The sequence below is a fragment of the Diadema antillarum genome, unplaced genomic scaffold (genome assembly GCF_040938485.1).
Source record: "Diadema antillarum isolate AM-2024a unplaced genomic scaffold, OU_Dant_1.0 seq00000682_RagTag, whole genome shotgun sequence".
NCBI lineage: Eukaryota > Metazoa > Echinodermata > Echinoidea > Diadematoida > Diadematidae > Diadema > Diadema antillarum.
In genome coordinates this window covers 1,318,983-1,463,161 of record NW_027271587.1, presented here as the reverse complement: position 1 = coordinate 1,463,161, position 144,179 = coordinate 1,318,983, and the positions used below count along the sequence as shown (strand labels likewise).

The 144,179-nt window shown below is 39.2% G+C and overlaps 4 protein-coding genes across 7 annotated transcripts; 2 read left to right on the top strand and 2 right to left on the bottom strand.

The window, feature by feature from the left end:
* The first annotated feature begins 31,007 nt into the window (after positions 1-31,007).
* Positions 31,008-88,845, top strand: LOC139737129 (transmembrane protein 135-like). Of its 3 annotated transcripts, none has more exons than XM_071647809.1 (15): positions 31,008-31,151; positions 34,599-34,726; positions 39,445-39,534; positions 40,717-40,750; positions 41,471-41,536; positions 45,725-45,771; positions 77,272-77,313; positions 77,862-78,020; positions 79,062-79,128; positions 82,095-82,262; positions 83,280-83,343; positions 84,036-84,112; positions 84,645-84,743; positions 87,099-87,166; positions 88,601-88,845. In XM_071647809.1, the coding sequence occupies exons 1-15, from the start codon at positions 31,008-31,010 to the stop codon at positions 88,725-88,727; spliced, it is 1,380 nt and encodes a 459-aa protein (XP_071503910.1). In that variant the 3' UTR covers positions 88,728-88,845. The 3 variants fall into 3 exon arrangements, with proteins under 3 accessions (XP_071503910.1, XP_071503909.1, XP_071503911.1); XM_071647808.1 differs by lacking the exon at positions 34,599-34,726 and adding an exon at positions 33,425-33,564; XM_071647810.1 differs by lacking the exon at positions 31,008-31,151 and adding an exon at positions 33,526-33,564.
* LOC139737128 (echinoidin-like) lies at positions 53,456-57,170 on the bottom strand. The gene is made up of 2 exons (XM_071647807.1): positions 56,688-57,170; positions 53,456-53,691 (listed from the first exon to the last, which is right to left on the bottom strand). Exons 1-2 carry the CDS (start codon positions 56,980-56,982, stop codon positions 53,456-53,458), a joined length of 531 nt encoding a protein of 176 aa, XP_071503908.1. The 5' UTR covers positions 56,983-57,170.
* An 8,091-nt stretch (positions 88,846-96,936) lies between the features above and the next one.
* Positions 96,937-122,497, bottom strand: LOC139737127 (rab-like protein 3). Of its 2 annotated transcripts, XM_071647805.1 has the most exons (9): positions 122,379-122,497; positions 112,328-112,419; positions 110,843-110,960; positions 110,026-110,143; positions 109,263-109,410; positions 108,330-108,401; positions 107,299-107,346; positions 105,260-105,298; positions 96,937-98,488 (listed from the first exon to the last, which is right to left on the bottom strand). In XM_071647805.1, exons 1-9 carry the CDS (start codon positions 122,428-122,430, stop codon positions 98,420-98,422), a joined length of 756 nt encoding a protein of 251 aa, XP_071503906.1. In that variant the 5' UTR covers positions 122,431-122,497; the 3' UTR covers positions 96,937-98,419. The 2 variants fall into 2 exon arrangements, with proteins under 2 accessions (XP_071503906.1, XP_071503907.1); XM_071647806.1 differs by lacking the exon at positions 107,299-107,346.
* Positions 122,498-133,990: 11,493 nt separating this feature from the next.
* Positions 133,991-143,918, top strand: LOC139737098 (heterogeneous nuclear ribonucleoprotein Q-like). The gene is made up of 10 exons (XM_071647775.1): positions 133,991-134,072; positions 135,534-135,750; positions 136,367-136,596; positions 136,847-136,960; positions 137,364-137,540; positions 138,956-139,091; positions 139,459-139,664; positions 140,751-140,900; positions 141,641-141,765; positions 142,447-143,918. Exons 2-10 carry the CDS (start codon positions 135,576-135,578, stop codon positions 143,024-143,026), a joined length of 1,893 nt encoding a protein of 630 aa, XP_071503876.1. The 5' UTR covers positions 133,991-134,072; positions 135,534-135,575; the 3' UTR covers positions 143,027-143,918.
* The last annotated feature ends 261 nt before the right edge of the window (positions 143,919-144,179 follow it).

The following is a 144,179-nucleotide window of genomic DNA, read 5'->3' as shown; positions in this document are numbered from 1 at the left end:
ACACTCTAGGTCTGCACCCCACCCCCTGGGTGTGGCACACTCTAGGTCTGCACCCCACCCCCTGGGTGTGGCACACTCTAGGTCTGCACCCCACCCCCTGGGTGTGGCACACTCTAGGTCTGCACCCCACCCCCTGGGTGTGGCACACTCTAGGTCTGCACCCCACCCCCTGGGTGTGGCACACTCTAGGTCTGCACCCCACCCCCTGGGTGTGGCACACTCTAGGTCTGCACCCCACCCCCTGGGTGTGGCACACTCTAGGTCTGCACCCCACCCCCTGGGTGTGGCACACTCTAGGTCTGCACCCCACCCCCTGGGTGTGGCACACTCTAGGTCTGCACCCCACCCCCTGGGTGTGGCACACTCTAGGTCTGCACCCCACCCCCTGGGTGTGGCACACTCTAGGTCTGCACCCCACCCCCTGGGTGTGGCACACTCTAGGTCTGCACCCCACCCCCTGGGTGTGGCACACTCTAGGTCTGCACCCCACCCCCTGGGTGTGGCACACTCTAGGTCTGCACCCCACCCCCTGGGTGTGGCACACTCTAGGTCTGCACCCCACCCCCTGGGTGTGGCACACTCTAGGTCTGCACCCCACCCCCTGGGTGTGGCACACTCTAGGTCTGCACCCCACCCCCTGGGTGTGGCACACTCTAGGTCTGCACCCCACCCCCTGGGTGTGGCACACTCTAGGTCTGCACCCCACCCCCTGGGTGTGGCACACTCTAGGTCTGCACCCCACCCCCTGGGTGTGGCACACTCTAGGTCTGCACCCCACCCCCTGGGTGTGGCACACTCTAGGTCTGCACCCCACCCCCTGGGTGTGGCACACTCTAGGTCTGCACCCCACCCCCTGGGTGTGGCACACTCTAGGTCTGCACCCCACCCCCTGGGTGTGGCACACTCTAGGTCTGCACCCCACCCCCTGGGTGTGGCACACTCTAGGTCTGCACCCCACCCCCTGGGTGTGGCACACTCTAGGTCTGCACCCCACCCCCTGGGTGTGGCACACTCTAGGTCTGCACCCCACCCCCTGGGTGTGGCACACTCTAGGTCTGCACCCCACCCCCTGGGTGTGGCACACTCTAGGTCTGCACCCCACCCCCTGGGTGTGGCACACTCTAGGTCTGCACCCCACCCCCTGGGTGTGGCACACTCTAGGTCTGCACCCCACCCCCTGGGTGTGGCACACTCTAGGTCTGCACCCCACCCCCTGGGTGTGGCACACTCTAGGTCTGCACCCCACCCCCTGGGTGTGGCACACTCTAGGTCTGCACCCCACCCCCTGGGTGTGGCACACTCTAGGTCTGCACCCCACCCCCTGGGTGTGGCACACTCTAGGTCTGCACCCCACCCCCTGGGTGTGGCACACTCTAGGTCTGCACCCCACCCCCTGGGTGTGGCACACTCTAGGTCTGCACCCCACCCCCTGGGTGTGGCACACTCTAGGTCTGCACCCCACCCCCTGGGTGTGGCACACTCTAGGTCTGCACCCCACCCCCTGGGTGTGGCACACTCTAGGTCTGCACCCCACCCCCTGGGTGTGGCACACTCTAGGTCTGCACCCCACCCCCTGGGTGTGGCACACTCTAGGTCTGCACCCCACCCCCTGGGTGTGGCACACTCTAGGTCTGCACCCCACCCCCTGGGTGTGGCACACTCTAGGTCTGCACCCCACCCCCTGGGTGTGGCACACTCTAGGTCTGCACCCCACCCCCTGGGTGTGGCACACTCTAGGTCTGCACCCCACCCCCTGGGTGTGGCACACTCTAGGTCTGCACCCCACCCCCTGGGTGTGGCACACTCTAGGTCTGCACCCCACCCCCTGGGTGTGGCACACTCTAGGTCTGCACCCCACCCCCTGGGTGTGGCACACTCTAGGTCTGCACCCCACCCCCTGGGTGTGGCACACTCTAGGTCTGCACCCCACCCCCTGGGTGTGGCACACTCTAGGTCTGCACCCCACCCCCTGGGTGTGGCACACTCTAGGTCTGCACCCCACCCCCTGGGTGTGGCACACTCTAGGTCTGCACCCCACCCCCTGGGTGTGGCACACTCTAGGTCTGCACCCCACCCCCTGGGTGTGGCACACTCTAGGTCTGCACCCCACCCCCTGGGTGTGGCACACTCTAGGTCTGCACCCCACCCCCTGGGTGTGGCACACTCTAGGTCTGCACCCCACCCCCTGGGTGTGGCACACTCTAGGTCTGCACCCCACCCCCTGGGTGTGGCACACTCTAGGTCTGCACCCCACCCCCTGGGTGTGGCACACTCTAGGTCTGCACCCCACCCCCTGGGTGTGGCACACTCTAGGTCTGCACCCCACCCCCTGGGTGTGGCACACTCTAGGTCTGCACCCCACCCCCTGGGTGTGGCACACTCTAGGTCTGCACCCCACCCCCTGGGTGTGGCACACTCTAGGTCTGCACCCCACCCCCTGGGTGTGGCACACTCTAGGTCTGCACCCCACCCCCTGGGTGTGGCACACTCTAGGTCTGCACCCCACCCCCTGGGTGTGGCACACTCTAGGTCTGCACCCCACCCCCTGGGTGTGGCACACTCTAGGTCTGCACCCCACCCCCTGGGTGTGGCACACTCTAGGTCTGCACCCCACCCCCTGGGTGTGGCACACTCTAGGTCTGCACCCCACCCCCTGGGTGTGGCACACTCTAGGTCTGCACCCCACCCCCTGGGTGTGGCACACTCTAGGTCTGCACCCCACCCCCTGGGTGTGGCACACTCTAGGTCTGCACCCCACCCCCTGGGTGTGGCACACTCTAGGTCTGCACCCCACCCCCTGGGTGTGGCACACTCTAGGTCTGCACCCCACCCCCTGGGTGTGGCACACTCTAGGTCTGCACCCCACCCCCTGGGTGTGGCACACTCTAGGTCTGCACCCCACCCCCTGGGTGTGGCACACTCTAGGTCTGCACCCCACCCCCTGGGTGTGGCACACTCTAGGTCTGCACCCCACCCCCTGGGTGTGGCACACTCTAGGTCTGCACCCCACCCCCTGGGTGTGGCACACTCTAGGTCTGCACCCCACCCCCTGGGTGTGGCACACTCTAGGTCTGCACCCCACCCCCTGGGTGTGGCACACTCTAGGTCTGCACCCCACCCCCTGGGTGTGGCACACTCTAGGTCTGCACCCCACCCCCTGGGTGTGGCACACTCTAGGTCTGCACCCCACCCCCTGGGTGTGGCACACTCTAGGTCTGCACCCCACCCCCTGGGTGTGGCACACTCTAGGTCTGCACCCCACCCCCTGGGTGTGGCACACTCTAGGTCTGCACCCCACCCCCTGGGTGTGGCACACTCTAGGTCTGCACCCCACCCCCTGGGTGTGGCACACTCTAGGTCTGCACCCCACCCCCTGGGTGTGGCACACTCTAGGTCTGCACCCCACCCCCTGGGTGTGGCACACTCTAGGTCTGCACCCCACCCCCTGGGTGTGGCACACTCTAGGTCTGCACCCCACCCCCTGGGTGTGGCACACTCTAGGTCTGCACCCCACCCCCTGGGTGTGGCACACTCTAGGTCTGCACCCCACCCCCTGGGTGTGGCACACTCTAGGTCTGCACCCCACCCCCTGGGTGTGGCACACTCTAGGTCTGCACCCCACCCCCTGGGTGTGGCACACTCTAGGTCTGCACCCCACCCCCTGGGTGTGGCACACTCTAGGTCTGCACCCCACCCCCTGGGTGTGGCACACTCTAGGTCTGCACCCCACCCCCTGGGTGTGGCACACTCTACTAAGTACTGCACTACAAAACGATATAGAAAAATATAAATTTCTAAAAAGACACAAACACTCGACCAGACAAGACCCAGTATCGAAGAATGTGCCACACCTAGTGGATGGGTTTAAACAAGAGTGTATCTTGTTTAAACTCCACCCCCTCGATGTGGCACATGATACTGAGTCTTGTCGGGTCGAGTGTTTTGTGTCTTTTAAGAAATTTATATTTTTCTATATCTTTTTGTATAGTCTTGTTTACTACGTGATATGGGACACGCCACGCAGACACACCAACACACACACACACACACACTTAATTTTGAAATCATTTTGTATACTGTGATGTATAAAGTGAAGTGGATGTCGTATTTCACGCTATGCACTTTCACAACACACCCGAAATTACAAGCCTGAACAAATGATTTTTATTTTCCATTTCATTTTGTATGCCGAGTATATGAGATAAATATATCAAAAGTGCAGAGGGTACAGACCCCAGGGGGTGTGCTGTCACAGTGCCGACTGGGTGGGCACCGTGATAGCATACCCACTGGGGTCTGCACATTCTGCACTTTGACATATTTTATCTCATACTCTGCATACAAAATGAGATTGGTAGTGTCACTTTTCAGTCTGGGCACTCTGAAAATAAAGACGAAAACAGGTTCTGAAAATAAACTTTTATTCTAATTTCGTAACATTCTTCTTTATTGCAATCAACTGTACAAGATATCTACAAGAAGTCCATCAATCTGTATTTATACCAAAGATTTGAAGCTTGATCAGGTCTTTTTGAGTTATTTTCAAGTTTTAAGATGAAGCTGTCGTTATTAGAGGGTAAAGTCATGTTATTCAGCTAAATGTCTCGAGACAACAGGGAATACTGTTGTACATACGACATACAAAGCATGTCGCCAGCTATTTTGTTGCTTTCTTCGGAAGAGAATTAAAAACCAAAAGAAAGGTATAAATTCATTATTGGAGAGCCTCCATGCAGTCTTGTGGTTTAAGATATTAGATTTATATTGTCTGTCAGGAAATACCCAAAATGGATTGTGGATCTAAATATTATCTAACCTTACTTGATGTACAAATATTTTTTTAACTGCAGTTCCATCCGAAAGTATATAATTAAAAAGTGAAACTTGTTCGCAGTCATTTGCCTTCAAAGATTATTCAAATTTTATCATAAAAGAATATTATCATAAAGAAATAAAGTTATCTTGGATGAAGCAAATAGGCCCTACTAGTAAGCAGCCAGTCCCCCAAAAGACAGCCAAGTCACTTAAAGATTAAGATTTTAGATGCATTACCCGGTCGTAAAAGTCGTCCCCACCGTGCTGACCAATGTGAAGTTCGGGAGTGGAGGCCCCGGCCGTCGAAGATGGCTCTATTTGGTCTACTCTATAGTAATGGGTTGTTTGAGCGTGGATTAGTCTCGTTGGTTGCATGCCCCATAAAGGCGATGGGATGCTCGGCATTCTGGGTCGTAGACTTGACAGGTAACCTGTAGAAGTCTTATTAACTAGAAACATAAAAACACAACATCGATACACTTTTCCGCAATCTACATCTCACTACACTGATCAGAATCGGTATTACTTTTCACTTGGTTTTACTTTTACTTTTTCAAATAAAAAAAGAAAACCAAACGGAAGTCGATGATATAGATGACATGGTGGCACATGGCATGTAGTAGCATGGCAAATTTCTACAATTTCTGTCCCAAATTGGAATTAAAAAACCAAAGGCAATGAGAGCTTACAACCCATACACTATCACCGCTTAAAACCATATTCTGCTAAAATGATGTCCACTTGAGCTAACTGCTAGATTCATAAATGGTTACGGAACCTGTACAAACAAGAGATAACAGAGATAAAGTGGCATATTGGACACTCCCTATACGGAGTACCTTAATACAAGTGACGCAATATCTTATTGCAAGCATAGATTTAAAAGACAAGACTACACTACCAATGGCCCATTCGTGGCGGGTACAGGTGGACTGGTGTCTGCTGCCGGGGATGGCCCCGTGGTCGGTCCAGCAGGTGTCCGGAGCTTGGATTGGTCTCACTGGCTGCACGTCCCCCATAAAGGCTGTTAGGAACACTCGGCATGGTGAGGTTGTCGACTAGCATTCACCTTTGATACGACAGTCATAGAAAATATAAGACCAGTTAATACAGTTTCCACACAAACAGTCTTACATAACATAACTTGTAAACATGAAAAAGCATTGGATGCACACATTGTGTGTAGTTTTTCCTCACTAAGACAATACATCTTTATACTCTACAGATATTTCATGAAGCAAATAAATAGATGAATAAATAAATGAATAAATAAATAGAGAGCTAAATGTGTTTTACTTATAATAGCTTTGAATGCCGGTACAAAGGAGCCAGTAGACAGCTGCCCGACTCCTGGGAGAGATGATGTCCACGAAACGGCCGTGTGGTCCTCACCGCTCCTCACCGGCATGATGTCGGATGTCTTGCTGCAGGGGAAAGTGACTCGTTCCTCAGCATGCACGACTCCTCCATGAAGCAAAGACTCTCCTTCAGAGGTGATACAGGCTGGTCTCTATCCACGCTGTCCCCTTTAATACTTTTCACCAGGGAGATGGTTCCACCTCCCTGTTTTCACTGAATCTACCCCCTATAGCCAATGACAGGAGTAAAAACTCTCTTCAACGCCCAAATAAGATAATCCCTCGTTTTCATTGGTTCTCACAAAATCAGCAGTTTCTCAATATATCCTGTCACGCCACCCAAAGTGGGTGCGGTTAACATTCCTAGTCAAGGGATTCCAATCATAGAAGTCTAATTTTATTGAAATGCATGCGAATTCCCGCCAACTGATGTTATGTGGGGCAGACTATACTAGGAACAATACAAAAGGGGCGAAATGTCCACTGACTGCTCTATTGACAAAATACCGTGTCTTTATTGGTGCTACGAACAAAATCAGCTGTTCCTTAGGCTGGGTTCACATAGGAGTACACTATTCGGGTATATGGTGCACGTTTTCGAGAGCACACGAATAGCTTGAATCGAACGATAGGATTTCCTAATGTTCGAAAATGCCGTACAGCTGCGTATAGCATGGTATAATGGGAATCGTGCTTGTTCGATTTTCATGCAGCGTATACAATCTCTCGTTTATGAAAACGATGAAAATTTTGGTCTGGATTTGCCCTTTAGCAAAAATAAACATGTAGACTGATATTCTGATGCAGTGTTGTGTATCATGATCAAATAATGTTATTAAACCAATTAAAAATAATCAGTTTTAGTTGATTTACCCAAAATGACCCCAGGTTGGAGTTGGATCAGTTTTTTATTCATATACTCAATTTATAGCTTTCTTGTCACAAAAATGGTACGTTCCAATGTAATCTCAGTTTAGAAACTCTTAATAAGATGGTTGTGTAGGAGGAAGAAATCCTCCCTGCATGGGATAGGAGTTTATGGTGCGGGTGATGGTGTACTGGATCGACTTGACGGCGCCATATTAGGACACGCGTGTCCAAAAAGCGTATAGCGAATAGCTAGCGAATACTTATGTGTGAACCCAGCCTAAGGCTGCGTTCACATAGAAGTACTCGGTATTCGGTATTCGCTATTCGTATTCGCTATTCGCTATTCGGTATTCGGGCACCGAGTACACCATCACCCGCACCGTCAACTCACCATCCCATGCAGTGAGGATTTCTTCCTCCTACATCCCAGCAAATCTTATTAACAATTTCTAAACTGCATCAGAATGTCAGTCTACATGCTTATTTTTGCCAAATGGCAAATCCAGATCAAAATTATCATTATTTCATAAACGAGAGACGGTATACGCTGCAAGAAAATCGAACAAGCTCGATTCCCACTTTGCTATACTATTCGCAGCTATTCGGTACTTTCGAATAGTGCCCTCTTATGTGAACCGGTGTGAGGAAATCCTATCGTTCGATTCAAGCTATTCGCGTGCCCTCGAAAACGAGCCCCGAATACCCGAATAGTATACTTCTATGTGAACGCAGCCTTAGAGTAGGCCTTACCTATCATGCCTATCACACGAACCAAACTGGGTGCGGTTAACATTCTTAGTCAAATGATTCTTTTCAAAAGCTAAAATATATTCGAATGCATGCGAATTCTCGCTAACTGATGCTGTGTGAGGCAAACTACTACGAACATTACAAAATAGGCAACCTGACCACTCGATCGATGCCTTATCGAGAAAATGCCGTGTTTTCATTGGTGCCAACAAAATCAGCAGTTTCTCAAAGTAGGCGTAGCCTGTCACACGACCCAAATTGGGTACGGTTAACATTCTTAGTCAGTTGATTCCTTTCAAAACCTGAATCGTATTCAAATGCATGCAAACTCCCACCACCTGGTGCTATGTGCGTCAAGCTACTACTAACATCACAAAAGGGGCAACGTGACCACTCCCTGCCCCATTAACAAAATACAGTGTCTTCATCGGTGCTATCGAAATCACGCAGTTCCTAAAAAACAAAAACAAAAACAAAACTGGCACAAGGATCAAAACTGGGGGATGTTAACATTAATGTGTTTGCTTTCAAAACCTGAATCGTATTCAAATGCATGGAAACTCCCGCCGCCTGATGCTATGTGAAGCAGGCTCCGCCCGACCTATCTACGGACGGTACAAATTAAAGTGGCAACCTGATCACTCGCTGCCCTAATGACAAAAAAATACCATGTCTTCATCAGTGCTATCGAAATCTGCAGTTTTTCAAAGTCGCCCAAGAATCCAAACTGCGTGCGGTTAACATTTCTAATCATGATCCCTTTCAAAACCTGAATCCTATTCAAATGCATGCAAACTCCCACCACCTGGTGCTATGTGAGGCAAGCTACCACGAACATTACAAAAGGGGCAACTTTATCACTCGCTGCCCTAATGACAAAATACCGTGTCTTCATTAGTGCTGTCGAAATCAGCACTTTCTCAAAGTCACCCAAAGATCCAAACTGGGCGAGGTTATCATTTCTAGTCAAGTGATTCCTTTCGAAATCTGAATCGTATTCAAATGCAGCAAACTCCCTCCACCTGATGCTATGTGAGGCAAGCCACTATCAACGCATAGCAAGCCACTATCAACAATACAGAAGGAACAAAATGTCCTCTGGGTGCCCTATATGGACAATTCCCGGTGTCTTCATTTACGCGCTTCACATCAGCCCGATGTTTCGAAATAGCGCGCTATTTTGCTGACTATTTTCTGCGAAAAATATCTCGAGCTTGGATTTTTATCGGGCTGATGTGAAAACGCCTATTGGTGCCATCGAAATCAGCCGTTCTTGAAAGATGCCTATCACGGCGTCCGTCTGAGAGGTGTTACAGAAAAAAAAAATAATATATATAAACAATCTCTCCTTTCTTTTCTTATACCCCAGATTGCTCCGTGTCGCTTAGAAGTTACACGCGCTATCGCAGGTATTATACATGTACAGACTTGCTTTGACCATGGACATTCATCACTCGTTAATTACATTAGGCGTTGTCACATCAGCCCGATGCTTCGAAATAGTACGCTATTTTCTGACGTGGGAAATTAACCCGATCACGAAATAGCGCGCTATTTGATAATGTGAACACAAATTAGCGCACTAAATAGGCGTTTTCACATCAGCCCGATAAAAATCCAAGCTCGAGATATTTTTCGCGATTGCGAATTAGCGCGCTATTTCATTTCTTATTCACATCAGCCCGAAGAGAATAAGCGTTTTCACATCAGCCCGATGTTTCGAAATAGCGCGCTATTTTGCTGACTATTATCTGCGAAAAATATCTCGACCTTGGATTTTTATCGGGCTGATGTGAAAACGCCTAATTAGCCCGATTTTTTTTTCTCGAGCTAATTCGACAGCTAAGTATGCGAAAACAGCATCAGTAATGTGTGTGCCCTCTCGAAAATTCCTCATGATTTGTGTGCAGTTTGCCTCGATCGATCGGGTCACACACGCTACGCATGATGGGATGCATCGCGCTAATTTCTCGAGTCGTTTTCACATTATCAAGTAGCGCGCTACTATCCCGCTATTTCAGAAATTTCCCGAGTTGGACTCGAGAAATTTTCTCGATCAGAGCGATACAATTAGCGCGCTAATTTGTCTTCACATTATGAAATAGCGCGCTATTTCGCTATCGGGATAATTTCCCAAGTCAGAAAATAGCGCGCTATTTTGGAACATCGGGCTGATGTGAAAACGCCTATGGTATCTCTCTGGTCGAGAAAATTTCTCGAGTCCAACTCGGGAAATTTCTGAAATAGCGGGATAATTGGCGAACTAGCGCGCTATTTGATAATGTGAAAACGCCTCAAGAAATTAGCGCGATGCATCCCATCATGCCTAGCGTGTGTGACCCGATAAATCGAGGCAAACTGCACACAAAGCATGAGAAATATTTGAAAGTGCACACATTACTAAAGCTGTCGAATGAGCTCGAAAAATTTTCGGGCTAATTCTCTTTGGGTGGATGTGAATAAGAAATGAAATAGCGCGCTAATTCACAATCGCGAAAAATATCTCGAGCTTGGATTTTTATCGGGCTGATGTGAAAATGTCTAAATTCTGTCAAAAGCGTTACAATAACATTTTAAACATGCTTTCCCACTTGGATCCCATCATAACCGCCGACAACCTGCCTGGATAAAGACAAGGAGGCGTTTAAAGAGCGGTTTGGAACATGGAACACCAAAGCCAGAAGAAATGCTACTTTTTCAATAGTCATGCTATAGGGGCTACGCACAAATTTGCCTGCGCCACCAAACTGAGTGCAGATAACATTTTCTAGTTAAGTGAATGGTTTCAAAAGCTAAATTTTATTCAAATGCACGCAAACTCTGACTGCCTGTTGCTATGTGAGGCAAGCAACGGCGAGCATTACAAAGGAGGAAAACAAACAAACAAGTCTCTTCCTTCAAGACAAATTCCTCGTCGTCTTCAGTGATAACAACCAGAGATTCAGCAGATTTCATACACTATATTACGCAATCAAAACAGCTTGTGCTTCATAGTATGCACCCTGCAAACTGTGAAAAATTGAATTCTATGATTACTCAAGCAATTATCGGCGCCTGTTACCTTTGAGACCAACTTCTGTAGACATAACCAAAGGAGCAAGCTGTGTAGACCTACTCCCTGCCCTCATGACAAAATCCTTTTCTTCACCAATGCAAATTGATCAGCAGTCCCCGCCCCCTCCCCGCTCCTATTATATTTCATGTAATTAGTCGTAATATTAGCCTTAGCAGCCATATTGGAATTCAAAATGGCGGGCAAACCGCTTGTCAGACAGATTATATTATTCCATTTCCTAACCAAGCGTGTTATGATATTTATGTGCAACCAATTTCAGCGACATTTGCAATTTAGAACTTAAGATAGGGATTTTCAACATTTTGGTCGAGGCGGCATACTGAAATTCAAAATGGCGGCCATTCGATATGTTTGTCAGACATTTCAAAGCCATCCGTCACATGAATTTGAATTTAGCATGTCCAAAAGCCCTTGTGTACGAAATATTAATGCCACAAGTCATTTAGAAGCCAAGACAAGAATTTTTAAGCCCTAATTGTTTCTTCATTGCGGCCATGATATTGGAATTCAGGATGGCGGCCGACCCAGTGGTCATGTCTTTTGGATCCTGCTATTGTTTTTTAAGGTGCATTCTAATGTCTTTTGTTAATCAAGTAGTTCCTGAATTTGGGAGCTTTGTGAATGTCAGGGTGGCTGAGAAAACAGAGGTAGGCCTACATATGTACTGTATACAACAGTTTCGAAATCAAAACGTCACTCTGTTATAGCGATCGTGTCTAAAATAACAGCTAATGCTCTCCACTACTATACCAAAAAAAAAGTGTTGGAGAAAAAGTGGAGTCTCTTCGCAATTTGTGCGAATAGCATATGGGTTCTATAGCAAGACAAACCCTAACGCTAACCCTTAGCATTTCACTGGCTCTGATGTTCCGTGCTCCACGCCGCTCTTCCATAGGGTTTGGATATGGAGACCAAAGAAGAGGCTCTTGATTTTAAGAATTTTGAACTGTATTTCAGAGGAAATTTTGAAATCTTGTATGCAACTTGGCGGTAATCGTGTATGGAATAATAAGTTTTTTTTTCTTCTTCAGATCTCCTTATTATTAATACCTTCAGACTGAATATTAATATCTCATAAAAAAGGTAATATTTAACAATCTTGCGTATATCAAGTGCATAATATTGTTTGCCGGGTTTAATACTCAATTATCAAATCTTTCGAATTTAGTACTTGGTAATTGCGTGTTTCTGCCTGTTTAGTCAGTTTTACAGTTAAAGAGGTACATTTTTTTTACTACATACCTTCGTGTGTCCTATATAAATTTATATTCTTTGCACATTGTGCCAAGGAGGTTTAAGAACCTCCTTGATTGTACGCACAATTGCTGCTGAAAATATTGGACGGGCAGCGCATTGCTGCTGGCTATAGGTATGTTGTATTTTAGGAATGATGCATTAAACAGAAGTGCTGTCATAGGTCAAAGCAATTTATCAACACCTGCGGTAGAGTGCATAACTTCTCGGCAGCATCCACCGGGCATGGGCAAAAGAAAAGATTCTCGTTTCTTCTCCTTCTCTGACACCCCCCCCCCCCCCCCCAATGCTACTGTCAAGGACGCGTAATCCCGGCACGTAAAGTAACGCGTAATTTGCCAAAGCGGGTAACGTTTCTTTATTCAAATCATGGAACTTCCATGTTCAAATGAAGCCTTTCGACCGTCGAATATCACGCAAAAAATGCATGTAAAGCTCGGGGCTGTTGCTATGCTGTACAGGGATCCGCAGTGACACGCCGGAGCTGACTTTTATTTTGAACATATCAAAAGAAAAAAAAAACACCTGCTCCAGCGTATCTCTGCGAAACTAGCTACTGGAAACAAAGACCGTCAAACTTGGTGATTGTTATGAATTATTCTTAAGCATTAGCAACGGATCCGAACGCATCTCCATTTTTGTTTAATTCGTTCGGGAATTCGTTGTCTCGATAGGCCTTTAGAGAAGGAGCGAAATCTCTTCGCACTTTGTGCAAATTTTTCGTAGATTCATTGCATGACAATTCTTGAATGCTTACAGACATTCCACTGTCTTTGGCAATGACAGTGCTCTAAGCCGCTCTTTTACAGAGTTTGAATATATCACAGAGACCTCCGTTCAGAAGAAATGTGGAAATCCTGTGTGGGCCTTGGGGGTAATAATTATGGCGGCGAACAAATCCCTTCAGTTTTTCTTCATAAAAAATCGATCAACTACCTTGCGCACAAAATGGCTTCGTTGGGGAAGTTTAGAACTTGAATGTGAAATATTTCTAATTATGAAATGTAATTGGCTAAAGCAGGGCCCTACTTTTGTGTATACTTAATTATCATGTTACAGTTAACGATCCGAAGTATGCCTACATTTTTTTAACTGATTTTTGTTCACGTGTCCTGTTCTCTATACACATTGCTGCCGAAAGTATTGAAAGGGGCATCGAACTGCTGCTCGTTCGGTTCACTGTGATTGAGGAACTACGCATACTTAAACAGGAACGCTGTGTTTCGTCAAAGCAACTCATCAACACCTGCGATAGATCTCATCAATTCTTCCTTGCACGGAGCAACATTCGTCATTTAGAACTTAAGATAGGGATTTTCAACTTTTCGTCGAGGCGGCACACTGATATGTTTGTCAGACATTTCAAATCCATCCGTCACATGAATTTGAATTTAGCATGTTCAAAAGTCCTTGTGTACGAAATATTAACGCCATTAGTCATTTAGAAGCCAAGACAAGAATTTTTAAGCCCTATAATTGTTTCTTCATGGCGGCCATTATATTGGAATTCAGGATAGGGGCCGACCCAGTGGTCATGTCTTTTGGATCCGGCAATTTTTTTTCTTTTTAGCGCCCCCAAAATACCTCTGAGAAAAAAAAATCATACTCTCCGCCGATGCATCATCTCGACCAATCTTTATAGCTACATTATCTGCGCCACTACCAGTCTTATTATATACATACCAACAGCATGCATGAATTCCTGAATCTATAATGCATAATACATCTAAGAAGCATGCTATGTTTGGCACTTTTCCAGACATAAGGAATCTGCAATAAACATTTGAATCGAGCACACCATTTCTAATTGTCCATTTTGCTACTCGTCCATTTATTTCCATTTGCTTTTCATCCATTTATACTACCGTGTATAAGGTTTGGAATAAATCGTTCCATAGTATAGAAGTGACTAATTACTGTACTTGCTTCATTCAAATAGCTAACAAATCAGAGATTCCGTTAGATTTTCCATTACTCAGCTCAAACTGCACGTATATAGTATAACCCCCTGTCAGATAAATCCTTGCAATGTCGAATGTCGAAAAAGATTCTATACTGAGAATAGATTCTTTGATATCATGCGAAATCAATGCTCACTCATTCTCGGTTGCTGTTTGTGTGCTAATTTCTAACCGGGGGCTTCAAGTATACTGATAAAAGATAATTCATGCACTGACATTGCAACGCCCTGACTCATCTCATAACCCATTGAAAGTGCTTTTGTTCTTCTTTGGAAGCCCCCAGTTATGGCTGGCTGCCATAAGCTATACAGTGCTCTGAAGTCAGATTTATCTATAGGGCGGCTTGCCCTCGGGAGTGCTGACATCGCTACACACTATCTGTAAAGGGGGTTGTGGAGCCGGGAAATGTGCAAACGCCGGGAATTGTGCAAACGTCTCGCCGGGAAATGTGCAAACGCCGGGAAATGTGCAAACATCTTGCCTGGAAATGTGCAAACGCCGGGAAATGTGCAAACGTCTCGCCCGGGAAATGTGCAAATTTCATCAACGGGAAATGTGCAAACATGACGCCGGGAAATGTGCAAAAGTTCAATTTTGCCGGGAAATGTGCAAAACGTCGCCGGGAAATGTGCAAATCATTTACTTTAGCGACATTGTGTATAAAGATAATAGATAAACTCCATATCAAAACTGCCCATGAACTTCCACCATTTAGATTTTCTTAATAAAATCCTTGACAGATTTTCAACAAAATTGGCAGGTAGTACGATTATGGCAATGGGATCTCAATTTGTTTATATAGTAGCCACCACCCCCCCCCCCCCCCGAAAAAGGGGAGGGGGGCTCAATTAAGTCCCCAAACTACGGTATTATCGAAATTCTTCTTGTATTATATAACCAAATAAGAATGAGCTAGGATGTTTTTTTGCTATGCTCACACCGCCCCCCCCCCCCCATGAGATCTCGGCCACTGGTGGTGCGATCGCGATGAAATTTCGCATGCGTGAGACCCACGTCATAATCTACAAAAGATTGTGTCATAAGATTTTTTGAAACAATCAATTTCTAATTCAAATCAATTAATTATGCAAATTAAGCTCAAGATGATATTTTAGCCTAATTAAAAGCATTGAGAGTCTAATTTTCGATCTGTAAATCTGTTTTTGCATATTCAACAATTGTACATCACAAAAACTTCCACAAAAACTTCCGTCCGGATCGCGGGGGAGGGGGTGAGGGGAGGAGAGGGATTTTCTACATTGTCAGTATCTTCTTGAAAAGTCTAGGACAGATTTTCACGAAACTTGTCAGATAGCCTCATTACGGTGATATGATCTTTATGAATTGAAATTAGCCCCCAATCCTCCCCCCCCCCCCCCCGGCCGAAAAGGGGGGGGGGTTAAGCCTCAGAGTCCCTAAACTCTGGATTTTTAAAAATCTTTTTCTGTCGAACAAAAAAAAAAGATAGAGCTAAGTTAGTGCCTTGTATGACTGAAATTTCATGTTTGATTATGGCAGATCCAGGGGTGCCCTGATTGGGGGTGGGGGGAGGGGAAGGAATGGAGAGAAGGGGGATTGTCCACATTTACTGCATCTTCTTGATAAATCCCAAGAAGGATTTTCACCAAACTTAGCAGATACCATCTTTACGGTGATATGGTCTTATATGGTAAAATGAGCTCCACCCCCTCCCATCGCCAAGGGGGGGGGGGGGGTGGGGAGGAGGGGTGGAAGTTTTAGGTCCCTAAACTCTGGAATCTGTTACCTTCTTCTGTTGAACCGAAGAATATGGAACTACGTTATATGAAGACACTACAGTTACTAAAGTTTCAGGTTTGATTATGACGGGTCCAGGAGTGCGCTGATAAGGGGTGTGAGGGGGATTTTCCACATTTTCTGCATAGTCTTGTAAAATATATGACGGATTTTATACCAAACTTGGCAGATTGATTATGGTGATTCGATCTTAATTTCTTAAATTGAATCCCCCTCTCCCCCCCCCCCCCCTCCCCGCCGACGAGGAGGGGGGGGGTGAAACCTCAGAGTCCCTATTCTTCTCTTGATTTTTTTCTTTTTACTTCTGTCGAACCAAAAAAGTTAGTGCTGTAAAGCCATTAATGACCGAAATCTCATGTTTGATTATGGCGGATCTATAGGCGTGCTCTGATCGGGGGTAGGTGAGGGTGAGGGGGAGGGGGTGCTGTTCGTTATTCCGAAGGTTCGCTGTTCCGAAGGTACGTTATTCCAAAGGGTCGTTAATCCGAAATACGCAAAGTCCCTATACCTAGAGGTTCGTTAATCCGAAAATGAAAAAGGGTTCGTTAATCCGAAAATTTGTGGCTTTATCTCGAAGTTTTGTTATTCCGAAGACTGGTTAATCCGTAAATAAAATTCGGAACAATGAACCTTCGGAAGACTGGTTAATCCGTAAATAAAATTCGGAACAATGAACCTTCGGAATAACGAATCTTAGGAATAAAAGAGCCCTCGGAATAACGTTCCTTCGGAATAACGAGCTGTAACCAGGGGGAGGAGGGGGATTTTCAAAATTTTCTCCATCTTCTTGAAAAATCTATGACGAATTTTCACCAAACTTGGCCATAGCATCTTTATGGTGATAGTACTGTAAATACAGTTAATGCATGATGTACAAGTAGGCTCAAGTTTACAATGACAGATGAAGGGATGCCCAACAAGGTGAGTGGGTAGGAAGGAGGCTTAATTTTCACATTTTTTGTCTTTTTCCTGAAAACTCAAGACGCATCCCTCGGATAATAAAATTATATATCAGCTTTAAAAAGAAGAAAAAAACCTTCTATACAAAAATGATGGAGCTAATAGAGTGCTGGTGCAATTAATTCATGAATATTAACGTTAAGTGCGGCGGAGGCGGATTTGTCACTTATTCAGCTTCTTCTTGAAACCCTTATAATAGATATTTGCCAAGCTTGAAACGTAGCGTAGCGTATTTATCTGGTGATATGACCTCAATTTGTCTAAATGAGCACTGCCCCAACCCCTAAAGTGGGAGGAGATGGAGCCCCCCCCCCCCCCCACCTCATCTCCGCCCCTTGAACTTGAAAGGAACCAACACGAGGGGGTGGGGTCGTTCGGGTGGAATTCAGAATTTTGTTGAAAACCCTATACATATGAAAAAAAAAAACCCGGAAAGAAATTTTCTATACAACCAAGAGTAATAAAACACAATCTTATCACATTTTTAGAAGGTAGATCTATACTTTGATGAAATTTCACTTCTGCTTACTAAATGATGTGGGGGCTACCCTGGTCTTATCCCTATAGCTTTGGGGAAGGGGAACAACTTGGACTTGTTGCCCCTTCGAACAAAGTGGGACTCTATTACCCTATGAGAGATGCTACCTCCCACGTTCGGTGGAAATCCGTCAAAGATTTCTCAAGAGGATGCAGAATGTGTGAAAATCCCCCTCCTCCCCCTCAACCCCCCCCCCCCCCCGATAAAGACACCCCTCGATCCGCCACAATCAAACTTGAAATAAAATTTCAGCCATTAATGTCTTCATAGCACTAACTAAGCTCTCTTTTCTGGTTTGACAGAAGAAGAAAAAAATTGAGTTTAGGGACGCCGAGGCTTCAACCCCCCCCCCCTTAAGCAGTGTGTGTGTGTGTGTGTGTGTGGGGGGGGGGGGGGCTTATTTTAACAAATTAAGTGCGTAAAGAGGCAATCTGCCAATTTTGGTGAAAATCTGTCGTAGATTTTTCAAGAAGATGCTGAAAATGTGGAAATTCCTCTCTTTGCCCTCACCCCCTCGATCTGGAGACCCCTTGATCCGCGCCATAACCAAACATGAAATTTCATTCATTAACGCTGTGTCTTCATAGCACTAACTTAGCTCTATCTTTATCGGTTTGACAGAAGAAGTCCTAGAGTTTAGGGACGTTGAAGCTTCAACCCCCCGCAGTCCCCCCCCCCCCCCCCCTTCGGCGAAGGGGGGGGGCGCATTTTGACAAATCAAGATTATATTACCATAAATATGACTGTCTCTATATTTCACAAGTTGGGTGAAAATCCGTCCTAGATTTTTCGAGAATGTGCTGAAAATGTGGAAAATCCCCCTCCTCCCCTCACCCCCGATAAGGGCACCCCTGGGTCCGCCATAATCAAACATGAAATTTTAGTCATTAATGTCTTCATAGCACTAACTTAGCTCTTTCTTTTTCGGTTCGACAGATGAAGAAAAAAATCAAGCGTTTACCATGGTATAGGGACTCTGAGGCTTCAACTCCTCCCCCTCCCCCTCCTCAGGATTGGTGTGTGTGTGTGGGGGGGGGGCTCATTTTGACAAATTACGATCATATCACCATTAAGATGTTATCTGCCAAATCTGGTGAAAAATCGTTGTAGGGTTTGCAAGGAAATGCTGAAAATGTAATAAAAAACTAGAAATGTCGCTATGGCGACTGATGCCTCCGCCATAATGCATGATTCTCCCAATAGGTGTATACTAGTAGTACAATGTCTTCACAATGTGTGATGACAGTTTCACATAACTGGCAAAATATTGAAATGACAGGTTTGTCAGAAATATCTTGAATGTTCACTTTCCTTGAACTGGGTTTGCTATAATTATTGTCTAGGAGTGCAGGTACACATATTTAGGAAATTGAGAATTTTTACTTGACTTCTGACGGACCCTTTTATAAGTTTATGCACTGAGTAATTTCCAAGGTATGAAAAAAGAATGTAATTACAGTACAAGATAGTTTTTTGTTGTTGTTGTTGTTGTTGTTGTTGTTTTTTTTTTTTTGGGGGGGGGGGCATTGAAACCTGGCCCTTGACACTTAACCTTTGACCTTTGATCTTCTGGCTGGAAATTTCCCGGAGAATCTCCATTAGGTAATGCACGTATATATTAAGTTTTAAAACTAATAATGCAAGCATTGCATATACTAGTATATGAGGGAAATAGTAAACTTTGAGGAGTTGACCTTGACCTTTGACCCCCTGACTATTGACCCACGACCCCTAAATTCCCTAGATAATCCCTGCCAGTCAGTACATGCGTGCACCAAGTTCCATGAAGATACATTGAACCATTTGCGAGAAAAGTGATATTGCAACATTTTCACCTAACCTTTGACCTATTGACCTTTGACCTTATGACATGAAACTCTCCTTGGAGAATCTTTACGCAGTAGTACATGTCTACACTAAGCTTCAAGAAAATACCTTTGGGCATTGCATAGATATGGAGAAATAGCAACATTTTCAGCATTTGACCTAGACCTTTTGACCTTTGACCTCTTGCCAATGTCACCTAAATCTACTCAACTAATTGATCCATCCTACATCATCCTTGGACCAAGTTTGGTGAAAGCTGCTTCATCCAGCTTTGAGTTATCACGTAAACAGATAAATTTTAGGATTTGACCTTGATATTTGACCTTTGACCTCTGTCCGATTTCACTAGAAAACTAATCAAGTAATTGCCCCATCATACATCATCCTCCGACAAAGTTTGGTGAAATTTGCTCGATCCAGTCTTGAGTTATCGCGTAAACGGATACAATTTCATGATTTGACCTTGACCTTTGACCTCTGACCTTCGGCCGATTTCACCCAAAATCTTATCAAATAATAACCCTATCATACTTTATACTTGGACCAAATTTGGTAAAATTCCAGTCAATATTACTTATCTTACTTATATTACTTAAAGTTATCGCGTAAACGAAAGCGGATGGACGTACGTACGGACGGACAACCCGAAAACATAATGCCTCCGGCACCACTTCGTGGCGGAGGCATAAAAAGACAGATGGTCGCTAAGACAGGTGGTAAAGATGGTAATATCGTGCGCAGCTTTGATTGAGAGTTTCTCTTCCATCCCTACATAATATAGGTGAAATGAATGGTTTGCACATTTCCCGGCAAAATTGAACATTTGCACATTTCCCGGCGTCACGTTTGCACATTTCCCGTTGATGAAATTTAGAGATTTGCACATTTCCCGGCAAGACGTTTGCACATTCCCGGCGTTTGCACATTTCCCGGCGAGACGTTTGCACATTTCCAGGCGTTTGCACATTTCCCGGCGTTTGCACATTTCCCGGCTCCACAGGGGTATCTCACTGAGCGGCGAACGTTGGCAAACGTAGCGAATTTGGGATTTTGCCAGGGTTCGTAAAGGGGGTATCTCACTGAGCGACGAACGTTTGCGAACGTAGCGAATTTGGGAATTCGCCAGGGTTCGTAAACGGTTGCAAAAGGTTCGTTAATATTCTCAAGCAAGTTCGCAAACGGTTTTTATTGTCGCAAACAGTTTTTCTTGTCGCAAAGAAATTTTGAACATGTTCAAAATTTCTTCGCGAACCTTTGCGAATTTGTGTTTTCGCTAACAGTTGCAAACATTCGCAAACATTCGCAAAACACTCGTAAGAATTCGCAAACGGTCGTAATACGGTGTCGCTAACGTTTTATTCGATTCGCCACTGCTAGCGAACAAGTCTTATGTGAAAGCTCCTGAAACAGGCAAGGTTTCTTGAAGCTCTTGACATCTCCATCATGTAATTGCTGCAAAAGCTTTTCATTGTAATTACCAAAGTCTGTCCTCTGCAACAACCACTCTTTGATCCAAACAGTCTTTCTTTTCTTCTTCCTTTCTTGTTTTTCTTCATCTTCTTTCTCTTCTTTCAATAGGGGAGAACAACTTTTTCTACTAACACGCATAAGAAAGAATATCGATATTTTTATGTATATCCAAAAAATGGGCCCTTTCGGGCATTTATCCCCTATTGGCCAGAGTCAAACCTTGGTTATCAACAGATATGAGTTATATTATTTGATTATACCAATATGAAACTGGCCAATAGGGGATGATAGCAGCAACATTTACAAGCGATATTCCTCTATTATGGAAAATACACAAATTTCCAAATACATCCCCAAATAGGCCGTTTTGGGCATTTATCCCCTATTGGCTATGGTCAAACATTGTTTATTAACATTTATGAGTTATTTGACGTCAGTTATAGTAATGTAAACCTTGCCAAAAGGGCAAAACAGCTTTTTCTACTAACACATATAACTCAAGTACAAAAAAATCGATATTTTCATGTTTATCACAAAAAGGGAACTTTCGGGCATTTATCCCCTATTGGCCAGAGTCAAACCTTGGTTATCAACAGATATGAGTTATATAATATAATTATACCAATATGAAACTGGCCAATAGGGGGATAGCAGCAACATTTACAAGCGATATTCCTCTATTATGGAAAATACACAAATTTCCAAATACATCCCCAAATAGGCCGTTTTGGGCATTTATCCCCCAAGATTGGCTATGGTCAAACCTTGTTTATTAACATTTATGAGTTATTTGACGTCAGTTATACTAATGTAAACCTTGCCAAAAGGGGAAACAGCTTTTTCTACTAACACATATAACTCACTTTGATTTACTTTGTTTTTGGATGTTTCAGTCATTCAAACCCGATTTTCATCAAATGAACTTTAAATTCCTCTTTAAATGATATGCTCTGTACTATATCATAAGTGTTTTCTTGGTATCTTGCAAAAAGTTAAAAGACCAATTCTCATCTCCACCAATACTGTACCACCCCTTTAAGGGAAAAGGAGTGGAGAAGAAGAGCATGGATGGAAAGCTTGAAGGGAGAATAATTGAAAGTTATGGAATAGGCTATACAATGGTACATGTATCAGAGAGTTGTGAAATAACATGATCGCTTAAATCTAATGACACCTGATTGGAATAAACATCATACATTGGAAAATGTTTGATTTTTTTCTAATTTTAAAATTAGTACATTGTATCAAAAGTGTTGTATTTGTCTTTCAGACCCCCCTCACTCTCTTATTTCTAAAACGTCTTTCTCTTCTCCCGTCTCTCCATACATCATAAGTATTTGTTCAAAATACAAGCTCTCTCTATCTCTCTTGACTTCCTCTCATATCACATGATTTCTGTTTCTAAGACCCCATCTCTATATACATTGTAATTATGTACATGTATTGATTTTATTTCTCAGACCCCAACCCCCTCTGTTATACTAGGTGTTTCAAAAAACATTTCCCACTTTTGATTCTTAATAATTCAAAAACTATTTATCAGATAACACTGTCATTGATATGAGTGATGGCTGAATAGTGTACAGTTTGGTTGGAGGTGGTTTAAATATGAAAGCATGAATCAGTTTCATGAAATTCATGATTAATTTCACAGTTTAGGTTCCAGATTTTGCTCTATTTTCAACCCTCTGTACAAAATTTCACTTTGCACAGGGGTCAATGGGTGTGTATGGGAGTGTGTGGTTAACACCCTGACAATGGTCCTGAACAATGGCCAGGCTTTCAATGCTTCATTATTTATTCATGAGAAATTCCACTATCACAACTAGTCTTTATTCAGCCTCTAGCAGTATCTGTGTAAAGTCAAACGCCTGCCAAGACTGTCGTTGAGTCGCGACAGTGCTCTCCTTACTTCTGAAAAACGAAATTACAATGAATACCTTCTGTTCTATCGTAAACATGGTGACACGAAGCAAAGAAATCAATTGGACTATACACTTGTGTATATGGAGCCTTAAATAAATCTACTGTGAAACAAATCGCCCCAATGATAAATGCTGCTGAACTCTTTACCAAAAATAATATCTTTTTATCAAAAAAAGCGAAAAATTTGTCAACTATCTAATTAGTAGACAATTGTATTAAAATGAGGAACTTTAGATCATTAAATGCTTATTTATATCCCAAATTTAGTGATATGTGAAGCAAAATTTGAAAATGATTGCCAGCTGGAATGAAATGTGGTGTTTGCAAGCACATGGAAACATGTGCTTACTTTTTCCATGTGCATACATTTTACCCTTTACCGTGCATGAATTCAGACTAGCAGTGCCCAGGGCAATCCACATGAATTATTGATTAAGCATTCATGTGCCAGGGAGCGCGAGACTGACGCCTAGTCAACAGGTGGTTCAGGCATGTCCATTGTTCATGGCCATTGTCAGCACACACTCACATACATATCATTGGTTCTTGTGCAAAGTTCAATTTTTGTACAGAGGGTTAAAATTTGACCAAAATCTGAAACCTTACTTCAAAATCAATCTTATATCTAATGAAACTGATTTATGCTTTCACATTCAAATTACCTTCAACAAAATTGTACACTATTCAGCTATTACTCATATTAATGACAGTTTTATCGGATGAATAGGTTTTGCACTATTAATGATCAAAAGTGGGAAATGTTTTTTGAAACACCTAGTATCTGTTGCTATTAAAGGCCCTAAATCTATCTTCATACTGATGGTATATTATTCTGTTTCTCAAACCTGCCCCTCTTTTCTTCATACTAGTTTCAAAGACTCACTCTGCATATTCATTTTTCCGACCTCTCTCGACCCCCTCCTTTTTTCAAATGCATGACTCGTGTATTTTTCCCTTCTTCGATCATTGCTTGATCATACAATTTATTTGTTTCTCATACGCGCTCTCTGTCTCTCCCCCTTCTCTCTTTCTGATTCTTAAACTTTACAATGTTTGTTTACAAGACCACTTATTACTCTCTACATTGAAACATGTACGGTCACATGTTATGAAGGAAAATTACACCACTGTTGCATGAAGTCATTATGCACTTTATTCACTTCTTTATGTTCAAGCACTTTTTCTTTTCATGAAGGTACAGATGTAATCTGATCCTCCAATATCCAAGAAGTATTGTAATACAAACTAGAACTATCACTCGATGTGATTAATATCCCTAAAACTAAACAATGAGGCAGTTAGCTCAACAGGCAATGATTACTTTGTAAGCTTTTCTTTGAAAAAAAAAATACCATGGCAATGTAATTTTCAACATTGAATAAAATTAACAGTAATGTGTTATTTTGCTCACTGATAGTCACATGTGCCATATCTCGTCAAGTGCTCAAAACTTGAGTTAGTAAAGTAAGTAAATCAGCAATTTCTATACGATTTTCATTAAAAAATACTGTTACCATGTCAACACAATGTTTTACATATATTAAAAAAAATGAAGTTTGCACAAGTATATGTCATAGCTGCCACATATGCCAAATTTCAAGTCAAATGCTCAAAATCTGAGGGAGTTAGGTGAATTCATATCATTGTATGATTTTCTTTCAAAATATGCTGTCACCATGTGTAGAGCCCACTAATGTCAACAATAATCGACCAGTATATAGAGTCATAACAACCACTAATGTGATTGTCGTATCGTCAAGCTATATGCTCACTTGACGACAATCTTCTGCATTTACACTCCCTTAATTCAGTCAGATCATTTGATTTTCTTTATTCCGAGTGGTTCCCAATCGACGCGTTCTCTTACTCTTTTCTTTAATCTGTTGATACACGTATATCTCAATTTTATATTCGGATGTACACACTGCATGTTTCATTCTCTTGTAAACAAAAAGAAATGACTGTATTTCATTTTTGTAATATCATAATCGATGCAGAAAATTCTTAATAAATTCATTTGAATTGGGATCGCATGTAATGTCATAACAACCACTAATATCATCATAACACGTCGACGACAAATGTCATAATGGCCATAACACGTCGACAACTGTCAAAATCGGATTAACCACAAATGTCATAACACGTCGACGACAAAATGTTGAAATCAAATTAATCACAAAATGTCATGCGTCGCAAATGTCATAACGCGTCGACCACGTATGTAAAATGTCAAATTTTTCAAATTTACTTCAAATGTCATAACGCGAACAAAATATAGAGACGGGGCACAACAGAGGGATGCTCCCCCTCTCGATCCGCGATTGCGTCAGCCACAAATGTCAAAATCGGATCAATCACAAATGTCATAACACCTCGACCAGAAATGTCAAAATTTCCTAATTTACTGCAAATGTCATAACGTTTCACAGGGGAAGATCCAGGAATTCCGTAAAGGGAAGGCGCCTTTTCAAAATCAAAAGCTTGCGCAACCAGCTTCCTTTTATTTCATTTTATTTCTTTTTGTTATAGCAAAAGTAGGAGAGGGGCGCCGCGCCGCCTCTCTCAGAACCGCGACTGCGTCAACCACAAGTTGATGGCAAAACCCAGTCCTTGCATTACAGGGAGGCGACTTTTCAAAACTACAAGCTGGCGCAACTCCTCCCCCCCCCCCGCCCCCATTTTTTCCTTTTTACTTCTGTTGTTTTTAACAAAAATAGAAAGGGGGCTCCAGAGGGGGATGTGCTCCCTCTCGATTCGCGATTGCGTCATCCACAAATGTCAAAACTCATTGCTTGCATTTCAGGGGCGGATCCAGGAATTCCGTAAAGGGGAGACACCTTTCAAAATGAAAGGCTGGCGCAACCTCATCCCCCTTATTTTTTTTTTTCGTTTTATTTCTTTTGTTTAAACGAAAAAAAAAAGAAAGAGAAAGAAAATGGAGGAGGGGTTACTTTTGTAAAGGCACCTCCCTTTACGGAATTCCTGGATCCTCCCCTGTGACGGGTTATGACATTTGCAGTAAATTCGGAAATTTTGACATTTCTGGTCGACGTGTTATGACATTCAATCTGTTAGTCCGTTTTTGACATAATTTTGTGGTTAACCAAATCGTTGATCAAGGGGGGGGGGGGGGGCGGCGCATCCCCCTCTGTTATCTCCTCTGTTATTATTATTTTTTTTGTTTAAACAACAGCGATAGAAAGAAAAAACGGGGGGGGGGGATGGCAGCCTTTTATAATTTTGTAAAGGCGCCTCCCTTCTATGGAATAATTCCTGGATCAATCCCTGTATAGTGCAAGCAATGGGTTTTGCCATTTTAAACTTGTGGTTGACGCAGTCGCAGATCTATAGAGTGGGGCGCGGCGCCCCTCCCCGTTTTATTAAAACAAAAGAAATAAAATGAAAAAAAAGGGAGGGAGTTGCGCCAGCCTTTGATTTTGTAAAGGCGCATCCCTTAACAGAATTCCTGGACCATCCTCTATGACGCGTTATGACATTTGCAGTAAATTTGGAAATTTTGACATTTCTGGTCGAGGTGTTATGACATTTGTGGTTAATCCGATTTTGACATTTGTGGCTGACGCAATCGCGGATCGAGAGGGGGAGCATCCCTCTCTTGTGCCCCCTCTCTATATTTTGTTAAAACAACAGAAATGGGGGGGGGGGCGCCAGCCTTTGATTTTGTAAAGGCGCCTCCCCTTTACGGAATTCCTGGATCCTCCCCTGTGACGCGTAATGACATTTTGCAGTAAATTTGGAAATTTTGACATTTCTGGTCGACGTGTTATGACATTTGTGCACATGGTCAATTCGATTTTGACATTAATTTGTTGTCGACGTGTTATGACATTTGCAGTAAAAAATGGGAATTTTGACATTTGTCGTCGACGTGTTATGATGTGGTTAATCCGATTTTGACATTTGTCGTCGACATGTTATGACATTAGTGGTCATTATGACATTTGTCGTCGACGTGTTATGGCATTAGAGGTTGTTATGATATTGCACGATCCAAATTCAAATGAATTTATGAAGGATTTTCTGCATCGATCATGATTATCCCATTACAAAAATGAAATACAGTCATTTCTTTTTGTTTACGAGACAATGGAACATGCAGTGTGTACGTCCGAATATAAAACTGAGATATACGTGTACAGATTAAAGAAAAGAGTAAGAGAACACGTCGATTGACCCACTCGGAATAAAGAAAATCAAATGATCTGACTGCATTATGGCACATGAATTGCGAGTGTAAATTCAGAAGACTGTCGTCAAATAAGCATATAGCTTGAAGATGCGACAGCCACATTAGTGGTTGTTATGACATTGGTGGTCGATTATTGTTGACATTAGTGGGCTCTTAATACACATGGTGACAGCATAGATTGAAAGAAAATCATAATATGATATTGTGAATTCACCTAACTCCCTCAGCTTTTGAGCATCTGACTTGAAATTTGGCACATGTGACAGCCATGATAATAGTTTTGCAAACTTCATTTTTCTTTATGGCAAACATTATGTTGCCATGGTAACAATATTCTAATGAAAATCATAGAAATTGCTGATTTATTTACTTTACTCACTCAGGTTTTGAGCACTTGACTTGAGATATGACACATTATGGTGAGTGAGCAAAATATAATGTACTGTATTCAATGTTGAACAATACATATATACATTGTCCTGGTATTTTTTCCAAATACAAAGTAATCATTGCTAGTTGAGCTAACTGCCTCAGTGTTTATTTGGGGTATCAATCACATTAGGTGATACTTCTAGTTTGTATTACAGTACTTCTTGGATATTGCAGGATCAGGTTACATCTGTATCTTCATGTAAAAAAAATGCTTGAATATAAAGAAGTGAATAAAGTGCATAATGACTTCATGCAATGAGTGGTGTAATTTTCCTTCATATATACATGTGACTGTACATGTTTCTAGACAAACTGTATGATCAATGTAGAGAGTAGAAAGTGGACTTGTAAACAAACATTATAAAGTTTAAGAATTGGAAAGAGAGAAGGGGAGAGACAGAGAGAGTATGAGAAACAAATAAATTGTATGATAATTCAAGCACATAATCGAGGAAGGGAAAAATACACGCGGAGTCATGCATTTGAAAAAAGGAGGGGGTCGAGAGAGGTCGGAAAAATGCAGTGAGTCTTTGAAACTAGTATGAAGAAAAGAGGGGCAGGTTTGAGAAACAAAATAATATACCATCAGTATGAAGATAGATTTATGGCCTTTAATATAGCAACAGATATACAGTATAACAGAGGGGGTTGCGGTCTGAGAAATACAAGTAATACATGTACATACAATGTATATAGAGAGGGGGGTCTTCTAGAAACAGAAATCATGTGATATGAGAGGAAGTCAAGAGAGATAGAGAGAGCTTGTATTTGGAACAAATACTTATGATGTATGGAGAGACGGGAGAAGAGAAAGACGTTTTAGAAATAAGAGAGTGAGGGGGGTCTGAAAGCAGGCGCGCCGGAAGCAGTTTTGGATTGGGGGGCAAACATTGGAGGGGGCTCAAGATTAGACCATGCATATGTTACACAATATACACATACACACACACACACACACACACACACACACACACACACACACACACACACACACACACACACACACACACGCACACACATCTATTATATATATATATATATATATATATATATATATATATTATGTAAAGTGGCGTACGGTGGGTCGAAATATGGGGGGAACCATAAAGTAATTTTGACCGTTCGTATGCTTGTGCGTGTGTGCGTGAGCAATAATGGGACTACAATACATTACGGAATGTGACATTCAACAACGCAGTCATTGAGGAACATTGTAAGTTTTCCTTACATGGATTATGAATGACGGTGTGAAACGATCGACAAATTATATACTGTCAGCAACATAAGGTGAATGGCATAACAATAAAATGCGAGCGAGCTTGAAAATTTTGATATTCTACAGTTCCAAAACTGGAGTTTTTTATTGTAGCTACATATTTCGCTTTGAAATAATAATAATGGGGGCGCATCGGGCGCAACTGCTGGCAATTATTGGCAGCAACATTAGGAGAATGGCAAAACGATTCAATGCGAGCAAGCAAAGCGAGCAAGCTTGAAAATTGTGACATTCTACAGTCCCAAAACTGGGGCTTGTAGCTTTATCTTTCACTTTGGAAATTAATGGGTCGGCGGCGCATCGGGCGCAACTGCTGGCAATTACTGGCAGCAACATTAGGAGAATGGCATAACGATTCAATGCCAGCGAGCAAAGCGAGCGAGCTTGAGAATTTTGACATTTTACAGTCCCAGAACTCCCGTTTGTAGCTATATCTTTCGCCTTGGAAATAAAGGGGGAGAGGGGCATCGGACGCAACTGCTGGCAATTACTGGCAGCAACATTAGGAGAGTGGCATAACGATTGAATGCGAGCGTAATTTTGACATTCTAGAGTCCAACAACTGCCGTCGTATAGCTTAGAAATTAAGGGGGAGGTGCACCGGGCTCAACTGCTGGATGCGAGCGAGCGAAGCGAGCGAGCTTGAAAATTTTGACATTTTACAGTCCAATTAAAAGCTGCCGTTTGTAACCATATTTTTCCCTTTTATTCATATATATACATATTTATTGTATTTTCTTTGTTTATTCATTTATTTTTATTATCATTATTATTATTTTTTTTTTGGGGGGGGGGGGCAAAAATGCGTTTTGCCCCCCCCCCCACTTCCGGCGCCTATGTCTGAAAGACAAATAGTATACTTTTGATACAATGTACTAATTTTAAAATGAGAAAAATGGCCAACATTTATTTCCAATGTATTTCATTCCATTCAGGTGTCATGTTATTTCACAACTCTCTGATATACATGTACATGCACAATGTACCAGCCTATTCCATAACTTTTAGATCTTTTGTTTTGTATTGTTTTGTTTTTCGCACTCTCACTCGTTTACATGGTTTGGATGCAGGTCTACCACGGCAAGCAAAATTTTCACAACGCGTACAAACACTCACTGGTGCACGTGTACGAATCGAATCGGCGCGAGCGGAGGCACTGCACTTGTAAGTACAAGCAGGTACAAGTAAACCAAAGAGATTCTCCGCAGTGACTGCTAGAGTGCGGAGTCTTCATACGCCCTGTACTATTGTTGTGTGAGCGCAAGGAGCACTGGATGGCAACGAAGCGGTAGGCTCACCCCTCGTGCTAACACGCTAGCAAACGAGCAACCGAGGAGCAGCCAAAATCAAGCGCGTACTCGCGTAAAAGTTCAGAAGTTCGCGTAAAAGTTCAGAAGTTCGCGTAATACGCGCTGTAGAAAAGTATACTTAGTACGCAAAGTCCGCCATTTTTAAAGTGAAAACTAAGTTTCGGTAAATGCTTGAGAACCCGTCTAGCACCATTTCATTTTTGCTTGCAATATATCGAAAGAGTCCACAAAGAAACTGACCTGGCTGACGCGGTTTGCCGGAATGATGAGTCGGTTTGGAGTATTTTGAGAAAAATAATAATAGTACGAAAACCGATTTTTATTCCAGGAGGCTCCAGACTAACTCGGTCTCGGGAAAAATTCGACCTTACTTCAGACAATTCACAAGCAGTTCGTGATCGCCACATTCTACTGGCCACTGTATAATACCAAATGAGGCCTAACTGAATGGACAGGAAAGTGCGTACTCACGTATTGTACAAACAAAACAAAAATGACAGCGCGCGGTCCTCAGTTCCTGAGCTGAAGAGACGCGCGGTCTTTGGAGTTTTTGTTGTTGTTTATCAAGCGCCTTTGATTGTTTTAGAGGTGCTTGATCGGCGCACACTAATTTTGCATGCGCGCAAAAGAGGTTTTTGATGCGCGCGTTGTAACAACTCGGACATTACTGCGAGTAGCCAGAAAACGAAGCGCTAGTTTATGACAGGCTGCTCCCATAGGACAACACTGTACAATCAGAGGGACAACCATTACAGCTCATCCCGCCGTCAAAGCGAAGCCGAGTTATCCCCGAGTCCGAGTTTAGCCTGACCCCGTTCGGGTAAGTGCTGAGACTGAACCTTTTTAGTTAATATTTCGCATTTTCGTCGTTACCCATCGAATATCTTGTCATAACATCGTTATCCTGCACATTTCCTAAGCATACGTTCACATTTGGGAGCGAAATTTGACAACTTTTGCAGGCGTACCAAAACTTTGTTTGGGCTTTAAGTGGAACAATGGCGGCCCCCATGAAATCACTGACTCCATTGTAGAGTCCGCCCTCTAGTGGTGAGGAGGAGAAAAATCTCTTTGAAGTAAACCCACAGAACTCTTCGCAACCCGAGCGGAGTAAGCATAGACGCATCACGAGCGGTTTCATTGAATTAAATTGCGAAAAACCACAGGCTTGCGTGTAAAGTGATTACTGTCCAAGATGGCGGCGCCCAGTAAGCTGTGGAACAGGTGCACCTGCTATGAACTCGGGCACTGCTGGTCTCCAACATGTCTCGGAGCCACGTTTTCCATAGCCAGAGCTGCTACCCAATATTCACTTAAGCTGTATGCTGTATTTTACTTGGTATGTACACATTTCATAGAGGTATACAAATTTGAACTTCGCCGCCCACACTAACGTTATTCTTGTCGGCAATGGCCCAATGCTTGCTGAGAAGCGCGCCGGGCGCGGCGGTGGATCTAGTAGAGTAAACTTTGTTTTAAGACTAAGAGTAACGAACGAATGTTGTTGACAATTTACTTCAAAACAGACAAAGAAATCAAGTGAAACGAAAGGCAGTCATGCAGTAGTACTAGAGCTAGTAGGCTAGATACTCTTTCATTGAACATATATAATAAGTCAAACAACAATGAAGCAGGATCACCTCCGAACACAATGACTGGTGACCCCTCCCACCCACGACCAGGGTATCGCAGGGATTGTGGGGTCAGGGTTTGTTTTGAGGGGGCGGATGGTGTGTATTATATGCGTAATAGATTGGTCTATATTACATTAGTAGGATGTTTGATATACTAGCATGACCACAAACTACTGTGTAGACCATGCATGAGTTACAAATGTCAGGTGAATGTTGCATGTTGCAACCCATTTCAACTGACTCACTGAAGAAAAATGATTGAAAAAGCAAATGGGTCTAGGACCCTAGATCTAACGTTAGACAAAATTCTAATACTAAAATAATACTTAAAAGTAAAGTTACTTAAAAGTAAAGTTAAACAAGGTTACCTGTCATGCAAGCAAAATTATTGAAGGCTGTTGTATAGGCCTAAAATCAACATAGAAATTGGAATGCATCAGAATTCAGATACCATTCTCTTTCATAGAATAAAAGATGAAGAATCAATAAATAATTATTCGAAGAAATTATTTTGGAGCATATGAATGCTTACAGTGAGAGAGCAGGGTTAATGATTGTACTGTAGTCTAAAATTAATCATATTTGTAATGATGCAATGAGGAGAATGGACATTAGTACTGGTAATTGAATATATTCAAATTTTATGCATGCCATCAGAAAGAGCTTGGCAGTCTTCAGAATTGAACAACAATTGTTTTGTTAGCACTTCATGACCTCTAGAACTTCTGTGCTCGTGGCTGTAATAGTGCAAATTTTGAATGTAATCAGAATGTTATCTTCTATGTAATTGTAGGTGTCAAAAGCCAAGTGCTTACATTCTGTTTTAATTTTTTTTTTTCTTAAAATAAACAGGCAAGTAATTGGGTGTGGTTAATACACAGACCCTGTGGCTGGAGGTGGTCACATATGGAAAACAGCAAGGTTATGATGAGTGCGACACTAAGAGTGCTTTTGTATCTAAAAATTTTTTGAGGCAGAATCATGATCCTAAATGCATTTGAGGCATTTTTTGGCAATAACGCAACCATGTTACCTTTTCAATGCTTTTGGAAACACCGAACTGAAATGCCATTCAAGGGGCAATTTAAAAAGCATTTGAGACCACGGTGCCTTTCTGCGAGTAGATGAATGCAAGGCCATTTTGAAACACATTCCTCGGAGCTGCCAAGGTCAACTTCCAGTATACTATACACACTGTCAGAAAAAAAAAAAAATGCATACCTCGGTGTTGACCTCTACTTTCTTTGTTAAACAGTGCAAAGCAGCTCCACAGTGACAACACTTGAATTGCCATTATATGATGTTAAGACAAATGTGGCTCCGCTAGAACTCCTTGCATTTCAAACCATTTTGTAAATGTGTTTTGAAATGTGATTCTGGCTTTTGAGTTATGTGAATGCAGCCTAAGTGGAAAAGATGCATTATAGATAAATCAAGTGAATCTTTAAACAAAGCAAATATCATCACAAAATTAAAGTGCATTGAAACCAAGATTCCAAGAACATAATTTTTCGTTCAGGTATGCCTGACATTATCAAGCATTGCTTAACATGTTTTAGATATATGTTATATTTTCCAGTTTAACAGAACTAAAGCTGTTGCAGTCTCTTAGCAAAACTCAGGAATGAATGAAGGGATAGCTGGCAATTAAGGATAAGGAAATTTCAGTGGTTTTCTAACAGATGATTTAACTTTCCATAATTGTTGGAGGGACTTCTAAATACATGCAAAAGAAAAGAAAAGTGTATGCAAGAGGTGTTCTCTTTTCTAAAAGTGCAACTGTAAACTAAATTAAATCGGTTGATTGATCAGTTCCATGATGTAAGTTTTTGCAAGGTCTGCTTGTAGATCAAACATAACAAAACGAAAAGACAGGAAAGCAATGTTGCATATTGTGGTGAAAACTAAAGTCATTGTCTCAATTCACTCTGTAACTTGGTTGTTTTTTGTGTTGGCAAACTACCTCTCACTTTCACAGATATCTCATCTCTATGGACTGCATCAAGGTCGTCCCTTCTCCATCACCCGTGTACTGGCTTACCTGAGAGATGTGATCCAGTCTACATCCTTTCTCAGTGTCAATGTTTCACTTGTTATAGCATCATTCTGTTTTTTTAGGTACAGGCTCCATTCAAATGCATGATATATTTTTGTCACAGCTTTGTAAAAAAACACATTTTCTGTGTTTTCAAGAAATTTTTTGTTTGTGGTGTCAGAATTTTGTCAAGGCCAGTTATGAGATCATGAAGGCAAGTGTACGCAAAGGTTTGACAAAATATCACTTGGTTTATTTCTTGTTCATGTCTCCTTTTCAATGTACATTTGGTACAAAAACAAATATGAATATTTTCTTCAACATAGGCTTTTGTAAGAATCAACTGCAGACATCTTGGTGTTCAATCGCTGTCTAAACTTTGGTTTCTTCAATACTTATTCGAGTTCATCATTCTTAACATTGGTTTATAAAGAAGATTTTCCAATGATCACGCCAAGCTCCGTCTGTGGAGAACTTTGACCTGAGGTCAGAGTTCACTCAGCAGCTTGCAGATATGAGATCATGTTTTCATGGACTGATACTGGCCTTCACAGTATGTGTTATTCATGATGATGTCAGTGGTAAATGTGCTCTCACATGATGTGTAACCATTGTACAGAACTAATGTGCCTTGTTGATAAGCATGCTCTTGTAAGCCTGATCAATGAGTGTGCTCTCCATTCAAGACTGTCACTATTAGTCAGTATGCTGCTGTAATATACCGTACTGAATTTTTAGCCACAGTACACCAGATAATTGGAATTCAGACAAAGCTGAATGGCAAGATATCTTATGCTTATACTACACATTACAGGTACAATAATGATAGAATATTTTCAGTAATTGCCATCACTCACAAACTCATTTGGTAGATATCACTCATAGCCTTGTACTTACACTAGTGTATGAGCTTGATATGAGCCTAAATTCTCATGAAGAATTGCCTGCACAAAATGCTTTGTAACAGACTAAAATGTTTCCAAGATGTGTTTGCACAATTTGCTACTATGGCATCATCATAGATAACTCACTATTCACTATAATCACTGTGTAAGCTTGATTTCTTTAAAAATATCTTCCTTTTTATGTTGTGTGTGTATATGTATATCCCACACAGATTTCTGCTTTAGTTCGTAAGAGAGGTTGGCAGTATTTTCAAAAAGAGCTTCTTCCGGAAATCCTTCAGTCATCAGTATTTTTGGCTACCAATGCAGCCCTCTTCATGTATGACATATGTGTCTATAGGTACTGAGACCAAGCATCACTTTTCCTTTTAAGTTTATGATTTAGAAATGTAGCATTTCACTTCTTTATTTTTTCTTTTACATTACCTTCTGAGAATTGCCAATAACCCACTTTACATTATGAGGTCAGCACTTTTCAACTTGAGCCTTACATTATGACAAAATAAATATGTTTAAGTGATATTGTAAACAAGTTCCTTTGAGATGTTGGCAGAAAATTGATTCAGTTTTTGCTGTGTTTCCCCCTCATTGCGGTAAAGGGGTTAATCATTTTCTATCTCAGCAAGACAATGTCAGAAATGTAACTGTCGTTTGAGTTGTCAAAGCAGCAGATAAAAGGATTGGAAAGGAATGTGAATACACTCAGCTGAAGGCTTCAAAAGTCCTGTTTATTCCAATGGTTTTCCATATTTCAACATGACCTATTAATGAAGACATTTGATTTACATATGCTTAGACAAACATAGATATCACCCACACACTGATATGAATGGATGGTATTCTTTTTCAGGGAAGTGAGTGAAAAAATTAAACTTGAAAATTCATCAGTTCAGCTTCAAGGTCAAGGGTATGTCTTAGAAGACACTTTAGTTAAGTTTGCAATCAGTGAAAGTAGAATTGTTCATGCTAATTTCCCTTTGATTTTAACCATTGTTTTCAATAAGACATTTGTGCTTCCTAAAGAGCATGTGAGATTCAGAGTTCAGAAGTGCTGATCTTACTTTGGTCATGGATTTTTATTCATTACTATTATCAATGCACACATGTGAGAACTATCTTTCATAGAATTAACTTAATTAGTTGGGTCATTATATGTGATCATCACCATTTGACCATATCAAGATACTCAATTCACATTACCTCCATGATAACTGGCTACAGTAGGTTCCCTGTCCCATTCATGACATTACCCAATATATGATATCCTTGAGTCCATGGAAAATGCATCATATTTACAAGCATCAAATTGCTGTCTAGGGTTATCAGCAGCCACCCTTATGCTAACAAGTGCCTTAGAGACATAAACTTTATTTGGCCAGTATTTGAGGCATCTAAGCTTTCCTTTGGCTTCTTATTCTCTCTCTCTCTCTCGCTCTCTGTTGCTTTTGGTATTTTTACATATACACATACTGTTGATACCAATTTTAAGTTGGGAAGAAATCCTCGTGTGATGTACACCTAACTTCAAATTTTTCTCTGTAAGGATGGTGAAATTCTTACAGAAACTTAGAACAGGTTCAGCACATAAAATCTCTTCAGATGCTCAAATCTCATAGCTGTATCATCAATTTCCAAATGCTTTTCCAAATGCGCTTCCATATCCCATTTCATGGCATGCTGCATCATTCATTTGTAGCATTAACCTTTTCCTCAGCTGTAGTCCCATGCTTACACCAGATGAGGAGATCACAAATAGGGATATATAAACACCAGTACTCTAATAGGTTTGTGACTTGACACTGCTGTATTACCAGTGAATCGTGACAGAAACTGTCAAATTTACAGCTCATAGAAGCAAGGTGGGCTTCCAGGAGTTTGTTTATCTTGGTTATATGTTTTTTTTGTGTTTTCGTCAGAGAAGTAGTCATTTCTGAAAGGCCACTTGTGAAAATTGAAAGATCAGAAAAGTATTACAGGAACACATGAGGTTTTCTCCTGTGCCCTCCAATAATTTTGTTAGTTTCAGCTGTTATGTTTTGGATCTAGAATTTTTGTTATTTTATGTCAATTGCATGAGTTGTAACACAACTGCTGAACTGTTTTTGGTAAGTTTGGGTTTGAAAGGAAGTGTACTTCAGATATCAATACATCTTGTATGGTGTTCCCTTGATTGATGTTGATTATTGTCCAATGAATACATTTCCTATTTGAAATTACTTTGCATGGCAAAAGAAGATGAAATTTAAAAGTTGATGGAAGTGTGTATCTAAAAGTGTCAATGGAGGACCAGGATAAATTGGCACTACAAAGTTTAAACTAAACACAAATATTAGGCCTATAACAGACTTAAGATTTGATGAGCTTTGAGATGTTGATCTCATTTCTTTTTTATTGTCATTGACATGTCAATCAAACAGAATTTAAATCAATCTGGAAAAAAAAAATCTAAGCTCTTTATTCATATCGTGATATTTATTGCAACACAAAGGTCCCTAAGCATTCTGTAAATGACAGTTTGCTTCATACACAATTAGCATCATAATGTCTATAATGGTCATTTTTGTCATTGGTATATCCATAGTGACTGGTTGAGGACAATTTGAATCCCAAACCTTTTAAACAGAGGATTAGCATGTGATTCCATTATCAAGCTTATTGTAGGAAGGAAAGTATGTGTGGGACAATTCTGATCTTTATATTAACAAGTTTATTCAATAATCCAAATTCTTATATACAACATGTACTTTTATCACATACAGTAGATTAGCAGATATTGACATCCATTTCTATGTACATATAAGCATCACTTTCAAGCATTTTTTTCCCTGATGGTCTCACCAACTGAAAATGGTCAGCATTTCTTCAAACTTCCAGTGAAAGTCGGGTGAAAAATGAAAGTGAAAACATAGTTCTCATATGCCTGTGGAACTGTCAATTTTTGCTCTAAAATGTACAGATGTGCATAAGAAATGTGTGATATAACAAAATTTCAGTTGGGTAACAATGAAAATGCAAAATATTAGCCAAAAGGATTTGCTTGAAGAATTACAATTTCAGAGCTTGCCGATTGTGTTTGCTACATAATTTTTTTTTAAATCAATTATTGATAAGCAAATCGGGCCACAGCAGTATCCACTGATCTGCTGCACTGCAGTGAATCACATGCAGCTCATTGAAAGATACAATTGCAAGGGCATTATCCATCATCATGCAACATTCTTCCTACCTACTACTGAAAAGGGGGGGGGGGGGGAGCTTCTGGAACGAAAGTTGTGTACCATGATCGAAATTATTTTACACCTTTGATCTCTAAAATACTCCAAAACAACTCAATATCCTGGCAGATTGCAGCCTTCTGAGAACTGTGTTTTGGCTTTAATATCAGTAGGTCCGTATATGAGACAATACACACCACTAGCAGACATTGAAGTTTAACAAACATAACTATGTCACTTGTCCCTATGCCGACATCAAAACTTTAAAGGACAATAACCATTGACCTTTGTAAAGACCCTTCTAGATTCCACATGATGATGGGATGTGTGCTTGTTCATTAACTATGCTGTAAAAGCAGTGTCATCACTTTGTTATTAATGACCCCAACACACTTACATAATATGAGCAGTTCATTCAAGAATCATCCAGATGATGTTCCAGCAGTACTTTTTAATCACACTTATACTCTTTTTTCAGCACAAATGATCAGGCAAAACAGGAGTAAAAAAAGATAGAGTAGACTCACCTAAGACCAATTTTACAAAATGTTGCCAAACAGACCTTAGTTGACAGACCAGTGTGGTGGTTCCAAAAACAGAAATATCTCCCTCCCCCCCCCCCCCCAAAAAAAAAAGACAATGATATAGGGGCCTATCAGTGAAATTGTTGTCAGACTTTCTATATGAAGTTGTTATCCTTCCCTTCCTTCAAGTGGGAAGTGGCATTCAGATGTGATAATGAAAGAAAAGCAAAGTTTTGCAATGATTTGGTAGGAGTTTCCAAAACCTCTGCGGGTGCCTTAGACTATGAAATCTGGAAATTGGTTTGAAACCTTTAAGTTGGGACAAGTCACATTTGCCTGTGAAATACTTCATAGTTGGGTTGGAGTTAAATGCATTCTGAGCAGGGGCATTCTGAGCAGGGACCTACTGAGACTGCCCTTAGTTTGTCAGTGTGAATTGGGTCACACTGTCTCTCTATACCTGTGTGAATGTATCATGTGTATCCATCTCTCTTGTGTGTGTGTGCCTTAACCACCATTCTACTAGCTAGACCTACCTCACTTTACATGCTCCAAGTATATAATTGCATCAAGGTCCATGAAAAGGTTAAAATTTCTTGCAAGAAATCTGGGCAGGGACATGAACAAAGATTGCCCCACTGCAGTGACTTGAAGGTGTATTTATCATGATCACAATATATTTTTAGTGGATCTGAATGTAAGGCATACCATTTCTTATCAAAAAAAAAAAAAAAAAAAAAATCCATTGTCAGTGCTGCTGGAAACTTCTATGCTTACAATGTTAGCATCATTTTGAAATGTTGGTCTTTAAAGAGTTAACCAGATTAAAATTTGTAGGACAGTTTTAGAAAATTAAATCAGAACATGACATTGTATCAGTCCGGTAACGGGCATCAGAATTTGGGACTTTGCAAGAATTCAGCAATTTTACATAAGGTTGCCTTTATTGTGGGAAAAATTAGTTCTGCCATTTGGAATACATTTCAACAAATGAAATGCAGTAAAAAAAAAGATGAGGAAATGTAAGAAACCCATAGTGTATTGTGCAGTGGCAAGGGATATGTCTTGCAAAAAGTTTACTGAATAGTATCACATCTTTTATATATGTATATAATATATATGTATATATATATATATATATATATATTAGAAATTATGGAGTATTTTTAGTTTGTACTGAGGTCAAGGGTCATTGATATACACAAATGTCAAAAGAGATAGCTTAAATGTTTTACAATGCAAGCTATGTGTCAACTGAAGGAGTTCTGACATTCCAGTGATTAAAATATCTACACTGTTGTTTTGTCCCTGGACTACAGGCATCTTTTAGGAGGTTTCTACCCAGGCTTTGGCTTCATAGCTTGCTTCCCAGCATGCGTCATAGCCATTCTACTGGAAAGGAAAGGAAGGTAGGAGGATGTTACTCAGTAGTTTTTGGCTGTCACCAACTCGGGTCATTGTGGAATGTTTCCAAACAAACTTGGCTCACATTTACTTCAAGTGCTGTTCCATGCCACATTCACATTTACATTAATGGATTAAATTCAGTTGAACAGAATTCTAGAGGTGTCTTTAAGATAGTACCCAAAATGCAAAAATGTTGTTCAATCTGAAAGTTTATCATGTCAAACATTTGTCACTAATTGATAGAATAAGTTGCAACTAAATATTCATGTTGGTAGATATCACCTCACAAGTCTCCCATTGAACTGTTCTCAAATCTTCACCAAATTTACTGTTCTGTGACATTAGATTAATAAGAATAAGATGTATCTTTTGCGTCATATTGTTGGGTCTTGTAATAACCTAGCAACAATAACGTTTAGTGGTATGTGAGGTTGCGGTTGAGAAATCATATCAAAAACATGATTTTAATGGTATTCTTATGCAAAGAGCAGTGAGAGAGTTTTAGGATGATAACACCATTGACTCTTATAATTCCAGGTGTGGCTACGACTGAAATTACTGTTTGATGACAAGATGTAAAACTGAAATGTACAACTGAATTCCATAGCTGTCTTATTTTATGTCCAGTTTTGATGGAAACACTCTCCACCAATCACCTGATCTGACACTGTTTATTGGGGTCAGCTGGAATGTGGTGTAGATTCACACTTTCTGCCTGAATAACTGTGTTGTGTTCATACAGACAGGGGAACCTCACTGTAGCAAGAACCTAAAAACTATGACACTCGCCTTGTTATGTCCAATTTGTCACTAAATAGAGGTACAAAAATGAAGAGATAATAAAGAATTGGGACCTGCGAAATCACCTTTATATTTGTTATAAGATGGTTTTGTTTTATCTGACCTCTTTATAATGGGATTCCACTGTTTTTCTCTGGTAAAGTGCCAATTCTGTCTATTCCACTTTGCATCATTTTGTTGACATTTAAAATTCTAGACATCTATGTCCTGACTTTCGATGTATTGTGAGAATTTGTCATTGAAAATTTCTATTGGTATACATGTTATTAAACTGGGGCTATCCTTTGGTGAATATGGGGTAAATGCATTGTACACTTTTACTGACTACTTATGATTAATTTCATTTCAGTTACATTTCAATTTTGTGTTTTATTTCTTTACAGGAGAGGAATGTTGGCCTTGTACACAATGAACCTTGTAAGTGTTGTCAGAACTTGTGTGATGTATACACAGTATATTCTCAGCATCTTAACCTTCACAAATGTTGTTAGATGACTCATATTCATGAAGATTTACAATGCACAATGATATTGCCTCCTGTGCCACAAAGGCATGGTACTGCACATCTTCTTAAAGGTGGGAAATTACTTTTGTCTCTTGGAAAGGGTAAAATCTCTTTCTCCATCAGTCAATGTTGCTCTTGATCACAAACTGGACCACTTCCAAAATTGGCATTTGCAAAATACAGTGTATATGGTTCTTACTGGCCAATAGCATTTTAGAAGACTGGCTGCAAGCTGTGGGCAATGTTCTCTGCAGCCTGTTTTCTGGCACCTTTAAAATGTCATTTCCTCTTGAATGAAGATTCTTTCCTGCTAGCAAAAACTAATGATTGCTACTGGATAGAGTCACTGGGTTGTTTATGCTACAGCAGGTAGTCTTGCTCTAGCCTTATGGGAAGTAAGGTTTGAGTAACAGCAGCCTATATGAAGAATAGTTGTAGCCTTGGCTGTTTGCACTGTTCTTCCAGATAGACTAAAGTTAATATTGATGTGATCAACATCAGTTCCTCACAAATTGGCTGAAATCAAATCTACATTACATATTGGGAATTGTATCTTAACCAGAAAACTACACCCATTCCATTAGAACATTCCATTTGAAGATGATGAATCTTTTGTTGTTGTTTTTTGACAGGCCATGGAAGTAGTCTTCAATATGTTAGTCCAGCGAGGTCATGTGACTCCAGTCAGATATGGAGAGGTGAGAGCCTGAGGGCTTGTTTGTTTGTTTGTTTGTTTGTTTGTTTTGTTTTCAAAATGTATTTTGTTGAAAAGTGTGCCAAACAGAGATATTGGTGGTCAACCCTTGGCAAAACTATCGTTGATATGCATGGTGAATAGTGTGTTCTTTCCTATGATCTTGAACAAAACTGAAATGTTGAATAACAATTAATTGTTCTTTCATGTTACTGTGAAGCAGTTACTTATAAGAGAAGAAAGGTTAGATGTTTTTAGCCCAATGTATTGAATACTGTTTGATTTCAGAGACTTTGTAAGTGTAGTATTAAGATTTTTTGACATACAGGAGAATACAAATCTTACTACAGAGATACAGCTTTTAGTGCTGCCTATCTATAAAGCAACACATTGTGTTGTCACAACTATTTAGTAGTCCTATGGGAACTATGTGAATTTTCTTATCCTGTTCTTTATATGAATTTCCATTTGGACAAATGATGAGGTATCCAGGGGTGTTTCCCAAAGAACTAAAGTCAATCTAAACAGTGAAGATCAACTTAGAATTATGGTATGCCTTTTTTCATATTCTGTTCAATTTAATGTTTCAGAATCTACTTGAAACTTTACAGAAAAATTTCTTTGTCAATCATTTTATTTTGTATATCATGCCCTGCATGAAAAAGTCTCCACAATTTTCATTGTTTGGAAGTTAGAATATCATTGAAGGCACCCAATACGTATTGTAATTTTAAGTTGATCTTAAGATTTAAGATTGACTGAAATCCTTTATGAAAAACCCCCTGATGGTTGTGCATGGTGCATGCAGAGCACACACAAATGAAGTAGGCTCCAGAGTATGGTTAGACCACTGAAGCTAGTAGAAATGTATTAGCTGATAGAAGAGATCCAGGGAGATTAACATGTGAACTATGCTGCTGGACTTTGACTGTGTGGTGAAAAGAGAAAGAAACTTGAAAGAAAAAGAGAAAAAAAAATAGAAAAGAAGAAAAGAGAGAAGGAGAAAGAGATGGACACGGGGTACAACACAAGTTTGGTGTGCGCTATTTGCTTAATCTTGTAATCATTTATACTATGGTTTAAATGGATAGGATCAATTCAACAAGATGTGGGACTGTTTGCTGATTAGATGGTTCTGATATGAATCGTTGCCCTCTCTCAGTTCACACAGAAGAAGTAGATTAAGTCCAGCATCCAAACACAAACCTCTGAATCACTCAGCATGCAACAATGAAGTCTATTTTCCCTATTTCAAAAAGTGGAGGGAGCTGATTGTTCATATGTGTCTATCTTATATTAAATAGTTAAAGTCTTATTTACACCCTAATTTGTTATTGTAATGAATATAATTGGTACTGACACTCATGCAGTTGTGCTTCCCATATTTTAATACACAATTTGCCACTGATACCTCTGCACGTTCCTCATACTGCTTTAGAATATTATTCCATTTATCCATTTCACATTAAGGTGTGCATTATGTAATTGTGGTAGATGGGCAAGACAGAATCTGTCCATACCTTGGTTATAAACTATTCATTTCTGGTCTGTATCTTTTCCTTTCTTGTACCCGCTGAGGACGAACAGATTTTGCTGTAACACACATTTCCCGAAGACACCTACCCGAGTATACTCGGGACTCGTCTTCAATGGTTTAAGGATCTTTTGTTGTCCTGCTTTGCAATTAGTTCCTGTCATTTTCTTTCAGACCACCTTTGAGCATACTGTATACGCTGTTATTTTAGCTTACAGATATTTTTGCGAATGAAGAGGTCACCGCCATTTTCGCGAGATGTTGTTTTTGCAAATTGATGCCGAGGCTGATGTAAGCGCACCATCACCCAAGCGCTTCGAGACATTTTCACGTGTTGTTAAATTCGCAATCCAACTGTGATTCGCAAAATTCGTGAAAATTAAACCCTCACGAAAATAACAGCTTATACAATACCTTTTTTCTGAAGCATTTGTTGTTTGCACGCACACACACACACACACACGCACACACACACACGCACACACACACACATGCACACACACACACACACACACACACACACACGCACACACACACACACACACACACACACACACACACACACGCACAAGTAATGTTTCAACAGTGCACTTCACACAACTAATAAGTTATGAAAACAAGAATAAGTGCTATGCCTCAAAGATATTGACTATTCGAGATGCAGATCCAAACAACATTTTCCTTCAGTCAACCCTGAGGGCAGTGTTTATGTTTGCCTGTAATCCTGGCTGGAGAATACCTTCAGAGCATGAGTCTCAGCAGGCAGAGCTGATGTGTGAGTTAGATACTGGAATGAGACACATTGCTTCTGACACTGGGACCAAAGTGTCATTAGGTGCATGGAAATTACAACATTGACAAAATCTCTTGCCAACAATAGCTGTTATCGTTTTAGCAAATACATGATCAGTGATTGCACACATTACATGTTATGGTTTGCATTGAGATGTAGAAATTCTGCAATTATAGTCAGAATTTGTTTGCACTCTTTTAACAAATGAAATTCAGGAAACATTTTCAGTTTTTATGCCCTGCAAGGAGTCAGATTATTGTAATCATACTTTGATACTTTTTATCATCTGATAATCATTTTTCTAGATCTAGCACAGGATATGATATGATGTATTTATTGGTGAAGGTAAAGTATAAGGAAATACAAGTGACCTACTCAGTCAATATTCATCAAGGTCAGCCAACTTGTAAGTTGTGAGATGAATGACTTTAGAATCTTATAGATATTTGAAAATGATTGTTGTTAGTCACTTACGGTGATGCCATAAAGTGGCAAAATGAAAACTGTAATGAATTCTCCAACAAATTCTTGCTCAATGTGGAAGCATTATTTCCATCAGCCAGTAGAAATGAAAAGCTAAATAAAACCAGACATAAATGCCTAAAGATGCATTATGAACAAAAGCTCCCTGTGAATTTTGCAAGAAACTCTTGTCTTTTGAGTGTTGAGATTTCAGTGACCAAGTAGCACATAACCTCATTGTAAATTATGGGAGCAAGGGAAATTGTAAACCCTTTCTCCCCCTTTAACATCTTCAAGATGTCTTTTCTGACAGTGTCATGGCAACCACGGAGTTCCAAATTTGGCAGCAGAAAGTGTGTGTCTGTGTTTGGGCCATTGGGCGGAGACAGTGCCATCTTCTCTTATCAGGACAATTATTTCATAGCCCAGGGAGATGTAGAGGAGTAGACAGGGTCAGTTATCTCTGCTGGTATTAAATGTTCAAGTAATGATTGACAGATGTTGATACTGGAGATCAGCCTTGTAGTAGCATGTGGTGACTTCTAGGACACACACCTCTTTCAAAGGCGCAAAGTATGTCTTATCTTAATATCTACTTATTCATGTCTTGGGCTAGAGATAAAAACCCTCACTTTCACTGCCTGATCTTTCTATGTACTATGAAGCTTCACCTGTAGATGCCAAGTGTGACTTGAGTGCAGCTGCCTTGATTTTTGAGAGCAATAGCTTTCTAATCATGCCTACAGGGCTATTGCTCTGTATGTCATAAAATAACTTGAGTCTTTATTTATAGAAATGCACTATTGAGTGTTGTGATCAGATTGAATGTAGCTTGAATTGATGACTCAAGGGGTAAACATGTCACTACATTTCACCCATGGCCACAGGGAAACACAGCACTTCAAAGATATTATCTTACTGTAGGATCAAACCGAAGATGCGGGAAACATTATTTATGGAAGCCATGTTTCCCTCAATCCTAAACTGGTGGTTGCTGTACAAAATTAAGTACACATTTTCTTTGTAAGGAATCTCTATGGGGTCACTGTGGGCAAGTGATTGTTCTTGACAGTTGATGATGATGATGATGATGTTGATGATGAAACAGCATTTATATAGCGCCATTTATCTGTAGAAACATTCAAAGGCTCCCACAATGTGTCACACATCATTCACAAAGTTGCTGGAAAAGATAAGTCTTCAGTTCAGACTCAAAGGTATTGACGCTGTTACAATTCGAAGTTTGTCTCTAGAGCAGGTTGACTGTGTGTGTGAGATGTGTGTTTATAAAGAGAGAAAAATGAGGGAGAAACTTATCATTTGATATATGAAGTCATGCCAAGTTAGCTCTCTAAAATTGCTGTAAATTTTTTGTTTGCTTGTTTTTATGTTTGCATGACTAGGTCTTGCTGTATGCCATTTCATCAGCTGTCCTGTTCCTGATGTTTAGGTAAGAGATTTCTTGTCTTGGTGTCATAAATCAGTTTCAAACCAAATGAGACAGGTGAAATATATGGCTGTAATCTTTTCATGGGACACATTTGTGTTTGTTGCAATGCTGGTATCATGTTTGAATGGATGCTTACATTCAGCTGTACCACATACATTATAGATAACCATTATACATGATTACCCTAGTGTAATCTAAATCTTGTGTTAAATTCTTGCATCCTACGGGTATTTCATTTTCAATTTTTAATGGGGTTGGAGAGGAGGCAGCATTTATCACACAGAGTGTATGTGTGTAACTTTATACTGAGAGAATAAGAGGAAGACCTTGAGCTGTCATCTCAGGGAGACAAATTTCTTCTTACATCTGTAGAATTGTAGAATCTCAATTTGATGCTTCCTGACAGCAATGGGCCATCAGGCACAATATGTCATTATCAGTGGAGTGATTCATAATATCTCCTGAGGCAGTGGAAGGGTTAACCACCGTGTGGCTAGTGTCTATGCCAACCTGTCACACTTCATTACATTGCCTTTCTCATCTCCCTCCTGGCAGGATGGGAGGTTGTGTGTCTCTATCATCTGTCAGTCAGTCATTTTGTGTTCGCACTGACACGCTATGTGAATGTTTTAATCTGTGGTGTAATGCTCCCGTGTAAGTGATCATGTAACAATCTTCTGCACACTGCACTGAAGAATCTTTGTTCTTCTTCTTCTTGTTTTAAGTAGTCTTATAACCACCCAGAGCATATTGTATAGAAATGGTTAAAACATTTAAAACAAAAAGATCAGAATAGTTATAGATCACTGAAATATTACTTTGAAAACAAAACAAAAATAACCTCGGCTTTTATACAATATAATGCATACTTACAGTGTATGTTCATGTTTTGCAAGTTTATCAGCACATGGTACTGGCAAGAGTTTATTGCTTATTTCCAAAGCCACAGTACAGTAGCATAAAGCAGATTTCATATCAGGCTGCATAGCATGTAGTGAGGTTCAACAGGAAGAGCTGTGTGAGTTTTGGCACAGTTCGACAGCAGGCAAACATACAGGCAGAGTCATAAGAGATGGTGGGTGCGTGATGGAGGCACCTTGTACTCCTGGCCTAAAAAAAAACAAAACAAAACAAAAAAGAGCTAAAAAGAGACACAAATGAAGCCACTGACATTCAAGGTCTGTCATGTGTTAGAATGGGGCTCTCTTATCAAGGCAAGATGGTTGATACCAGAAATATACTTTCATGAGGCAAACGATGGCTTTGTCAGTCAAACATGTCCATGTTATTTTCATGCCATGACATGAAATGTGTCACACAAAACTCCACCTTGAATTTTTACACTCCACAGCAGCTTTACCTCAGTGCACGAATGCATCTGATTTTTTTTTTTTTTTTTTTTAGTTGCTTATAGCATTTGGTTGACACATGCATGGAAGCTCAATAGAAAATTACTCTTTTCTGTTTTTTTGCATGCATTTTTGCTTTACTTGTTTGAAGCTTCGTGGACAAGTGAGCAAAAGAAGTGATTACTAGCCTGTTAATGTACCTTGATGTGATGGAAAGATTTGATTGTCTGCCCCCCAAAGTGTCTACTTGATGTGGGTAGGCAGTAGTGTGGGTGTGTTGATCCCAGCTCCTGATATATGTGCCCTTATAAATTCATTCTATATCATGCTGCAGTATGCCCTTCCTCTCTCTCTCTCTCTCTCCCTCTCTCTCTCTCTGTCTCTCTGTCTCTCTGTCTCTCTTAGGCTCTGGCTCTGTGCCATATCAAGTTTTTTTGAGTGTCAATCTTTAATGAAAAATAATCAAATTTTTCCTTTCTACAAACTACAAACTACAAACATGTTTTCCAACTTTCTTTCCATTCATGGTCATGACCGAGACCCACCATCTTGTTATGAAACACCAGTCTTCTCTCCCCCCTTCTCTTTCTCTCTTCCCTTCCTTCTTCCTCTTTCTGTCTCCCACTCTGCCTATCTCAGTCTCTTACTGTCAATATGTGTGAATCTGAAGTTTTGTGTGTTCACATATTATCTTGACATTGTTTATGTTTTCTTTAATTAACGCATGATTTACCATTTGCAGATGAAACAAAAACCCAGCATTAGTGCTTTAAAATAGTTCTAAAATGTGAGTTAGGGATAGAAACAACCACTGTAAAAATTTGAATCAGGTAAATTGATGTTAAATATTGTTAAATATACAAAATGTGAACAATAGTTATAATAAAAATGTTTCCAGACTAAACCATCTACAGTTATGATTTATTGAGAAAAATACAGAAATTATCTCCTCATATTTTAGGCTTTATCACAAAAATTTCATATGATAGGAAGTTTTGTGGTACAACAGAACTACATATATGCATTAAATGTCATATCTTGAAAAAATTTTGAAATCACTGTTCCCAAAGGTAAACGAGACCTTTAATGTATGTACCATCTGTGCTACATTTCAATATTTTGTTCGGCTTTTTCAGCATAATTGAACGAAATGTGAAGTCTGAACCAGAAAATTGGTGTGATGAACTGATTTAATGCTGTATGTTTGCATTTTGGTAATGGTGGTCGACGTAGGCAAGCAGATGTGTTTGTAATGGCATATCATGATAAAATTGCACAGTTCTCATGGTGCTTTGAAAGAAAATAACAAAGTTTTATGTTATGTAACTTTTATCAGAACCTTTGTGCTTTTTGCAAAATGCCCTTCTGTATGTACAAAGATGTTTTGGAATACTGTGTGCAGAAGTTACGGTACTAACTTAGAGAGATATACAGATTATATTTGTTTCATCATTTCTTCTCTGGCCACTTGTAGACAACACTGAAGGTTAGAAAAATGGTTATTGATTAGCAGTCCTTGTAGCTTCCTAAAGCATGTAGTTATTTATCTGATTATTTTTCTGTCATTACATGAAGTTATATTCATCTGCATTCCCCATACATGAATCATTTCTGGATATCAAAGTTACAAAAAGCATGTAGGGACCCGGATGTTCAGCATTTTTTGCTATATTTCTTCCTTTTGCTACCTGACATAATTACCCTTACAATGGTTAAGTACAGGTAGGAAAGATTCAAGAATGACAGAATGTTCATAACTATCATAGATATTCATACATTTTCTTTACTGCATTGTATTGTAATTGCTTTATGGTTGCCCAAAATGTTCTGTTTGCAGTTGCCCTTAACTAGATTTGCAACTGTTGTATTCATAGCAATCAAAATTCCACAAAAAAAAAGAGAAATGAACAAAGTTGAAGTAACCTGCAACTCTTTGGAAATCCGAACTCTATTTTATATAGATTTATGATTTTATTCATTAACTTATTTGTTACCTTATTAATTGATTCATCAATTAATAAATTTATTTATTTATTTATTTATTTATTTATTTATTTATTTATTTATTTATTTATTTATTTTTGGTCTTTTTGCTTTGTTATGTTTGTCATATTTTGTCAGTAGCAACATCAAACACTTTTGATATTTTGCTTTCATATGTGACTCGCTACAACAAAATGATCCTAAAGTCGGGCGAGGTAGATTATTTGAAAATTGCATGACACAATTCCCTAATCTTTCTGCTTTAAATTGATATATAACACATCTTATAAAAATAATCCGCTGCGGAGATATCGATGTTTAAAAGAGAGCATGTCGAGACGTCTGGGAAATCACTGTTTCGAGAAAAGCGCCCTAAAAGTTCTCCTTGCGATGCAATCACGATCAAGGGACATGCAAGTCAGTATTCACCTCCGGACAAAAGAAGGTAAGCCCTAGCAACCCCCGAAATGTTCATTCAAACACAGCGTCGGCGGTCTCCTCACCGACCAATCAGTGACCAGGATGCCAGGAGAAGCAACTGGGCATAGCGCACCCCGCCACCACGAACCAGTCGACTGGGGAGTGTGCGAGCTTCACGCTTCGGTTAGCGGCAAGCAGCAAACTGACCAATGAGATCACTCTGGTGGTTGTTAGGGGTGGAGCCTATCTGTGGCGCTCAATCCAAATGTTCGAACCAGTTTCTGCTTCGTTGAAACGCCAAAAAACATGGCCCAGAAAAACGCTATTTTTTGGTCTTTCCTTTCATCATTTTGCTTCAAAATTTCGACAGATGATCGAAGACATGTCAGACTCTAATAACATGTCAAATTCAGAAAATCGTAAGTTTTGACCAATTTTGATGCTCTGACTTCAAACTTGATTTTCACAGCTTCGACTGTGCACGACTTTAGGACCATTTTGTTGTAGCGGGTCACATATTATCTTGATTTTGGGTTAGTTTGCCCCAAAGGAGCCCCAAAGGAAAAAAAAAAGGATGTAAAACATTATTTCACAAAGCAAATCCATCATTTTATTGGTCACCTCATCTGCTTTTCATATTGACATCTGTAGAACTTGATAAACAGAAAAATAAATGAACTCATGACTGTCAGACTTTCCAGTTTCATCTGTAGAGGATCCAAGAAGCCTTTGATAGCAGTGTAGATGTGTCTGCTCCTTGCCCTCCTGGTGTTGTGATTGGGATTGGCACTCCATCAGATTATCTGTCACTATTCAACACTCTTTCGCCATTCCCAGTGGAGGCACTTGTTAAGTCCCTTTGATAGCACAGTCAGAGTGAATTCAGCTTGATTCAATATGTGGCTGCTGAGGGGACCAGGGAAAGACCTAAAAAACTAAGACTGACTTTGGGCCTGTACTGTAATCGTTGGTCAGTTTGGTCTAATAATCATACTGACTTAAAATCAAAATGCATTCCTTATTTCAAGAAAAAAAGAAAAATGAACTGGCACAATATTACAAGTGTTTCGTGTCTCAATTCCATTGCTCAAATTGTAAAACATGCCAGCAGAACATAGTCATGTATATTATTATTAGATTATATTGTTCAAGACATGTATTAAACTCAAAATAGTATGGCAAATGAGATGATGTGAATTTGATACTGATAAATTCAGGCAGTATGAGAAATTTAATGTGTTGCATAACCCCCACTCGACTATAAGGACTAAAAATCTGTGTGTAGTCTTGTGGAAAGCAAGCAAATACATTGCAAAGTTTTCATACTGTCATACTTATGGTTTAAAAGCAGGCTTCAACAAACAAGGATGTAAGTTTTCATTCAGACATTTTTAACTCTAATCAATGTTGCATCAAAGCCTGCAGTTTATTAATTTCACTTTTATCATTGTAACAAATTATTGACTAAACTTAAGACAGTTTTTCATGAAAATATAATGGTCATCATGACAACCATTCAGAAACTTGCAGATATGGTCATACATACAATATTTACACACACATGCACACACACATGCACACACACACACACACACACACATGCCAACACATGTACTTTCATGCGCAGTTGTTGAACACAACAGTTTATAACACGTAATTTGTACTTTATATACATGTAACAATGTCAGCACTTTTGTCAAAGCACTTTCTTCATCATAATGTTGTGTTTGAGGTGCTGACATCTCTACATTGAAATATGAATACCCTTGTATGTGAATTATCATAATTCAAGTACAAGCGTACATGTACATCACTCTTTCACCAAGTATGCAAACACAGTCATATACATTGATGAAGTTTGTTCAGATTTGTATTTTCCAAATTCAAAATGCATTTCAGAGATTTTTTTTCCAAATAGGTGCTTGTAGAAGATTGAAATAGACCCAACCATGAAATCATGTTCGAAATCATTACAACTCTAGTTGTGAGATGCCAATGGATTTATGTGCATGTGTGGCATATAAAGAAGAGCAAATACTGCATAGATTCATGCTTGCCAACTGTAGCAGGACCAAATGCATGGCAAATTTTTAATTTCAACAGCCAACTGACTTAAGGATCAGCATTTGCATGTAAAGTTGTAGCTTATTTCTTCAGTCTTGAAGAATTTGACTGACACAAGGTTGCCCTAACAAACATAATTACACAAGCAAGCAATTTCACAGAAGATATGTACAATATAGCTAAAAATGGCAATCACCTGTAGCTTTCTCTACCTGCTTCTTGTAGTTAGTAAATACAATGATTACAATAATGCAGTGATAAATATAGAGTATTTATACAAGAGTACAGAGAAAAGTCTATAGCCTATGTTGAGTCTCAAAGTCTCATCAAAGTTGTTAAGCAGGGGAAGTAATGTTGGTAAAACTATCTCACATAACATTTTTGCCAAGTGACGATAGATGGTGCTACGATTAACATAGGCAAAATGAAGTCATATTTGCCCAAACTTGTGACTGCATTTCTAAAATGTTTTTATGTCAAGATCAAAAATTGTACCCCAAGAGCATTCCATGTAACATTTGGTGCCATCATAGTGTCATTTGGTATGAATTTAACAGACATGTGTAGAGCTGATGGAAATCTTATAGCAGACTTCAAAGATGTGAAACACTGAACTCTACAAGGTGGATATATGATATTCAAGCAATCTCAAGGTCACAGTGGAGAGTATCTGTTTAACAAGCAAGTTTTCTTTAACTAAGATGCTTTTATGAAAATATTTCATCATTCAATTCACTATTTATCATGATACATACAGTATAGATTTTTTTTTTTGCTGTAATCTGCTCAAGAATTTGTGATTTACATAAAAATGCAGTTGTGCCAGAAACAAGAGGTTACATCTCCTTTAATATTGCACTTGAAGTTGGAACCACATGATAAACATCATGAGTTTTCTGCTGTTTGTGTTCACACTGTAAATTACAGCAATCTTCTGGCAGTTGAAGAAAAATCCCACTGTAGTGTGCCATTGTTTTTGACAGTGTTTCTGGTTGCTTCAGGCAACTTTCACCAATTTTTTTCTCTGTCAGTGTGAATGCTCCTCATTTCAAAGCAGACATCAAAGAACATTTATACACAGGCAAGTTATGGGGGGGGGGGAATAACGACCTTGAGAATATAATGTGAAGATGGCATTAACGACACGATACAAACCATACCAGAGAAAATTACAATGCTTGGTCTATTTCTCACAATTTGTGAATTAATAGTTATCAACATACACAAGGTCTTTTGCAGCTTACTTATATTCAATACTGCTTAGATAAAATCATCAAGGCAAAATGCAATGTTACATGATCAAATGTTCATCACCTAGCACATAATGAAGTCTTGCAAAAAACAAACAAGCAAACAAACAAACAAACAAACATTGGGGTTGCATTCTGAGCATAATTTGGTCCATAGTGTAGTTTGAGAAGAATGGCTCCCCTTTAGTGAGCCTTACCCAATGTGCACTGTTTCTCCTGATTTGTAGGATTTGAATTCATTTTGCAGGATTTGAATTCATAACTTTTGAAGTAAGGGAAGAGCATCTGCAAAAGCAATAAAATTTATACTGTATGAGCTGAAATTTTCGCGTACAGATATTTTCGGGGATTGCTACTTGGAGGACATTTTCGCGTGTTGTTAATTTCGCGGTTGCGAGGGTCTAACTGAACTTAGTTATTTGCGCGTTGTTATTTTCGCATGTTGTTATTTTTGCGGTTCAAAGGCGATTCGCGAAATTCGCGAAAATAAAACCACTGCGAAAATTACAGCTCGTACAGTATATTGAAGCCTGAACACAAGGCTAACCCCAAATATGTGTACCAAGGAACTCATTATTCTACCTGGTGTGTAGTCTTCTTTCACACACCCTTCAAATCTCACTGTGCAGGCATCTTGCACATGAAAGACTGTTTCTCCGAGCATGAGACATCCACCCAGACAGCAACCCCCATCATGGGGACAATCTGCCTGCCACAGTTCTCCACATGTACTGTGTCGCTTGGCTCGTTGTTAGCACGGTACCAGTTGGTGTAGGTGGAGGTGGACCTGTCTGCCCACTTCCATGTTCCCTCATTGCGGCGGTCTGAGAACCCAATCCACATCCCTGGGTCTCCTAGCAACCAAGAGGAGAGAGATGACATCAAATGTCAGTTGTGATGTTGACACTTTTATAAGGGATGGTATAGTTTTGGTTGAGACTTGGCTTCAGGCTTGTAACTTTTTGTGGTGAGATAATGAGAAACCTCTTCTGAAATATGAAAGAGTAGGTAATTCCAAGAGGAATTCAATGTTTATTTTCTGAAAATTGGTTTGAAATGGTTGAGATATCCAAAACAAAGTGATCCTAATAACAGGTGGGACCCACCTTTTATTAGGATTGCTTTGTTTTACTTTGTTTTGCTTTTCTTTTGTTTTGTTTTATTTTGTTTTGTTTTTGATATCTCAGCCATTTCAAGACAAATTTTCATCAAATATAATTTGAATTCCTCTTAGAATGGTATGCTCTGTAACATTTCATAAGTGGTTTCTCAGTATCTCTCAAAAAGTTGAAAGCTCAATCCTCATCACCACCAATATTATACCATCCCTTTCATGTTTGTAACAATCAGCACCATGGTACATACTGTGGACACTACGCTGTAGACACGACTACCAGTGTGTGTGCACCATATTCACAAACGTGACGAGTGGCTATGAATATAGAGTGAACTTTTCGTGTTTATTCTATGTGACTGGAGCTCTCATAAAAGAGTGAAATGTATCGATTCAAATCATTAAAATCCTTTCTTTTTTTAAATTGTTGTATGATGTTATTTTCTCTCAACAAGTTTGTCAAAGAAAAGAAGAGTCTTACTTGCAAGTGAATGGCAAAGATTCCTTTAAGCATGGTCATGTTTGAACAATACATGTATACCACTAGAGTTTTCTACTGTGGTTAAGCTCTGTAGTAGGATCATTAGTGTTTGGGTGTATCCAAATCCCTAGATTATGTGTGCATAGTTCACTGGAGGCCTGTGCACCCACTGATCTGAATACCTTGCATTTGATGACTAATAATTCAAACAAAATTTGTAGGTGATTCATCAAATACTACCCCCCCCCCCCCCCTCCCGAACATGAAGCAGATAATGTGAGTGGATGCAAGGATGGATTTGTACTGGTACAAGGCCATGGTTACATAATAGGTTTAAGTAAGTGACATTTGTCAGGGGCTAACATTAGTCAATTCCTTATCTCTGAAGGTTTTGTTAAGTTCAGTTTTGTTTACTCCAACCCTCGCCTGTAACGCATAGAGACGAGACTAAACATGCCCATGGTGGATATGATACTATTGCAGACAATATCGATTTACAAAACTAGTCGAAATCCCAGAAAGAGAAATGCGCGCACACACACACACACACACACACACACACATACAAGGTAATATAAAAATGATTAAAAGCAATACATTGACCCCTAAAAGGCTGGCTGACAGTTATGTGTTTGCAGAGTGATAAATGGCAAAGGGAAGTATGTGTCTATTGATCAGGTCAGGTGGTATTTTCTTTGAGTGAGCACAAATTCCCCCATACATTGTTTTCCCCATTTAAATGAATGATCAGTTATAGGACCAAGACTGCCTTTCAATGTACCACCCTGAATTTTGTATTGTCTCTATATCTAGAAAGAAAGTTTGAAAAAAAGTGTTTTTTTTTTAATATAGATGCAGTAGATGGTGTCTTTTCCATCCTTATAATTGTAGTAAATATGGGCATAAGTAGCCCATTTGCAAATATGTTCAATACTTGAGCATTTGTCTTCCACAAGCGTCATTTTGCCTTAGGTGTACCTGACATGACTACAAATACAGAGATTTATATAAAATATTTTCTTCACACAGATGAAAAATCAAAACTGATTATTTTTTCCATGTGTACTTGTAACGACAGTGCATAACTCAGTGTTTGAGGATTTAAGCAAAAAAAAAATTGTCATGGTGTATCACTACAAGATTTATGAAAAGGGGACATCTGTATATTGTGTGAGCGTGATAGAGCAGGGGTGGGTCCAGGAATTCTGTAAAGGGGGGGGGGGCGCAACTAATATTTCTGGTGCCACTTCCGAGTTTCATTTCATTTTTTTCTTTTTATTTCTTTTGTTTTTAATGAAAAATAAAGGGGGGCGCGCCGGTTGCGCAAACTTAGAGAAAACGGTTGCGAAAACTTAGAGACTGCCAGGGACGCTTTGACTGTTGGTGTTACTTCCATCACGTCATGACATAAAACCCTTTTTTTCATGCAATGTATGTATGTATGGCAGTGTGATTGCATTGCTTATTGTGACATCACACCCAATTTATCGTAAACTGTACCATGGAAATGCTAGGTAGGAGAATGTGCAAACTGAATGTTTAATCAGTGATTGTGGTATTATGTAGGCACTCAGATAACAGCTGCTGCAGTTGCTGGGACTAATCTCATCGTACCAACCAAGGTAATCTCTGTTTTGATTGCGTTGCGAAAGTGGTTCATTCATGACACACCTAAAGAGGATACTAACATTTAAATTTAAAGGTCACATAATGAGATAAAGTCTTACATTTTGCTTGAGAACCAAAGTGTATCAAATGCTGAGTGTCCAAATGCTCTGCATCTATAGGGTTAATATAGTATGCCTTCCATGTCATCAGTAATCTACTCAGCCGATGAGATCATTACATAAGCAACTCATGAGATGGAAATCTGTCAGGATTTTTGTAGTGTCTCAGGAATTATTTCAGAAAAGCATCATGAACTCTACTGAAAAATCGACAAGATTGCAGAGCAAGTTCTGTCAAACTGCAACACACCTAATCCAGTGTTTGTCTGATAGTGTATTTTTTTTATGTGATTTTTTATTTTTGTACAGATGAAATGTGACTATATATACCAACAAGGAAGGGAAAGAAGTAGCCTTTTTCAAGCTCTGAGAGAATTACATGCCTTCAATCTATGCCAGGGTGGGTAGCACAGTTTTGCCTCTGTTACCAAACTTGTGGAACAGATTCACTAAGATGTGTTTAAAAATGAGAGCCTCATTTCTGTATTACAACATTTACTGTATTGGAGAAAGTCTTGAGCAACTTACCCCCACCAAATATACCAGTGACGCTCTGCCTGTAGTCAATGACAAACATTTCCTCTTCCGGTCCAGTGAGGGACACTAGGTGAGCCAGCTCCTCCCCTTCACAGGATGAATATCCAGCACATGTTATCTCCGCCTCTGCCCACGTCACCTTTTTACCAAAGAACCGGTAGCAGAAGATGGTTTCATCTTCCAGCCGGAAGTGTGTCCAGTAAGGAGGGCAGTAGGTGACCGCCAGACAACACTCTATGCTGATTAGGAGGATGAGGAGAGATCTCATTGTCATGGTAACAGACATATTGGGATGGCTCCTTATTGTCCTTGGTGCTTAGTGGAAGGATGTTATCTTTAAAGTGGAGAATTTGAAGCTTTTTCTGTATTTGGTTGTCTTGGATGCTACTGTTTGTGTTGATTTATCACTGGATTCCTCACTACAGGTGAAGCACTGAACAACAACTGTTTCATCTAGGATCTCTTGAGGCAATGGTTCATACAGTGATGTAATCAGGATCACAGCAATGCTTTAGTTGCCAGTTCGCTAGCTCTTTGACAGAGTGAATCCTAAAAATGACGTCAGTGATGCAGGTTCAGTTGGTTCAATAGGTCATGCACGTTATGTGTACATCCAAGCAGTAGATCAGACCCCTTTGTGCTGGCTTAAAGGTCTTATACCTGAGGTGTGCTAGGACACCTCTTTCGATGAGCCACAAATTTTCAAGTCCAAGTTGCACCAAAGCAAAGACTTCCCAAGAACTTTCCTTGCTTAGTCCTGCAATAAACACATTTGTTGTATATCCTGGTGGCGAAATCAATGTTGTTTACAATCATGTCCAGTTATCAGTGGCATTTAACTGCCCTAGGCCATACCACCAGTATGTTTTTAAGTGATGTGGATGTTGCGTGAGATGGTTATGAGTCCAAATGTCAAAGCCAGTCTTTGCGCCAGATTTCTCAATTAGGACACGAGAGTGACATCCAAACATTGGTTGTTGTCCGTTGTGGGAGGCCCCTGATATGCTGGCATGTGTTGCTCCAGAAACTGGGTTATATTTTTAAATCCAAGTTGTGCCAAAGCCCAAAGTCAGTAATTTATTGTTCCTGTCATACTGTTGCCACTTTTTAGTTCTGACTGGTACCTGGGTCAGAAGAAGGAGAAAAAGGGGGAAACAGTGTTACCATCAATTACTGCCGATTTCCGTTCTCCACAAGATGCGTGCTAGCGGGAAATAGCTTTCTATCAAGGTGTCGGTTTTGGAAATAATGGGAAGTTCACAATGTGGTCTGTACCTTTGGCAAGCTGTCAAACAATTCATGTCATACATAACTTGATGCTGAATGTCATATGTGTTCACTGAGCCTGGTAGGCACCTGTAATCAATTCTATTTCTGAAAGTGTCAGGTCTAGTTATCCAAAGAAAGGAAATGTAGCTAGTCACACAATGAATGCTAGTATCTTTTGTCCTGTGACATAGCTCCAACAGATTTCAAACACATTTAAATGTAACTACTAGTTTGAGAACTTGTGATAAGAAATTTATGCACTATATTTTAGCTGGTAATTTCAATAGCCTAAAATAATGAAAGGAACAAAGAAGTAAAAATTAAATTTTCAATTTTGTGAAAGCAGTAGCTGAATACAATGAAAAAGAAAAACCATCGGAATTCTTCCAATTGAGGCAGAAGATATGAATGAGTTCGCTGTAATAGTTTATCATATCTCTTCATAGAGAGTTGTGACTGTGTTTACAGTTACGTATGTCATATATTCTAAAACTATCAACAAACATACTGTCTTGCCTTCATCTTTGCCAGTCTAGGAAAAAAATAGAGCAGATATGTGACAAATTGCCATGATAATCACATTAACATCTTGTCTAACAAATATACAATATATCCTGTTGGTCAATTTGTTAGTGACAGTCAAAGTGAAATGGTCAGAGAAAATGCATGGTGTCACATGTGGCCCACACCCAGTGTAGGTTGACCTCTGCCTCCAAGTTGACGTAGATTCTAGATTGACCACACCAATGTCCACTGTGTATTCACACTGTGTTGACAGTCTGCAACTGTGAAAGAAAACCCTCAACCCCGAAAGGGATGATACAGTATTGGTGGAGATGACAATTGGGCTTTTAACTTTTTGCGAGATACCAAGAAAACATTTCTGAAATAGTACGGAGCATACCATTTTAAAAGGAATTCAAAGTTTATTTGATGAAAATCGGGTTTGGAATGACTGAAACATCCAAAAACAAAAGTAAAACAAAGCGATCATGATAAAATATGGGTCCCACACTTTATTAGAATCACTCTTTTTTTGGATATCTCAGCCATTTCAAAACCAATTTTCATCAATTATTGAATTCCTCATTAGATTACATACTCTTTCATATGTCATAAGAGGTTTCTCATTATCTCACAAAAAAAAAAATGTTTGAAACCTGAAATTAGGTCTCAACCAAAACTATACGATCCCTTTAAATGTCAGGAGTGGAGCCATCCCAGAATTTCCAGTAGCAGGTGATTACTAGTACACTACCGTATATACCCCAGTTAACCACCAATGTTCATGATATCGCTGTTGTTCTAGGCCTCATATCTCATCAAGACAGTAGCATGTGTTGTGGCACAAAGAAGTTCAATTCCTGAAGCAACAATTTAATAACTTAGATTGATACATCCTTGTCTAGCTAATGTTACAGCAGCTTTACAACTTAACAGTTGTAAGTTGCAGGGTTTGTTTGTTTGTTTGTTTGTTTGTTTGTTTGTTTGTTTGTTTGTTTTGGGTTTTTTTTCAACTGGTATAAAACGAAATTGAAGCATGATTTTGGCTAGAATCGGTTGGTCAAAGGTACTGGTAATATACTTGAAGAATGAAGTATGTGGATATATTTGAAACACTCTACTCAGGCAACAAAGACAGAAAAATGCTGAAAATTTGATCAATTTTTTTTTCCTTCTAATACCCTGCATTACGGAGAGTTATAGAGAAGATCCAAATAGATTCCAGTTGCATATTAGTTATACACAGAATGGGTTGTAACAGTAAACCAGTAATTAGCATTAACATTAGCATTAGCATTAGCATCAGTCAAAGTAGATACCCCTACAGCTCATCTCTTGTAAATCTAAAGGCCCGGTCACACTGCCCAAAAGTCGCGTAAACGCATGAATCACGCAAGAAATTTGGTTGTGCATGCTTGTCTGTCGAGAATTTTTGCTGATTTACGTGATGAAAATCACTGATGAATTGCACAAGAACTACGGAAAGATCACTCAAAAATCACTAACGAACCACACACTTTCAGCGCATAGGCACGCAAAGGCCCCAAATAGGGCGAATTCGTGGTTGTGCGCGACGACTGAGGTCCTCGGAAAACCACGCATAATCTGCACATTATCACTAATGAACTGCGTATGAATCGCGCATGATTCGCACATGAAAGTGATAGCAGCAACATTTTCGCGAACGATCACTGATATTCCACGCATATTTCGCGCATTGTTCGCGTAAGAACGACGCAAACTATGTATAACTATATTATATATATTTTGAGCTGCTCAAAACTTGGAATCGCGTAAAGCGCCGATCCGGCGCACATCGGCGGACAACTACGAAGATTCCACGTCAGACAAACTCATGAAATGTGCAAATGGTGAATGTATCGCGTAAGGATCAGATTTCTTACGTGATTCATGCGTTTACGCGGTGTTTGGGCAGTGTGACCGCGCCTTTACTTGAGTGAATTGGATACTCCACGTACTGGTATTCTTGTTCTCAGAAACTCCCAAATGCTCCAAATTCCTGACCTGGTGGAGGAAAGAGAGAGAATGAAGGAAAGTGGAACAAAGTCATGAATTTTATCGACTGTCTGCCAGCCAATGTATGAGATTTATGTCCTGGTATTATACTGAACAAGCTGTCATCAATGGTCCCATCCATAGGATTCCATGGTGGCAGTGATTAAGTCATTGATTATTTTATCTGGAGCAAAGTGGGACACAAGGGCTGGCTGTGTTGGTGTGTTAAGGGACAGGAAACAGACGTGACTGAGTGTTTCCACTTGCCTCCCACACACATGTGTCGCCCTGAAGGGTCAGTGCTCAAATTTGACAGAAGATGGGGGCTGGACAAGGGACCATTCAGATTCAGAGATGAGATAAAACTCCAGACAAATCTTAGACTCTTCCTGAAGTAGTAAAACCTGTTATCACAGTCTATTCTGTAGAGTCAAATCTACTTCAACATCTCAGGAAAGAACACCCATAGATGACTTTACATAGACTAGTAAACAAAATAATCATGGAAATGCTACTTCATCTATCAGATGTCATGAGAAATTTATATGCTGCTCATTCCTATTAAATGCTGTTTGTTTTGGGATTTGTTGACAACTTTGCTTCTTGAAAAGGGTTGATACAGTTTATTTCCTATTCCATTACTCTGGTTCTCAATCAAAACTATAACCACTTGCAAAATTGTGGTACAAGTCCCAATTTGCAAAATGTGATGTGGTCAAAATTTACAGGAGAAGTTGCTAGAATATTTTCTAGGAAATGAAAGATTTTTTTGGGGGTGGGGGTGGGGAGGGGGATTCAGGAATATTCAAGTTATATGCAATAAACCCAATAGGAGTTTGATATTGGCACAAATTTTCTCTGGTCACTGAGATACTTAATTTTGTTTTCCACAAAACTTTGTCCATGATAAGGTTAATAAGGTTTTTATGGGTTTTGTTTTGAATTTTGTTTTAGATTTATCACAACTTTATTATTCAGTCAAACAATGAAGATATTCCTGCTTTAGGGCCTCTTAAATGCTTGCATTTTACTACAGTGACCACCTCAACCTTTTTCTTCCCCCCACAGTGTTATGAATCTAATGCAGATGATACTGTCCAAGGATTAAAGTTGGGGCAGAGTGGGAAGGAGGCTTTGTTCTGATGGAATATCATATAGAAATCATTCTGACACACAGGATTATATAGACCTCCTGTAGCATTCAACAGGTGCTATATACAGCAAGTGTTCTTCGGCTCGTGTTTGCCTTCCAAAGTGGAATGCACACCCTGATGAAAGTATGTAGCTTGATGTGCTACACTAATAACTTATTTAGACAGTGCTTGTATGACACTGATGCCCCTTTCAAACTGTGTTTGGTTTGCTACATAACTATCCTCCTTTGACAGTGTTTGAAGTGATACACAGTTTCCCCTCTCAGACAGCGCTAGGTATACTCCACTAATACCCATTTCATACAAGGCAACACAAGGTAACATTCAGCAGATCATCCAGCATTTGATTAACCCCTGTTTAAATGGAGATGAAGTACATGAGATTTGAACCAAACTTAGCCTCCTCACCCTGAGGGTGAAGGTCCTATCTCACAGGAGGGATTGTCGCAACAATTGCCCTGACTGATCATTTGGGGAGAGTTGTGTGACTCAGAAGATGGACTTTCATCAAGAAGGTGACTCCAGGGCAAGATTTGAGATGTCTCCAATCAAGGTGACAGCTTTTTTCACCCAGGAAGTCACCAGGACATCCACCATGACATCTCCTGCAGTCATGGGGACTTCTCTGTGACTTCTTCCCAGTTACAGAGATGTCTTTGTGATGTCGCCACATTGTCACAAGATTGTGGAGACGTCTCAGAGACATCGCAGACAAAATTAGTTTCTGCGGCACGGCCGTTTCTGATGGAGATATTGTGGAGATGTTACTAAGACATTTCAGAGACCAGCTGGAGACTGGAAATAGTCTCAGAAAAAAAAAAATGAACATGTTTGATTCTCGTGTGACTGCCCGGAGACCCAGCTATTCTTCAGGAGACATCTCCACAACCAGCACAACTTGAGTTGCACCAGGTCACTACCTAGTCTTCAGACCAATAACATACTCACTTATTACCATGCAATTGTTAAACAGTGCTTCCGTAGAAGACTCTAGTCTGAAAGGCTCTCTCTGTGAATCACCATGGAAACAATGAATTTACACAGGTCTGCTGCCTACTAAGCAGCAAGGCATATCCTTCTGCACTACCTGTACTGTATGTAAGAGCTCAAAGCTAGCTGATGATAGGGGTTTTAGTGTTTTCCTCCTTCTTTGGGATTCACTGCTGTTCAGTCTGAGAGATAGGGAAAATTTGTCAGTGATAACGTTCAGAATGTTCCCCATAGAATCACAGGAATTCCAGTGGGTAAACAAAATGGCAAAGTCAGGATGAATGGTGTTACAATCTATATTACTTCTAGGTAGTTGAAATATCCATTTGACAGAGTGCAATTATACACTTTATGGGCATCGCTGTCCTGCAACAGGCCAGTTTACCAACATATTCATATTTATGGATATTTTTCCTCTGAAGACCAAGTGATAAGTTGTCCCATTCACCTGTACATACTGCATTTCGATGCCTGGAGTCCAGTTTACACGCCAAGTTGATATTCCAATTATAATTTGGTATTCCAGTTCATTCAGGAAAAATAGCAAAAAGGAAATGCTGACATAAAATATTGCAATTTACACAATGTCCTTGGACAAAATAATCATGTTTCAACATTTGTTTATCATTTCATTTCAAACCTTTTACTACTATTTTGGAGGACAACTACAATACCATACCAACCTAGAGGTGAGCTAGTAGTGGACTATTTCACACATGATACCATACAGTGTGTTTCTTTGTCACAGGATATCACTGATGAAATTAATCACTCCCACAAGACTGATTCACCAGGTTACTACATTTAACTCCCTCGAGGGTTTTTACTGATTGTGTTATCTGGTGCAGTCACAGAAAGATAGGGACCAAATGATTCTCTGGAATGACATTTACAATGTCCACTGGGGATGTGATGTCACTGAACATGCCAAGCATTGTTCTCATTTCATGTGCTGGAATGGTATTGTCATTGAAACAATGGTTGCCCAGGGTAACCTCTCAGGCTCTTTACAGAGACCTAGCAACAATAGTTGTAACCTGCACACACAACACACACACACACACACACACACACACACACACACACACACTGAAGTTCTGTTGGCATAGAAGGTGACTCGGTTCACCCAGGGAGGTCCCACCTCCCTGGTTCACCTTCATGAGCTGTGTGTAGACTGTGTGTCACTTGATTCACCTCCCTTACAAACCCTCTCAATATTGTTTTGTATGACTTTCAAATAATTTTGCCCACAAAATCACTTTTGACATTTGAAATTATGATCCCTCCCATTTTGAGCAGAGACACATATCATGCAGTTCCATATATTCCAAGGAAGAAAGTACACTAACTTCAATTTGCCGTATATATTGTCTGTACAGTGAGAGGCTTGTAAAAGGACCTCATTTTAACCCTCAAATTCTCACCATCGCTCTTTAATAAGTGCTTGTAGATGCCTGCTATTGATATTTTGTGTTTTGTTCGATTCTTTCAGCATCAGATTAAAAGCTCTGATTCCTTTCTGTAGACATAATCAAACACACACACACACACACACACACACACACACACACACACACACACAAATTAAGAAAGGGAATTTAGGGAAAACATATGAGCCACATCCCCACAACAAGGGAATCATATGATTATTTTATGGGTCTTCTTTTTTTTTCAAATTATTCTATTTCAAATATTTCTTTTCTTGATTATTAGTCGCATTACATAGTATTTTAAGCATTTTATCATACCTCTAATGTTTTCACTTAATCTTTGCTTTTTATTGTATTATTTCACTGTTTTATGGGTAGTGCTGCTCGGTGACCACACGTCTCAAGTGGTAGTTTTATTGATTTAATTTGTTTTTATTCTTCTATATTTTTGTCGTGCCACCAAAGAAAGAAAAAAGTTTATGATTTTTGATGGCCTGAATGGGCCATGTCCCCCCAAAAAGTTAGTGTTAAGTCTTGTACAATGGCGTAATAGAAATTATGTTTTCTTTTGATGTCTTCTCTTTCCCATACTTCATGTGTCTTTGGTGTTTACAATTTTGCAATAATCTTTGATATTATTCAACCTTTTCTGTGCCAGTAACTTTGGACATTGCATAAAATGGAAAGGGATTTTTTGTACTAACGCCACTCAAAATACGTGAAAGTTAACCTTTATATTTCATTTGAATAACTGAAGTTTAGGAAAGGTGTGCATACAAGAGAATTGGGGCCTATGAGACAGTTACATAATTACTTCATGTGTAGGGCCTAATTACCAATAGACCTGGTTTGTTTTGTTTATTGGGCTTTTTTTTTTTTTAGGTCAGGTCACATCACAGCATGATTCCACATTATAACTGGTTGGGTTTTTTTTTTTACATTTGATTTTATTGAAACTTCTACCATTTCATTTCTCAAAGTCAAAGCATTTCACCTATGAGAGGACTTCTTGTTACAGTCCTCCTCCCTACCTATCCCATGAAAGCAAGACATCACAGTAACTACAGTATCTTGTATCTTGTCAGTGGTACTAATACAGATAGAAAAGAGTGTCTGGAGAACCCTGGTCATCAAATAAATATGACACACTTTGCTGGTTATAGGAAGAGACAACATCACATCAAATGTTATCATTGCAATGTGATAAAACTTTTACAGCGGTGAGCAGCAGGCGACTTTTATGGGTCGGGTAGTCTATCCTTCTCAGCCTAATATTTACATGGCATTTAAAATGACACAAATTTTGATTACCTGGACTCAATCTAGTGGCTGTGAGTCCTTCATTAGATTGTACAAGTATCTACATGTTAGCAATCATCTTGTAGAAGACTGACAGTCAGAAAGAATTTTTAAGGTTTAAACCACATGACAAAAACACTAGCACACACATGCACACACACGCAGCAATTATGGTTGTTCATCATAGAGAATTTCTGTAGAGAATTTCTACATGATGATTTGTTGCTCATGCATGTGTATAATTTGATAGGTTGTCATCTGATATTTTAAGGAAGTAATCTTTAAGTTAAAAGGGAGTCGAGCTACGTGTTAATGCCTGTATATTGTATGCTATCAAATTGTTACACAAGTATGACAAACAGATTTCAGAGTGATGTGCAAAGTATGCTCTCTCAGAAAGGATCTAGTTTGTTAATTTCTTTGATAAGTTATCTATCGAAGATACAAGAACTGATACAATAAAATACTTTATTCATAAGGATGAATCAAGTGATAAATGGCTGTATTGCTGAAAGTTGTGATCAAACTGTGCACAAAATGTTCACATGTACCGCTATGACGTCTGTTTCAAATATGAGTTTGAATCCCAGCATGTACAGTAGGTTGTGTTTCTCTGCGTGATTGTTGCCATATCTTTGATATCAGCAGAATTCATGTCATCAGATATCATCCGTCATAGAGTCGACAGTTTCCTGAAGGCATTTAGCAGCTCATCTCATCTATAGCTGGGCTTCAGTCAGAGATTCAATGATGACTCGACAGAAGGCATCATCACTCTCATTACCATTCTGTCCATCTTGAAATTCTCTCACTGGTAATCACTCCATCACCAACCCCCAAGAATCAGTAGATGTCATCCTGTCGTATGCTATGGCTTTTTTGCCCATTGCAAAAATTTATGCAGACAAAAACTCTGCTATTTCAGTGAGAACTGCTCTGTTGGAAGAGTTTGTTTTGGAGATTTTGATTGAAGGACAGTGGTTGGAAGGAAGGGCTGATTTGTGGCTTGAAGGGCAAAATGCTATAATGTGTTGAGTGACTCATACAGAGTTTAACTTCTGGCTCCTCCCAATAACAGGTAGTGATTCTTACTAATGTTCATAGAACAAGACTTCTAAGTCTCACATGCACTCAGGTTGTTATACACACTGTACATACCACTTGCTGTGTGAACATCTCTGGGTAAAAAATGGATTGTTTCATCATTATGATTACCCTGCAGTGTTCTGCTGCAACTCAACATTCAACTTGACTTAAATAAATACAATAAAGTCAGTGACAGAATGGCAGCACTCCAACTAAGATTAGACGCGATGTAAAGATAATTATTGAATATTAATGTTCTCACAAGTTTTCAAGAAACACAACCATATATCATTGTAACTTATATAATACCCTGTGGAGAACCTCTGAAGGACATGCCAGATGTATATGAGTCATAGAACTGAGGCAATCCAGCATATCAAACATAGTTTTTTTTTTTTAATTATGATAATACATCAAAAATTCGCCATTTTCATTTTCATGCTGGCATCACATAGTGCAAATTATGCAAAAATGTCCACACCACAAAATATTCAACACTTTTGGTATTGAATTGTAGCAATGAAACCTGCCTCAAGACATTAGGGAATTACAAATATGTGGCAAATACTTTATCATGAAGATACTATCTGCAGAAGTTCATAACTTTCAGATTTTGAATATTTATGTCAGTTACAATGACAATTTTACCTGAAATACTGTATTGTGGTTTGATAAATGCATAATGCATGGATATCATTCTGATTGTCTATCAGCCACACAAAAACTTGAGAAAATACTATGATCATTGCTGTGCTTCTTGACACCTAAAGGAGAGAACTGATTTGAAGGGATTTTCATAACAGAAATCATTTTCTTTTTTCCATTCCACAATCATTGCTGTGTATTATACATGCTCTTTTGCCTTCACATTTCCACCTACCCAGAAGCCAAGTGTGAGGTGGTAACAGTTGGTCAGGTGTGAAATTGACCCTTTGCTCAGGAAGGTTTGCCACATGTCAAACACATGTCTTAGCTGGGGTTATGTCATTAAAGACTTTCCGGAATTTTGTGGTGAAGTGGTAGTATATCAAAAAACACATCTTATGCTGGCTGATAAAATGAAATTTCCAAAAAAAAAAATGCCAATAGAAGAGTAACACTTAACACAACACATGATGGATTCAATGTAGTGAGTAAGCATTACATGGAGCAACTGCCAACATTTTGGAACAACTTCCACTGCAATCAGACATATGCCTTTTGTCAATGATGATTTGTTTCAAGTTTCTTTATTTCACCAAGCAAAGAAGCTTGAAACTTAAAACTTGAAACTTGAATGATGATTTGTGTATTGGGTTGAAACTTTTAAATTGTCAGAGTGTGACAGCAAATGTTTGCAATCTTGTGAATGTCTTTGAAGTATTCTTGTATGTATACTGGTCCATAGCTTCATATCAACATTTGGGAAAAACTGCTTTTTTGAAAATCATTTTCTCAGTGACAAACTGGGAGATGCTACATAATACTGCATAATGAATTTTTACGCATTTAAAACATGTGCAAACATTCAGAGCTTATACTGGAGGTGCAGAAAACCAAGATTCAAACAGAACCTCCTGCTGAACTAATATGTCCCTCCAGATGACATGCTGAGAGACCTAAAATAAATGTAGCTGCTGTGTGGTATATTTCTGAATGAAAAAGTGCGATGGAAGGCAAGATGTGGTTAACTCAATCAGACTCTTTCTGCAGTGGTCTGAACCAGATAACCGCTCCATTGGCTCTACTCACCAAACAAGTTGGGCCAGTGGGTTGTAATCTATGGGCTTTAGATTTCCTCTCTTGATGACAGAAATAATCAAGTAAAGGATTTCATTTTTTTTTTTTTTTTTTGCTTGCCAGTGGAATGAAAATATGAAACTTTTGGCAGATGCCAGAGGCAGGGGACTTTTGAGGAATTAATGCCAAAATACAGAGATTTTGTTATTTGTTTGTTTGTTTGTTTGTTTGTTTGTTTGTTTGTGGGTTTTTTTTTTCATTTCAGAGTTCTTTTGCACATTCTGTTTAATCTCAATATCTGCAGGATAAATCTATATTTTTAGGGATGAATGAATGATTCATTGGCTTGCAGAGTGAGAAAAAAGTCTGTGCTAGAGAATGGCCTTTTATCATCACCGTCGGTCCCTCTCATGAAAAAAAAAAAGGGCCTCATAGACATTCATTGTCTTTACCTTGCCAATAGGCAAACCAGGGAAGTGTACACTCACACCTCCCTGAGGAAACAGCTAAAGCTATACATACCAAGAAATTTCCCTATTTTTATTAAGTTGAATTATTGTTATGTGGTCATGCTACAAAAGATGAAATATTTCTGTGCAAACCCATGTATAGTGGTATCAAACTAATTTCTCTCCCCTGGATGGTCAACTATGGTCTTTCAAATCCATAGAGCTTACTCTTGACTTTGCAGGTTATATTTTCCCAGCTGAGACAACATAAATAGTTTGAGTACGGAGAAAGTTCTTCTCAGACTTTGTCCAAGTAGGTCTCTTCTGTCTGTTTTTATTGTACATGTCATTCAGATAAATGTGAGGTTTACAAATCTAGACCAGTAATCGCAGTTTGCCTGAACTGCCACATATAATAATCATCAGTGTTAGTCTATAACCTGTGAAAGCTTCAGACTCCCCATACGGTAGCTTAAATCTTGAAATCCTGCCAAGATTTCCTGCTCCCCCACGTGGGCCTGAATGGACATGAAATCCCATCAATGTTTGCTGTAAGTAAGGAGGCATCCTACACCTCCTTACTATTCAAGTAAACAGCAAATCCTAATTAATCTCATTTGTAACCTTCCTATTCAAAAGCACATAGTAAAGCTTGATATGGTTTTCAAAGCACATTTGCTTGCTTTTCAAGGCAATATGCTGAGTACCGGTAGACCTCCTCAGCACATCCTTTGTTTTGCCACCCAAGTTTTATTGTTTGTCATCCACAAAATGTTGTGGAGATCAAGATGGTGGACAGAATTAGGGGCAAAACATTCATGGGAGCTTAGAAGTCATTACCTAGCATCCTGACAAAGTATTTGACACATCACACAACTACCAGTACCACAAAATGTCTTTAACAAATTTCTGGACCAAGTTTGAATTAATGGTCACAGACTAATGAACACTGCAACAAGCTTGCCAGAATACATTAGATTTCAAGCAAATTTAAGGAAAGACTGCATATTTGTATGAAAAGATCTTCCCTGTCTTCAACCTTGATTTGTGCAACAGGAAAACAGACTTACAGTAAACGCTAGCATCAATTTCTTGTCCATCAATATAACTGTTTTTAGGAAGTTAGGCTGACTTATTGATGAGTAACCAGTGAAAATCAGTATAGTTTCTGACTAACCTCATAATTTTTTTTTCTATCATTGTACCTCACTCCAGTTGTTCACAATATATTATTTCTGTGGTTCGTTATGCTGAAGGTTCATCGGGAATAATAAACCTTTTTCATTAATTGGAAAATGAAAAAAGTTTCCTTGTTCCAGAAGTTCATTAATCTAATTACGAAAATAACTTCCATAATTCAAATGGTTCAGTAGTATGCATCTTCTTCTTTTTTTCATTTTCCGATCAATGAACCTTATTTCATTTTCAAATGAACATCTAGGTAGACAGAATATATGTGTTTCATAATAACAAACCTTATTTCATAATAACAAACCTTATTTCATTTTCAGATTAATGCACCTTCGGAATAATGAACATCACCCACTCCAACCCTCCCCAACAATATCCCAAATCAATTGATATGCATTAATTAGCTGTTTTGGTAAGTGTTTTGCACGTCCCCCATGTTTTTGCTAGCTGTTTTTGATGTAAATAGTTCATATTTTCTGTGGTGAAGAAAGCATGGTGTAGTCATCAAATGCTTGAAAATGATAAGCTCATCAAAACAAATAATCATATGTACCATCACCTACTGAAGTATGCCAGATGACACTGTCTTTGTGCTCTCAGGGTTGTGCTTAAGTAAGATTCTGTGCAGATTTAAACTTGACTTTTCTTCTCAATTCCTTGAGGCCTGATATAAAGAGGAACATGTTATACTGTATAGATTTCGCAGGATTCTTATTTTCAAGAATTTTGTGAGTCGGGTGCCATCCAGGTATTTAAAAACATGGAAAAGTGTTAACTCTGATCCCAACATGAATGTGACATGCACGCATACATTTCTCCATTCAGGACTGTACTCAACAATCATGAATTCAACTACGTGACTGTAAAAGTGGAAATTTTCGCGGTGTTGAAATTTTCGTGCATTTCGCGCAACCAGAAACTAGCACGAAAATAAAAGCACGTGAATATTTTTGCTTGCTATATATTCCTGTGCATGATGTCTTGATTCCGCGGAATTAAAAACACGCGAAATTCTTCTGACCCGACCAAACGCGAAAAATTAGTCGCGCGAAAATATCCACTTTTACAGTACTTGCGAAATTCTCGAGAAGTCCCAATTCGCGAAAAAGTAGACTCATTACATATATGTCATATACAGTAACAGGTACCAAGGGGTGGCTATTGGGAAAATGCTATAATGTAAAGAATTTGAAGTCCCCAAACCTATGTTTTTCTCTGTATTGTTTTCTGTTTGACATCATTTTCATACTTTATCATCTTGACTGGCTGATGTGCATGTTAAAATTTGAAGTATTTTCTGATCAAAGATGTTTACAGATCATCAATATCTAATTAGACAAAATTATGCATCTTGATATTGTTTGTATGCAAAAAGCCAGTGGCTTTCTGAAACCCCCAAAGAGACAATCAATTATCATCAATCATCTGTAGCAAAGGTTGGTTGCAGTAATCAGAGAGTTAAATTTCCCATCAGAGTCACCTGTCATGCCAGTCTGTCATCTCGTCTGGAACAATGTCCCATCCCCTTTCCCCTTGTGGGAGTCCAGTCATAGCATAGGAAATGTCGCTTGTTCCAGTAATGAGCAGGAAAGGTTGATTGCAGAATGAACTCAATATTATGACAACTGTAGGGAGTTCACTGTACGAACCATCCCCTTCTTAACCCGTTGAGGACAAGTCCAGAGTATACTCGAGCAGGTGTCTATGGGAATTGCGTGTTGTAGCAAAATCAGACCGTCCTCAACGGGTTAAGAGTACAGTTCAACATTGCATCACCAATTGAGTGTCATGAAGTACAGAAAACTCACCACGTGAAGTGCACTTTGTTTGTTTGTTTTTAATTCTTTATTTTCTCATTTCTTTCTTTTATTTTGCCCCTCTTCTTTGTTTTTTTTTTTTCCTGGTTATTCGTGTTCTCTTTCCCCTTTTACTTCATTCACTTTGTTTGCCATCTTCTCTTCCTTGTTTTTCTTACGTAACACTGTCTGCCATTTACTTTGCTCTCTTAATCCTCTTCTTCCTCCATTCATTCTGTCTTTAAATCTTTACATCTAAATGACATTCTTAATTCATTTACCCCCATTTCACTTATCACATGCCTTCATAATTTCCATTTATCTCCCTCTGTCTCCTAAGATAATAGTCAAATGAAAGATGTCTTCGGTAAAGAACACCATGGAAATGACAAATCCATCCAACAGGAAGATGCTGTCAAATCTGAGGCAGTTCTAGATAGTGGAAGTGTGGATAGATAAATAACAGAGTACATGATAAAGACAGGCCTAATTTCTTGGGTAACATCTGAAGTTAGGCGATCAGGATTAGAAAAGGTATTCGATTTGACATCAAGTACTCCAAGGACCTGGGAACAACCCATTTAAGCTTATTACCCCCCCCCCCCCCCCACTCTGTATTATATCAATAAGGCTTTATCCGTTCATTATTACTGCACCTATATCATGCTAGTATTTGTTTTCTATTCATTTACAATAGACTTATATACAAACATAATTTGACTTCATATTTTGTATCATCAAGATATTTTGTATGAATGACAATGAATAGTTGATATATTTTGTTGCTGTGCTTCATTGAGGATTATAACCTTCAGTTCTGCTCTTCATTGTTAAAAGTGGTAATTCTATGATTAGTGTACAAGGACAATGACCTGTGTGTCATAAAAAGTATATTTTACCTTTAGATAGTGACAGTGACACAATTGCAGTTTCATTCTGGATACATCTTTGGTTTCTGTGTTATGATCAAATATGATTTTTTTTTTTATCCTTCCATGAAAATTTGGAAAAGTGTTGTGTTTATGTGAAACTGTGATGACAATTATAAGACAAATGTACAATTCAGAAGATGCCTGGAACATTATGGACTTTATCGAAGACATTTACAAAAAGAATGTGACATTTTCCTTTATTTTAATACCACAACTCTTGCTTACCTTTCATAGCAGAGAAAATAACATTTGTGATTCACACCTCTCAGACAATAATAGTGTCAGGTTCACCATTCTGAAGCCTATTTGATATGTTTAGATACTTTTTTATGTGTGAGTTTATTCCCAAGGGATATTAAGGAGTTCCAAAAGTTTGTGTTTTGGCTCTGAGGAAATCACCAAAGGGATGAGAGTTAGGGTTACCAAACTCACAACAACATGTCATCCTGTATGAGGATAACCCTACTCCCTATACAGGGAGATGCCACTCTTAATGCCTTCTCTACATGGCTGATGGTAATGAACTAATCTAAGGGATTTCCTCACATGTGAAGGCATTTGACCATGGTTCATCCATCCTCAGTTTATATGGCCATAGTACCCCAGCTTCTTAATGAAGCTCTGTACCCTTATGAATGGAGCTATTGGACTTGATAGGGATATAATGACATGGATGTGAGTCCTGTGTCATGTTACCATGGCAACCATCATCTCATGCTCAAGGCTGGCCCAATCTAGCCATGACTTTCCTCTGTGTTGTATACCACAAGTTCTGAAATGCATGAACACTTTTGAGAAGCCTCCTCAGTTAAGTATTGATCCATTTTCTCAGATTTCACAAAGAAAGAGTCATTTTAAACTGACATTAGTGAAAATTTGATCAAAATCCAATAAAAACAGTCATTAGGAAATTGTAAGGTGATAACATTCAAGATCACTCATTTGCATATATTCATATCAACCTTTTAAGAACTGTTTTACGAAAATTAATGAATCTTTAAAATTTCCCAACTGCCTTACTCTTTATCCGATTATGATCAAATTTTTGCTATTGTGCTTGTAACATTTTCCTCTTTCTTAAACAACTTTTAATTTGTCTGGAACTTCCCTTTAAGTACAATTCCACTTCATATCCACATTGACTTTATCAGACAGAGTACGATTAGACTCACAGACTGTCAGAAATATCATAAGAATTAGATATAGAATAAACTCATTAGAATCTGAAGTTTCTCAAGTTTTCACATAACAGTGATACTTGTCACATTCACAGTCACAGATTGCAAGGGGAATGATGCCAGCACGTTGAAGTGTTACCATTGACCTTTGCACCAATCGTCACTAGATTTCCAGTTTGAATTTAAAAAAAAAAATGATAAGTAGTATCCCTTATGTTGCATTAGTATAATAGTGTTTGATCATGTAGCAATGATAATTTTTTTTTAGTGGAGTTGTTGTTGTGAAATCATTTACCACAAACAAAATTGTGTATTTTTTAATGTGAATACCAATTGGAAGTATGTGGATTGATGATACTGTTACCTCTTCTGATTTACATGACTGTGTGGTTACAAATATATCTTTTTAGATGAAAATATAGCAAACTTTAATTCCCAGAACTTTCTGATGTTAGCTGTAATAGTAATGAAATATCTGTTTAGGTTTGAATTTACTGTGTGTATTGAAACCAACTCGAACATAGAGTGGAATCACCTTTCAGTGTTCATTGAAAGGAAGTAATATTACCTTTAGAATGTCAAATTAATTTTACAGACAATACCTTGTCCCACATACCTATAGCCATGTTGGAAACTGTGAGGATACATTTCCAGTGTTTCTCTTAAATATAGTATACAAGTGTACTAATGGCTAGTCTTCAAGTATTGATGCATCATGATTACCACTTACAGTGTGAGCAGGCATAAAAAAAACTGAATTCAATACAATATTTCCTGAAATCAACTTTCACTACCAAAACTGCTCCTGACCTAGAATACAAAGAGTTAATTAGTGTGTAACAAGCAAGCTTAAAACCAGCAATGTGAACCACACAGTGAAATTTTTGCCAAACTAATATGACATGGGCATGAAAGAAAGAGACAGTGAAAAGAAAGAGTGACTTACCCCTGTCACTACTAGTCATGTTGTCAGCTGAGCCAAACTTCGAGCCAAATGATCTGCCAGCCTGGCCCTGGCCAGTTCCAACCTCCTTCCTTACCAATACTGTGAATGGCCTGGATGCCTAGTGTGAGGGGAAACCAATCAGTATGAATGAACCCACACTGCTGAGCGGAGTAAGAGAGCCGACTTACAGATGTAATACAGCTGTGACTTGGGGGGGGGGGGGGGGTGAAAGAGAGAAAACAATATCTCACAGTTTGTCAAAAGTACATGTGACTTGTGTGTTTTGTCTGGATTGTGAAAGAAGAAAAAATGTAGATTAGTGTGCCAGAAACTATGTAGAGAGAGACTTTGGAGGAATACAAAGTAGGTTGGGTCATGCTGAAGAAGATGTAATTTTGCATTGAGATACTCATGTGTATATATGAATGGACTGATTGTTTGATGAATAGGTGATGGCCAGACAGATAGGTGATATGATGAATATATAAATATACAGTTTAAAGATGAAGAGATAGATAGATGAAGAATAGATATATATCAATAGATATATAAGTAATGATGTGATTCATGTATAGATTAGAAGACAAAGTGATGAATGAAGATCATTGATAGTTCAACTTAGCAAAATGTTAACTTTCAGGAATAGAAGGAAGACATTTGAAATGAAATTCATAAAGGATGATTATGAAATATGTACCTATCAATCAAGTGTCACATATTTTGCTATAAATGTGATTCTTGATTTTTGCTTAGTTGTGTATCAGTGAGAGAGACATGTTATTTTGTAGCCAAGTGACCCATTCTCATACAGCTGAAAAGGAAATGCAAATAAAAACCAAAAATTTATTTTTTCTTTACAACTCTGTCCATCAATTTCCACTTTTGATGACTCAGAGATAGTGAAAGAAACTACACAGTACAATATACATTGTGTAGCAATTTTACACTAATCTATACATCTAAAACAGCATTGTCTGAAAGATGTACCATTTTTGTCTCAAGGTGACTGGCAGAAGGCTAAAGACACTTTGTTTCAGTACCATTAGTGTCTTGTTACCACTGAGATGAGGGCAGCAAACAAAACATCTGAAGAGGAAAATGGATCAGCTATGTCACATCATAGAAGCATGTGTGAACAGTTGCTGTAACATTTGTTGATGTTGTTCACTTTTACCTTAGTTTGTACAATGTTCACCTGTGCAGAAATATCAAAAGTTGCTATGAAGAACTTCCTTTGATATGATTCCTGTATCATATCTCAGATGGACTTTATCCTTCAGACCTTTGTGTCAGATATAAATTTAGCTTGAGTTTCCAGCAAATGTCACAACTCATTAAGTGTTTCTTCCATCAAACTCTGGATGGCATGCTGCTCAAAATCAGTGTCATCAAATCTGCATGGGGTGTGTTTGTAACATATTTCAGAAGGCATGTATATATCAATGTGTTTGTATGCACAAGGTATTGATATGCACATGCCTTCTGAAATATGTTACGAACACACCCCTTGTAGATTTGATTTGAGCAGCATGCCATCCAAAGTTTGATGGGAGAAACACTAAATGAGTCATGACATTTGCTGGAAACTCAAGTTAAATCTATCCTTGAGCATATAAACATACTTGAAAACAAGAAACATTCTCAGGATTAAAGTTCCTCAAATTGTCGACCATGAAAAATAGCTACTATACTATACAGTACTATACGTTGTACAGTATAGTACTGGCATTCAGTGCATTGAGTAGACAAAATCTTCTGCTTGCTTTTTGCTAATGAATCTTGGCTCCTCGTGAAATTTACTAAGGTTTCATGCATGTGAACATTTCTGATTTTGCAGTAAGCTGAAACAGAATCCTTTAAAAGTCTGAGTTATGGGCCTTTTACACCAATCCTACTCACAGGCAGAATCCACAGCTCTGTTTCAAGTGCCACTTCATTTCTCATTTCCACTAAGGTAGAGCAATGCCTCATGAATGAATGTTTGATATTTGTGAGAGAAACTCTTCACAAAGAAATAATCCCAAGGGTGCAGGTTTGCCAGTGGACATAATGCATATCACACTCACATTGCCACTCTGTTATCTTAATCACAGATAGATGCTGCTGTAAATAGTCATACCCTGTCTAGCATTGTAGCTTTAAGGTTTCCATGGCAACTAGAGGATCAAGGAGCAAGAGCTTGCTAACTTGATATTCAGGCCACCCAAAGGGTGTGAAAGTGTTAAGAGTTTAGTTCCTCTGTCAAATGTAGTTATAGTTATTAATGTGTGTATATTATGAGGCATGGTATCACTTTGATCGATGTGTTTGACTTACTGTCTTTTCCTCTGCACTGATCTCACCCCTCCCCCATGTGAGCACCTTTTCTGTGCTCTGGTTCACTTATCCAATGCATGAGTTCATTTACTTGATTTGATATCTGCAAGGCCATCATGCATCCTCACGTTCACTCTATCTCTTTCCTTCTCTCCTCTACCCAATACTCTCAGTTATCAACATTCTTGTGTCTTTAATTTTATTCCTTTTTTTAATGCTATGATATCATCAAAATATAAGTGATGCAAAGTTTGTTATGATTGTTAAAGTGTGACTGTAATGTTCTTTGCCTCTCTGCAGGATGGGTAACTGTCTGTCAAAGGATGCTCAGTCAGCATTAAGGTGAGTCTAGAAAAAAAGCCTTTGTTTGTTTTGATGTAAAGAAAGTTGATACATGATTTCAATTTTATTATTTATTCAGCCAAATGAAAATAACAGTTACATACCATACATTCACATTGAAATGATACAGTTGACATATAACACAAATAGTATGAACAGGGAAATGACACATGGGCTAGGGCTCACAAGAGTAATTATTGTACTGTTGCCCTCAGGCATGTGAGCCCTTGGTATGAAAATGTGTTTTATTGAGTGATGCTCACAAAAGCATATTATAAGTAATGCATCATAGTTGTCATACAAGTGAATGAAGTATTCCTGTAGAAAGAGTATGCTGATGACCATGATTTTTTGGTTTGAGCATTACTGACTGTGCAAGGTGTGTTCAGATAACTGGACCCCATTGAGCTGGACATTTTCATTAGAAAAAGAGTATTGCATTGACTTTCTCAATAGTGTTCGTATGCATGGATTACTGCAAGCTAATATAGGTAGTTTTTCTCCCCCCCCCCCCCCTTCTCTCACACGAACCTCCCACCCCTTTGTAGATTGCTGGTGGGTAGTTGTGAGCTACCAGCTTCCCAGCAGGAGTCAAGCCGAGACAGGGAACAGCCCTCTTCACAATCAACATCCTCCCAGGATGCTCCAAACTTCACCCAGTTTCTTCCCAAGCAGCTTCAACTCCTCATCACAAACTTCATCAAGAGGTAAGTACTGACCCTACTTACCAAGACTACTCACTCAGAATTGGTATATATATCACTGATGAAGATGCTGTTACTATGGTTACTGCAGTAGTGAATGAGATGACCGCAAGGTTGAAACTGACAGAGGTCATGATGAAGGTGGGAAGAAGATAGAAACCAGGATGATCAGATAATTTTGACTGCAGTGATGATGGTGGTGGTTGTGACGATAATGTTGAAGTAAGAAAGATGTCACAGAGGATGAGGGACAAGGGTAGTGAAGAGAGAGATAATTATGGTGGTGGTGCAGATGATGATGATAACCCGGTAGTGGTGGTCATAGTAATTGATGGTGATGAAAATGTTAAAGGAGATGATGTTAAGCATTAGAAAAGATGATGAAGATGAAAAGTGATGACTGTGGTTCTAAATGTGAGGATCAATGACCAAAATTTGATCAGCAGTGCTGAATAGTTTCTCAGTGATGCTAAAGGTACTTACTACTCCACTGTTTGCCATAAAATATGCTTTATTTAATCAGTACAAAAGTGTTTATGGTTTCACAGCCATGCCATTCCTTATATAACCTTCCCACATGTGGTACTGAAGGATATTCACCTTTTTTATTCAGACAGAAGTGCACCAACATAGAATGCAAAGGTCTCCCCTTCCAGTCCTAACTCCAATCTTGACCAGACTTGGCAGGGGGCTGTAACATTAGTTGACATTAATTTGTGCCAAGCATTCCTAATAGACGTGTGGTTTCCCCAACACATGCCACAAGATGAGTTGGAACACATTACTTTCTGTGCAGTGTTTAAAGTCTTGTTAATCTATACCATCAGGTGTTTCCCTAAGTGATTTAATACATGTTCGCATTGTGGATTTATTTTGCCAAGTAGAGCAGATTTCTGTGACTAGGCATACATTAAATCACACCAGACTTTTCTTTGTTGAAAATGGAAAAACAGTGAAAGTCAGAAGTACACACTGATGAAAGCTCTAACTTAGAGTCTAACTGAATGCTTTAACAGTGCAGTCTTTTATATTCTGTGTGTCCAGGTTACAGGATAGAAGTAAACATTCCTTGTGTCTTCATCAGTTCAGCTGTGCCTACTACTCCACTGAGGTAAGTGACCCATTCACCACTGACTACAAGGTCCTGACTCCAGTACTTTTTTTTTTCAGACTTTCACCAATTTCCACAGGCACATGATCTTTACCCTTCTGTAGTAGAATATTCCAGCAACTTGTTTTCTTTCACCATCATTAAGTTGATGCTGTGAAGATGGGGATGATTTGAAAAGACCAGAAGAATATTTTTGGATGTAAAGATGCCATGATGAAAAGAGTATCAAGCTTGTTTATAATGTGTCATAGCTCTAAAGTGCTAATGAGTTTGCTGCCTCAAACAAAGAGAGAGAGAAAAAAAAACAGTCATTAGATGATTCCTACTTTTGTTTTTGTTTTTTTAATGTGACAGAGCACACATGTGATAACATCGGAATGATGACTGAAAAAAAAAAAAAACTTTGCTGGTTGACCTGTTCAAAAAACAAGCTGTGTCTGTGAAAATGAAAACAATCGTATCTTGACATGCCTCTAAATTTCATGGATTGATGTGAGTAAAGGCATGCACAAAAGGATAATTGCAGAATAAAGAATATCCTATGGCCCAATTAAGAATCTTTCCATGTGCAGTAGACTAAAAGTCAAACAAACTGTCTTGCTACTGTCATCATGGATGTGTCATCACTGTCTCTGTGTGTGATTACGTAACAGATATGTCGCCAAGCAGGTTGATTCACATCTAACAGGTAGTTGATATATTAACTGCGGATAGTGTGATGACTACAGTGTTCCAGACAATAGCAGTGATACTGACAGCCAGCAATTGGCTAATCCATATACACTTAGTCTCCTCTCAAAGCTCTTCCTCATGTTGCATATCTTTTCAAATAAAGAGATATATTTTTTTTTTTTTTTTTTTTTTTTGGGGGGGGGGGGGGTAATGGCTTTTTTTTATAATGATACAGAAGTAACCAGGTTATGTTCAGTAATATCATAATACTTCATTTGAAATTTATAAAATATTTAAGCCAGTACATCGTGATTTAAAGGCCTAAAACACTGGCTCAATTGCAGTCCTTTTTGGGACTTTCAGACATTTCCATGATCACGTAAAAAAAAAATAAATAAATAAATAAAAGATAAATAAATGCCCAAAGAACACAATCTGTATGAGAAGTTCTTTTTTAAGTGGAAAATGATATTGAACAGTTCAGTTTGGACTCTTTTTGCTTCCAAGTTTCAGATGCTTAACATAAAATATCAGAATAGAACACTATGCAGCAAAAGTAATCCACTGTTCATGCATGGCAACAGTGCTGGCTTTATCAAAAGCATTGGTGCAAGACTACAAAAGTGTGCATGGGTTGCAGAGGAAGGTGCATCCCCCAGTTCATTGAGAATCAGGGCATTGCAGTGCTGTTGGAAGACTGCCACATCTCCTTCTCTTGGAGTTGCCCAGTCGTCAGGGTTTAGAGGATGCTTTTCACGATGCCATGACCCAATGTGATTAGCCAGTGTTATGACGTTTACATGAAACCATATCAAAGAATTTCTAGCAAACCCACTGCAACCACCCTAGGGCCCGAATTCACGAAGGTGATACAATTGAAACCATGGTTTAAACCATGGACAAAGACCGTAGTTTTGTGTGAGACGCTAAGTGTTGCATTGCCTATTTCATTACTGTAGGAAATGTTAACATTACGTCAACGAAATGATCATTTCGTAATAAAATAGGCCATGCAACACTTGGCGCCTCGTACAAAACTATGGTCTTTGTCCATGGTTTAAACCATGGTTTCATTGTACCACCTTCGTGAATTCGGGCTAGGAGTCTTTGAACACATGTGCAATGCATGTTGCATGCAGTAATATACACACAGGGACGATGACAGCGCTTCCACTTTAGAGTTGTCTTGTATTTTATTACATTTCCTTTGAATTGTGTGCATCAAAAGTACAAAGCAGGCTTTGCTTTTCGTATTCATGAGAAGCTTACTGATAACTTGGCTACTGTTCAAATGTGTGTCACCTGCTTGATTCATTCAACAGTGAAATACAGTAACAGAATGTTTAAAAAAGAAAATCATATCAGGCCACAACTTGAATAGAAATTCCAGTGATAGTGTTACTTGGTGGAATAGATAGAAATAAAGTGGGAAGTGATTCCTTCACACACAGAGGGTTTAAAGGGATAGTACAGTTTTGGTTGAGATGAGAAATAGGCTTTCAAATTTTTGCAAGATACTAAGAAAACACTTATGATATAGCACAGAGCATACCATTTTAAGAGGAATTCAAAGTTTATTTGATGAAAATCGGGTTTGGAATAACTGAAACATCCAAAAACAAAGTAAAACAAAGCGATCGTTACAAAGTGTGGGTCCCACACTTTATTAGAATCGTTCTTTTTTGGATATCTCAGCCATTTCAAAACCAATTTTTATCAAATAAACGTTGAATTCCTCAAAAAATTGCATGCTCTTTCATATTTCATATGAGATTTCTCATTATCTCACCTAAAAATGTTAGAAACCTGAAATTAGGTCTCAACCAGAACTGTACGATCCCTTTAAAGTCAATCCTAGTGTTCAGTGGTTTAGATTGATTAACTTCATCGCAATGTGAATGAAAGGCCTTGCACTTATGGCAAAATCTACTGATTACATGAGAAAGCAAGCATGGACTGCCCAGTAGACTGTGTTCTGCAGTAAGATTGCTCCAGTTTTACATATGAATACAGATACTGTTATGTGTGCATTTATATGGGAAAGGAGTATACAATGAAGTTACTAGTCTGGGTGTCATACATGACATGGCATAAATGTGAACAAAGATTTATTTCCCTTGGTATGACACTTCTACAGACATGCATGAATCTCTAGCCACCTACATGCCTCAAATGCACAAATACTGGTTTAAAAGGCGGGAACCACAGTCTTGGGCAGTGACTGTTACTTTATTATCACTCGATGCCATCCCAAGAGGTTGCTGAGATTTCATCCATTTGTCTTTGCTGTGCAGGCATTTGCCAGGAGATTCTTCCTGGGCTACACCATCCAAGGTTTCATCAACGTCCTGAAAGCTCTGCCATCCCTCGTCCGCAAACCCTCCACCCTCATCAAGGCTCTCTACCACAAGGACAACTTCTCACTCGGTCTCTTTCTTGGCTTGTACTCAGGGCTATTCAGGGTCAGTCACACACACATCACTTTGAACTCTGACCCTCCATATCTGTCCATGTTAATCTCACAGTGATATTGCAATGTAGTGTTAGCAAACCACATGATTAAAAAAAAAAAAAGAAGAAGAAGCAAAGGGTTACATATGGAAAAGGTCATATGAAAAGAAGATGTCATATGATGAATACATGTTAAGTTCAAAGAATGAGGAAATGTCTGAGACCAAAATTGTTCATTAAAAACAAGTCAAAGATCTATATTATTCCTTGTCTTTCTTTATTTTGCTCATACCCTTTAAGGTTGATATTCTTCTGCCATGTATTTTTTTTTATTTTGTTGTAATTTCTATAATCAAAGAGATTGAAGATTAACCACGTGAACAAAATGAAGTGAATTGTTCTCAAAGATGTATTCATCACCAAATTTACCCTTCACATGAACTACACTGTAAACGTGCTCAGTATCTGCTCTTTTTGGCGAAACCTACCTGTATTAATGCTCTTTTTGATAGCATGGGTCTGGTGGGAGACAAAATTTGAAATAAAATGGACAGTGACACAGAAGTGATATCATGAAGAGGTAAACATTGCATAGAATGTGCTATCAGTAACTGGTCTTCCAAGCTGGACTAACTCCATGTTTGGTTCTCAAGCAAACCTATGTAATCATTTTCATCAAACTTGACTAAGACAATGATGATCAGTGTTAATAGCAAATTACCAAAGATATTATTGTATTTCCATTCATCTTATTTATTGTGACAATGTTCATGGTAAAGATAATGTGGATCATCAAACTTCATCATCATCATCGTAAATTAGATCAGTTGTAATGTATGTTCCCAACATGTCAGTACAACCAACCAACATGAAAAACTAATTTACAACATATCAACATTTATTACTAATTGTCACAGAAGCTTGTTTTCACACATGAAAAGTACATCACACTGCTTGTATTGTGTTTGGTTTTAATGTTTGTATTTGAATACTTTGATACCTGCTGTTTTTGTTGTTGTTGCCTGCAGAGCTTGAATTGTTTACTAAGATGGCTGCGGAATAAGGACAACCCCCTCCATGGATTCCTAGCAGGTAGAGGATGCCATCTTTCTGTGCTTATTTGTGGGAAAGGAGAGAGGTTCAAGAGGAATGATCAAAATATTCTGAAACTTTGGCTTTCCTTTCTATCTTGCAGCATTTTGAATAAACAGTGAAGATATTCTGTGGACAGAAAATGAGAAATTGAGCTGTGAATTTGTCAACTGGATTCAGTGAAGAGGCTTGGTGGCTCAGTGGAAATCACCGTGCTACACATTCAAGGTCTCTGGGTCAAATCCCAGAGTGGTCCATCAGTCTTTAAAAAAAAATGAAAAAAATGAAATGGTATCAGGGAACATGTCTTGCAATCAAGACAATACAGAGCATGTCATAATACATATTATAGATGCCAAGTAAAACAAATGCAACTTCCAGCTTCACTTTTAGATTATGACAATACCATAGTAAAACCTGATGAAGTGGCACACGATGCTCGTAAATCTTACTCAGTAATGTCTGTGACAGCTCTATGGTTTTATGGATAAGCCTGGAGACATATATGTATGTTGCAGTGTGCAAAGAGAAAACAAGCTTATTATAAAAAGAAATATTGAGCAATGCTTTCTGAATTCTTGATTCTTTATCTTAATTCTCAAGATCTTCTGAATAAAAGGGGCACAAAAAAATAAACAAGTACTGTTCTATAAAACATTTTATTCTTTCAAAAACATACCATATCTTCACAGGATTTGTTGCTGGACTGTCAGCCATCTTCTACAGAAGTAAAACCATTTCGTTGTATGTCTTATCGAAAGTTGCTGAGGTAAGTATTTGCTCCGTTTATCACTTCTGGTAGCACAGAATATATTTTGGGCAATGCAGCCAAAATAGATGTCCCATTGTAGATCAGATGCTTGTACCGAAAAATGTCTACATCTCAGGATTTGGCAATGTTTTGAGTCACGTAGGGCTTACAAACATTTTGTAATAGGCACTACACGAATGCTTCTTGTTATTATCATTGTTGTTATTTTGTGTGTCAACCCAAAACATTACATGCTCAGTGTAGTTTCCTGTGTTTTGGGGTTTTTGTTTGTCTGCCAAATATCCACAGATATTTGTAGCTGTTCATGGATACTAGATATCTTTATCATAAGCCTCTTTAAGGTCTCTGGTAAGGAGCTATCACATTTAAACAAATACATGTAATCTCACTTTGTCATACTACATGTTCACAGCAATGCTCAACCCCTTTATGCATATAGATTCTGGTGCTGATGATGACAGAGTGATAAACATGAATTCATGCAATGTGTGCTGTATCTGTAGAGATGTGATTTTTGCTTATCTTCCAGAATGTGTTTTTCAAGATGCAAGACCTGAAGTACCTTCCATACATCCCACATGGTGATATCCTTCTGTATGCAATCAGTACATCTATCGTGCTACAAGCAGTAAGTTACTCTCATTGAGTCGATCTCAGTTACTATTAAGAATGCAGCATTTATTATTGATCTCTTCAATATATTTGCCATCCTCAGCAAACCATCTCACAAAGTGTGTGTTAAAGTAGCAGTGGTTATCAGATTACTATGTAGCTAGGGGTCCAAGAATGAGTTGAAACTAAAGTACTTTGGTGATGAAGCAGTTTTTGAAGAGGTTTTTCTCTGCCAAATTTGTTTTAAATGACTAAGTGTGTGAATTTCTATGAACTCTACTATACAGTAATGTTTAAATCACCAGCAATCAAACATTATGACAAAACCTTGTTGCAGACTGTGTAGTATAGTAAAAGGCAGTCAAGGGCCCGGTCACACTGCCCAAAAGTCGCGTAAACACATGAATCACACAAGAAATTTGGTTGTGCGTGCTTGTCTGTCGAGAATTTTTGCTGATTTACGTGATGAAAATCACTGATGAATTGCGCAAGAACTACGGAAAGATCACGCAAAAATCACGTACAAACCACGCACTTTCAGCGCATAGGCACGCAAAGGCCCCAAACGGCGAATACGTGGTTGTGCGCAATGACTGAGGTCCACGGAAAACCATGCATAATCTGCGCATTATCACTAATGAAGTGAGTATGAATCGCGCATGATTCGCGCATGAACACGATAGCGGCAACATTTTTGCGAACGATCACTGATATTCCACGCATATTTCACGCATTGTTTGCGTAAGAACTATGCAAACTACACAAAAATTTTGTGAAACAGCGCAATACTGCGTAAACTTTTACGCGAAGCTGAGTTTTGAGCTGCTCAAAACCTGGAATTGCGTAAAGCGCCGATCCAGTGCACATCGGCAGACAACTGCGAAGGTTCCACGTCAGACAAACTCATGTATCGCGTAAGGCTCGAATTTCTTACGTGATTCATGCGTTTACGCAACTTTTGGGCAGTGTGACAGGGCCTTCAAGTAATTACTTTCTTGTACGCCTTCCTCTGTATATCTACTGCATTGTGTCAGGTTGTCATCTCATGTCTGTTGAAGACACATATCTGGTCATGAAACAAGATCAATGTATGTTCTGTATTCTTAGGATTTCATATAGACATTAACCTTTATAAGTATCAGGCACTGTCCATGTTTTATTGTCCCCGCCGAACGAGTTCGAGCAGGGGACTATGAAACGGGCTCCGTACGTGTGTGTGTCCGTGTGTCCGTCCGTGTGTCCGTCCGTCCGTCCGTCCGTCCGTCCGTCCGTCCGTCCGTGTGTCCGTGTGTGCGTCCGTGTGTGATCAAAATCTTCAATTTGCTACTTCTCTGTCATTTATGAGCCAATTTTGATTCTGTTTGCTTTATATGATAGCACTACATGGGAGCTTTGAAACTTCTACACAGAATTTCAGTCGTGACCTTTGACCTTGACCTTTGACCTATATTGTACATTTTGCTACAAAATGCTACTCCTTCGCCATTTCTAACCCGATTTCGATTCCGTTTGCTTTATGTGATGGCACTAGGTGAGGGCTTCAAAACTTCTACACAGAATTTTGACCTTTGACTTCTTTGACCTTTGACCTTGATTTTTTGACCTATATTGTACATTTTGCTACAAAATGCTACTCCTTCGCCATTTCTAACCCGATTTCGATTCCGTTTGCTTTATGTGATGGCACTATGTGAGGGCTTCAAAACTTCTACACAGAATTTTGACCTTTGACTTCTTTGACCTTTGACCTTGATTTTTGACCCATATTGTACATTTTGCTACGAAATGCTACTCCTTCGCCATTTTTAACCCGATTTCGATTCCGTTTGCTTTATATGATGGCACTAGTTGAGGGCTTTAAAACTTCTACACAGAATTTTGACCTTTGACCTCTTTGACCTTTGACCTTGATTTTCGACCTATATTGTGCATTTTGCTACAGAATGCTACTCCTTCGCCATTTCTAACCCGATTTCGATTCCGTTTGCTTTATGTGATAGCACTAGGTGAGGGCTTCAAAACTTCTGCACAGAATTTTGACCTTTGTCTTCTTTGACCTTTGACCTTGATTTTTGACCTATATTGTACATTGGCTACAAAATGCTACTCCTTCGCCATTTCTAACCCAATTTCGATTCCATTTGCTTTATGTGATGGCACTAGGTGAGGGCTTCAAAACTTCTACACAGAATTTTGACCTTTGACTTCTTTGACCTTTGACCTTGATTTTTTACCTATATTGCACATTTTGTTACAAAATGCTACTTCCGGCGGGGACATATGTTACGCACCGCGTAATTTCTACTTTTCCTTGTGTGTATACTGTATCTCATGTATCACCTCATGCCTCTGCTGCCCTCTTACATCCTAGGCCGTGTTTGAGCCCCACAATATCCGGCCAGCGTACTGGAGGTTCCTGCTGGGTCTCACAGGAAACAAGTGAGTTTTCCATCTGTGGTCATCATTCATTAACCTGTTGAGGATGGACTGATTTTGCTATAATACGCATTTCCCATAGACACCTGCCTGAGTATTCTCGGGACTCATCTTCAACAGGTTAAGATCCCATTGTCCATCTTTACGGTCCAGGCATGAGCAGCCCCAGTCACTCATCAACAACAGCCTATTGCACCACCAGCTAGATAGCTTGAGAGCATCTCACAGCATCCAAGGGTGGCATCAGATCTAACCATCCTCTTCCACATTGACTCTTGATGTCATTTAATGCAGTAAAAAAAAAAGAAAAAAAAGTTTTTGAATGAAACATCTTATGTCAACCCTTCAATTTAGTATTTTTACATTATTCATTTATCCATTTTTTTATGCAGAATATGTTTGTCAGCGCTTACTTTCATGTCTTTTTTGCTTTGTTTGATTTTGTTTTGTTTTGTTTTGTTTTTGAGGGGGATGGTGGCTTGGTTGGTTGGCTGGCTGGCTGGCTGGCTGGTTGGCTAGCTGGCTTTACATCACTGCTTGATATGCAGAGGCTTAGTTGGCGATCCTGTTGTAGTCACACAGTCACTCTCATAGGCAGTCCTTCATTTTGCAGGACACAATGAAGGCACCTGCTACCTTGTGTAATAGACTTAAAGGGACGCAGTCCTCACGAAATGTAAAAAAATATGTTGTTGTTGGTACCTCCAATGAACTACTTTCATCAAAAACAAACTTTCAAATCACCAAATAAGCTTGTACATTTCGGTTAAAAAAGTGTGACTCTGCAAATGAGCAAGTCTTGGCGGAGAGTCATACGTCATCGATGCACAACTCTTTCCAGCGGTGTTCTGCTCGTCATCCCTAGTTATTTATAAATACATGTTTACTATTCATTTTTATATTAATTGTATATATGAATAAGCTTGAAATATTTTGTTTGAAATAATAAAACCACATATTGTCACATTTTATGAAAAAATCAGATATGATCATTTTGAACACTTAAATTGGTTTTCTGAGGCACGGCTGTCAACTTGAGAGTAGGGCATCAATGACGTTGCACCTTTTGGCAGGCTCTTACACGATCGCTTGCTGGAATTATTTTTTAAAAATCGCGTACGGAGACAATTTTTGATGTCCACGCGTATAAATTGGTGAAAGGTTATATTTTTTACTCTTCTCAATTATCAGTACAGTGAAAATCTCAGGACTGCTTCCCTTTAAGGGATAAAGCTAGAAAAAGACCTTGTCCATACTCTTCACCTTGTGAGCATCTCATAATTTTCAGTTTTGTTCCTCGACGTTGTCAAATTATCAAACACTTGGTCACCTTGAAAGATTCACTTAATAAAGAGAGAAGAAAGCCAAGAGTCAGTGATGATGTCACAGCTTACTCTGTCTACCCTTCTGTCCTCTTGGATTTTATCCTCATTTCAGATTTGCCTTGATGAACCGAAAGCTGCTGGACGTCCATGGCACACAGGCCTCTAAGCTGTACCCTGACTACTGGCCACATTACGACACACGCTTCACTCCAAACCTTATCGCTGCTGGGCTTGTTTAGACACACCCAGTTAGTAGACTGTACAGTATACAGTCTACTGAGGACCCCATATTACTGAAGACATTACTTGTACTGTCATACATTATACATTCTTCACAGATTCACATGTACCATCATTCACAAGGACTCACAGATGTATTTTGAATGTGTGTTTCTTTTTTGTAACAGAGTACACTTTCTTGTGGGTTTTTTTTTTTCTGTAAATGATTCAAAAGAAAGCTCAAAGTTGTATTCAGTTAATGTTAAGTATTGTGCCTCCCGCCATCACAATACTACATCACTTTAATTGGTATACAAGCTACTGAAATCGTAATGAAAAAATTGAGTTGCAGTAAAGTCAAAACGTAATTTCAAAGGAAAGCTTGCCATGTGAGTCAATTATACACTTTGTACTTTGTACAAGCTGTGTGATCACTTTCCACGTACCACACAAGGTATTGTAAGTTTGTTTTATATGAGGGACCACAGTACAATTACGCATAATCAAATTAATGCGGAAGCAGACATCCGTGAGTCTGAAGTCTATTACTGTATGATTGAGTGTCAAATAAGTAACTAAACACATGTCACAATGAAGACAGGCTATGTCTGTATCTTGAAGTATACAATTAGTGTTCCACTTGATTTTGAGCACAGGAAGTAATATTTTTGGATCCATTATACTACTGTAAATTTTCTTCTTTTTTCTTCTGCCCCCACTTTACACATTATTAGGTTGAGTTTGGTCTTCTATCATGAGCCTGAGATGTCTGGTTTTAACGTAATGAGAAAGGCCACAGGAAGAATGTCAGCCTGAACATGAATAACCCATTGAGTTTCACATACTAATCAGACATGGGTCAGAGCATGGACAGTCATTTTAAACCCCAAATCCCTGATGGATTAATGTGTGTTCTGATTGTGCAAACTGAATTTCATGTCCTTTGAACAAAAATGATCACAAATCGCACATTCCACAGAATTATTGTGAAAGTGAGTTAACATGCTAGTTTTTGGAGAAATTAAATTATGTACAAAATACTTTTAATCCACACAATATAAAGCAAGGTATCAAATCCACTGAAATTTGTCATGTGCAAAACACTAATTACAGGCAAATTTTCACTCTGAATGAAGAGTGTTGCGTGGACTATTCTGAGTGATTTCCAATTCTCGTGCAGTCCCAGTCCTATTTTATCACCCAGACGCATTTATTGCACAAGATGTTCATGCAGCGAAATCTATCAGTGTACGTTTAAGAAAATAACCTACATTGTATGTCAAGATGCCATGTACAAAAGACGATATCCAATCAGATGACTTCAGCATTTTAAAGTGATTTCTGATGTAAAAACCAACATGAAAACACTTTGTTACAGTGGACATACAATGTAGGTTTTTTTTTCCTCAGGTTAACAAATTAGCATGTAATGTGATGATACAAGTGTTAAACATATGGTGCTCCACTATGAAAACTGTATAAGTGGATTATTTTAGCGTGAGTAAGTTTTCGTTTTAAATCTCCGGAATCAAGATATTACATAGTGGTACACATAGCAAGCGAAAATATTCACACGCTTTTATTTTTGTCCTAGTTTTTGGTTGTGCAAAATGCGCAAAAATGTCCACATCACAAAAATTTCTACCGGGTATTTTTATAGTAGATTCCCAAAAGTCTGAATAATTTCATACCATTGCCGGTATAAAGCTCCCATTCTGCTCACTGATTCCTCTCACATTACAAGTACCTGAATTTTAGGAAAACTTTGGTAGCCATGAATACATGTAGTTGAAAGTGTGGTCCTTGTTGGGACAGTGTTCTTTGTGGGTATGTGTGACTATCAGACTGTAGGTATAGGTGAAATTTTCTTATTCCCTGTGAAAGGAAACAATGCTCAGCACTATACTGTAATATAAAGACCGCAATGCTGGACAGACAAACTTGGAGTGCCATTGTGGATCGAGAACACCACTCGAATTAAGCAAGTAAGCAAGTAAGCATACTACAGTGGACTTCATTATAACGAATTTCTCGGAACCGGCAATTTTCTTTCGTTATATCAAAACTTCCTTATGACCAAACAAATAATCAATAAAAAACATAGAACAGATATGTTACAGCCTGAATTTTTACTTTATTGTAACCGAAATTTCGTTATAACCGTTTTCGTTATAACAGGAGTGCACTGTATATGATCACATTTTTTGACTGCATTACAGACCTTTTGAAGCAAACCCAATGAAGTTTTTACTACCATAAGTGTGGTATGTACTTACTGACAACAGGTAAGGGGGTGGAGGAGTGTGTGGAGGTAGTAAATAATGGCCATAAGAGTGCTTATAAAATCTCATTAAGTTGACATGAACATAACAGTTTTCAACGTGTGTTACTGTATATCTGTAAATTTTATAAATGTACCTTGTTTGCAATACCAACTGAAATCAGTATGAAATGAGATATGATGATGATGAATTATATGTAACTATAATGAGAAGTATGGAGCAGTGACAGGTTGACCAGAGCACAACTCTTTACAGGGAGAATGTATGTAGTGGCAGATTGTCTTTGTCTCATGTGCCGTTATGTTGATTTTATTGGGTCATGCCAAAAGCTCAAATTTACCTCATTTTTTGTGTCGGTCATAGATGGTGTTTAGCATGATCCATCTATTTCTGTCGGGTTTGACTTTATGTTTATGTATTAAACACTGAGGCTAAAAAAAGACAGCTTGTTCACAAATGTATGTTGGCAATATCTCTGCTGCACACATTATTGCCAAGTACATAGTATATGTGATACATATTTGGCATAGCATATAGGGAGTGATATGGACTTTACATTGTAGTTATTCTACTGCCAGTACTTCACTGTATTATTATGACAGTTTGCCCTATTTTGCATTTCCTCTTTCACTCCCTCATATTTCACATGGAGATAGCATACAATTTAAGAGGTATATTTGTGATAACTCCTCTACAGTGCTCATAATTAGGCATTCAACAAGGGATATCTGTAGGATCACTCATGTCACTTAAAGAAATTAAGGCATTCTGACAGCATAAGCATATGCAGTAACCTATAGTGAACGCAATAAGGTTGTGGTTACCGACAGACTAGACATCCCCTTTCTATACCAGAATCCCTACAATGTTTTGCAAACAAGGAATACTGCCTGAGGCTTCAGAACAGAGATAGAGGACATGGTGTGTGTTCTGCTGCATGTGACAGAACTGGATAAAGTTTGCAAACATTCCATTACACAGAAAATGAAAGAGATGTATACGGCATACAGTTGTTTTCATGGAGTCTCTCTTACTGGCTCTGTAATCCTCAAAGCAATTTAGGACACTTTTGTAGTCTGCCATTTTCGAGATAAAGGCCTGTAGACTGCAAAAACACAGTACCAAATACACATGTATAATACATGTAGGTTTAATGCACAGTAGTACATGTATGTCATTTCAGTGACTGTTCTGTTTATTTTTATGTCTTTCTATTTGGTCATTACTATTTGAAGCTGTGGCAATCTGAAAAGAAGAGGTAATAGTGGAATGAGCAAAGTCCACATCTCATTTGTAATGTATAAGTGAAATACATTTGGTAAGAACTTTAATATCAGAAACTCTAACCTCTAGCATCTCTTTAACTGGCAACTCAGCCGCCTAAACCTCCCTTGCAAACTGGAGACCCTGATCAAGGAGACACTAGGCCTTGCCTCCTTGCTCTGACCGTGCAAGTGTGCACACAGTATCACATTGTATGTGCATGTAGTGCACATAATGAGTGCAAAGTGCTACATCCCATGTACCGTGTCAGGAGTCCAAAATTAGTGGATTATATTGCGCTGCATGCTAGTGCTATCTTAGCCTTATTTTTTAATGTACTGGAGAAAGCAAAATTGTAGTAAAATGGGAGAAAATGCATCTTCAACGGGAGTCACACAGCTAGAGTGGTAGGAATTCAAACTCAAGCTGGAGAGCAGGAGTTTTTGCAAAAATTGTCTCAAAGCTGGAGATCTCTCCCCAAAAGCATGAGAGTTGGGGTCTTGGTAACATAATAAATCTACATTGTACAGTAGTTGAAAACTAAAAGCAAACAATAAGTTTTGTACCCAGTTAATCTTTATAGTGGCTCTCACTTTTCATTGTCATAAAATGCTATCAAAGTATAGTGAGAATTTGGGTTTTTTTTTTTTTTTTTTTTTTTTTGGGGGGGGGGGGGGGAGGGGGTTTAACCCTATTTTAACTGGGCTACTTGAGACCAAGTTTTTACTGGGGGGGGGGGGGTCAATTTGACCCCCCCCCCCTTCAGATCTCGGCCGCCGATCGCGTGATCATCGCAAAATTTTGCCTAAAGATAGAGCCGGATGTCAACTACAAGATTACATGGTCATATAATAGAAAAATATTGGCTCTCTATTTTTAATAAATTAATTATGCAAATTCATGCATGAAATCATATTTTCACGTATAACTCCCATCAAAAAGACTGAAGGATTGCTAAATTTTTGTGTCAGAATTCCTTAAGACACATCAAACAATTTTCTTGTAAAAAATAGGACATTCAAAATCAATTTCTTTTGTTTTTTATTGTTTTGTTAATTTCTTGTGTATTTTATTGTTTTTTCGACCTTTTGTTTTCTATTATTTTTTGCCAAAATTTGTTGCAGGCTTTTTTTTCAAGCTTATCTACACTAAAATTGATTAATTTCAATGGATAAAAGTTGAAATAATCTAATTTATATCAATTTAACCAAAAAACAAAATTTGCATTGGATTTGCACACGATATCATGAATTTGAGCTGTTTTCGGGTTGACATGCATATGCAAAACATTAGGTTACTTCAGAACGGTGTACCCGGATGTCACAAATTTGGTCTCAAAATATGCGGGAGACTTCAATGAAAAAAGTCATGAAACGACGCGGCAAAATGTTTGCGCGCTGCGGAATCATGGCGCGAAATGTTGAGGGGGGGGGATCAGTTTGACCCCCCCCCCCCCCCCCAGTTAAAATAGGGTTAATGGGGAAAGGAGATTTGATTGACATGCTCATTATGCTTTGAAATCTTCTAGAGGGTAGCAGAGACTACCAGTAATATATGCACTAAATATTTTGTATGAAACTTGTATATGTTCCTTGACTGCAAATAATGATGTGTGAGATATACGGTACAGTGCATCTGTTGTGTGCATCAAGTATGTAAGATGCAATAAAGAATATTTCATTAATTATGCATCTGCGTAAATGTATTTTCTCTCCTCAACTTTGATCTACAAATTACTTCATTGATCATTTTTCCCATTAGCTAATCACATGTATTTCAGTAAATTCAATCCCCTGCATGTGATGACCTTGGGGGTTTTCCCAGCCATCCTACAAAGCTGAATTTTTTAGTGTAACCATTCAATATTTCAAATTGATTACAGCAGTTTGCACAGGTAGATCAAGCCTCCAAAGTTATTTCTTTTCTTCTTCTTTTTTTTTTTTTTGGGGGGGGGGGGGGGGGGCATGAAACAAGGGGAGGGGATTGAAAGAATAATAACCTCAGCCTTTGAAGACACAAAATTCAGTACATAGTTCAATTTGACAGAATGATTCCAGAAATAAAATACATGTATATCATCCCTAAAACTTACACTCGGAAAGTTGTACATGGGACTTCTGCTAAAAATGCACGTGTGGAAAATTCCTCATGTATACTCATTATAAACATATTTTATTTTCCTCATTTGACAAAAATACAACAAATGTGTGTTGACAACACTTTAGGTCAATAAAACACATGGAGACTGACATTACACACATTACACAACACAAAATTATATGAAGAGTCTCTGTAATTGAAAAATTACATTGTGAAGACGAATGCATCACATACCAGTTTGTGTGAATGCAATGAAGCAAAAGCAGCTGATCAATAAAGATTTGAGTCATATGAAAGAAATGGTATTGCACCATGTAATGTTTGTAATACCCTTTGCTTGAACTGGGCACCACAATGTAGTATTGTAGTCTTACTACCAGGACACTAATATGATTTGCTTCATACTCGTTAGTCTTCTGCATATGATTTCACATTTCTCAAAAGATGTATTCATATGAGCCCATTACCATTAAGGCTACCCAGTTACTATGCATCCACACGACAGAGAAACTTGGACATTCAGTAATTTTGAACATTTACGAACAAGTGAGGATCTCAACATAGGTAATGTCACCATCACACGACAGGCCTACTATTTCAAGGTCACACAGGATGTTATTAAATGGGCTTTAGAATCTCTGCAATCTGATTGGTCAATTGTCATGCATTGATTTTTGCTGATCCACTCTGAGCCATGCATGCGGTAAAATCCAACCGCATGGCTGAAGTCTTGTATAGTGTAGCAGGTGTACTGGACACATGATGGGGAAAATGGTTGTACAGTGTACATGTATTATGAATTTACTGGCCCATTTTATAACACAAATGATGCATAGGCCTATTTCGTGGATCAGTGAGAACTGGATTAACAGTCTAAAACCCATTCACTGCGCTCCTGGGCTTAAATACAGTTCCAAAGTTAAACTTGCGCATCCAATTCTCACCGATCCACTCTGTCCTGTGCATCATTTGTATATTATGTTTGGAAACATATTCATACAAGACTATTACAATTAAAGCTACCAAGTTACTATACACCCACATGACAGAGAAAGCTATCTCTTCTTGGACATTCAGTAATTTTGTACATTAAAAGACAATTGGGGATGTCAACAGAGGTACTGCCATCATCACACAACAAACCTTTCTTGAAATTGACTGACTTTTACACTCATAAAGATCTGCTGACTCATTTCACCAATGTCATTCAGAGCAACTTTGGCTTTTTTGTAGATTGCCCACCTACTTATTCTTCATTCATTGATATTTATATATACATGTACATACATTTCCCACTTTTGATTCTTAATAATTAAAAAAACTATATATCAGATAACACTGTCATTGATATGAGTGATAGCTGAATAGTGTACAATTTGGTGGAAGGTAGTTTAAATATGAAAGCATAAATAAGTTTCATGAAATCCATGATTAATTTCAAAGTTAGGTTCCAGACTTTGCTCTATTTTCAACCCTCTGTACAAAATTTCACTTTGCACAGGGGGCAATGGGTGTGTATGGGAGTGTGTGGTTAACACCCTGACAATGGTCCTGAACAATGGCCAGGGTTTGAATTCTTCATTATTCATTCATGAGAAATTCCACTATCACAGCTAGTATTTATTCAGCCTGTGGCAGTATCTGTGTAAAGTCAAACGCCTGTCGATACTGTCGTTGAGTCGCGTCAGTGCTCTCCCTACTTCTGAAAAACAAAATTACAATGAATACCTTCTGTTCTATCGTAAACGTGGTGACAGGAAGTAAAGAAAATCTATAAGAGTATATATACACTTGTGTATATGGAGCCTTAAATAAATCTACTCTGAAACAAATCGCCCCAATGATAAATGCTGCTGAACTCTTTACCAAAAATGATCTCTTTTTCTCGAAAAAGCGAAAACTTTGTCAGACTATTTGATTAGTATAGACATTTGTATTAAAATGAGGAACTTTAGATCATTTATGCTTATTTATATCCCAAATTTAGTGATATGTGAAGCAAAATTTGAAAATGATATGTAATGTGGTGTTTGCAAGCACTTTACCGTGCATGAATTCAGACTAGCAGTGCCCAGGGCAATCCACATGAATTATTGATTAAGCATTCATGTGCCAGGGAGCGCCAGACTGACGCCTAGTCAACAGGTGGTTCAGGCATGTCCATTGTTCAGGGCCATTGTCAGCACACACTCACATACACATCATTGGTTCCTGTGCCCAGTTCAATTTTTGTACAGAGGGTTAAAATTTGACCAAAATCTGAAACCTTACTTCAAAATCAATCTTAAATTTAATGAAACTGATTTATGCTTTCACGTGCAAATTACCTTCAACCAAATTGTACACTATCCAGCTATTACTCATATCAATGACAGTTTTATCGAATGAATAGTGTTTGAAGTATTTATGATCAAAAGTGGGAAATGTTTTTTGAAACACCTAGTACATGTACATACATGTGTGTATATATATATATATATATATATATGTATATATTTTTTTTTTTTTTTTTGGGGGGAGGCTCTTTCAGTAGCAGGTTTATATGTGACAATCTTATCATACCCACAAATATTACACCCCTCCAAAAAAAGACTTCTAATAAATAAACAGATACATTGTAATGGTACTTCACCAAGTAGTATAAATTAAAGTTGGTGTCACACAGAGCCGGTGATGCCTGTGTAAAGTTGTGTCATACTACCGTTGGTACACACTTCAACAATGGCTGTCGCCTGATTGCACTTTCACAACACCCACTTTTGGTATCATCACCAGTGTTTCTATACAACAAACATAATACAGACGACTCCTGATATAACAGAGTGCTCTAGACTGGCAGTTCACCAATTACAATTTACAAATTCGAACTTTCATTAAGAAACATTTTTGATATGTATTTCGTTGGCGAAAAACATTTTCTTACGCATAAAGGTGAGTAATTCCCTAACACACATTGCAAGGTTATCAATATTAATTGAAACGTGATATGTAGTCCCACATCTACAAATTAATGTCTTTATGCTATGCTTTTGTTTTTCATGCCTACTGATATAACGAGATATCGGCTGTGACGAGGAAAACTGCTCGGTCCCGAGCCTCTCGTTATATCGAGTTTCCCCTGTAAGATAATGATTTGGGGACCTGAATTCTTACTTTGTTGTTACAGAAATTTTATTTTAACCATGTTCGTTATAACAGGAGTGCAGAATGTATGACACCCAAAGCAGATAGGTATAACTCTTTTGTACATCATCTCTTCATAGCAAGGTGTCCTTATTACCCAGGCCCTAAAACATGAAACTCGCCTGTCAACCGCTAATTCATATTGACTTTTCAGCACTGTACACTTGGTTAGTGTTTTACAGTAATGGTCCTAGGTCACACAGCATAACCATACAGATGCAGGTCATTATACTTTTCTTCATCTGTATTGGTGTACTGTACTCCAGAAATAAGTCTCTCCAGATAATTCATCAAAAACCTCAAACATCACTCTCCTCATCCTCATGGCATCTGCACTTGTGGTGGTCTGATGGCAGAGGGTATTTATGGTGTTCAATGGACAGGTGGAAACAGTTCACATTAATACATCACATGCTTGTCCACGACGAAAGCTCAAAATTCCCTCAGCATTTCAGTTTCCCATTTGGTCCAACATACTGCCCGTCTTCATTGTTATCAGCCATTCAGAACTCAGAGTTCATGAACAGGTCCAAGGAATATCCCATGCTAATAGTATTGCAGGCAGCCTGCAGCTCCATACAGGCAATGGGTCGTGGACACTTCCAGGGGCCTGTTTGTGCCTTAACAATTGCAGTTTTCACAGCAACAGCCTACACATTCACAACTGACTTCTTGTCCACTGGCATCTGCCATAGTAACTGCCATTAGTGCAAGTTAAAATGTTGCTGACCCCTGTCTGACAATGGGCTCTGAGAACGGTTGACACCTCTGTCCATGCTGACGGCTAAATCACACCCACATTGGTAGAATTGCTGGTTGAGTTGCAGTGAGGTATCAGTCACACATGGTATGGATATGTCTCACTGCAGATGGCAAGCAGCAGCTCAGTCTGTATGAAGGCTTTTCATTTGCTGTGCAGTGCTGATGCGTCTCCTTTCTTGTGTAGACGTTGCCTGCAGACATCAGAAGAAGCAGGGAGTGTACCAATATTATCTTACAGTCAATGCATTTCTACCCGATCTTCAAAAAGGTTTATTTTTTTCTTCTGACTAATTTTAAGGTAAAAAATATAGGCCTTCCACTTTCTTTTTGAGTTTTACATTAGGATGGTTGAATGGGGATGATTCATAAATATATATTTGGTGCGTCATCATGTTACCTATATACAGTCAGACATCATAAAAGATAGAAAACTGCGTGTGCAGGCAACTTTGGCAATATAACCTTCACAATTTTTGAACTTTTAATTCTTTTTTAAAAAAATTTTCCTTGTAATAAAGTAGGAAAATTATATATCAATTTAAAGTTTAACATCTGATAATTCATATCTGCCCAAAACCCTGCAAAAATTATTTTTACGACATTACTAAGTATATGGCTTTTGTGACGATACATCACATACGTACAGTGTATGTATGTGGATTGAGTGAATGCAGCAATATCTTATAGAGCACATGTCTGAAGTTTGAAAAGAAATTGATATCAGTGTCCTTCAGTGACATCACAAACTGTTGTAGTCTTCTCATCCAGTCATGGTGGTACTGAAACTTTAAAAATGCATCACTTTCGATCAGATGGTCTGATTTCCCTCCAACTCCACTGATGTATTCGACTAATATTGCTGCATTCACTCAATCCACATATATTTTAAGGTAGCATTCTTTTTTAATTGCAAATTTTTGTTCTATAGGGGTAAATATAGGTGAAATATTTATAGAGCATTTATTCAGTCTGCTCTATCATAGGGTATGCTATATGCGTAACGGAAGAATGACTGAACAAATGACTTAAATGAACCCCTCAGAGGGCATGTCTGAAGTCACTGCTGATGGTGTACGGCATTACCCAATGTGATTTCCCAATGTGACAAACTGCTGTTCCAATTTAAAGTTTATCACCATAAAATGAATGCCTGGGACTAAGAGGGTCTGTCTGCACATATTTGCTTCTATGGCCCACACAGAAACTACAAATGTAAATAGAAATATAGGTTGAACATAATTACACACTATACATTTACACTTGCAAATGTGGTGAAATGCCCAAGCTCCTGCAGTGATGTACCGGTATATCAAAGTGTTTGCAGAAAATTGTGCCAGTGAGCTGCCGATTCTACTTGTTCATAAAAACAGCAGTGAATATATAATTCACACACATAACACATGAGAAGACATCACAACAAATAGGTAGGTGCATACACATATATAGTCATTAGATTAACTACCAGTTCAGCTAGGGTTTACACATTCTCATGGGTTGTTGAAAGCATGAGTTTCAGTGAAAATGTTGGAGAAAGACAACAAGACGACAAAACAACTTGGTGAATAACAACTCATTATATATATGTGAGCAAAGCAAGCTTGGATAGGTACCTTATCCACCACAAGAAACTGTGATTTATGATCATTTCTGACCCGTATGTGACCATACAACACAGAACCCACGAAAAGTTGTGTGACCCAGTTTTACATGCACGATGAGGACTCAATTTAGGGACACCGCTGAGCAGTCCTTGTATGTATGGGAATCCCAGATATGTTATGGCATGAGAAAAGAGCTTGTCAGGACATGAGAAAGACCCCCGAGGCGTGAGCCTAATGCCTAATATGTGAGACTGGGTAAGTCTGGAATCCCATTATAATGAGGTTACAGAGATCAGCTAATTTTACCTTGTTATATTCACAATTTCATTGTATATGTACACTTGGAACCCCCCCCCCCCCCCCCCCCCCACAAATGTATATCAGATACTGTATGAATGTGTTCTGCTATGACAGCGTTACATACACTTTGTACAGTACAACATAATATACTGGTGAACAGGAAAACAGGAAATGCAACAGCAAAGTGCAAAGAGTATTCTCACATTTTAGAAAAAAATAATGAAAGAGAAAAAACTGTTAATTTCGATCATATGGAGCACACACAGCATGTTGCGCTCCTTGGGGTAATCACTTACTGCAAGCATACAGCGATAATGCAATAAAGAGTCCTGTAGTTTGCTGCTTTTGCCCCACTACATGATTTTGCCCTCTGTTGAGTTCAAGACCAAATTTTCCTCGTCAGAAAATCACAAACTCTTCTTCATTTTGGGGGGTGTGTTTTTTTTTTCTTCTTCTGTTTTATTTTTTTTTAGAGGCAACGTAAGAGAACACACAAAGACATGTAAAAATAATTTGGGAGCAGATGATTTACCTCGTTAAAAGCAGATTCTTGTTGTATTTCACCTCGTTATAACAGGATTCCCATGTACAACCTAGAGAGACTAGGATTAACATACAAAGATTGGTCGAGTGAAGGGGGTGGGGGGATATCCTGAAATAGTTCCGGTATGTGGTAGATAATTATGTAGTAGGTGTAAAGCTCAGAAGTTTTCTGGGTCATGAGAATCACAACCTTGTGTCTAATGGAACATTTCAACACTGCTTACTATGCATAGACTGATCTCATGAGAAGAATTCTTTACATAGTTGTGGCAGAAGTAGATAGAGAGCAGGCTTTGTTGTTGTTGTTGTTGTTGTGGTTTTTTTGTTTTGTTTTGTTTTTTTTTCCTGAGCCGTGAATCTCTCACCAAATACCTTGCTTAGGGTGAACTTCACAATTCAGAGTTTAGCGAGTACAGTGTATATATTTTTTAGACTGTAATGTCGTAAGCCAATGATTTTCATCCAGCCCTACTTTGTACAATTGCTTTCAGAGAAAGACATATCCACAAAAAGGCTAAAGTTAAGCTGTACAAACATTGGTTTCCCACTACCACCTGTGGAGGGGCACTGCACTTAATTTGCTTTTATGTGTGTGTTTTAACAGCCTGCTTCCTGCAGTATAGATTTCATTTATTAATGGCAATGTATCCTGAAGTGATTTTTTTTTAGCTACCATTCTTTACATATCACAAAATGCTGTCCCCTTTCCATCTCACAGTGTCACACATACATAGCTAGAAAAACAAACAAGAGACTCATAGGTCTAGTGCTCACCTGAGCATTACACTTTCCCTTCATGGCACTCTACCTCAGGCAAACTTGAAGAGGTTGGATGCTAGCCTCTTGGACAACACCCCCCCCCCCCCCCAAGTGTGGGTACTTAGTGGCCACATTATGATCCCCTCTCCCACTCATGATTCCTGCTAAGTTCAGTCAAAATCCTGCCGGCAGTTCTCAATTAGGACATAAAAAACTTTTATGGACAACGGATGATGTATGATGGACACCGAACTGTGATCAATCGCACTAGCTCATTTGGCTCAAGTGAGAGGGGACATGTTACATGTTACCAAGTTTTGTGAAAATCCATCATGAGGTTTTCACAAAGTCTACAATGTAAAAAATTTATGCATGGCAGACACCCGATATTATAATCGCAATAGCTCACTCAAGCCAGGAGCAGGAGAAAGGCTGAAAAGGGATAAATTAAAGAATGTCTGATTGCATGATCAGATAATTCCACACATGCCCACAATGGTGCACTTTCGTGTACCTGATCAAGTTGCAACTCAAATGTAGAAGAATGTGCTCAATTGTCACAAGGATAATTTGTCATGTTAATATCGAAAAACTTGAAACATTTGTGTTATGAACCTTTCACGAATTGGAGCCAATGACCTTTTAAGCCACATGAAACTTTTGCAAATTGCCACTGGCATTCAATGCACTATAGTGTAAACAAGAACTTTGGTGAATCTTTGGTTCCTTAAGAAATTCATGAAAGTTTCATGCACGCAAAAATTTCTTGTGTTACAGTAGACTGAAGTGATAACATGAATAACATGTCATCCATCACAAGGTTTAAAGACATGCAGACTAGCAACTCCAATTGGCAGAGATTTATCAGAAGTTAGGCTGCTGAAAGAGATTCAAAAAGGGTCATGCCAACAGTGATAGAATGCAACATGCCAGGAATTCACAAGAGAAAGAATTTGTTTAGGCAAACACTAATAAGCAAATGACTGAAGGAATACTGGGATAGGATTATGGATGTTAACATACAGAGCCATTTTTTTCTTTTCTTATGGTAAATTGCATATTCTATAAGTATGCTTGTATCATTTTTGCCCAAAATTACCAACATGTAATATACACAGAAGCATCTTTGCAGCAAAATTGACAAATGAGTATTAGCATTCACAGCCGTACAGTGCGATAAAAACATTACAAAGAATAAAATGTAATCTTTTGATTACAATGTCAGCATAGTACCAGCACATACACAAAGGTTAGTTTCTACACATGCTATGGGGAGGACCATGAAATCTGGAGGAAGGACTGGATCATCATTCTGTCCAATTCAAGATGTCCATGACAAAGGTGGGATACTCTCTCAATTTTTTTATTGAAACCACTTTTGCCTTCTTGAATAGCTTCTCCAAATAATACAGCCACAATAGCTGGGGAAGAAGCAGAATTGGCTGAAATACACTAACTCCAAGAATGTCTTTGTTACCCACGCCGATGAAAATCGGCAGGGGGTTATGTAAAGGGTTCCGTATGTTTGTTTGTTTGTTTGTTTGTTTGTTTGTTTTTTTGTTTTTTTTTTGTTTGTTTGTTTGTTTGTTTGTTTGTTTGTTTGTATGTTTGTTTGTTTGTTTGTTTGTTTGTTTGTTTGTTTGTGTACAAGATAACAAGAGAACGGGTAAACGGATTTGCACGAAATGTTCAGGGAATGTTTGGATAATGACAGGAAAGAATCGATTAGATTTTGGTGATAATCGGTTGACCCTTGCAAATTCTGTGTGACCTTGAAGTTTTGACCCCATGGTATAGTGACCATTCCGAAAATTTCCCGTTTCTCACTTTGCGATTTTCCGCTACCATACGAACACATAAACTCCCCAACGATCCGACTTCGCTGCTCAAATGTTCGTAAGAATTCCGAAATTTACGTTTAGGCCTATTTGAGGGACTATGTCCTTCTAGATTTATGAAAGTTCGTTCTCCGTCATCACAAACTGGCCCGTATTTTGATGATTTTTCAAATTAACATTGATTGTTTTTTTCGTTAGAGGAGCATTTTGCTCGGTCGCAGTCACACTGCACGATATGCGTGCTCAATGTCAATGCGTGTGCAAGGCCGCTGAAAATGCATCGCGCTCTACACTGTTGGTGCAAAATTGCACCGGGGACGTTGCGGCGCTCGTTGGTAGCCGAATACTGGTGCAGTAGACATTTGCATTCAACCCTTGCATTGAATAATTCCCGTAGACACTAATCATAGGGGTAATTGCCTAGGGGGTACGTAAATTTTGTTTTTCTTTTTTGCTTTTGTGGATACCATCAAAGATCGTACACTCATACGACCTTTGATATTTGATGATTTTTCAAATTAACATTGATTGTTTTTTTCGTTGGAGGAGCATTTTGCTCGGTCGCAGTCACACTGCACGATATGCGTGCTCAATGTCAATGCGTGTGCAAGGCCGCTGAAAATGCATCGCGCTCTACACTGTTGGTGCAAAATTGCACCGGGGACGTTGCGGCGCTCGTTGGTGGCCGAATACTGGTGCAGTAGACATTTGCATTCAACCCTTGCATTGAATAATTCCCGTAGACACTATTTCATAGGGGTAATTGCCTAGGGGGTACGTAAATTTTGTTTTTCTTTTTTGCTTTTGTGGATACCATCAAAGATCGTACACTCATACGACCTTTGATATTTGATGATTTTTCAAATTAACATTGATTGTTTTTTTCGTTAGAGGAGCATTTTGCTCGGTCGCAGTCACACTGCACGATATGCGTGCTCAATGTCAATGCGTGTGCAAGGCCGCTGAAAATGCATCGCGCTCTACACTGTTGGTGCAAAATTGCACCGGGGACGTTGCGGCGCTCGTTGGTGGCCGAATACTGGTGCAGTAGACATTTGCATTCAACCCTTGCATTGAATAATTCCCGTAGACACTAATCATAGGGGTAATTGCCTAGGGGGTACGTAAATTTTGTTTTTCTTTTTTGCTTTTGTGGATACCATCAAAGATCGTACACTCATACGACCTTTGATATCATCACACTCTCGGCTTGCTATAATCAAAATATCCCGTAAGAAAACGGCGTATTTCTCGATTTTTAGCGCTTTTTCCGCGACCCGTCGTGTAGACAATACTCTTAAAACTGGACTTAATTCGCGCGCGCTTGGAAAAGTTCCGATTCTGCACTTTTGACGGTGGAATTTGGGATTTTCGATGGATTTTTGGAGGAGACTTAAGGACTTTCCTGTACGTGAATGAGTGTTAATACCGTATGTGTAATGATGTGATTTGCGTGTGATGTGACTGTAGAACCAAAGATCGTACACTTCAGTGTACGATCTTTTGTAGAACTCACTGGCTGGTGATAAAGCACACTGGCAATTAAGTGGCCGAATTCTGGTAGATGACCGAATGCACATTATGTTTACCCCGACTTTGTACTTAGGCGTGGGTCTGCCGCCTTTGACGGCCCCTCTCTAGTTTCATCATGTTAGCATGTCCACAGCAAAAGTTTTCAAGTGTCTATCCGTATTCCATCGTACTCACGTCCCCTTCCCCCCCCCCCCCCCCCCCCAAAAAAAAAGACTCTGAAAAATAAGGAAATATGCAGGAACACAGGTAGGATACACTGTCCAACAATGCACAGATAGTGTGAAAGATACATTAGAGTGCTGCTAGGGGAACGCCATATGTAACAAAAGACTTACGCAGCCAACTTAAACAAGCTTTATGATCACCAGTTGTATAATGGAACACCAACCTGGGATGTGTCTCGGGGAAAGTAACGCCTTTCTATAACCTGCAAGAAAGCAAAGATAATGTAAGTTCTTATTGATTGACACTCTCAATGTAAAATAACTGTGCACCTAATGTATATGTTCACTTTGTTGTGGCTAGAGATAGCAAGATTGTACTTTAATCAAAAGAAGCAAGAAACCTATAAAAATTTTAGATTGAATCTCAAATTTGAATAAAGAGCATAAATTCAGATTTAGTTAACAACTACTGTAAAAGTGGATATTTTCGTGTGACTAATTTTTCGCGCTGGGCGAGCTGAGAAGAGTTTCGCGTGTTTTTAATTCCGCGGAATCAAGATATCGACTACTGGAACATATGGCAAGCAAAAATATTTGCATGCTTTTATTTTCACGCTAGTTTCGGGTTGCGCAAAATGCGCGAAAATTTCAACACCGCGAAAATTTCCACTTTTACAGTACATGAAACAAAGAACATTTCAAGGATCAGTATTTGCCGTCAAAATCAAGCTTGGCTACATATCGTTTACATTTAGTGTCATGAAAACTATATAAGGACATGTTGCAATATACATCTTGCATATCAAGACATGTAGGAACCAGAAAATATCAATGAAATGACAAATGGCATATGATGTAAATGACACCATATTGCAAAGCATAAAATATGACAGAAATAAAACGATGAAAGGGTGGCAAGAGTTAACAAACATGGTAAGTAAACTGGATGTTTGTTTTATGAATGATTAGTAATGATCATGCTTTGTTGGAATATGGTAATCAAGGCAATGGTGATCATCAAATATTACAGCAGTACATTCTGGGCTATGTACATGTGTAATATGTCACTGATGCAGTCTTCTCACAAATAAATAGACTATGAGCATTTGCTTGTTACTGGCACTCAAGACATTTTCCAGACCTGAAATAAGATTAGCATCATTAAAAAAAACACAATTATACAGATAGCAAGACAACTTCCTACATCACACTAAACTCCATACTATCATGAGGGCAGGGGTCCGTTTCATGAAGTCATCATATAATAAACAGTATTTACATAAATCTCAGAACAGCCGAAAATGGTCACATCGAGCAGTCAGCTATATAAAACTTTCAAATCAATTTCATGAAGTCTCTCAAAAGTGTGTTTTATGAGCAAAAAGTCTCTCATACGACATTCATGAAACCGACCCCAGGACATATGACATCATAAGCCCTTACTGCAAAAGAACAAAGTGTTGAACAAAAGTTAGTTGATAACTATCACTGAACAGAATGGCATAAGGAATAGGTGCTGGGGTGACGAGGAAAAAAAAAAAGATGCAGAGAAGTGCATCAAACCAACAAAAAGTCACCGCCAAAGAATCAGATGCTTCCAAGCCACGACATGACATGTAGCTATATCATACAATTTCTTTTGAACCATTTCAAATGTCCCAATACCTCAGCATTCTCAAAACAATCCCCTCTTCACTTGACAGAAAAATAAACATTTACCATGATGAACAGATGCCTACTTCATACTCCTGTTTCAAACTATTCAAAATAATGCAGCCTGAAGGATGAAGTAGGAGGGTATGCGTACGGAGTGGAGAAGGAAAATGGCTCTTTGGTAACAGCTGAAAATAAAATGTCATAATCACTCGATTGCATTTACGGGCTAAGGTCTCCATTCATGCCCTGTGCACTCATTCTTTATAATGCAATTACAGCTGATACTGTCAAACCAATATTAGAAATTAAATTCTAGTAGTAATAATAACAAGTTTGCAAAAACCCATTAAGTTACAGGTACATCCTATGGATAGTCTTCACTACAATTGTAGATACATGTACAACATTATGTTGTCAGGCTTCTAATGACTTAATAGAGTTGAAAAAGAAAACAACTGTTGCTATAACGCTGTTTCACTTTATGATATATTTGTTCATGCGCAAAATGCAGCAAACAAGCAAATGTTTACATAAAACCAAAACCTCAAGTATGGACACAAACAAAAAAGGGAAACTGATCTATCGAGCTTTAACCCCAATTACACACCTTTTTGGGACTGTCTCTAGAATTATTGCCGCAGCGACGGGATATTACCTTGAGGAACAGTAAGAATGGCCAGAGTGAGAGCAGGTGGAAGAGAAATGAACAATATAAGCAGCAAAAATGTTTGCAAAAGAAGTTATCATGAAAACTCAGGTATGAGAATGAATTACGATTTGATAAATATGACATCAATGTTAGAGTTCAGACATGTTAGCAAAAATATTGTTTGAAGCCTAAAATTTGGTAAAATTATGTATCACATGTTGTGGCCTCATTTACAGCCGTTGTAGCCTACACAGAGTACCAGTCATCATCTTCTTCTACGTGTTGGTCCTCTTTTCCATTGAAAGGTTTCATCAAGACAGCCAAACAGACAGAAGTGTGTGGTATGTCAAAAAAAGCATGTGCCTTTACATTTTATTTGCCCAACAAAAATAACTTTTTGTCATGGGCACACGGGCACATGGCTTTGTCGCAGAAACCTGCCAATCTCAATAAATTTCATATGGCGATGGCAAGATTGACCAATTTCATATCAAACTCTCTATCACTATAAAACTATGAATAAAAGCTGATTTTATTATCAATAATGCAGGTATTTGTTACTGTAAACATGTTGATTTTCTGCAGTAAGTGCAGCATTATGATTCAAACAATGTGATGTGATGTGATGAGTAATTACTTGCACAAAGCATGAAGTTATCTTGTCTGGCATTTGATTTTATTGAATATAACTAGACAATTTCAACTTTATTGATATAACCTACCATTCATATCATATGCACATAAAGACCAATACTTTGTAGACATCTGAATTTTAGTCAGAACAGAAGTCTATGGATTCTACAAGGAAAAGACACTAAAATCTTTTATCTCAAGGGAAGGACATATCAAGGAAGTAAGGTTTCTACTGAAGATGTTTAATTTGTACTATTAGAAGTGAAAATCGTAGAGAGGGCAAAATGATCACAATGCTGTTCCTAATTTCTTCATGGGGACTCCCCCTACTATATTTGCAAATAAAACAGACTCACCTTGTCAAAAAATCTGCTGAATTTCACAGCATTGGTAGTACCAGGAGCAAGATGCTTTGAATCAATACAATTCTGCACAAATGGGGGAAAAAGTAGAAAGTATATAAGGAAATGCAACTGAAAACACAGATTATGACTATTGCGTAGAGCAAAAATAATATTTGTATTTCACTATCAATGCAACAGTTAAATAATCAGTGAATTGTTTTTGTATTACATTGTCAAGACTCATTACTTACTTTTTATTAGTGTATAGGAAGGCCCCTACACATGATATCTCACCATATTACCATGGTATATTGTAGCTAGTAAGGACCGAATGTTCTCTTCTCCCTACAGCGGGATGCAAGTATTCTATATCACACAGATTTTTATCACTCTTACCTTGACAAAAGAATACTTTTTGTTCACACAAATTTCAACATAGAGCACACTACCCCAAACCGAAATGTCCTGTTTCAAAAGTACATCCACCAGAATGAAACAGACACACGTCAACCTTTGTGCACAGTATTGGAAAGTACAATGTATGTATCAAAGAGTTCAGGAGTACAAATAAAGACTAGTGCTATTCTGGATATTAGAATTGTGGGTTGATGCAAAACAGATGAGAACTCACATGTCATCTTAATGATAGTCTTGCCCATAAGGAGATGAGCCTGGGGTCTGCTTCATGAAAGTCTTATGAGAGATTTTTCGCTCATAAGACACACTTGTGAGAGACTTCATGAAATGAATTTTACTTCTCTCTGAAAGTCTCTCACAGCTTCATATGGGCGACTTTGGCCATTCTGAGATTTATGTAAAGACTATTATGTAATGATTTCATGAAACAGACCCCAAGACAGTTATTCAAAATTTAAGAATTTCAACTACAGAGATGCTGAAACACTGCTAGGGGACCATTTCTGATGTTCTAAGGATCAAACTCACTAAGTTGACTTCATCTGCTCCACACTCCTCTGCTATGGATGAGGACTGCAATGAGTTCTGCCTCTTGGCATCAAGTTGGTCCTTCTTTGCTCCTACCACTAAGATGGGTGTGTGGTGACCTGCAAACCGCTCAGGGTCATATTCACTCCTGAAATATAAATGCTATATTAATCATCACTGGCTTTTACTTGGTTTGTTTCATTGTTATTCTTTAAGTGAGGTCAAACACTTTTTACCAGCCACTGGTTATAACTAGTCAGCTACATTTTTAGTACTACTAAAATTCCACTGGGAAAAAAAAGAAGAAAAAAAAAGAAACCCACTATTTACTGCCACTGCACACAGTACTTAACCACTTGTCCAGTGCCTACACCAATTAACTGTATATGGCATGCAGGGACAACTTTTTAGCTAGGTTCACGTCTGAGAATTAATCTTCTTTCTACTATCAGTTTCTGATTCATAATAAATTACTTTGTTGTTTGAAAGGCTTTAACTGAACTACTGACCACAATTATAGTAACAAAATGAAAATGGGTTAAACTTTATTTGCACAAATTACAGAAATATGAGAAAATGACAAAAGTTATAGCATTGCAGCATCAAAAGGAAATAAGACATTCAAAATTCACTTAGAAATAAGTTGACAGTACATTTGGCAAGTCCTAATGTAAAAAATAAAAATGAGCACGGAAAGGACATTGTGCTGGAAATTGACAAAGCTTATTGTAAGTTAATTCTAGTGTGAGCATAGCAGACTTACACACTCGACCGGTGCCTTTCTGAGCTGTTCCCATGATCTCGTTGAAGAATCTCACTTAGCCATTTTCCAAGATTGGCATGAGACTTCCGATTGGTTAGGTCATGGACTAGTATAATACCTGCGGGTGCAAAATAATAAAGCTTTGTGAAAAAAAAAAAGAAGGAAAAAGAAACCCCAAGTTGGCATTATCTATGAATGCAATTGCTTCAATAGGTCAAAAAATATATATCCATACATTGAACTGTTTAACGAATTCTTCAAACTTTTCACATAACCAAACTTACAGAAATTGGTACTGTAGACATTGCAAGTATGAATAATCAGTCAGATATACCAGAAACAATACTCACACATACACACCCACAAAGGGAAAATTCAGATCATTCTAACAGGGGGAACACTATTTCCAATCCTGTCAGTAAGAAGCAATTGTTCTGATCTATTTTAAATCACTTGACTTGATTATCATACATCATTGGCAGAAATCATGTAAATTCATTGTAATAAATTGAACATATAAGTGGTTATTGACCCGTTAAAGACAAGTCCCGAGTATACTTGGGCAGGTGTCAATGGGAAATGTGTGTTGTAGCAAAATCAGCCTGTCCTCAACAGGTTAACTTGATATGACAAGCAAAGCTACATTTCAGGAAGTTTAGGACGAAGCCATTCTAAGTGTCTGCCTGGATACACTGTTGTTAGACAGCAGGACATCATCAATCAACATTAGCAGCCTTTCTTTCATGTCAAACCACAGCTTACTTTTTCACTAATTCTAAAATGCTAGACAGCACCAGTGAAAAGTTGTTGTTCTTACCATTGACGGCACTGTAGAATATATGTCTGCTATTGGCGTGGTTCACTGCACCTCCAATATCCCAGAATTCTATAAAACAGGTCTTCTGATCCAGAGTTCCTTCCTTGTATTCATGAATCTAGTATTTACAAGATGATTTGATTTGTCATATCAACCCTGCTATCTTGCAAAATAAAGTTGACAGTGTCCGTTAAAAAAAAAATAAATAAATAAATGTGCAGTATAGGCCTAACCATCTCATTCATATGGAAATAGTCCCAATATCTTAATACAACAATGATTACTTACTTTTTTTCACTAATCACTTAATGTGCTTTCTTTACCCACTGGCACAGTTGTCTGTAAACTAACTGCTAAAGAATAGATCACATACCTTGTAACCATCTAATCCCTATTATTTCACCATGTCCTCTCCCATTACCCTGAGACACACTGCTAAACCTATTAAAAAGTGGGCTTCTAATCTACAATTTGGTCAAGTTGGGATGAATTACCTAGTGCTGATGAAAAAGCTGGGCAAGTTGAGGTTGAAAGTGAAATTCCATCCTGATATCAAGTTGCTTTGTATTAAAACAAAATGACTAGAGAGAAGATCAGTGAAAATTTGGGGAAGAAATCAGACACATACACAAAAGTTCTGAACTCTTAGAAGTTTAGAAAGTCAGACAAATTGTTAACTCTGTGTGATGTAGGTGTTTAGCAGCTCTCTATTCATTCTGTACACAAAAATTAACAAAATTTTTCCCCAGTAAAATTTTCTTCAGACATGCTCTTGGTATATGATAAGAATAATCTATGTCTTTCCATGGCCTCCTCAGCAAATAAATTCTCTCTGTGCCCAAATATTAATTTTGAGAAAAATTAAAATAGTGACATTTTATGTACAGAACAAATGTAGATGTGATAAACACCTAGATCACACAGAGTTGCAAATTTGTCTTACTCTCAAAACTTTTAGAATTCATAAACTCTACATTATGTGTCTTGGTTTGTTCCCTGATTTTAATTTATTTACTTGTCTGATTTTTGTGCGTCATACAAAGCAAAATGAAATCAGGATTAAATTCCCCTTTAACAGTGTACGGGCACATAAGGGTTAAAAAGACTCATGCACAAACAAGTCTAGAAGGAACATCCATTTATGAAAGGGTCACTGAACTCATCCAATTTTGCAGAGCAAACAAATGTTTTCTCCAATCACAGACTTCCTGCAGAATCAAAGCGTGAGGTAGCAGTCACAAACAAACTTGTTGATTGGTTCCCTCAGGCAGGAGTTAATACTATTGAGACCCTGTTTGTCAATATCTCACTAGAAAAACAGCTTTCAGCTTCATGAACCATCCTCCTCCTCCCCCCCCCCCCCCCACACACACACACACAAAAAAACCAGGAACACAAAACATACACAAACACACAAACACATGCATCATATGAGTTTGCACAAGCTTGTTTTGTACAGAGCTCTGTGTTGCCATTTCTCCTCACCTTTACATCTACTGAAGCCCCAATCGTGTAGGACGTATTAAAAATGGGTCTGTCGTGGCAGATGAGGTGGACTAAAGATGATTTGCCCACACCTGAAACAGTTGTGAACAAAGGCAAGATAAACAAAAAGTCATCATAGGATGTAAATTGACATGTAGGCCCTACAGGTGTGCTTACTCTTAGTCTTTACCTGTACAGATTTCAAGCCATGCACACAAGTGTAAGATCATTTGTGAATACTGTATATAACTGAAAAACACTTCCTAATATCCAAACTACTGTATAAAATTACGCAAGTTTCAATGGTTTTGAGCAGGTACAGTCAAACCTGTCTATAGCGGCCACCCAAGGGAGACGGAAAAAGTGGCCGTCATAGACAGATGGCCCCTATAGACAGGTAATCCAACTTTGTGTGCATTGCATACATGTACATGTATCATTGTTGTATCCTTACATGTACATGTATGTGTGTACGTATGCACACACTGTGTATTTCATGCATTTAACCATGCCGGTGTACATGAAATTGTTGCACAGTAGTACATGTATGTGTATTGTTGTGAAGAAAGGATATAACACTAGTGCATTATTATGACTGAATGAGGGATGAATGCAGCGGTGGCGATCACTGAACGTTGCCCGCACGGCTACAAAGCAGAAAAACATGCTGAATTATCGGCTCGGCTACGGCTCCATTGGGTTTTTGGCCGCTATAGACAGGTTAAAATCTACCGCGGGAAGCAAAATTTGTGGCCACTGGCCGCATTAGACAGGTGGCGGCTATACACAGGGTCTTTAACAGGGCTTTTCTCTCGGGGGGATTTTTCAGTGGCCGCTATAGACAGGTGGTCGCTAAGGCAGGTTTGACTGTATTTTCTTTCCTCTTTTGATTTTTGTTTTCTAATATTACTTTGTATCTAATTTATATCCTGTGGTGGTGAGAGTGCTGGTGTGATATTGTTCGAATTTTATTCAGTGGGATTTATCATTATTAACATGGATGAAAGTACATTAGTGTCGATATCAATGTTGACTTTTGTGTCATGGCTCACAACAACTCTTTGACTCTAGTACAACTGTCCTGAGCTCGAGGTATCGACAACAGCACCAAGGTTCAACCTCTCGTGCCAAGGTTTGACCGTGCGCAAAGCATAAATATGTTAAGTTTCTACATAGTAGGCGGTCGAATTTTGGATGGTGTTGTGGTCAAATTATTGGCAGCTTGCATTTATAGTACTATTACACTATACAACATTACATTACCGCCCACGACTGGACCACAACGGCATCCAAAATTTGACCGCCTGCTACATGTACAAACCTATGTACTTTTGTGCACGGTCAAACCTTGGTGTGGGTGCTGTACTGGAGTTTAGTCCATAGTACAGCACAACCTACAGATAGTTATTACAGAACTCAAATTAAGTCTCAACAGCAATCATCTGTATCACATCCATGTGACCATGGTGACGAACTGATTGTGAACAGAGGAGCAATGGGCAGGCAGGCGACAATCAAAATATTCATATCATTACATTATCATTAGATGTTTCTACATCAATTCATCTTTTGTCTAAATAGAGTCTAGATCCATAGACATGGCTGGGTTTAGAATGATTAGATATGATTGATATTCAATTGATCCTAGACTACTATGTCTAGACATGCTAGAATTAGAAATACAGTCAAACTCGGATACCTCGACGTCGGATAAGCCGAATATCACTTACCTCGGGGGCAAAATGACAGTCCCGATTGTTCCGATGGAGTTTCCGTGTATTAAAATTCGCGTAGCTCGAAAAATATAACTCGAAGTTCGGTTACCTCGAAGGGAAATCTAATGTCCCGATCTTTATCAACTTATTGTTTTTCCCAGCATGTTGCTCAAATCGAAATTGCAAACATCACTCAGCATCTCCGATTAAGCGCGCGTGGACAGCGAAGACATGTTACAAATGTTTTCACACTCGATTGTAAATATTCTGAGACCCAGAACAATCGCGCGCCCAAGAAGAAATACCCGATACACAGCTGACAAGGAAAATCCCCAACACCTACCAACACACGTACATGGTATGCACATAGCACCCGTGCCAATGGAGTGCTTTACGATAGCACTACGCGCTGCCCCATCATTTGCTTTTCTTTAACCACTGTGTTTTGATTTTTGATCGAGACAGTCATACCGTGCGCGTAGATTTCTCAACCGTCGGGGCGCACCTGCTTACGTTGACAGTTATATCTTTGCCATTAATCACGCTCCACTGTCAAAACATCAATCTCCCTCGTAGTGCCTATTTTTTTTTTTTTGCCTTTCACGAAGTTTACTTCCCCGAGAACGCAAGCACTGAAACTTTTTTTTTCCAGCAATGCGATTATGAAAATCTGGAAGTATAGGCCGATCACAATGAAGAATAGAATACACAGGGCTCCGCACTAAGTTTTATCGGGCCACCAATATCATTGATTTTTATTTTCTGGTGGTCGAAAGTAAAATCTGGTAACAAAAAAAAAAAATCAGGAAAAACATTAGAAAAACTAAATCGGTCCTACTAAACATAGACAAATTAATATTAAGCATTATTGAAGTGATACAGATGCCCATGTCTAAAACAAATGAATAGAAAATTCAATCATCTTACTCTGTGTTTAAAGATTTGACAAATGGGCGTAGAGATTATTTAAAAAGTTGATGCCCATTATATTGAGGAGGTCAAAACTTACGTTTGAAATGAGAAAATGGGAGCATTTGCCGACATTTGTTAGCATCCGACATTTGTTTTAGCATTGTAAAAAGCCGAAAGTTACCGTTATTCATTTTTAAATGTAAAAGCAAACAACCGACATTCATTTTAGAATCTTACGGAGCTGAATACTATCCTAATCCATCTCCAAACATGAAAGCAAACATCCGCTATTTGTTTTAGCATCTAACTGAGCGGATTAATACCATTAATCATTTCCAAATGTTAAAGCAACAATCTGTTATTTATTTTTGCATCGTACGGAGCAGAATATTACCGTTATTCATTTCAAACATCCGACATTTATTTCATTATCGAACAGAGCCGAATGTTACTGCTGTCCACTTCCGAAAGTGAAATGAATCATCTGACAATTATTTTATCATCGCACGGAGCCGAATGTTACTGTTTTTCATTTTTGAACGTCAAGGCAGACATCAGACATTTTGGACCATGGAACGGATAGCTGAATGTTACTGATATTTATTTCGAAATGTACCGTAGCAAATATCCAATATTTTTCATCATCGTATGGGGCAGAATGTTACTGCTGTTCACTTCCAAACATGCCAAACGTAAAAGCAATCATTCGACATGTATTTTAGCATCTTCCGGAGCTGAATGCTAATGACATTTACTTTCGAACGTAAAAGCACACATCCGGCATTTATTTTATCAGCGTACGGAGTTGAATATTATTGTTATTCACTTCAGAACATCAAAGCAAACATTCGACATTTATTTTAGCATCTTCCAGAGCTAAATGTTATTCCAATTTACTTTCGAACGTAAAAGCAAACATCCAGCATTTATTTCATCATTGTCAGGAGTTGAATATTATTGTTACTCTTTTCCGAACGTCAAAGCAAACATCAAACATTAATTTTACCATTAAACGCAGCTGAATGTTACTGTTATTCATTTCGAAATTTAAAAGTAAACATCAGACAGTTATTTTAGCATCATATGGACATGATGGAGCAGAATATTACTGCTATTTTCTTCCGAACATAAAAACGATCATCTGACATCTATTTTAGCATCTTCCGGAGCCGAATGCTATTGCTATTTACTTTCGAAAGTATAAGGAAACATCCGACATTTATTTAACCATCGTACGGAGTTGAATGTTATTGTTTTTCATTTCCGAACGTCATAGCAAAAATGTGACATTTATTTCAGCGTCTTCCGGAGCCGAATGTTATCCTTATTCATTTCCGAACGCAAAATCAAATATCTAACATTAGTTTTAGCACCATACGGAGCTGAGTCTTATCGTTATTCATTTCCAAAAGTATGAGCAAACATCCGACATTTATTTTAGTATCATACCGAGTCGAATATTACCGTCATTCATTTCCACAATTAAACGCAAACCCCTGACATTTATTTAAGCATCTTACGTAGCCGATTGTTACCGCTCTTCATTTTCAAAAGTAAAGGCAAACATCCGATTTTTTTTTTTTTTTTTGGTGGCGCGATCGGGCCACCAAAATCTTTATTTCTGAAATTTTGATTTCATTTCCGATTTTCACTCAATTCATTCATATAAAAGTTGATTCAATTCAAATTGACAAGCATGCAAACAATCAGTAGGCACTATAACAGACACCATGTTGAACATCGATAAACGTCGAACATCGATAAACATCGGATAAGTCGAAGAAAATTCGACGTACGCGTACCTCGAAATTCGCGTACGTCGAACCATTTTCTTCAGTCCCGACGAATTCGAGGTATCCGAGTTTGACTGTAGGGCCTCCTAGTCCATCTTGTAGGAACCCATTAAACTTATTCTCTTTTCGGCAATCATGCACTTTATTGGCCCTATATTATCGGTACCTCATTCCCCATACGATGTGCCAAGGTGATAATTGATATCCCATGAACCACCAAGCATTAAGCCGCCGGCAAGCTGCTCTTGTTGTATGGAACGCCGTCTGACAAGTAATAAAGACACTAAAGCCCTCCTCACCCTGCAATTTATTTTGACACATCGAACACTGCGCAATCGATATCGTGTCTTTGCTCTCCGCTGCGCTGCAGGATTATTGAGCCTGTATTTACAATGTTGCATCGCAGAAAATTGCCATGGTTGATGGCGCAAAGTGTGAAAATTCTATTTTTGAACATCCTAGCTAGCCACATCAATTACATACGCTAATATGGTATCTTAAAGGGACTGTACAGTACTGGTTGAGGTGGGGATTCATGTTTGGAACATTGCTAAGTGAGATAATGAGAAACCTCCTATGAAATATGACAGAGCATGTAATTTAAAGAAGGATTCAACATTTATTTGATGAAAATTGGTTTTCAAATGGTTGAGATATCCAAAAAAGTAATAATAATAAAAGGCGACAGGCAACGCCTTTTATTAGGATCTCTTTGTTTCACCTTGTTTTTGTATATCTCAGCCATTTCAAAACCAACTTTCATCAAATAAACTTTTGATACCCCTTAGAATTGCATGTTCTTTGACATCTCATGGAGTGGTTTCTGAATATCTCGCAAAACGTTAAAAGATAAATCCTCACCTCAACCAGAACTGTACACACCCTTTAATGTCTCTTTCATCCATCCCCACACATGTGTGTGCCTGTAGTGGCTGCCTGTAAATCGGTATCTATGCACTCAATGCAGACAGTAACAGACTGGCATATCGGTATAAGATTTTTGTGTATTTTTGTTGTTGTTCATTATTTCACAGAATAATTTGCCAAAGACAGCGCCCTTTATATGCCCTGTGCAATAGGCTGATAAGAGATCCCCTGCTTGAGATATACATACAAACGCAGCATCCATTCATTTAAAATCATGAATGAAGGATAAGAGTTTACAACTGTTGAGTTGCATTCGTGCCATGCATGCACAGCACCCTGTCTCTGCTCGATCACGCCACGCGGGGGAAGGGCATGGCATTGAGCAACGGTTGGCATAATAATGTAAGTGCTTTTATTTAATACACACATACATTGACACATGCACACACATCCAACGCGAGATCCAACACAACGATGTGAAATAGGCATACCTTTGATATGCACGTATCAATGCACATTTGCTACTGGACGTCTGTTGGCATACGCAACCTGTCGTGTCAATCGTATTTACGCAGAAGAAATTTTCATAAACCATGGTTTAAACCATGGACACATGATTGGTTACCACCTTCACTTCATGAATTCAGGCCATGCTCCAACACGCGGTGCCTGGATAGCACTAGATGTACTCGAATCCGCATGCACTGCTCGATTAAGACAGAAAGATCCGTCTGTACGAAAGAGTCTTTTATTTTTCTGACGTTATCGCTCTCCTCCGGAGACAGACGGAAGCTTACCATATACCTCGCTGTATCGAAGCTCTTTGAAAACCACTGTTTCTATGCAGAATTGGGTGAGGTACCTCACCCTTCTCGATTGCGTCTAATTCACGGCCCTAGATCGGCAAATTTAAACTTGCATACCATGCACACCTACCATTTCCTTCCTTAATTTGTCAATGAAAACTTCTTGTGGCTATCAGAAATGTCAAGATGGACCATATCTGACGGTTTCATGAAATTTCAGTCAATTACAGAGGAAAAGTAGCTAATTTTTACTTAAAAGTACGCCGATCGATGGCTGTGTCAGCGTAGCATGATGGATGATCGATTATGTGGAAGAGCGATATAACGATGATAATCGATCGTTGTAGTCTGTGATACAGCCGCTTGTTTGGTGTTTAACCACAATAATTACGTCGGCTCGACAGTAAAATGTGGAAGAAAGAAAGTGATCTTGATGCGTCTGTTTTTTATCGTTTTAGTTAATTTTATCTTGCGTGTGACTGTATATCTGTCAACATATTTTGCTGACTAAATGATGGACGGATAATATGTGTACAAAACAGTAAAAGATATATGAAAAAATGGGAATTATCCATCATGAATATTGCACAATAAAAAGGATTTTTACTACAAAACAAATGCAAATACTGGGGTTGCAGTTTTTGTATACATAATCAAAAAATGAAATGGAAAAATAAACACTATCATAAAGACAATTACTTTCTACTATAGTTGAACTTATCAATTAAAGATATATTACCATTTCAATTCCAATATTCTGTTTCTTTTTAGGTAAAATGAGCACTTTATGAGAAGTCCACACACTTTTTGTAATACTATTTTCATTAATTTATTAAATTAGGCCTATAAATTATGTAGATTACTAGAAACAATCCCCTTTGAATTTAACTTCCTTCTCATCTTCTTTTCTCTCTCTTTCTCTCTCCCTCCTAATAGCCTAACCTTTTTCTTCCACTTTTCCTTCAACCTCATTCTATTCCCTTCATAACAATACTATTCAAATCAAATTATTATCATCAACTTTTGTCATGATAAAATCGATACTTGCCACAATTTTTAAAGAAAGGATCGATGTCTAAGTCCTGGTATGAATAATCTGTATCAATGATTTGAATAGTGATAATCATGATAGTGGCAATGAAAACAAAGAACTATCACAATAGCTCACTTGAGCCTTCGACTCAGGTAAGCTAACAATAAGAAAAAGATACGACAAAGAAAGTAGGGGCTACACGTATTGCACGAGTCAAGTTCAATATTGTTAATTTGTAAGCGGCTAGAGACTACCAGAATCGATTATAATCGTTGACATCGTTCTCTGCGAAATTGGTGCACTACTTTAACGTCGGAGGCTACGTTCGCGACCGACGTACTTTTCAACTCCAATTTCTCATTTTTCTTACCTTTCGGCTTTCTAAATTCTAATTCCATGAAAACTCTCTGATATGGTTCAATTTAGCATCTCCAATAGCTGCACAAAATTTGATTGACAAACGGTGAAGCGAACAGTAGGTGTGCATTTCTACATGATTACCCAAATTTCTGCGATCTAATCTAGATCTAGATCTACAACCTCATGGTCTAGATCTAGTTAGATTCTACTGCATTTCGATTGCACAATGTGAGAAAGTTACCCCAAATATCACTGCATAATGTGTCATGTCATGTCAAACTTGTTTTAATGTAGAAAAGCGGTATGAAATTGGGTTTATTGTAACGTTTGGTCTGTGCGACCGCTGGCAGAGCATCAATAAATTCACAGGAGCTACTACTAGTGCTAGTAGTACACGCCTTCGGTCTGTATAGGAGGGGATCCGTGAAGCCAGACGCAGTCCCCGCACCGCGGAACATATCCCCGACGACCAGATACAGACCGATCTTTGCCAGACTTTTGGTCGGTCAATGCTCGACAAGCCAGAGTTAGGGTGAAAACATAAAATCTGGCTCGTATGGCACCGATAGAAGAGCGGTAGGGCCTAGGTAGACCATAAATTAGAAACACAGTACGTCAGTAGGTCCTACCGCTGGCCGCACTACGACTGTACGAGTAAACGAGTACCGGTACATTGTACTATTGCCAATTGGTTGCCCTCTTTTCTTTCTTTCTTTTTTTGGAAATATGCGTACCTTTGACATGCGCGTATCAGTGCGCGTTAATTTGCTACTGGACGTCTGTTGGCGTACGCAACCTGTCAATCGTATTTACAACACAATCCACGGCGACGGGCACGGCCATGCCACGGCCCCGGGCTCTTTCGTTTCTCCCCGGAGACTTTCGTACTCAGTCGCCACGTCTGCACTCAAGCATTGCCGCGCCGCCGCGCCTGGCGACACTCACGCCAGTAATCGCTCGCATTTCAGCATTCGCATGGGTCGTTTGACATCGCATTCAAATCCATGATTTTAGATATGATGCCTCAAACCAATTTTGCTCAAATTTCGTGAGTAACTAGGAAACTTGTGAAGCTTTATGGACATAATCAAGCGAATTGCCGCAGTCCTTTCATTTTCGCGTTGCATTGCAAAAAAGCGTGGAGACTCCTTATAAGGGGTGTCCCGGGGGTTACTTATAAGGGGGACGGGGTTACTTATGCACTTGTCAATGTAATGACGCACCCCACTACCCCCGGACATGGGTGCGTCATGGTCATTTTTTGACTGACCACACGGGGTTTTTGACGAACACCACAGTCACTTTTTTGACGGACAACACGGTGAAAGTGACGCACACCTCGGTCACTTTTTTGACGGACATCCCCGGTACATTTGACGCACCCCCGTAAATACTGAAACGATTTTTGCATACGTTTTATTCACGCAATTTCATTTTCTTTTGGTTCGTAAACATAATTTGTAAAAGTTTCGGCAAGTTTCCCTTACCATGGCCCTGTAAGCACCGTACCGTCATTCACCGTACATCACGCTGCTGCTACGATATTCCGTACAGTAGTATGTATTCTGTGCATGCAATCCATATGACAATCACATGTGTGCAATGCGCTGTGTGTGCGCGGCCATTGCTAGTGCGGTGGATGCATACTGCTGCAGCGCAGGTACACACCACGCCACGGCATTCCCGCGAGTAACTACATACAAACAGCCTCTGTACGTAGAGAGCTAGATTCGCACAGCTAGCTAACAGCGTCGCGCGTCTGGTCGGGCTATCCCGCGAGCAGAAAATGGCATGCTGCAGGCAGTCTCTTCTGCTGCCGCTTCTTTTACTGTCAAGAATTTGCCTTTGTCACCACCTTTAATTTCATGGGTTTGTTGGAGGGAAAATGTAAGGAGAAAGGGTGGCTTTTAAATTATGTGCTTGCCAGATTCTGGCAAGCATTTTTCCCTCTTATTCCAAAACACTTCCCGAATTTGATTTTCACTTGCCGCGGGACACCGCTCACTGTAATTTCACTCGCGGTACGTGTATCCGGTACTGGTACTCGGTAGCGTGCAAAAATGCGTGCAGTTTTCCATAGCCAAGTGACGTACCAGGACGCACCCCTGGCCTCGGTTTAAAATAATGCGTGTTATTTTCCATAGCCAAGTGACGTACCATGACGCACCCCTCGGTCAAAAATTGACCGACAATGATGGGATTTTGACGCACCCCTCGCCCGGGCCTCGGTCAAAAATTTGACGGACAAAGCTGGTAAAATGACGAACACCTGGGTCACAAATTTGACGGACCAAACGAGGAAATGACGCACCCATGTCCGGGGGTAGTGGGGTGAGTCATTACATTGACAAGTGCATTATAAGGGGGACGGGTTACTTAAGGAGGGGCCCCCCTTGTGAGTGGGTTTCCCGAACTGAGATAGCTTACGCAAGTTTGCATGCCTGGGACCACACACACGCCGCTTTCCACTATGTCACTTTGACCAGCTAGCGAACCCAACCCGTGGCGATGGGATCTCGGAGCAAGACATGCGACCGATACAAACATCAGGCACAATGTACTTACCTGAATCTCCGACAACTAGTAATTTAACCTTCTGCAAATCGATGGACGCCATTATATCTGCTCATAAATTCTAGTGGAGTGGAAGCCTTCTCTATCTTGACGTGTCCTCAGCACAGAACTTCATTTATTTAACTTTATGTGGACGTTTGTCCGTACCCCGTGCATCATAATACATGCATAGTCCTCAAAGCGAGAGCGTGTACAGTGCGCGCGTTCATAAGGCCCAAGGGTATACGTGTAGAAGCCAAGTCAGTGGTAGAAGCGCACGCTCGCAGTGCGCATGCATAATGGCTGGGTGGTGTGATTTGGGTCTTCTTATTGCTCCATATGGTTGAACCACAGAACTCCTTCTTCTTCTTCTTCTGATTAAGTCTGCCTCCTTCAATAGACTGAAGATTCTTGCAGACTGGTGCTATTTACATTGTAATACAACTTATTTACAGATATTTACAAGCACATAGAAAATTTGACGAAAATACTAGCCACTGTGATCAACCGTTAGACGGTTTCGAAATGATCCCACAGATGGCGCTGAAACAATTTCTGACGACAGGGAATTCCAGTTCCTTACAGTTCTTGGGAAGAACGAATGGCGATGCGATTCAGTTCTCGAATATGGTACCTGATAGGAGTGTGGTTTCGAGGCTCTCGTTAACTGAGTAGCCTGTTTGATGATATAGTCCTGTGCTGAAAGAGGAGTGAGATTATTGTGTATTTTGTACATCATAATTAGCCTGTCATTTTCTCTGCGCTGTTCCAGAGTGGTCCAATTAACTTCTTGTAGTATTTTGGTGACACTCGAGATGTTATGGTGGCGATTTAAAGTGAATCGCGCAGCTCTTCTCTGGACCATTTCCACTTGGTGGATTAGGTTCTTGGTAGATGGGTCCCAAACTGTGGAAGCATACTCGACAATTGGTCGAACCAACGTTTTGTAAGCTGTGGCTTTAACATCAGAAGATTTTATGCGAAGATTGCGTTTTAGAAATGCAAGCACGTTATTGGCTTTATTGACAGTATATATTGCTGATGTGTTGGGTCCACTTCAAATCAGAAGTGATGGTTACACCCAAGTACTTCACGGATTCAACAGATTCAAGAGGGGCGTTATTTAGATGATACACGTGTTGCACCTTACTTCTTTTCCTGGATATTGTCAAAACCTTACACTTATCTGTGTTCAAATCCATCATCCATTTTTTCGCCCAGTCACCAATTTTGTTTAGGTCCTCTTGAAGATTTTGCGTATGATGTTGATTGTCGATGGTCATGTAAGAAATTGCATCATCGGCAAAAAGGCGAACCTTTGACGCGAGACCATCAGGCAAGTCATTGATGTAAAGTAGAAAGAGGCAAGGCCCAAGAACCGACCCCTGAGGCACTCCAGATCCTACCGCTACTGAAGAAGATTTAATACCATCCAAAACGACCCTCTGACTTCTTCCATTGAGAAAATTTTGAATCCATTTCAGATTTTTCCCCCTGATACCGTAGTGGTCCAGTTTACGTAAAAGCCGCTCATGCCCAACCTTGTCAAAAGCTTTTGAATGAGTCCATGACTATAACATCCGTTTGACGTCCTGCATCCAAGTTCCTATGTAAATCGCTTGTGAAACCAAGTAATTGTTGTTCACATGACATGTTCTTACGGAAGCCACATTGCAGGGGAAAAATGATGTTATTTTGTTCCCCGTGCTTCATAATTTTGCTGGCTAAAACGTGCTCCATTAGTTTACAGCAAATACATGTCAGCGAAATGGGGCGGTAGTTTACAGGAGTAGATCGATTACCTTTCTTGTAGACTGGTACAACATTTGCTTCACGCCAATCATTTGGTATTTCACTTAATTCAGGCCCGTAGCCAGGGGGGGGGGGGGGGGGGTGCGTCGGGTGCGTACGCACCCCCCCCCCCCCCCCAATTCTGAAAGGTCCACTTTTTCATAATAACGGTTTTTAGCAATTCTCAAGATAACAATCTAAATAAATATAAAGACACATTATATATGCTACGTAAATGTGGAAGAGTACGTCCGCAATGTTAAAAATAATTGTACGAAACCCTTTTGTTGTATGAACCATCGGATCGTCCCAATGCACACAAACACAAATGTTATGTATCAATTTGTGCGAGCTATTATTATATTGGCACTGCATTCCATGGCCCTTGGCGCGTGTGACCGGTGTTTTTTTTTTCCACTGGCCGCCCGAGTACGTGCGATTCGTGGGTGACATTGAGGTTGACACTTGCATTTTTTCACAGGAACAGAGGTAAGTGGATGAAAATCTAATAGCCTCAAGTTTACATATATGATAAAAATTAAAGAAATTTCCTCGAAATTACTATAATCGAAAACCTGAGACATTTTATATCTACGTCTCACAAAGATATAGTACATGTATATATAAGTACATGTTGACATGATAATGCCTGGGGATAGATTATTATGTCAACTATTTTCCATTATGAATGCATGCTCCAATCAAATTGTGAAAAGGTGGTCATGAATTAGCATTTCTTACGAACGATCAGGAGAGACAAAACAAAGTGAAAGGCCTGTCTTACTCCAGTTCTCTTGTAACACTCATTGGGCCATTATGCATGCCTAACGAATTATAATAGCTGCTTTTTCTAGCCCTTTTGCTAGTACCAACATTCGAGAAAAGATCATCTATCAAGTAACTGTACGATCTCCGTGCATAATCTAATGCTTTTAAACACACTTGCCTACTCGCCTTCACCTGGCATTTGCTTACGGTTCCAACAAAAGAATTCACCCGACCCGTAAGAGGGTATGAGAGAGAATGGAAAGTGCTGAGCTATGAAGTAAAATGGTAAAGTAAAAAGTTTGTCAGATAGTATTACAAAAGAAACTCATTCTTTTTTGTTTGTTTATTTTATCATTATTTACTTATCTCTCTTCTAACTTAAAGGTAGTGGATCTCTTTGCAGCCCAAATTCGAAAATGCCTAGAGACTGCTAGTAACCAAATATGCTACTATAATTTAATAAATAAGAAATAACCATTCCAGTATGTATCTTAGTGTGCACAGTAAGACAGATCAAATCAAATAGGAAAACATCTGAGCACTAAGCCTGAGGTCTGAATTTGCACTCAACTTCTTCCAATGGCTAACGGATGTTTAATTTTTGAATTTCACTGACCTCCAAATTTCACAAAGAAAACCTTCTTAGCATGATGGTTAATATGACATTTGACTGATATTGGAGATGTTTGCGAATCGGATCTACTACCTTTAATATTATTAAATCTAAAATGATTATTTGAAAGTTCGGAAATGCTGGAAATATCCTACCACAAGGAGGCAAAATATAAATGGTTCACATTTACAATTCATTTTGTTTTAAAAATTTTCTTATTTATTTTCGTTTTTGACAAACTCGCATACCAACGGCTGATAAGTACTGTATAGTAAAGTGAATGTTTCATCTTCCAAACAGCATCCAATGGGATGGAAAACTCCAACTGAAAGGTGGACACCGTGACCATTCTCGCTAAAGAAAACGCGTATATTATAGTCGGGTACCTAAGGGGGGGTCACCGTGCATCCCCCCAGGACTCCTCGAAACTTACATTTTCAGGATCCTCATGACATACCAAAACATAATCAAGATGTTAACAGGAACGAAAAGTGGCTGTTCTAGGTGAAATTTAATGTGTTCTATTGTTTTTCATAATTTCTTATGTATTTCTTTGTTTTTCAACTTTTTCAACTTTTGCTTTTTCTTTGTTTTTCTATCAGAAATTGTCACTGACCACTTTTCTATCATAATTAGCACAAAACTAATCAATGAAAGTGATTAATTGTAAAAACAATCAGGTTTTCATGACTTTCATGACAGAGCACTGTTTTCCATAGGAAATGTACACAAAACACAAAATTGTGCCCGTTTTGGGACGACATTCCGCTACAAAAATGGGCGTGACTTCGCACAAGTATGCGGGGAAGTTGCAGATTTGGTCTCGAAAGTTGTGCGAGACTTGAACAAAACAAATTCAAGTAATTTTCGAGGAGTCCTGGGGGGGGGGAGGGATGCACAGTGACCCCCCCCCCTTAGGTACCCTACTATGTAGACCCTATTCATGTAAGCACATATTATGCAGCACACCCTGCGTTGTTGTGGAAACAGAAGAAATACATTTATGTCAAACGCACCCACGAAGTTAAGTGACCGTCGGTTTATCAAAAAGAAAGATATGGATAAATACTTAGTAAAGCATACCACCTCCTTAAAAATGAGATTATGTGAAAATTGATTTTTTTTTAAATGCAACATTAACCCTTTAAGGAGGGGGGGATAGGATCCGCCCCCCCCCCCCCGAGTTTCGCGCTATAAATCTGTCGCGAGGCTTCTTGACTTTGTTTGTTCAAGTCTCGTACAACTTTTGAGACCAAATTTGCAACTTCCCCGCATACTTGTGCGAAGTCACGCCCATTTTTGTAGCGGAATGTCATCCCAAAACGGGCACAATTTTGTGCTTTTGTGTACATTTCCTATGGAAAACAGTGCTCTGTCATGAAAGTCATGAAAACCTGATTATTTTTACAATTAATCACTTTCATTGATTAGTTTTGTGCTAATTATGATAGAAAAGTGGTCAGTGACAATTTCTGATAGAAAAACAAAGAAAAAGCAAAAGTTGAAAAAGTTGAAAAACAAAGAAATACATAAGAAATTATGAAAAACAATAGAACACATTAAATTTCACCTAGAACAGCCACTTTTCGTTCCTGTTAACATCTTGATTATGTTTTGGTATGTCATGAGGATCCTGAAAATGTAAGTTTCGAGGAGTCCTGGGGGGGATGCACGGTGACCCCTCCCCCCCCCCCCCCCCCTTAGGTACCCGACTAATAGGGGTCGTTTTTTCTCACGGATTAGATGGAAAGTGTGATGTACGAGCGTATATAATCAAAGGGTATCAAAAAGGCCGAAATTTGGGAAAATGGTATATTGTTCAATCATGATGAAGTACTTCTTTAGGGTGCAGGAAACATTTAAGGAATACTTGTTTTTAAGGCCCGAAAAAATCATATGATCATTACTCGTTTATGGGCCATTTTGAAAGTCCATGTATGAGCATGGTGTCCACCTTTTAATTGTCGCTACCCCTCCCGGGACAGTATCAAAGGACCGTTTTGTTAATTAACGCAATCCCCCCTTCCTTTAAAAATAATGGCTTCAGGCCTGCTAACGCGGGTATACAATAGAAAAAAATAGAAGTTAAAACAACACCAGGAAAATCACTATTCTCAATTTTGCGGCGCGCTACGCGCGCAGAGTCTCGAACACAATTAAACTTTGCAACATCCTGGCAAAATGAGTTTTTACTATTTCCTAGATGAAATACCGTAACGCGATTGCATGCAACAGACAAAAATACAAATTTCCTCGAGACTTTAAAACGTCATTAAAACAGTCAAAATTCACAATTTGCGGCGCGCTTCGCGCGCAAATTCTTATACAACTTTTGTAGTTCGGTTGTCCAAAGAATATATATATATATATAGTGTGTGTGCGTGTGTGTGTGTGTGTGTCATCATTGGTATTGGTACCGAAGGTCCGTTTTTTTAGTGACCGCACCCCCCCCCCCCTTGAAAAATCCTGGCTACGGGCCTGTAATTCATATGACAACCGGAATATATTGCAAAGAATTGGAGCCAGAATTTTTGCCAGCTGCTTCAAGACTCATGGAGTTATACCATCCGGTCCAGGGGCCTTACATGTCTTCAAACCACAATGCAACTTCTCTACACCCTTTGATGTAAACGAAATATCCTCCATTTCTTCAAAGTCTGAGGTTTCCGGTAGTAAGTCATTCGGTATGGGAGTTTCCTTGGTGAAAACACTTTTGAACTGTTGGTTCAATGCTTCAGCTTTTGCAATTGGATCAGTGATCGTAATACCATCACTTTTCAGTTCTCTTATTCCTGTATTATCAGTTCTGTTGTGTTTGATGAAGCCCCAAAATCTCTTCATACTCTCAAATTCTGTGGTATCTTCATCGATAGAAAAAAGAGATTCCACATAATTCCAATAAGCCCTCCTTAGCTCCTGTTGCAGTGATTTCTTAACTGCTTTCAACTCTTCCTCCAATTGAAAAGGGACTACCCCGTGGTTTCTCAATTTCATGTTCCGACTTTTTTTGTTCAACCTATCTCTCCTTTTGATCAACCTTTTAATCTTGTTTGAAATCCAAGGTATGTCATTCTTTTTGGATGTCATCTTATGTGGAACAAACTCTGTCATTCCCTTCTCTATTCCATTCTTGAACATAACCCAAGCCTCATTCACTGAGCAGAAGTCAAGCTTATCTTCAATTTCCTTGCCTACACCTTGCATGAAATCAGCAAATTTCTCCCAATCCGCTTTGCTGTAGATGTTAATTTTCCTTCTTACTAGCTTCTGGCGAGTTGGACAACCAGCAATCGTCAGAATTGGGCAATCATGATCTGAAATGCCTGGTACAACTGAGACATCAGTGACTAACGTAGGATTATTTACTAGGAATAGATCAAGGACGTTTTCTTTCCTGGTTGTTTCCGTAACTACCTGCGTTAACCCATGGTCATCAAGCATAGAACCAAAAGCATGATGAAGCGCTGGGTGATGACATGCTTTCACCTGTCTTGTTTCCCAATCCCATCCAGGTAGGTTAAAATCACCTCCTATGACTACCATATTATGATCGCGATTCAATTTACAAAGGGATCGTTGAAGCTCTGCAAGACTCTCTTCGTCATTTTCATGAGGCCTGTAGTACGCAGCTATATGTAGAGTCTTAGATCCCGCCATATTTAATTTACACCAGAGAATTTCACAATCTGTTTCAAGTTCAATTTCTCTTGTAGCTAGAAGTTCTCTCTTAGTAGCAATAAATACTCCACCATGAGGGTCATTAGGTCTATCTCTTCTCTCAATATGATACTGATTAGTTGGGAATAACTCATGTGGGTATAACTGGTTGAACCCACAATGTAGAACCACTGCATAATTATGCTTTCTGGCATTATTTTAGATGTTTCAATTTCTAGCAGTATGCTAGGCATAATCTGTGGCTGTTTTTAGCATGATTCTGGCTTTATTTGTACGGAAAGGAAATCTCCAGGAGTTCTGTGTACTGTAGTATAGGCCATACCTCTTTTTGGTTGGTTTGTTAGTTTGTGAGCTGATTTTTGACGAAATTGACAATAAAAAGTCGTGGAAAATGTGTTGTTGGGGTTTTTTGCGTTTTTGCTTTGGCGATAGAGCGCCACGTAGATTGGAGCATAGAATTTGAGCGTCGGCTCATCGGGCACCACAAATTGCAGCAAAAGAGGGGAGGACTATTGGGCACCACAATGCAAATGGGCACCACAATGCGATAGGAAACAATGCGATTGGTGTTTGTTTGTTTGTTTGTCTGTTTGGTTTTTTTTTTTCTTGTCAGTCGATCAGGCACCATAATTCGTAGCAAAAACAAAACAAAACAAAACAAAAACAAAAACCATGGGAGGACCTTTTCTTTTCTTTTTCTTTTTTTTTTTGCTTGTCAGCTGAGTGAGGCACCACAATTGGTTTGTTTATTTTATTTCCGTTTTATTTCAACAGGGTAGCCCTTTCAGTTAAAAAACTGTTCTACCGAGGGGCCCAGCACAAAAAAAAAATACAAAAACATATATTCAAATGCACAACGTTACAATCAAAACAAACGTAAACATATCAACCAGATAGCAAAAAAAAAGGATGTGTTACAAAATTATATATATGATAAAAATACAGCGAATAAGAAAGAAAGAAACCTAGATAATATAAAACGCGAGTTAAAAAAACAACAAAAATGACAACAACAAAACAAATGATATGTCAGTTCCATAGAACTGTCATAGAAATAAACATATATGTATTGCACTCTGTTTTTCCTTGTAAAAAATCACAATAGGGTTAAAACTTGAAAGAAAAAAATTCTACTCTGCTTCAAGCACAATGTGCCTCAAACACAATCCCACCTTGGTTGACAAGATGACATAATTTCATGGCAATTTAGCATAATTGCAGGCCGCCTCAAGCACAATCCCACGTTCTTCACTGGTCACACTGAATGCAGCTTATAGAAGAACATCAACCGCAAACACACATACACAGTACACACAAAAGTATAGAAATCCCTCACAAATGTAGCAAACATCAACCACGAATATAGAAAATCCTATACCAGGGTAACAAATTCTACTTCATCGATTGTTGACCATTCCTATGATCCTATACAATTCACTCAGGTGATATTGAGACAGATGTCTCAGATCGCTTTCCGATTTGTATTATTATTATCATTATTATTGAAAGCGAGAGTGTAATAACAGCATGTGCTTTAAAGCGAAAAGTTGCTTGGTCATACAGGACATTTGATACCTGACATTATAGAGATTTACAGAATACTAACTGGGCTCAATAGTGCAAGTAGACCTACAATCTGGAAGTGAATATAGAGTGTTAACGTTGCTATAGGGTAATCGTGACATATGTTTTTTGAAAGTGTGTGAGATAAGCATGCACCTAACACACAACTTAATGAATCCAAGAAAAAGAATGGTCTTTAGAATCCTTGGATTTCATCAATCATTAGTTCTTTGCAGAAAAAAAACCCTGTACACTCGAAAAAGTATAACAGGTTATCAAATTTTGATGAGGAATATGGATCTAAGTTTAAAAACTGGATACCTTTACCTTTAGCCTGATTAGATACCCGAGATTCTGGAAGAATACTGTGGTATTGGCACAGCAGTCGGGCTTCCAGTTCTTGCTCTTGTGATTTAGACTCATCCTCTCTATTCCATTCACTTTTAACAGTTATCATAAAGAATGCAAAGAGACTTTATTTAGTGTTTCAATACCAAAAATGATATGAGAAAGACCTGCATGGGAAACCATAGGACCTAAATGAATGAATGAGTTTACCAGTAGGGGTCCTAAATCTTTGTCAGTATTACTTTTTTTTACTTGATTCTTGCCATGTCAGTGTTGTCTTCCCACAGATGTCTTTAATCTTCAGTTTGCCTGTCTGTACTTCTCCTTGTCTCCATTCTTATTCATTTACATGCATTTTTTAATGCAAAGAACTTGTAAGATGCAGTCCACCAAGGATTTGACCTCTGATATAGGCCAAGAACCTTTGTTATCCCCTCACATCTGCAGCATTTTTTTGACTGTTCTACTTTTTTTCTACTTTGTGGTAACCGTCCTTGTACTATTTGTGTTTTGAAATTGTTTTGTGTATACGTTCTGTATATATAGGTCCCTATGTCTATGTTTGTGCATTTTTAAGATATGTGAAATGAATTGAACTTAATAAAAAAGTAAGAATAAAAACACCGATATCGAGAAACCAGCGTTAGACAAGGTGGAATACATTAAATTGTCTCTTCAGCAAAGGATCGCAAAGGAACTCTCATTAAACTTCTTTCTTGCGCGCCGGCCAAATATGCACAAAATAAATGCCAAATGGGCCTCCACCATTTGCTTAAAAGATGATTTACAACCTGACAGAAAAAAAAAAGAATCCATGACTTGGAAACTCATATCAAGAAAGGAAATTATAGATAGGCCCTAGTTTATTTGATCTTGTATAGACGCTCAAAGTATCATGGGCAGTGATGGGTATGATAATCTGTCAGTAACATTGATCAAAGATGCAACATCTAGAATAGTTTTGATGTACATATTCCCAGTTTAGTTACGCATACTATATAGGCCTGGCCTATATATATTTTGGATAAAAATTTATCCTCTAGTGATTGGTTCAAAGAGCTTCACATGATTATGGGTGTTTTCAGCTATAACAGTGTCGGCATTTTTGACGCTCCATAAAGTACTATTTGCAAAGCATGTCACAAAGCATTTCTCAAATCGTGCGCAGCTTTGCACCGTCTCCCTGTGAAATGTAACATTTTTAACAAAATTGTTACGTCACAAAGCAATTTTGACATCGCGCACTGCATGCGTCGTACCGTCAGTAAAATGTACCAATTTCTGATAAAAAAAGCAATAGTGACGTCACAAAGCAATTTTTGACTTGTCTTTTGCGCTGCTCGTACCGTCAGTCTATGAACTTATCAATATCTTGTAAAGCAATTGTGACGTCATAAAGCAATTCTGACAATGCTCATTGCTTCGTACCGTCACTCTGTGAAATGTAACATATTTGAACCAAAAAAAAAAAAATAATATTGTAACATCACAAAGCAGCCTCACATCGTGCGCTGCTTACTACGAGTATCTAAAAGAATCCCTTCACAACATCGCATCCACTACTACGACACTTCTCGCTTCGCATTTTCCCCATTTTCATTTTTTACTTAAATTTTTGATCCAAAATATAAAACAAATATACTTTTCGAGTAGGCAAAGTATATTTGTATACAAGTAATATCAACGGGGCTTGATTGGGAACGTTTCTAATAAAGGGGGGGGGGGGGGTCGCTGACCCTTGAACACCCCCCCCCCCCCCCAGCGGTCCGCCCCGGAAAAATGAAAAAAAAAAGAGGAAAAATCTGAACCTCTTTTTGTAACTATACCTACTCCCTCAGATACATAAATACAGTGTTATTTTTCGTGACATGAAACTGTCGCAAATTAGAGCCCACGGTTTTATACTCTGCATGAAACTTTGCTTGCATTCAATTAAATGTCCTGTTAAATTAGAATCGTGCGCATTTTCTTTCGCGAATCTTGGCTCCTTGCGAAATTTGCGAAATTTTCTGCAAAATAAAATTCAGCACTTAGTAATTATAGGCCTAATAGTAATACCATGAAAAGTGATCAAGGCGAAACTTAAGCCTGTAGGCCTAAGTCCCCTATCAATTTCATCTTCTGTGTACCAGGTTCTTCTACATTTATAGATGTAAATTTCAAACTGTAAAACCTTTTTTTTTTGCCCACTAAATATCTTTTGAATATTCGCATGAAAAAAACAAAAAATGAAGTTTGTGTTTCGGATTTAGTTTGACGAGACGCTGTACAGCACTGCTGTACATCTTTATGTATTTCCTTTTGTAGGCCTGTATGCACTTGTGTTGTTACAAAATATTTTTGTTTACATTCAATAAAAACAAAGACAAAAACAAAACAAAACAAAATTCCAGCGGGCTCCTACTGTATAGTATCAATAGGTGCTGTGACTGTGAGGGGTCATCTCTCCAAATTTGGTGCTTTTATCTGCCGTGTCGGAACGGCAATCTCAAAATTTGAGCTGACTAATCTGAGTGACTTCAGTCTATTTTCACATGGTGATCGAAGAACTGCGGAAACGACACTTATACTAATAGGCCTATTCTTGTAATTTACTACGTGCTTTTGTTGCACGTTGACAGGAGGAAGTTTCGGCTTAGCCGCGTCCGGATTGCGAAATACAGGTATAAGTTGAATATAATTTTACCAACATTTCTACATACAACGATGGCAGTATCTGTTGGAGGCGAGAGCACGCTTGATCGAGTTCAACTGTGTACTGGTGTATGCCATACAAACCCACTCGCGGCTGGCTGGCAGCACAATAGTTGGTCGACCTTTCAAACCCCGAAAAGCAGCGTTTGAAACCCGTCAACATCGCCATCTTCCGCACTGCACACATAGTCTAGCGCAGCGAAGCCGCCGGACGGAGCAGGAATTCGTCCTTTACCCCTATTTTACTCCAGGTGAGTCTAAATTTTGACAGATATACATATTTCATACCCGATTCTACGTCGTTCTATGGCAATGGTTGATGTTTACGTGATTTAATAGTCTGTGCAAGCTGCTTTGGTAGACGAAAGTCAGAAGAGCGCCGAGCCCGAGAAACTTGTAAGTTGTGGGTCGTGATGTTGGGTGCGCGATGCGTTACACGCTTGCAATCATAGGACGCGTTAGCTAAACCAGCATGAACACTCTTTCTATACCATTTTCGTGGTTATTTTTTTGGGGAAAAAATGTATGTGTGTCTTGGTTTTGCGAAGTATATGTCTTCTTCGAACTTGTAAAAAGGGGAAATGGGTTTCTAAAAGAATGCAAAGCTGCTATAGCTGAGAGATTGACATGCATGTTTCTCCGTCATTTGTGGATGCGAGTGGAAAACCAAGCGTGTTCGCTCTCGAGTCATCTCAACTGCTTCCACTCGCAGCGAAAAACTGGATGTATTCGAACCCGTTGTTACTGTCGTATTTATGGAAGTGAGCTACGTTTACGTTGCAATCTTAAAAGAATTGCGTATTCATGACACGTTGGATATTGAGAAATATGGATGTTGCTCTAGGTCTTGTTCATCGCGTTTGAAATGTGCATGTTTGGACACATGTACTTGTTCGTACGTCGACCATGTGGGTTGTAAAGGGACGCTGACGTATTTGCATATGAATGGAGGACGCGACGCCTCGTGCGTGGGAGACTGCTTAGTGGCGGGAAGCAGTAGCTGCGTGCTGTTCAGGGTGTGTGTGTGTGTGTGTGTGTGTACGTGTACACTGTGTAAACTGCGTGTAAAATGGAAGACATGCTTTGTTCTCACCAGCTGTAGATCTTGTGGCATACAGCGTGCACATGGCCTGCCTCACTGTACATAGCTTTTGAGTGTTACTGGTTTCAGAGGCATTTTCTTGTGTTTTTTTGTGTGTTTTCCCCAGTCAAAGAACAGAATACAGTATATTCCTATTTACTGTATATTGCATGATTTTTTTTCTTGTTAATTTTAGATTTATGTTTGATTTACTTGAATTTTCTTGTGATTGCTGTTTTTCATGGAGTGTACAACAAGAATAGTTCTGTTCTAGAGGGGGTGGGGTGGTAATTCAACCACAATCACTTGAATTAGATATTCTGATATCAGTATTGCTCTTTAATACAATGTAAGTCATTTAAATTTACTGATACTGTTTTGCTTCATTTGATTTTATAATCAGTTCTTTGTTGGAATTTGGTATATGAGCATGTAAAATGTACCCTCCATATGAATCAAATATTCACCTTTCAAGTCTGTTTTGCAGATTAAGATTTGTAGTGTTTAACTAAGACTAAAGAAAGGTGTTTTTTTGTTTGTTTGGTTTGTTTGTTTTTTGCCCACTTGTGTAATTTAAAAGAAAGGGAATGGTTCTTTTAAGTCATTTTATGAAATAAAATCTACTTTACAGATAATAAAAATCCTTTGTGAGAGACTACCAAACCCTTGAACCATGGCTGATAATGGTGATATGAAGCAGGAGGAAATGGAGCAGCAGGCACAGGATGCTGGTGGTGATGAGCCCATGGAGACAGAGGTTGAGGGCAGAACAGACAAGTATGACAGCTTCCAGGGAATGGGCTTCTCTGAAAAAGTTGCAGCCGAGCTTGACAAGTTCTTTGTGAAGGGTAAGAGAACCTATTTAAACTCTTTCTGTCACTCTTTTCAAAGGAGATTAAACCTGAAAGAAAGTCTCATGTTAAGCACAAGTGTAAAACAACAGATGTGTAAATATTAGATGGCAGTAAGGACATCATACACAATGTTATAGCCACTCAAATGTCTTGTATTGTCTTGTATCATCGCACACAAAGCTCCATGAGTAATCAAATCAGTGTTGTTGGTTGTGTGACCAATGTTCCTCCTTTCATGCCCTGACAGTAAAATGCTTATGCCTCTTCCATTTGTTTATACACTGCCTTTGTCTTTTCCTTTTATATCTTTAGTGTCATCTGCATTTTGGTACTTGTTTTACTCATGGTAATGTGGGTTTCATCTCCAAAGCTACTGGTGTCTTTTAATCAGGAAGTGAGATCATATTGTACAGTGGTATCATATATGATATCAGTTTTGTAACAGAAGGGGAAATATTTTTAACTGGAATGTGAGTTGGTTTTGCAACTCTAACTGTTATATTTGTTCATCCATTTTTAGTTGCTCCTTTGTTCACATGTTAAGAAGCAAATGTGGTTATAATTGCTATGGCTAAGATACTTTAAAATGCTGTATCTTCTGGACTTGTAGGTATCCTTGCTGACGAAGAATTGGACGAGAGGGCGATCGATGCCCTTCGTGAGCTGGATGAGAACTCCAGGCTGGGTGTCCTGAAGCAGTTTGGTGAAAGTGACCTGTCCCATGTCAACAACAAGAGCGCATTCCTCTGTGGAGTCATCAAGACCTATCGACAGAAGAGCAAGATGAAGCAGCCGCAGGGCGGTGGTGAGGCCAAGGGGCCAGATGAAGCCAAAATCAAGGTATTCAATCAAGTTCAGTGACAAAGACAGCTTCGTACGTATGGTAGTGTTTACCCTAGTAGCCTCAGTTATCGTTGGTTATCATAAATACTCCAAAGATAAAAGAATGTGAACTCGGCCAAGTATGCCATTAACTTATAGCCACTCATAAGATCACATGTACTGAATCTGCATCTCGAGATTATTGAAAGATTACTAATACTTGTTATATCTATAAGAATGTGTTGTGTGATATGGTCATTCTCCACAGGAAATCCTTGCCAGAACAGGATACTCCCTCGATGTCACCACTGGTCAGAGAAAGTATAGTCGTCCCTCACCAGAAGATGCAGAAAGCCTTCCTGCACCCCCACCAGGCTCTGAGGTAAAGGCTTTCCTGGTATATTTCCTTAAACCCATTGATTTTCAATTTATAGTATACTGTATAAAGCTGTTATTTTCACATACAGATATTTTTGTGTATGAGAGGAGGTCACGGACATTTTTGCGAGATATTTTCAACACCAACGCTATCATAAGTGCACTTATGCCTTTCGGTTTGAGATATTTTTGCGTGTTAAATTCGCGGTCAAACAAACAGTGATCCACAGAATTGGGAAAATACCAGCATATACTGAAAAAGCAATGTAAAAAGTCATTTTAGCGTACATTGAACACATGCAGCTCTGAAAATGATACTGGTGCTTGCTTGCTTTTTTGACACTTGACAGGTTAATATCGTAAAAACTGGAGTTAGATCTCACTTGTGGTTTGTTCCTTCTTTTCAGATCTTCATTGGCAAGATCCCAAAGGAGATGTACGAAGATGAACTCATTCCTCTTCTAGAGCAGTGTGGCGAGATCCATGACCTGAGGTTAATGATGGACCCCCTCTCTGGTCTGAACAGAGGGTATGCCTTTGCAGCCTTCACCGGTGTGGATGGGGCCAAGGAGGCAGTCAAACAGGTGTGTAATGTCACACTGAGAATATCAGTAGGAAATGTTCCCCCACAGAAAGTATGTCTTGTCTTGTACCAAGCATATCTAGGTGTGTAAGTCCCTACGTTCTTTTCTGCTGATTCATGGACAAGACAGGTTTTACTGTATCTCAGCTGTGGAAATCCCTGTAAGATGATTGAATGTCATTTCCCACTCCTTGTGGCATGATCTCAAGTAACAGTTAACCCTATTTTAAATTTGACCCCACACACCTCGACATTTTGCGCCACGATTCCACAACGGGCTATGATTTGCCGTGTCGTTTCATAACTTTTTTTCATTGAAGTCTCCCACATATTTTGAGACCATTCTGACCGTTCTGAAGTTACGTAATGTTTTGCATATATGCATGTCAGCCCGAAAACAGCTCAAATTCATGGTATCGTGTGCAAATCCAATGCAAATTGTGTTTTTTGGTTAAATTGATATAAATTAGATTATTTCACCTTGTAACCATTGAAATTAATCAATTCTAATGTAGATAAGCTTGAAAAAGTGCCTGCCACAAATTTTGGCAAAAAAAAAACAATAGAAAACAAAAGGTCAGAAAAAACAATAAAATGCATAAGAAATTAACAAAACAATAATAAACAAAAGAAACTGATTTTGATCGTGCTTTTTTTTATAAGAAAATTGTTCAATGTGTCTTTAGGAACTCTGACACAAACAGTAAGCAATCTTTCGGTCTTTTTTATGGAGTTATTGGTGAAAATTTGATTTCATGCATAAATTTGTATAATTGATTTATTAAAGATAGAAAGCCAATATTTTTCTGCTGTATGACCATGTAATCTTGTAGTTGACATCCAGCTCTATCTTCAGGCAAAATTTTGCGACGATCGCTCGATCGGTGGCCGAGATCTGAAGGGGGGTCAAATTGACCCCCCCCCCCCCCCCCCCCCCCCCCCCCCCGTAAAAACTTGGGTCTCAAATAGCCCAGTTAAAATAGGGTTAATATACAGGGAGGTAGAAAAAGTGCATATTGCATTGCCCCCTGAAATAGTAACATGTAACAAACAAGTTGTTTTGTCAATAATGTTCTTACAGTAACTTGATATTGTGTACCAGTGTGCCCAAATGCCCTGACTGCAGAGGAAGAAGTAATCTATCATGGCAGAAGGAAATTTGATTGCATAATATAGAGGTGGATATTTTTGTGAGGGTAATTTTTCGCTCAGCCGGGTAAGATGAATTTTGCATGTTTTTAATCCATGGCATGCCAAAATATATGTATGCTTTTATTTTCACGCTAGCTTCTGGTTGTACGAAATGTGCGACGATTTCTACTTCTACAAGTATAAGCAATAACCCCACATTTCACTGATCGAGAGCGTTCCGTTGAATTTATGTAAAGAATTCAGCCCTCTTTGTTTTCTTGACAGCTCAATGGACACAAAATCAAAGACAATTGGCAACTCAGTGTGAATGTCTCGGTACCCAAGAGCAGACTCTATGTGGGATCTATTCCCAAGACGAAAACAAAGGAAGAGATTCTTGAAGAATTCGACAAGGTTGAGAGTGAGTAGATTGTGCTTTGCATTTGACTGCTTTTATTTTCTCAAGCTCATCCAATGCAATGTGATGAGTTTAGTGTGAAAAGTAGGAAATTTATCAATCAGAGCGCTGTTGCCAAAAAGTTGTGATCAAACATAAGAGCATCAAACATTAAGTCTCTGAATATTCGATTCTGATTGGCTGATACCTGACCTATGTGTGATATTCTGACTTATGTTTGATCTCAGCTTTTATGCAACAGAGCCATACTCAAGAACAAATGCCAGTGGAGTGAACTAATCATCATATACTTGTGTTAGCTTGTATGATTTATGTGTTTCACTATCAACATTATTTGATATAACCAGAAGTTTTTGTTCTCTCTATACAGAGGGCCTCGTCGATGTGATCATCTACCACACGGAGGACAAGAAGCGTAACCGTGGTTTTGCCTTCCTGGAGTATGATTCCCACAGAGCAGCTGCTAGTGCCAAGAGGAAGCTATCCTCTGGCAGGACCAAGGTCTGGAACCAGGTCAACTTCACTGTAGACTGGGCTGATCCAATCATCGAGCCAGACTCAGAGACCATGTCCAAGGTAAATCCCACAACAATGCCGAATTGTGAGTTGGATTAATATTGCCTGGTAGCATCAGATTTTGGCATCAGATGATTAATTCATTGCTGTCTGCGTGTTGACGCCCCACTCTGCCACAGTAATTTTTAAAGAGTAGCCTTATTAAGTTTACCTCACAGACTGTCAGTAAAGTGGCTACTTGTGGTCTCTATTTTTGGTAACGACCACTATGCAAGATTTATAGGGTAAAGAGAAATATTAGTTGAGAGCGGTACCTTCTTGGAGTGGGTAAGGACATTAAACAATACTCAAGTGCAGCCAAATGTGGGTTGTTTTTTTTCAAAGCAGTCTAATGCTCTCTTTTTTCCCTGATTGAAGAAGCTATTAGGCCAGTATTAGGCCAGTGTAATTTCCTCTATTTTGATGTACAGATTACTCCATAGGCTTGAAGGCTGACATTCATGTGTGATTTACTGATAATGTTAAACAACATCTGGCAGAAAAAAAAATTGTTCACCCCCTCCAACCAATCAGGAAGGCCCCTTGAGAGAAATTACGGGGGCCCAAGTCTTGTTCATATGTGTGCAGACTAGTGAATTGAGCGAAGTACTGCCATAGGCTTATGTGTGGAGAACCTGCATGAATGTTCATTATAATGTAGAAGGTTAGGAGGCATCCTGTGCAAGAGAAATCGTCCACACGGGTGAATTATTTAATTTGTGTAAAAAGAGTAAAATGTGAAGTGAAAACTGTCTGGATAGAGATTTTCCATCTTGAATTCTGTGGAGGGATATAGTTCAGGTGATATTGGCCTTGTTAGTATCTAGAACAGTTTTGATGGATCAGGTGGATACTTCTTTCTGCTAACCTTTTTTTAATGCTTTGTTTCACGTATTAGTCTTTGTACATGGTGGGGTTAAAAAAAAGGACAAAAAAACTGAAAAAGAGTCAGTGTAAGCCACTATATTGTCTTTATTACAGTCCATGGTCTCACATGAGTTGAATTGCTGTACAGGAAAGGTTGTACAGACTGTGTGAAAAGCAGGTAATTTTTTTGTGTGTGTGTTATTTGTAATCATCATGCATATATATGTCCCATCTCTACAGGTGAAGGTTGTGTACATCAGAAACCTCTCACAGGAGTCAACAGAAGCCAAGATCAAGGAAGATTTTGGGCAGTATGGTGAGGTGGAGAAGGCAAAGAAGATGAAAGACTACTGCTTTGTCCACTTCAAGGAGAGGGAGAGTGCCATAAAAGTAAGTGTAACATTTGAGTCTCACATTAGACAGGGATGTGAGAGTTTAGAGTTAGAAGCCTCTCGTCTATGGTAATCGCAAGGGAAACACTTCTTGTTTGCTGCTATTTGCACATAAAAGAGCAATACACCTCACACACGGTAAATTTCTCACCAACTGTGGAAATAATCTGGAGGCCAAAACCCACTGTTCAGACTTTTTGCAGTTTGAATACATTGAAATGTTACAGTTCAAGGCACAGCAGACTTTTTTCAGGAAGTATTCTCACACCCCTGATTAAAATTTTTTTTTTTTTTTTTGTTAAGTAAGTCATTCATGGCATCTGTGCAAGCATCAAAGTTCTGACAGTTCTGCAAGACACCATGGAATCACGCTAGTTATTGACATATAATCGTGGTTTGATGGCAGAATTTTAACGTGCTTCCGTGTGCATTGCAGAATGTTGTTAACCCTATACGCACTCGCACAGCCTAACAACAATCTGCCATGCGCAGGGAAGTGCATTCACGACAATCTGTCATGCGCATGATGATATGTACTAGACCTTGTGACCAAGAATGATCATTCATGAAAAATGATGGAAAATAATGAGCAGAACATTCCTGAAAAAAGGTTTACATTTGTTATGACAGAGACAGGATGAAATTAGAATTGAAGTTTTCTTTAGGATGAAAGCCATAACTTGCTATGTGCATGAGCTTCATTTGTACTAAGAGGAGTGAGTCTCTCATTTGTGATAGGCCATTGAGGAGATGAATGGAAAGGAGTACGAAGGAAGCTGCATTGAAGTCTCTCTTGCCAAGCCACCCATGGAGAACAAGAAGAAGAAGGAGCGAATCATGAGGCAGCAGCAGAGCTATCCCCAGTAAGTATTCACCTTTGTATCTTTGTGCCTGGGGGTCTGAAGTAATTTCCTTTGAGTAAAGCAATTGTTAATGCGCACACATTTCTTGCAGCAGGGCAACTTGAGCTGTAAAACCAAAGGCTACTGTTTCTGTTTTAATTAAATTTGCAAATTCTTAGAAAGAGCCAGATGTGATATTTTGTCCTCTTATCCACTCCTGAAGACATACACACATTGGCCCATTTTAAGGAAGTAGTTTCAAAAACTTGCAACTTGCAAGTGCAGCAATCCGGGTCTGGCAGTTGTTTTTGAGGCTTTTGTGATTTAGATACAGGAATTCCTATTAAACACGGTCAAAAGATGTGAGAACATTTAACAAAGTAAGTCTTCTGGTCATTGCCAACCTTTACATGTTACCCTATAGGAATTAAAACTTGAATTTATCGTGTATGAATTTCGGTCCAAAAAAAAAAAGAGACTGTGCAGACATAAAGCAACCATTAACTAAGAGAGATTGGAGTAGAAAGAGAGGAGCTGGACTGATCACAGTGAGAGAGAAGATGGAAGATGTGGCTGGTAGGATTACAACTTGTCACCTGTCTTTTTCATACTACATAAACTAGTTAGTTGCTATTGAATGTTGTACATTGCAAATTTATGCATCAGTTCATGTAAGCTTCCTGCTTAATGTACAATTTACAGCTTCGGTTATGATGGCTATAGCCCACGCGGACGTGGTGGTGGCCCTCCCATGCATGGGCGAGGTGGCCCAGGAGGCTATGGTGGTGATCGATTTGGCAGGGGGGACTTCTTCCGATTTGATGACGGCTACTACGGCTACGACTACCAGGGTGGCTACATGGACTATGATGACTACTATGGCGGTGGCTTCGACTACGACCAGGGATACTACGGAAGAATGGGACGTGGCGTACCCAGGGGAAGGCCTAGGGGAAGGGGAATAGGGATGAGAGGAGGACCAGGTGCCCAGCGGGGTTTTCGGGGAGGTGGGGTCCGTGGGGGCCCCAGGGGAGGGCGAGGTGGTCCCAGGGGTGGACGTGGTAACAGGGGAGGTAGAGGGGGAAGAGGGGGCAACATGGGGGGCAAAAGGAAACTAGAGGGGCAGCCAATGGGGGACCCCAAGAGGCGCAACACCCAGTCCCAGTGGGGAACCCAGCCCATTGCTCAGCAGCCCCTCGATCAGGGATATGGCTATGACTACAACTCCTCCTACAATGATAATTGGGCATCAGACAATTTTGGCAGTAGCCACTGGAAGTAGACTCACTGCTTGAACTGTCAGGCATTGATACTGTGCCGATGACCACTGGACGACAAAGGCCGTTGACCTGTCTCCACATCTCGCTATCAACAGTACAGGTAAAGACATCGGGCTGGGAACATGGACTCTTGTCATTTGTAAATAAATAACTAGAAAATACCTCTACAAATACTCATTTGAAAATGCCTGATTCATTTTAGCTTGCAAGTATCAGTTGCAAAGTAATAGAAAGTCATCCATTTCTGCAGATCAGTCTGGAAAGATTTTGTGTGAGTAGGATTTTGCTACATTTCTTGGTCAAATTCGTATTTTTAGGGTAGTGCTTGTGAACATTTTATTAACTTTTTGGCAACATGTAAATTTAGTTTCAAATCATAACCTAAATGTATACTGTGTCATTGTCAAATTTGTCCGAAAAGTTGTAAATAATTGCTGTTGTAACAGATGGTTAGTTGAACCAGTTGGTCAAGACACTGGAAGTGTTCCTTTTTGTGGGACCTTCAGCCACATATTTATACAGTATTCATTCACTGTTGAAAGTTAATTGGGTTTTTAGGAGAAAGATATTTTTACACTACTCAATTATGCTCTGTACATTTCACCTGTTTTTGTCTACCCAAATGTCCAAGTACAAAGCACATCCTGTGTCTTTGTGAATTTCACTTGCAGGTCTAAGTTACTGTATGTTCTCTGTGAAATACCCTGGACTTACTCTCAATTTTGTTATGAAGATACAGTGTCATTATTAGAAGATAAACTATGCCTGAGGAAATCATGTTAATTTCATTTCCTGTCTTAAACTTGTAACATGTTTATGTAGATATCCCTTGTTTTGGCAAGACTGTGAAACTATTAAGTTTTGATATTCATTAAAAGTTGACCATGTACAGAATTCACCAAAATGTTCTTTTTCTTGTTTCCTTTCAAGAATCCCTTGGTGAGAATTGGGAAGTGATATTTGCGTCTGTTGCAGCTTAAGTTTGTGCAAGCGTGTTAACATTGCATGCTTTATATGTGTATTGTCCTTTTAGGTATGCCTTGGTACAATTGAACTGTTTATCAAAATAACATTTAAACAAATCACTCTTCTTTGTACCACCAGACAGTGCTTCAATAATTGTATTATTGGTAAGTGTAAGATTACATGTCACTC

What these genes read in the sequence shown, in the direction of transcription:
- LOC139737129 (XM_071647808.1), top strand. Translation starts at nt 31,008, where the DNA reads ATGGCGGCGCCCAGTAAGCTGTGGAACAGGTGCACCTGCTATGAACTC. An exon ending in TGTATGCTGTATTTTACTTG is followed by an intron (nt 31,152 to 33,424) that starts GTATGTACACAT and finishes TCACTTTCACAG; the next exon opens with ATATCTCATCTCTATGGACT. An exon ending in GTGCCTACTACTCCACTGAG is followed by an intron (nt 79,129 to 82,094) that starts GTAAGTGACCCA and finishes TTTGCTGTGCAG; the next exon opens with GCATTTGCCAGGAGATTCTT.
- LOC139737128 (XM_071647807.1), bottom strand. Translation starts at nt 56,982, where the DNA reads ATGTCTGTTACCATGACAATGAGATCTCTCCTCATCCTCCTAATCAGC. An exon ending in CACTGGTATATTTGGTGGGG is followed by an intron (nt 53,692 to 56,687) that starts GTAAGTTGCTCA and finishes CTTGGTTGCTAG; the next exon opens with GAGACCCAGGGATGTGGATT.
- LOC139737127 (XM_071647805.1), bottom strand. Translation starts at nt 122,430, where the DNA reads ATGGCGTCCATCGATTTGCAGAAGGTTAAATTACTAGTTGTCGGAGAT. An exon ending in GGGCTTCAGTAGATGTAAAG is followed by an intron (nt 110,961 to 112,327) that starts GTGAGGAGAAAT and finishes TGTAAATACTAG; the next exon opens with ATTCATGAATACAAGGAAGG. An exon ending in GAAAGGCACCGGTCGAGTGT is followed by an intron (nt 109,411 to 110,025) that starts GTAAGTCTGCTA and finishes TTTATATTTCAG; the next exon opens with GAGTGAATATGACCCTGAGC.
- LOC139737098 (XM_071647775.1), top strand. Translation starts at nt 135,576, where the DNA reads ATGGCTGATAATGGTGATATGAAGCAGGAGGAAATGGAGCAGCAGGCA. An exon ending in CACCCCCACCAGGCTCTGAG is followed by an intron (nt 136,961 to 137,363) that starts GTAAAGGCTTTC and finishes CCTTCTTTTCAG; the next exon opens with ATCTTCATTGGCAAGATCCC. An exon ending in CCAAGGAGGCAGTCAAACAG is followed by an intron (nt 137,541 to 138,955) that starts GTGTGTAATGTC and finishes TTTTCTTGACAG; the next exon opens with CTCAATGGACACAAAATCAA.